We start from the raw sequence: 137,035 nt of genomic DNA on the forward strand, positions 1-137,035 counted from the left end.
CCCAGCACTGGGTCTAGTAACAGCTGCCTCCCTCCTCCATGCTAATGTCAGCATTACAGCCCCCCTCCCTATTGCATGGGGGGCAATATTTGCTCCTCCCCGAAAGGAGCAGGTGATATTTGCCCCCCTCTATGTTCCTGAACCTCGCAGGATGGTATTGGTCATATCTTCTCCACCCCTGCACTCAGCTCAGTTCTCTTCCTCTCTCCTGTGTATCTGTCCCTGATTCTTGCAGCTGATGACATACCCCCCTTTACTGCACCCCCGTCTCATCCCACCCTCTGTCCAGTGGGGTGGGGGGATGACACGTGGGCTCCCCGTTTCCCCATCTCATTCCTGGTCCGAGATCGATTGGAATTCCCCTTCTTTTTCCCTTTGTTCTCCATTGCAGATGTGGGGTCAGGTCGGGCGTGCTGGCCCTTGGGAGCCGCGTCCTGGCCGCAGCAGCTGCCAGCCGCGAACCATCGGAGACGGGTGAGGACGTGGGGCAGGGCAGTTAGGGCTTATCCCTTTCATGCCAGAGACCAGATTTCCCCTGCCCCCATTCAAAATACCTTCTTGACACGCCAAGTCACTTATGCCGGTGCAGAGCGGTCCCAGAATAGAGCATTTTGTACCCGCTTTGCCCTTGGCAACTGGGAGTGAAGTTCAGGGGGTTTGCCTTCACTTCCTGTCCTAAAGTGCTGTGTTATTGTGCTGTGTGGCGTTAAATAGCTTTCGCGCTCCCCACGGGATACATGCAGTGTGATTTCTCTGAGCAGCTCTATCATTCCTAGAGACAAAGAGTTGTTAGGATGGAGTCCAGATTGTCAATATGTATCAGTAGATCAGTGCGCCAGGGAAAGGGGCTAGCCTAAAAAAAAAGGCCCCTGCTCCCCGTCAGCTGGCTGGAGTACAGTGATGGGCATTATAGCAGGTCTTCACCTTCCATGCCCTTCGTGGCCCATCCCCACCCGACCTAACATCTCTTCTTTGCTATCGAGTTGTTAACTCCCTCCTCCAGCGGGCCCATGGCGCCAGCCTCCGTCACCTACCAGGGAAACTTTCCAACAAGCATATTTGTGCTTCCTCCTTTGCTGCCCTTCACGCTTGGGAGGAGCTCCCTGTAAACATCTGCAAAGCCGCCTCCTTCAAAACCCACCTCTAAACGCTCCTTTCTGTGATTCCTATCTGAAAGTGCTGCTGGTGTGCCGAGCCCACTGCCCGTCATGCTGACCGGCATTGTCTCGTTTCCTTATACTTCCCGTCCGTCTGTCTGGCTCCATCTGTTGACCCTTGGCTTGGGGCAGGGACTGTCTTTGTCTGTGTCTGTACAGCTCCGGGGTGCGGTGGTACTACAAATAAGTAATAATAATATAGTCATAGCACTGAGTTCACTTTCAGTTGCTTAAAAAAAAAACCGGCTTCAACCACGGTTGCACCCTGTGTGGATGCTCTGCATTCAATTATAACCAGGCTTATACCAATTTCGCTTACCTTGATAAGGAATCAAGCTAAATCTAAATCCAATGCAGAGTGTCCACACAGGGTTTTGAACTGATTTGACAAAAATCTATTAAAACTTGCACCTTTTGTTAAGCAGGTGGAACTCTGAATATAGACAAAGCAATGCAGGTTTAGTGGCGGAAATAGGTTTTTACTACAGATAGCCCTGCAGACCCAACCCAGCCGTGCTGTCACAGCAAAAAGAAGGGTGTTCTTCCATCAAGTTAGCTGTCTATTGAACAAAGAATGCAGCCCATACTTACAAGACATGGGGCTCTGTCCTGGGAAGTGTTTGGGGACCCCGAAAGTCACAGGGAAGCAGTGACTTTGAAAAAGATTTGGGGGTGGTGATGGATAATCAGCTGCACATGAGCTGTCAGTGCAATGCTGTGGCCAAAAGGGCTAATACGATCCTGGGGTGTATAAACAGGGGACTCTCAAGTAGGAGCAAAGAGATTATTTTTACCTCTATATTTGGCACCAGCTGCTGGAATATTCTGTCCAGGTCTGGTTCCCACAATTCAAGAAGGATGTGGATAAATTGGAGAGGGGTCACGCTGCAAGGATGAAGAAAAGCTGAGCTCTTTGAGTTTCCAGCCTATTTAGTTTAACAAAGAGAAGGTGAAGGGATGACTTGATTAGAGTCTATAAATACCTACGTGGTGAACAAATATTTAATAATGGGCTCTTCAGTCTAGCAGACAAAGGTCTATCCTGATCCAATGGCTGGGAGTTGAAGCTAGACACATTCAGCCTGGAAATAAGGTTTAAATTTTTAACAGTGAGAGCAATTAATCATGTGAACAATTTACCAAGGGCCGTGGTGGATTCTCCATAACTGGCAATTGGATGGTTGGTTTTTTTTGGCAAGATCTGCTCTAGGAATTATTTTGGAGATGTTCTCTGACCTATGTTATGCAGGGGGTCACAGTGGTCCCTTCTGGCCTTGGAATCTAGGAATCTCTTTATAAACTTCTAGTTTAGAAGGGACCATTGTGATCAACTAGTCGGACCTCATGTAGTTTTTACCTGGGGGTAGCCAGTTGAGGTCAACTTCAGGTGGGGGATATAGGGTTGATCTCAACTAGCTACATCAAGGTAAAGACTCCCCGTGCCTTGTCTCCACCAGGAGTTTACAAAGATAGCGGACTCCATGAAAAAACTCACCTCTTTTCACAGTTAAGGCATAGCCCAGGAGGGAGCTAGATGGATACAGTTCCTTCTTGTGCATCCTCACCAGAACTCGCGTGTTCCAGTGAGAGGGCCAGTCCGTGAGGCCTCGTCTCCACACAAAAGTTGTGCTGCTCGAACTGTGCTGGACTAGCTAAATCGGGACGCTCCTAGCATGAATGCAGTGATTTCGGTATAAATGTGTTTCTACTGGTAGAGCTGATTCCTGTGAGAGAAGGGGAATAAGCTGTATGGGTGTACGGGACTCTTTCCGGCAGTAGGTCTCAAAGCGCTTTACAAAGGAGGCCAGTCTCATTATCCCCATTTTACAGAGGAGGAAACTGAGGCATAGGGAAGTGACGGGACTGGCGCAAGTTCACACAGCAGGTCAGTGGCCAAGCCAGGACTAGAACCCGGGACTTCTGAGTGCCAGTCCAGTGCTTGTTCGACTGCCTGTGCGACCTCTATTGACGGCTACCCAGTTTGTGTGAAGCCTGAAAGTAGTAAGTGCTCAGCAGTGAGGAAATGCCATGGCCTGCATAAGCTTATATCTGCCAGTTGTATGATAGTACCCAGGCCCAGTTCCACAAACATATGTAGGGGCCTAACTCTATATACCTTTGAGGATCTGGGCTGGGGCAACTGTTACTACAGTGTGTGAAAATGTGCTGGTGTGAGCAGGCCATTCGTCTGCAGTTTCCTGCCTCATCCCTGAGCTACGCCTGTGCCACTCGGCTATGTAGCTAAGCGAACTTTGCAGTTCGTCAGAGGGGAGCATTACCAGAAAGGGCTTTTTTGCCAGTGGACTTGGAAGCGACTGTTTGACCTTCTTTTATCCCTGAACAGAAAGAGACGTGGTAACTACACCAACACGCTCCGAGAGCTGGCTCAGATGCTGCCTGTTCCTCTGCATACCAGCTACAAAAAGCTTACCAAGGTACTGCCGGCCGGAGCGGGCTGCTGCTCCGACGGCTGCTTCCCCAAGTATAACGTTCCAGAGGGAAGCAAGGGAGCATGTTAAAGAAATAATGTGACACAGGGAAAGCACAGGTGAGGCGGGATGGAAGCCAGCCCCGCTCTGAGATCTTCAGTCTATTGGAGGAAGAGAGGCTTTGAGCCTTGTGCTGCTAAACCTCTAGGCTTCTTGAAGGGAACAAACAGCTGGGTGATCTTATGCGATCTTATTCCAGAATAATGACTCTGTTTCAGAAGCACGCTAATTATTCCGGAATACAATGTCCACAGGGGGAACTATTCTGGAATTGCTATTCCGGTGAATTTCCCCTGCAGATGAGCCTTTAGGCTCTGGGTCTTATATGCAGGCTGCCAACCCCATCCCAGAATAAACCAAGGAGAAGAATTTCCTCACTGAAGTCGTCCTTGTGGGGTTTTTAAAAAGCAAACGTTTTGTGGATGGGTCTGTTGGATTTGCAGCCTTGGAGGCTGACGTTCTGTATCCGCCCAACATCTGCGGCCCAGACGTTTGCAGGGGACACTTTGCCCCACACTCACGCCTTGCTCACCTGCCTTAGTTCTGTTCTGGGGGGACCCACCATTAAGGACGAAACGGGAGCTTGATGACAGTTCTTGGTTTCTCTGCTGAGTCTTCCAGCTCGTACCAACCCTTGGTGATGTGGATACTTACCCTCATTGAACTGGGCAGAAGAGCAACTTAATTCACACAACAGCCGTCCCGTGGCACCTTGTCTGGGTCACCAGTGAATTGAGTTGAGTGGGAACTGGGCAGTCTAGAGGCAAACGGCTCCATGTCCCATCCCGTGAGCCAACCAGCCCCCCTCATGGTCTTGTTTTGCAGACGGGTGTGTCTTACGCAGGTGTATACACACACACACTAGAAGGTGTAACTCATAATTACCGAGTAAGCATCGGAGAAGGTTCCCAGCCATTCTCCGGCTGTGGAGGGCCAGAGACGTTAGTGGCTGTGAATTTTGTTGGTAGAATTCATGTCTTGCCACAGGTGTTGCATCTACCAACGCTCCTTGCAAGTACAACACCTTTTCCTGAGTGTGTGTTCCCTTTGAAACAGAAGGAAATCCTGTTGCGCGTCCTCCGCTACATTGAGCATCTGCAGGCGAGCATCAGCACTGCCAGGACCTTGCTCCAGCTCCGGCACGGGGAGAAAGAAGGTAAGGGATCGCGGGCAGTGAAGGGAGACGGGGGAGAGAGCAAGGGACGTGAGCTGTTGCGTGGAGGGAAGCCAAGGGACGGTGTAGGGACACGAGTCGCAGCAGGGATGTGGGATAACCCAGAGAGGAGATCTGCCGTACGTGCATTGCTCAGCCAGAGGGACAATGGGGGGCTTCCGAGTAGGAGATAAACACTCACAGAAAATATTGTAACGCAAACCAACTGGAGCTTTGAGAAGCCCATTGGAAGGTGATAAGAATTCCCCTGGACAGGGAGCCACCCCTCTTGACCTTGCCCTGGGTCTCTGTGACCCATTCAGTCCTTGGCCTTTCCACTGAAACGGTGATCCAGGGGGCCGTTTGTGAGGCGAGATCTGGAATGGGCCACCCCTCGCCACTCGGTTCACCTGAGCCACCAAACGGCTGCACAGGGTGGTGACTTTTGAATGCTGCTGTACTGGTGTTGCATTCGCGCGGCTGCCCCAGGAGGGACCGGTTCTGTCTCCAGACCTGCTCTCTGAGGGCACTGTGGCTGTGACAGGCTCCTCTGACTCCGGGTTCATCCGCGCTTCAGCTGGGAGGTGTGATTCCCAGCTCAGAGAGACGTACGGGCTAGCGCCGCTCCAGCTAACATTCCAAAGATAGCAGTGTGGCCACGGCATCGTGGGTGCTGGGACGGGCTGGCCGCTCCAAGTACGGCCCCGTCCGAATATCAAGGTCTGTACTCGGGTGGCAACCTATGCCGTGCCGTCTGGCCACACTGCTGCTTTTAGTGCAGTAGATCAGTGGTTCTCAATCGGGCACACGAACCCCTGGGGGTACACAGAGGTCTTCCAGGTGGAACATCAACTATCTTGATATTTGCCTAGTTTTACAACAGGCTACATAAAAACGCTAGCAAAGTCAGTACCAACTACAATTTTATGCAGACGATGACTTGTTTATATTGCTCTATATACTGTACACCAGCCGTTCTCAAACTTTAGCAACCCAAAGACACCCATTTTCATTTAAAAGATTTTCGCGGACTCCCAAGACCAGGCCCCGCCCCCACTCCATCCCTTCCCCTAAGGTCCCCACCCCACCTCTTCCCGCCCCCGCTCCACCTCTTCCCCGCCTCTTTCTGCCCCCTCCCCCGAGCGCACCCCGTCCCCGCTCCTCCACCTTCCCCTCCCTCCCAGCGCCTCCTGCACGCCACTGAACAGCTGTTCCCCGGCATGCAGGAGGCGCTGGGAGGGAGGGGGAGGAGTTGATCAGCAGGGCCCGCGGACCCCAGTATGAGAAATTCCGCAGTATACACTGAAAAGTAAGTACAGTGTCAGCAATTGTATAGTAACAGTGTGGCTGGGACACTTGTATTTTGATGTCTGATTTCGTAAGCGAGTTGTTTTTAAGTGAGGTGAAACTTGGAGATATGCAAGACAAATCAGACACCTGAAAGGGGTACGGTAGGTTGGAAAGGTTGAGAGCCACTGCACTGGCTTGAGCAGGACTAACGTGTACATCTACACAAGCTGAGTGATCGTCGGAAGCTGCATTTTTTTCTCTCTTCCTTTTCGTCCCGGGATCCTTGTGAGCTGAAGTGGTTGCTGGATTGGGGGAGTTCTGACCTGCTCTGCTCTCCCCTCATCCTACAGAATTTGGAGCGGGCGCATCCACATGTGCGGAGATGTCCGCCTGTCAGCGAGGGTGCGGAGACGGCACTCCGCCCGTCACCCCGCGGAGGAGGAGAGCCAAGCTCCTGAACGTTGGCAAGAAACCCCGCAAAGGAAAGCGATCCCGCAGATCAGGTTGGGACAGAAGCGGTAGCAGCCATTCCCCCTAGCCTCGCTCTGCAGAGCAATCGCTCCTTCCCCCTCTTTCCTGTGGGACAGCCCATCTCTGCTGCATTGGGACAACCAAGGGGAAGAAGGAGAGATTTCTTAGGAGGGGCAGCTCTTCTCCAGTGGCTGGACCCCCCTCTTTGCTTCGCTTTGGCCAACCCTGGCTTTTGACTTCATTTTGAACATCCTGACCCCTTGCCTTTGGCAGGGCGGAGCACCGGACCCCCAGCTGGAAAGTCACTGGCCATTTCCCCCTAGGAAGGCCCTACAGCACTCGGGGTACATCCACACTGCAGCTGGGAGGTGTCATTCGCAGCTCGGGTAGATGTACACAGTACGCTGCTATTCAGTATTTTCATTATGGACTTGGGTAACAGAGAGGAGAGGATGCTTATAAAATTTGTGGATGACACCAAGCTGGCGCGGGCGGGCGGGGTCGCAAGCACTTTGGGGGACAGGATTAGAATTCAAAACGACCTTGACAAATTAGAGAATCGGTCGGAATGCGACAAGATGAGATTCAATACAAACAAGTGCAAAGTGCTGCACTTAGGAAGCACACAGCTACCAAATGGGGACTAACTGGCTAGGCGGTCGTACTGTGGTAAAGGATCCGTGGTCATAATGGATCACCAGTGGAATCTGAGTCAGCGATGTGGTCCGGCGGCTAACCAGGCTAATACCGTTCTGGGTGTATTAACAGGCGTGTCGGATGTAAGTCACAGGAGGTAACTGTCCTGCTCCGCCAGGCACTGTGAGGCCTCCGCTGGAGCGCTGCGTCCAGTTCTGGGGGCTGCACTGTAGGAAAGATGTGGACAGATTGGAGAGAGTCCTAAGGAGAGAGACTAAAACGATCCAAGGTTTAGAAAACCTGACCTAGGAGGAAAGGTTAAAAAAAACTGGGCATGTTTAGTCTTGAGAAAAGAAGCCTGAAAACAGTCATCAAATTTGTTAAGGGCTGGTATAAAGAGGACGGGGATCGATTGTTCTCCGTGTCCACTGAAGGTTCTTGGACAAGAAGCAACGGGCTTAATCTGCAGCGAGGGAGATTTAGGTGAGAGGTGAGGGGAAGCTTTCCAACTCTCAGGGGAGTTCGGCTCGGGAACAGGCTTCCCAGGGAGGCTGTGGGATCCCCTTCCAGAGAGGATTTTAAGAAGAGGCTGGACAAACCCCTGTCAGGGCTGGCCTAGGTTTGCTGGGCTCGATGAGCTCTCAGCTGGACATTTCTCTGATTCCATGACACACGTGCTAGCTCTGCTCAAGCCGGTGTGCTCCCCTAGGATCTTGGACCAGGTGGTCCTCAGGCAGCTAGCCCACGCCTGTGCCCCGGTAGCCAGATGGCTGTTTTTAGCACGCTGCCTCGAGCGGAGCTAGCGTGTGTACGTCTGCGTGAGGTGGGAAGAACGCCCCCCAGCTGCGTTGTAGACACAGCCTCGGTGTCACAGATCTGAGGTTACCTCCAGAGCGTCAATTGGTGAGTGTGGCTAGCCAGGGCTGCTGTTACAGTTGTGCAAAACTCTCCCTCTCCTCCCACCCCATCCTCCCCCTGTCCCCTGCATGTGTCACCCCCGTAAGGGTCAGGATCCCAGCTCACCTCCTGGGTTTCTTGCCATGGAATGGTGTAGCTGGGTCTTTGGGTTGCTTGACCCAGCAAAGGGCTGATGTAGGGAAATAATTAGTGTGGCTTAGAGTAGGGGGAGGGCTGGGAGCCCAGACTCCGGGGTTCTCTCCCCAGCTCTGAGAGGAGTGGTTAGAGCAGGGGGCTGGGAGCCAGGACCCCGCCACCCCCCAAGCTCTGGGAGGGGAGTGGGGTCTAGTGGTTAGAGCAAGGGGGCTGGGACCAGGGCTCCAGGGTTATCTCCCCAGCTCTGGGAGGAGAGTGGGGTCTAGTGGTTAGAGCAGGGGGCTGGGAGCCAGGACCCCGCCACCCCTCAAGCTCTGGGAGGAGAGTGGGGTCTAATGGTTAGAGCAGGGTGGCTGGGACCAGGGCTCTGGGGTTCTCCCCCCAGCTCTGGGAGGAGAGTGGGATCTAGTGGTTAGAGCATGGTAGTGGAAAGCAGGACTCTTGGGTTCTGGTCCAAGTTCTGCCACTAACTTGCTCTGTGACTGTGGGCATGTCCCTTAATCTCTCCGTGTGTCATTTTCTCCAGCTGGCCTGTTAGAGTTTCCCTCGCTCCCGGTAATCTGTGAAGCTTGCTGAGCTGATGTCCGGGAAGCCTGGGGTGGCGTGCGGCGCAGTGGTGTTACCTTGGCGCTCTCGGGGAAGGGGGGTGCTCACAAGCTGAGCTTGGAGCTGACGGGTGCCCAGGGCAGGTGAAATGTCCCTCGTGCCGGAGCTGTACCGTGTGGCGATGCAGCTCGGGGCTCACCTGGCCCCGTGTCCTAGGCAAGACACGGCCCCGCCTAGATTACTGTGCCCTTTGCCTTCACAGAGCGGCGGGGGGTGAACAAGGAGACGCGTCGGAGCCTGAGCCTGGCGGAATTGCCCTGGCAGCCTGGTCGGCGCACGGAGGCGGATCTGCACGCGGCAGGCGAAGGGGCCGTGCTTTCTCCTGGTACGAAGCAGCTTCCATTTCAGCTGGGGTCTTGCCGGCCCACAGGCAGCGCCTTCCTGGACAGGGCCGAAGGCGGCGTTCCCGGCTGTGCAGCAGGTGCGGTCCCTCTCCGTCCTTTGCCGGGCGCCTCCTGCGGGAGTGGGTGTGAGACGGGAGCCGATGGGAGCTCGCCCATCGCTCGGGGCAAGGGAGCGTCTCACCCCTGCCACGCTCAATGTGCACGGGGCTCTGGGGAGCGTCAGCCCTCACCGGGCACCGGCATCCGTGGCAACACAGGGTGCGGGTGAAATCTAGGCCCTCGTGAGCAGAGATGATGCACCAGATCCCCAGCTGGTGTGAGTTGATGTTTCCCCACTGCCCATTTCCACCCACGGAGCATCTGGCCCCATTCCTATAAGAAGCCACGGCCGTAGCGTCCATCACCAGGGCTGGATCCGTTGTAACCTTGAGTCTCCACTGCTGGGGGACGCGGCGTCTGGTGGAGCAGGACCAAAGCGTGCATGTGCCTTTGCAGATTGGTGCGTAGGGTGTGACCGAGATGAGAGCCAGGAGGAGGATGACATCTGCTCTGCCTGTGAGGCTCAGCTGAGTTACCGGGAGCAGCGTCGGTACGACGGGCCGGACCTTGCTCTGCTGGGGTAAGAGCTGGTGGGGGAGCTTCACCATGGAAGCTTGTGGCTCTGGTGACTTCAATGCGGCTCTGCCAGTTTGCACCTGGAGCCGCTATCCAGCCAGTGTGCAGCGTTTTCAAACCCTGACTCCGGATTACTGCTGGGAGCTCCCCCCACAGCCAGCTCTTCTGCCCCGCTCCCCACAGTGCCCCCTGCTGGGGGAGGCTGGGACTGGAGTAGCTGGGAGCTCCGCCCCCAGCCAGTGGTCCTCCCCTGCTCCCCATAGTGCCCCGTGCTGGGAGAGACTTAGACTGGAATAGCCTGATGCTGCCCCACTCCCTACAGCGTCCCCAGCGTGCTTGGCAAAGGAGAAGGTTCCCACGGCCGTACCTGGCGGAAGGCGAGGCTGGGTCTCACGTACAGGTGGGTTCTCTGCCGCCTGGCTGCTGGCTCGGCTATAGCCTGCCGACAGCCAGAAGGAGAGGCCGGCTCCCAGCCGGCACTTCTCAAAGAGGTTCAGCCATAGTCCCCAGAGCAGGTCTCCCTAGTTCCGACCCTCCTTGGGCGGGAGGCTGCAGCTGAAAATCTCCAGGAAGCTGGGGTACGCCCTACCCCACTGCACAGCTGCACCCTAGGACACTAGGAGTTGCTCTTAAAGCAGCACGTGTTTGGTCCAGCCCCTTGCGGTCAGCAGCACGGAGCAGTTCTGTCGGGGACTCGGGGAGAGGGGAGACAGAGCTGCAATCCAAGGCCATCTCTAAACTGCTCTTCCAGGCAGGAGCTGGTGCAGTATTATTCCTGCGGGGAGGAAGAGGAGGATGGGCTGGATGCTGGTCCTTGGCTCTCAACCCAGTCCCCTGTGTGTCGTTCCCATGGTGAGTACTGCCGTAGTCTAGGGCCATAGCGTGCAGAGATGGCAAAGGCCCCTTAGGCTGCCCCGGTTCGCTGCTCTTCATGTAGCTAAGTAGCACCCGCCAAGGCGGTTGTGTTGGGCACCAAGCATCTGTGTGTCCAGGCTCTGGGAGACCGCCCTCATCAGCACTTTCAGACTTGAAAGGGGCCCCCCGTCTAACAGCACAGTGTGTTCATTTACAGACAGCTGGGAGAAGGGATATGGACGTATCAGCTGCATGCGTCCTTTTTAAACCTTTTTGTTTTTATATCAAATACAAACACACAAGGAAACACAATGAATGGAAACACACGCACGAGATGGAAGTAGCACATAACAAAATTCGACATTCGTTATTTGCATAACCTGGGGAAAATACCCTGAACCTGCAGAGGTCATGCAGGGCATCAGTTATTAAAGGGGCTAAATAAGTGAGAACATAACCTCTGATTATTGGGGCGGGGGAGTGGGGGCAGAGATTGTAGGCCCCAGCTGACAAGTGGTAGAGGAAGTTAACAAGCGTCCTTTAAATAATAAATCCAGCAGCATCTTAGTGGTCCAAGTTAGTCCATTTCCTGGAAGTCTCCAGCTGGGCTGCTGTGGAGCAGCCCAAGTTCTCCTGGCAGATTATGGGGAATGGGGACAGAGGGTAGCGGAAACGTAGCCAGTGAGATTTCTGTGTAAATTATGTTTTGGTTCGCAGAGAGCTTGCTCCTGTGCTCTTCCGGGAGCGGAGGCCAAATCGGGGCTTGCTGGGCCAGCAAGGATCTGGGCTTGAGCCCCTCGCTATTCTCCTCTCCTGGACGGCTGCTTCCCGGGCACGTTCTGCAGGGGGGCCCAGAGGAGCTGTCCCAAGGTAAAGGGGTGTCCGCGTCCCTCCTTGCGGCCGGAGGGGTCTGAGGGGCTTGCCAGGATCGGTCGCGGTACCGTGGTGATTCCCGGCAGGCGAGCGACGAACCGTGGCGCGGAAGAGAGGCGGGGAGCGAGTGAGAGCTGTGCAGCGTGCCTTAGAAAGGACAGGGTGTCGTTGGAATGCCAAGTGGGGACCGCGTGGGGGGTTGGATTCCCCCACCGCCAGTCACGCTCTCTCTGAGACGTGCCAAAAGCGAGATCGGGGCCCCCTTGTGTCAGACGCCCTACGCAGTCCTTCCAGGCTTCAGCAGAGGTTCGGCTGCAGGGACTGGCCCTGTACGATTTCAGCCGAAGGAGCTGGTTGGCCACGTCTACGTGGCGAGTTACTGTGTCGCAAGCTAGGGTGTGAATCTGCAGTGCACCCGCTTACTGCGCAGTTATGCCCTGAGTGGACAGTGCTACAGTGCAAGGGAAGTCCCAGACTGCGCTTTCCAGTGGGAAGACGCCCCTAGAGCAATGGTTCTCAAACTGTGGGGCAGGCCTCCGAAGGGAGGCCTGGGAATGTGTCAAGGGAGGCGCGAGCTGTGTGCTATTATTTTTTTTTTTTTAAGAGCTCTGGCGGTCAGCCCTGGGTGGCTGGGGCTTGTGCCGTGCACACTGGGGAGGTGGGGATAAAGGTGACGGCTGGAGCCCTGCCGCCGAGGCTCTCCCCTTTCCCTCCACCAAATCCCTCATCTGCAGGTGGCGAGGCTCTGGCTGTCAGCCCCAGGGTGGCAGCAGCGCAACAGAAGTAAGGGTGGCAATGGGGCACTAAGTCTGCTGTGATATTGATGAATATCACTTTTCACATTGCCACCCTTGTGTGCTGCTGCCTTCGGAGCTCGGTTCCCGGCCAGCAGCCGCTGCTCTCCGCTCTGCCTTCGGAGCTGGGTTCCCGGCCAGCAGCCGCCGCTCTCCGCTCTGCCTTCGGAGCTGGGTTCCCGGCCAGCAGCCCCTGCTCTCCGCTCTGCCTTCGGAGCTGGGGTCCCGGCCAGCAGCCGCTGCTCTCCGCTCCGCCTTCGGAGCTGGGGTCCCGGCCAGCAGCCCCTGCTCTCCGCTCTGCCTTCGGAGCTGGGGTCCCGGCCAGCAGCCGCTGCTCTCCGCTCCGCCTTCGGAGCTGGGTGCCCGGCCAGCAGCCGCTGCTCTCCGCTCTGCCTTCGGAGCTGGGGTCCCGGCCAGCAGCCCCTGCTCTCCGCTCTGCCTTCGGAGCTGGGTTCCCGGCCAGCAGCCGCTGCTCTCCGCTCTGCCTTCGGAGCTGGGTTCCCGGCCAGCAGCCGCTGCTCTCCGCTCTGCCTTCGGAGCTGGGGTCCCGGCCAGCAGCCGCTGCTCTCCGCTCTGCCTTCGGAGCTGGGGTCCCGGCCAGCAGCTGCTGCTCTCCGCTCTGCCTTCGGAGCTGGGTTCCCGGCCAGCAGCCGCTGCTCTCCGCTCCGCCTTCGGAGCTGGGGTCCCGGCCAGCAGCCGCTGCTCTCCGCTCCGCCTTCGGAGCTGGGCTCCCGGCCAGCAGCCCCTGCTCTCCGCTCTGCCTTCGGAGCCGGGTTCCTGGCCAGCAGCCCCTGCTCTCCGCTCTGCCTTCGGAGCTGGGTTCCCGGCCAGCAGCCGCTGCTCTCCGCTCTGCCTTCGGAGCTGGGTTCCCGGCCAGCAGCCGCCGCTGCTCTCCGCTCTGCCTTCGGAGCCGGGTTCCCGGCCAGCAGCCGCTGCTCTCCGCTCTGCCTTCGGAGCTGGGTGACGGCATATGTAGTTGTGTCGGGGTGGGGGACATGTAAACGACTATTGGTACAAAGAACGGGGGCCTGAACAGGTAAGTTTGAGAGCCGCTGCTCTAGAGAGATGCTGCTGCCTTATCCCCTGAGCCCCGGGAACGCTGCCCCGAGCACCCAGGCTGTTCTGTGCAGCGGGCTCTGCTGCTGGAGCTGGTGTGGGTTTATCGGAGACTGACTGAAATTCTTCTCCACGAACTTAACTGGCCTTTTGTTGTCCCTTGAGCCGAGCATCCCTGCATAGCTGGCCGGCGCCCAAGATGCTGGAAATCAGGTCCCAAACTCCAGACTGCTCAGCTAGTCAGTTCGGATTTTGGCTCCTGGCTCCTTCCCTGCTTTGGTTTTGGTTGCCCCCCGGGCTGGGTCAGAAAGAGAGATACAGCCCCTGCAGGTGGAGTTCTGCTGCAGCCAATGGCAGGTCGTGGTAGCTTCCATCCCGAGTGTCTGATCCTCTCTGCGGTAGGTCGTGTGGGATCCTGGAGACAGTGGCAAGGGGAAAAGGACCCTTTTTATCATCCAGTCTGACCTGGGCCAGAGATTTCCCTCCCCTCTCCCCCCATTGTCCCATCCTCCACCAAAATTTGAACCCTGGCCCTCTCATACCCTAAGCGTTTCATCCCTAGGCTAATGAGCTACAGAGGGTCTATCTGCAGTGCAGTCATGGGGCGGGCTGCAGCCCGTGCAGACATCCCTGCGCCAGCTTTGCTCTAGCTGGCTCGGACGGCGATAGCCAGGAAGCCCACAGCAGCACAGACTAGTCGCTCAAGTACATACCTAGCCTCCCAGGCACGGCTTCACCGCTGGCTTTATTGGAGCCAGCAAGTTCAGAGCTAGCCCCAGGGACGTCTATACCTGCGGCACTCCCACCTCCGCTTGCCGTGTAGACAGACCCTTAGCGACTGGCTGGTGTGTGTGCTGAGAAGGGCATGTGGCAAGAGGAAATCATTAAAACCATTGCTACCCTGCAGCGTGGCCTTTGGCAGGGGGGCTCCCCTCTTTCCTGGCCGGGGTCCTTGCCGGGGGAAGGCCATGGGAGGTCTGCTCTGATGTTACTTGTTTAGAAGGGGTACGTCTCGTTCTTCGGCAGGTTTGTTTGAGGACGTGTGTCTGAGCCCAGACTCGGCTGGTTCCTCTGACAGCCTGGCTGGGACCCTGCTGAGAAAGGTAGGCAGGGGGGAGCCCCTTCCTGAGTCCCCTGTTGGTCCCTCTCCTTGTTAGCAGGCAGAACCTGCCTCCCGGCTGCATATTGTCATACAGCCTCCTCTGGTGCTATAAAGTCAGGCTCGGATGTGGATGATAATAATAACGGCCCTTAGCATCAGTAGGTCTCAAAGTGCTGCACAAAGGAGGGCTGGAACCATTATCCCCATGTTCCAGATGGGGAAACCGAGGCACAGAGCAGGGAAATGACTTGTCCCAGGTCACCCAGCAGGGCCGGAAATAGAGCCCAGACTCTGTCCACTAGGTTGCTCTTACCTGCTGGCTGTGGGTGGCCTTTGTGAAGTGGCCACCCACTGGCACGGGCGCTATCCCCACCACCACCACCGCAGCTGGCGTTAATTGGGCCTCCATGGGGGCAGTTGTAGAGAGAGAGGCCAAGGGTCGAATGAGTCGTGTGACCCCCCTCCATGGGGCGTGCTGGTGGAGGTGATTGCGGGGAGCTGTGCCCTGCCGCTGGGGTCTGGAGCTGCGAGGTTCTCATCCCCCTTTGTTATTTGCACTGGAGACCCCGCTTGGGCTGGGCCCTCTCCGTACCCATACTAAAGCCAGACTTGCTGCCCCAAGGCATTTGCAATCCAGCCCTGTAAGCAGAGACTCCAGGGGAGCATTGGAGAAGGGCTTGCCCGTAGAATGGGATGCGTCCGGGGCGGGTGAAACCTGCTGCATTCCTCGCTGAAGATTGAACAGCCCAGGCCTGGGAGGATTAGATGGGCCAGTCAAGGCTTATGGACGCAGGCCGAGCTTTTCCCACATGCCTGTGGACAGCCCGGGCGTTGTAATGGGAATCAGGCTCCCGGATCCCTTCTGAACATTTCAGCCTTAACTTTTCATTTGCCGTGTTCTTCTCCCCCCCCCCCCCCGTCCTTCACACCGCGACCCTCATCAGACGCTTCCGGACACTCCGCTGAACGCCCGCAATCTCTTCCAGTCCGCCTTCTCGCTGGACCATTGCTACCTCTCCTACAGCGAGGCGAGTAAAACCGACTCCAGCCCCAGCTCGGGAGTGACGGAGTTCATGGGGGTGTGGAGCGGGCAGCTCCTCCAGGAGGTGAGAGGATGCGGTGGGGGGTGGGAGGGAAGGAAGCCGGGGTCATGGCGCTGCCCTGTAGACTGTGAAAGTGGGGAGAAGATGGGTTTGGGGGGGCAGGGGTTGAAATCTTGCAATCTTAGGGTAACAGAATGGGAAAGGGCAGATGTACATAGTGGCTGTATAAGGACTGGATGAGACACCGAGCCTCTGATCTGGCTGGAAGCGGAGCCCGCTTGGGTGTTTTCTCTCTTCCACTCCAAGGCTGAGGCTTCCACAGTTGCTTAGGAGATTTCGGCACACATCCCCCAATGGGGCTCATGCCACCTCCTTTCCCCAGTGTCCCAATCTCAGGGGCCTGCCTGCGTGTTTGTCCACCACACCCCCCCTCTCTCTGCCCCCCAGGGTTCCAGCCCCATGTCCTCCAGCGACGAGAACAGCGACAGCACCTGGATCCCTTACAAGCGGACGAAGCCGCCGCCTGCTGCCGGCCGGAAGAGGAAGGAGGAGGAAGGCGGGCGGCAGCCGGAGGCCTCCAGCAAGTCCCGGTCCCCCTTGCAGCTGAAGAAGAAATGCGTCAATGGTTTCATCATGTTCTGCCGGCTGAACCGCAAGCAGTACATCCGGTAAGCAGGAGGGGGCGCTATGTCACGGGATGGAGAGAGGCGCTTGACCCAGCTGGCCGTGTGTCCAGGCACCACAAAGCGCTCGAGCGTGAGCATTAATTTTAAGCGTGTGCTCTAGGTTTCACTGGCTTCAGTAGGACTCAGGGAAGGTAAGCTACGGGTTCTTATTGCTCCTTCTTATTTCTATTACGGTAACGCCTAGGGGCCCCAGTCATGGACCAGAACCCCATTATGCCTGGCGCTGTACATTGTTTATTGCTATTAGGTGTATTACAGTAGCACCTAGGCACCTGAGTGACAGACCAGGCCCTTGTTGTGCCAGGCGCTGTACAAACACAGAACACAAAGACAGTCCCTGCCCCAAAGAGATGACACTCCAAGTATCGGACCAGAGACACCTGATGGAGACAGACAGACCACAGAGTACTAGTGTGATGCAGCAGCTAACGCAGTCCTTCGCTATACAAGCAGGGGAATATAGCCTAGAAACAGGGGTGGAGGGCAGTTACCTCTGTATACGGCAGGGAGACCGTTAGAGGGATGCTGGGGCCAGTTCTGGCGTTCCCACTTCCAACAGGATGCTGACAGATTGGGGAGGGTTGAGCGAAGAGCTGCGGGAATGAGCCACGGTCTGGGAAACCTGCCTCAGAGCTCGATCGGTTTAGTTTACCCCGTTGACCTTGATCCCGGTCTGTCAGCCTCTCTGTGGGGAGGAGATGGCTACGAGCAAGGGGCTGCTTAACCCAGTGGGCAAAGGCAGAGCGAGATCTAACAGATAGGAGCTGAAGTGAGAGAAATTCAGAATTAGCCGCTGCAACAACCGGCCCAGGGTCGGAGTCTTTACATCAGGTGGGACATCTTTCTAAAAGATCTGCTCTAACTCGAGCCAACTCAGAGCGCAAATCGCTGGGGGGAATGGTCAGAACGGTCCCTTCAGGCCTTACACCCTTTCAGCCACTCCTTTCCCCTTGGCACAATCCCAGGCTGGATTTTTTAGTGCCCATGTGGCGGGACTGACCTGCCAGAGCTCGGCACGCAGCCGTGGTCCGTAGCAACCAGCTGGAAAGAGCAGGTGTTTGGGTTTCGCTCCCCTGGATGTTTGTTAAATTCTGTGTCCATGGAGAAGGCAAGGCGGATGGAATGTGTATACAGCTGCTGGGCATTGCCTCGGCAACCTGCTCTGGTAGGCCAGGCAGACGTGTGCTGCTTCACGCCTGGTCTGGGAGAACGCTGAGTTCCTGGTGCTCTCTCCCCTCAGCGCCTGCCCGGGGATGGCGTCCACAGCAGCTACCAGGGAGCTGGCACAGCTGTGGCGCACCATGACGAAGCAGGAGCGGAGGCCGTACTGGTAAGGCTGGCATTCGGAGAACCCCATCGGAGCCGTGGGAGTCGGTCTGGTGCGGGGGGAGATCTGCCGGGGAAGGTGCCAACGTCCACCACGTGCTGTTCCGGCCCAATGTTGCAGCTGCTCTTTGTATTACACCAGCATCTATAGGCCTCAACCGAGATCAGGGCACTGTTGCGCCGGGCGCTGCCCAGACACAGTAACTGAGCTTGGGGCCCCGTCGCGCCGGGTGCTGCCCAGACGCACAGTGACTGAGATCAGGGCCCCTTCGGGCCGGGCGCTGCCCAGACGCACAGTGACCGAGATCAGGGCCCCTTCGGGCCGGGCGCTGCCCAGACGCACAGTGACCGAGATCAGGGCCCTGTCGCACCGGGCGCTGCCCAATCACACAGTGACTGAGATCAGGGGCCCGTCGGGCCGGGCGCTGCAGTGACCGAGATCAGGGCCCCGTCGGGCCGGGCGCTGCCCAATCACACAGTGACTGAGATCAGGGGCCTGTCGGGCCGGGCGCTGCAGTGACCGAGATCAGGGCCCCGTCGGGCCGGGCGCTGCCCAATCACACAGTGACTGAGATCAGGGGCCCGTCGGGCCGGGCGCTGCAGTGACCGAGATCAGGGCCCCGTCGGGCCGGGCGCTGCCCAGACACACAGTGACCGAGATTGGGGTCCCGTCGGGCCGGGCGCTGCAGTGACCGAGATTGGGGTCCCGTCGCACCGGGCACTTCACAGAGTTAGGCATCCCCTGCCCTGAAGAGCTTGCAGCCTGACCGGACAGCAATTGGAGGGGAGACAGCGTCTCAGGGAGGGGCAGTGACTTGCCTCCAGTCACCCAGCAAGCCATGGCAGAGCCAAGCTTAGAACCCAGGTTACCCGAGTCCCAGTCCAGGGACCTTCCAGTGGACCCCATTGCCCCTAAAGTTTGCCTTAGTCCTGCCACACAGGGGTCACCTCAGGGGCTCCTAGGGGAGCAGATTTTGCCGCTTGGACAGTTGTCCACTAGAAGTTGAGATCCCCCTGACTCATTACACATAGGAGCCAATAGAGTGAGACCCAACCACCGCTGGCCTGGTGGGTTCACACCAGGGACCTAGACGTGAAAAGCTTCCGATTCCATCCCCAGTCCCCAAGGAGATGTTGATGAGCAGAGAGCCTAAAATGGTTAGAATTGGATTCCATAGCACCAACTAAGCCTAAGTGGGACGTAGATAAGTACTATAATCCCCTCTCAGCTGGTGGGGACTCCCAGCCCCACTGCTCTAACCGGACACCACTCCCCTCCTAGAGCTGGCGATAGACCCCAGGAGTCCTGACTCCCAACCCCCCTTGCTACGTCACCCACCCCATAGGTGGGATTAGAACTCAGGAGTCCTGGCTCCCAACTCCCCCTTGCTACGTCACCCACCCCATAGGTGGGTTTAGAACCCAGGAGTCCTGGCTCCCAGTCTCCCTGCATTAAACCCTACTCCCTTCCCAAAGCTGGGAATAGAACCCAGGAGTCCTGGCTCCCAACCACAAATGCCCTTTATTATCCACTGAATTACACCTGCTGACTGTCCGAGGCGAGTGGCTGTCCCATCCTGGGCTAGCCGGGGCTATACGGGAAGAGTTTTATCAACCTCTCTAGGCTCAAGGCAATTGATCAGGCCGGGTGGTCATTTGCCAACTGCCCATGGGACGGACGGTGACGAGCCCATAGAGGGAACGGGCGCAGAGAGCCGTCCGGTTGGATTTCACCTCTTTCTTCCAGCGTCAAGGCCCGGCGGTTCAGCAGGCTGAACAACCGCATTGTGAAGCAGGACTTCTCCAGCGGGGGAGAGGAGGAGGAGGAGATGGAGGCTCCTAAGCCGTTTCATCTGCTACTGGCCGAGAAATCTCTCGGCTCCCGGGACCTGGGACCGCCAGCCCCGCCCCGCTCGCTCCAACACCCAGCCCTGGAGTCGGTGTGACGGACGGCAACACAGGGCCCCTCCCACCCGGCGTGCTGGGGCCCCCATCCCCTCATGTGGCATCTCTCCCTTCCTTTGGAGACGCCTGCTGCTCCATCGAAATGAACAAGGGTGCTTGGGAACGGGCACGGGGCTACACCGTGCGTGTTGCCGTTGGGAGACCAGGCTTTGGGGTTTGTAGACTGGCCTCTTGTTCAGCTCTGGCAAGGAGAAATTGTGTGTGGGTGTGGAGGGGCGGCTCATGGTTTTTAATTAAAATCCTATTTATTCTGATAGTTTTCCGCCATAACTACACACCGCTGTGCCAATCAGAGAGCACCGACCCCGGGCTGGCCGTAGATCCGGTCAGTTCCAAACTGCCCTGTCCAACCAGCTAAGGGAGGGTTGCTCGGGCACAGAGGTAGCCATGGTTAAGTGAAGGATTGGAGGACCCCCCCCCCCAAAAGAAAACCATCCTCCACCGATTCAGGCCAGACTTGTATTGGATTCTGTTCGTTGCTGGAATAGTTTGATTGACAGCTGTTGTATGTATGTATGTATTTATTTATTGGTTTTAGAATAAAGCTCATTTGTGGGTTTTCTGGCTCCGGTCCGAGTTCACAGACCCCCCGGGGCAGCCCCATTCGCCTCTCCTCCCGGTTTATTCAAAGCAGGAAGAGCAGCAGGGGTGGTGGCTGGGCTGCTCAGGGGTAGATCTCTGCCTCCTGAAGATGAGCTATCAGGAGGGGATATTTTAGATCAGGGTTTCCCAGAGTGTGGGGCGCTCTGGGGACACGTGATGGACTGGTTGGAGGGTGCACTCACGCTGCTTAGTTGCCTTCCAGAATCTCCCATGAGTCTCTAGCTGTGAAGGAAACCTGGAAAACCCGCTCCGGGAACCCTGCTTCGGATTCCTGGCTCCTTTGGCTCCGGCTTCTGGCTCTGGGTCTGAGCCTTGGGTCCATTTCCCAGCTCCTGCTGTGACCGCTAGGCGTGACCGCCCCATGCCCCGGTTCCTGATGCCTGACTCCCATCGAAATCAGTCCTTTGAGCCCTGGGGCCTCGGCCGCTAGAACGGGGCTAACGCTCCTGCCTGCAGGATCTGCAGTGACCAGGAGGGCTCCGGCTCTCGCTTGCACCTCAGCGCTCCCTAGCAGCACGGACTGGATCACCGCTCCAGCCTGGGTGTGCCTTGGCCGGCTCCCATCCGAGCACTGAGCAGCTAATGCCATGGCGGCTGCCTCGTCGGTGCTGCCGGTGCCCCAGCTAGCCTGGCTCTGGTGCTCCCTGTCCTCGGCTGGTGCAGCGGTGGTGGTGGTGCCTGCCCGCCCGCCCGGTGAGTGATGCTGTCAGGCCGGTCCCACGGGTGATTTCCAGGAGGGCCGAGGCTGCGCAGAGGTGGGGCCAGCAGCTGGCCCGGGCCGGAATTCCCGCCCTGCTCTCTCTGCCCGCTAGCCAGCCCCTGTGCCGAGTGGACGATGGAAGAGGTCCTTAACCCCAGCGCCTTCCACCCCCTGAGGTTTCTCACCTCTGCCTGTTGCAGGCGAACTGCAGGGGGAAGTTTCCTACTCTGCTCCTTGATCCTGGGGGGCAGAGCTCAGGCCTTTTTACTACCATCCCTGCCCCGAGGGACGGGCGCCTTGGCCGAAGCCTCATTTGTTTCCCCAGCTGGAGGCTGTGTCACTTTCCAGGTTGCCGGGAGGGGCTGGAGAGTGTCCCCTTCCCCCGCCAGACATCCCAGACCTGCTGCTCCTGGAATTTAGGACCCACCGCCTGGAGATGTGAGCCGAGGCTGTCCTGGGGGGTTCCTCTTCCCTGAGTTTTAATGGGCTGGCCCCCTCGGTAACCAGAGCGCCATGGGAGTCTACGCATGGGAGGCAGGAAGGGATGAGCCACCTTCTCCCAGCTGCAGCCAGCCAGGGTCCGGGGGCTGGCAAGGGGTGACGCGGGACCTGTGGGCAAGAGGGACCCTGTAGAAACATAGCCTGCTAGGAGACGCCGCGCGATGGGGGTGCTTCTGGGAGGTAATTCCAGCCCCCCAGCCCGGCCCTGGCCCTGACAGCTGTGCCGCAGCGAGTGGGGTTCTGCTGGAAAGCAGGGGATGGAATTTGAGCAGGCCGCAGCCCTGCTGACGCTGTCCCCTGAACACTCTGCTCCAGCCTCAGTTGCTGCTTTTAGTTCCCGAGGTGCCAGGTTCGAGTCCTGCAGATGGCAAAACCCCTCCCCGCCCCGAAGGCGCTGTGCTATGAGCACCATGGAGCCCCGTTCCATAGAGGCTGCCTGAGCCCTGCTGCAGAGGGGGCTGTAGAAGCCAGCGGGTGGGGATGGGGATCATGAGTTGGGGGCAGCGCTGACCACATTCCCCAGCTTTCAGGGGAGGGTTTGGCTCAGTGTCCCATGGCCCAGAGAGCAGAGGACCCAGCTGAGCCCCTCCAGCCTGGCTCTTTGCAGGGGGAGATTCACCCTGCAGCGGCTCCCCTGGGAGGATGGCGCATTTAGTGGTGCAAAACTTGGGTGCCCTTTGCTCTCCTGGCATCACCCGAGACCCACGGAGGGGGGTGGGGAGAGATCTGGGTGGGGGGGGGCACAAACAAGGGGAAGTACTGGCACAAGGAACCCTAAAAAGCTGGGAGATGAATGTCCCTGATCCTCAGTTTCCCATCTCCAGAATGAGCAAAGGTAATTAGTTGATTAGCGAGCTGCAAGCTGTCAGCAAGAGCAATTCATGGCTGACTGGGCCTCTGCCCTGCAGGGTCTACGCACTCAGGTTCCAATGCAAACTCCTGGAGGTGCTTTCCCCTAGCCAGCCGCCAAGCACACCAGCCCTGCGCCCCCTGCTGCACACAGCACAATTGGAAGAACAACTAGCAAAAGCCTCCAGAACTAACAGCAAAAAAAATACTTAGGTACATCAGAAGCAGAAAGCCTGCCAGACAATCAACTGGGCCACTGGCCGATGGAAGTGCTAAAGGAGCACGCAAGGAAGGTAAGGGTGTTGCAGAGAAGCGAAATGAATTCATTGCATCTGTCTTCACCGCAGAGGATGTGAGGGAGATTCCCACACCTGAGCCATTTTTTTTCGTGACAAATCTGAGGAGCGGTCCCAGACGGAGGTGTCAATAGAGGAGGGTTTGGGAACAAATTGGTAAATTAAACAGTAATAAGTCACCAGGACCAGATGTTATTCACCCAAGAATTCTGGAGGAACTCAAATATGAAACTGCAGAACTACTCACTGTGGTATGTAACCTATCGCTTAAAACAGCCTCTGAACCAGATGACTGGAGGGGAGCTAATGGCAGATGAAATTCAGTGTTGAGAAATGCAAAGTAATGCACATAATCCCAACTATACATACAAAATAATGGGGTCTAAATTAGCTGTCATCACTCAAGAAAGAGATCTTGGGGGCATCGTGGAGAGTTCTCTGAAAACATCCACTCAGTGTGCAGCGGCAGTCAAAAAAGCGAACAGAAGGTCGGGAGCCATTAGGAAAGGGACAGATAATCAGAAAGAAAATATCATAACGACACTCTATAGATCCATGGTATGCCCATACCTGGAATCCTGCAGACAGTTCTGGTTGTCCCACCTCAAAAAAGAGATATTGGAATTGGAAAAGGTTCAGAGATGGGCAACAAAAAATGATTAAGGGGCTGAAACAGCTTCCATGAGGAGAGATTAAAAAGCCTGGGACTGTTCAGCTTGGAAAAGAGACTACTGAGGATATGACAGGGGTCTATAAAATCTCGACTGGTGGGGGGGAAAGTGACAAAGGAAGTGTTATTTACCCCTTCACATAACAAGAACTAGGGGTCACCCAATGAAATTAATAGGCAGCAGGTTTAAAACAAACGAAAGGAAGTATTTCTTCATGCAACGCACGGTCAACCTGTGGAACTCATTGCCAGGGGATGTTGTGAAGGCCAAAAGTATAACTGGGTTAAAACAGAATGAGATCAGTTCCTGAAGGACAGATCCCTCCATGGCTATTAGCCAAGATGGTCAGGGATGCAACTCCATGCTCTGGGTGTCCCTAAATCTATTAGAAGCTGGAACTGGACGAGACGGGATGGATCACTTGATGATGACCTGTTCTGTTCCATCTGAAGCACCTGGCATTGGCTACTGTTGGAAGACAGGATACTGGGCTAGATGGACCACGGTCTGACCAAGTATGGCCATTCTTATGTTCTCTTAGGATCTAGGCATGTCGGGAGCTTTGGGGACAAGCGTGACAGGTTTTCAGACACAATGAGGCCAGAAAGGACCATTCCGGTCATCCAATCTGACCCCCCAGTGATTCTGGCCTCCAGCCCATAGCTTGTGGTTGAGCTAGATTTCCTAGAACAACATTCAATCTTCATTTAAAGACCCTCAGTGATGAAGAATCCCCCCTCCCCCATCCCTGCATCAGTCATTCTGAGCGTGAGAGTTATTTCTTATCCCTGTTACATGCTGGCACCTTATTTCCAGTCTGAATTTATCTCACTTCAGCTGTAGCCACTGGATGGCGCTCTGTCTTTGTCAGCTGGATTGGATAGCCCTCTGCTCTCGGGCATGTCCCCAGGCAAGTGCTGAAAGACCAGGATTAAGGCACCTCTGAACTTCCCTTGGATAATCTAAATACACTGAGTTTCCTTCCCATCAGAAAAGTTGCACTGGTCACCCCAGGACATAGTTTTCCCAGGCCGGGATCCTGCCAGTATGAAGAGGGAGTGTGGGCTATGCATCAGGACTCAGGAGAGCTAGGTACTGTTCCAGGATGTACCAACTGGCCTGCTGGGTGACCTTGACCAAAATCCGTCCCTGCTCTGTGCCTCAGTTTCCCCACCCATCCTTTGTCTAATTAGCTTAAGCTGTTTGGAGCAGGGACACTGACTCAATCTGTGTCTGTGCAGCGCCTGGTGGAACGGGCCCCATATCTTGGTCACTGTATGTCTGTACAGCGCCTGGCACGACAGGGCCCTGATCTCGGTCACCATGTGTCTGTGCAGCGCCTGGCGTGACGGGGCCCTGATCTTGCTTGGGGACCTCTAGGTGCCACTGCAAAACACCTGATAAAATCCAGTACCAGCACAGGGGTGTCACCACCTGTTAACAGAGGGACCCAAACAGGGTTTGCCTCTAGTCTAACCAGCAGGTGGCGCTGGAGCACACGTCTGCCCATCAGCATCCCCTGGGCACTAGGCCCTTCCTTTCAAAGCAGGTAGCCAGCGTTAGCCTTGGGCTCTCTGCCTCAGTTTCCGCAACTGTGAAAAGGGGGAGGCTAAAGTCTGCCTGCCTCTTGGGGGTGGGTGGGGGACGGTTAATGCTTGTGTGCAGCGTTTGTAACACTAGCGAAGAGCCGGGTGAGCTGAAAATCCTCCCTGAGCCGCCTGCAGGTGTGTGTGTGTGGGGGGGGGGGCTGCTGCTTTGACACCCAGATTCTCCTCCCCGCCCCACCCCCATTTGTATAATCCCCCGGCACCTCACTCTGCAGCAGCCTGGCACGCCCTCACCCTGCCAGCGCCCACAGAGCAGGGCCCGCTGACCCTCACATCATGCCTTGTAGGCGTCAGACCCCCCCCCCTTCTTCTGATCCACTGGCCTCCTGCCCCCGCTCTGCACTGGTACAATGCTCCCGGGCCCGCGAGGGCACTTGGTTGGATCCACGCGATGGGAGGGGAGGGCTGCTGGCGTCATTCCCCGTGGAGCATGGGGACGTGTAAGTGTCCGGGCTGGAATCGGGATCTTGGAACAGGAAGCAGGAAAAGCCAGTGCAGTGGGTCAGCCATGGGAGAAGCACGTTTCCGGGGCTTGCCCTAAAATCGCTGTCTCCCAGAGCTGCGGCCAGCGGCGATGGAGATACCCCAGCAGCGTCCATCCTTCTAGCCCGTCTCCATCTGGGGCAGGTCCCTCGTTGCCCCATCACAGCCCCCGGGAGCAGTGGGGCACCAGCAACATGCGGATGAGGGACCTGGGTGGACGGCCTGGCTCAGCTCATATCTCCTCCCCGGCCTAGCTGACCCTGGGCAAGGGGAATTTGCGCCGTACCTGCTATTTGCCCGTGGCCTTGCACACACAGGCCACCAAACTCCTGGCTGGAGAGGGGCTCCACCCAGCCCACAGCGCAGGATCCAAGGGGGTTTGGAGAAGGGCTGGCACCCTTGTGTGCTGGGGATTGCGGGGATGCGGCCCAGCCCGTTGCTGGAAATTGGATCCGTCTGGCTGTGGGGTTCAAGAAGTGGCTCCCAGAGCCTTGCTTCCAGGTGGTTGCTGGCTCCCTCCAAGCCGTGCTTGCGCTCCCTGGCTCCAGAGAGCATCGCCCAGGTACATGGCGAGGGGGATCAGTTGCAGATCAGCCTACATGGGCTGCAGCCGTACCCAGCCATTGGCCACCCAGGTGGGGGCCAGGAGAGATCACGTGAGACAGACACACAGGTGTGAAAGGGAGGTTGATGTGTAGAAACAGATGAAAACCTTTCACAACAACTGCAACTGAAGAGAGATTTAACCCTAGGCCAGCTATCCAGAGAGCAAAGCAGGCTGGGCTGGGAGACAGCAAAACCTAGAGCAACTTGACAAACCTGAACCTAGCTTAGAAACTGTAAACAGACATGCCTGTTAAAAGTCATTATCACAAAACACCTGAGGCAAGGAGAGAGAACTCTCAGCTCAGGGGGACAAATTCCAGCTGAGGTGTGGAAAAAGTTATATCCCAAGAGATGAGGCATGTCCAGCCAGAGGCACACAGTGTAATAAATGCATGAAAGATGGACATTTTGCAGCTGTTTGCCGCACCAAACCAGTCAGGAAGTTGACTCATATTACAGACAACCAAGAGCCATTGTTTCTGGGATCTATCACTAGTGATGACGTAGAGCCTGCCTGGAAAGTGAAATTGAATACTCATGGCAAGACTATTGACTTTAAAATTGACTCAGGAGCTGACATCAGTCACCTCAGAAGGGGCTTACAATCACCTTCGACTCCTCCCAGACCTAAAGTCACCTGACACAGCTCTGAACTGCAGGGGCCAGTTCACCACAGAAACAACTTACAGCGACAAAAATTTTGTGTTTAGAGTGGGATGAAAGGATCAAAGACCCAGCCACAGCGTGGCAGCCATGATGGGCCCAGTGGAAGAACTCGACGGAGGATTTGATGATATTGGGTTTTTGAAAGGAGATCCAGTATAAATCAATGTAAGAGACAATGCTGAACCATACAGTGTACAAACACCTCTACCAGACAGACCATGGAAGAGATTAGCTGCAGATTTATGTAAATTCAGAGGATAGTGTTTTGTGGTTGTTGTGGGCTGTTTTTCCAGGTATATAGAGATAACATCCTTGAAAGACATAACATGTCGCAGTGTTATCGAGAAACTGACGTGCCTGTTCGCTCCCTTTGGCATTCAAAACAACCAGCGATGGACAACAAACCACAAAGCGCTGCAGCAGAATTTAAATTTTTCGCACGAAATATGATTTTGATCATATTTCCAGCAGCCCACATTACCCACAAGCAATGGAGAGGCTGAGAGAGCTGGGCAGACAGCCAAGGAAATCCTACTGCAGGACGATCCATTCCTTGCTCTTCTGAGTTACAGATCAACACCAACAGCAGCTACTGGATCCAGTCCAGTGCAACTCCTGATGGGAAGACAACTCAGAGCTACTGTTCCAACTTCGGTTCTTTTCCAGTCTTCAAAGTGGCCAGACACGTAGAGAGTAGCCAAATTGCATAAAACGGCTAAAAGAGCTCACGAACACTTTTATAACAGACGTCACTCAGTTAGAGAACTACCCGCTCTAGAACCTGGGGACCGTGTTCGTGTCAAACTGGATGGAGAAAAAGGATGGACAACTCCAGCTGACGTAAAGAAAAAGAATTCAGCGCCCAGGTCATAGGTGATCGAGACCAACAGTGGAGACATCAACGGACACCGTCAACTCTGACAGTTAGTTCCTCAGCAAGAGCTGTCGGCAGAGCTAACTCTGCCGATGGCGGCTGCAGGACAAGACGACGACTCCCCAAGGTTTCCAAATCGACCACGGTCCGTCGTTGCAACTGCTGGCCAGCCAGATGGCCGAGTCGTTCCGCGTTCGGGTCGTGTAACTAGAAAACCAGCAGGATTCAGAGAGACGTGACAAACTCAGCCGCCGTGAACGGCACAGACAGCGAGACGGTGTAAATAGTAAAAACAACAAGGAGTCCTTGTGGCACCTTAGAGACTAACAAATTTATTTGGGCATAAGCTTTCGTGGGCTAAAACCCACTTCACGTGGTAGGAAGGGAGATGGAATGGGATGTTAAGCTGTATTGCGTTGGGCAGCCACTAGGAGGCGCTGCATGCACATACCATCTTGAAATGAATGGGAGCCGCAGCTGATGTTTTGGGATCCAAGGATGGGCACAGCCCAGGTGTGGGCGCGAGGGCCCACACCTGGGCCACAGGCCACAGCTGGGAAAGGGACATGATGGGCAGCTTCCAGCCCCGCCCGCCCCTGCCAGGTTGAGCCGCCAGGGGCACGCGCCCATCCTGCTGCGGCTCCAGGCACGTGGGTGCAAGGCACTGCCAGGTGTATGGGGGAGGGGAGCGGATATCACACACACACACACACACGCACACAGCACCATCCCAGCCAATGCACACCTCCGCACAACCCACACACAGTGCACACCCCCACACACAGAATATGCACCCCACATGCGCACAACACACACATTTCCACAATACTTCCCACACGCACACAATGCACACACCTCCACAACACTCCCCACCCCCCAACACCCTCCCACCACATGCACTCAGTGTGCACACCCCACAACATCCCCTATACTCACACAACATGCACACTGCACACTCCCCCAACTTACACAGACCCACACAACAGGCATACAGCCACAGAGTGCACACACCCCAAACAGCCCCCTACACAACTCTCACACAGTGCACACACCTCCACACAATTAACACGGAGCATACAACCACAATATCCTCCTATACAACTCTCACCCCCCCCACCCAACCACAGAGCCCCTACACAACACAGGCACCCACAATGGCAACACAAACACTTGTGCACCCGCAGCACACACACAACACAACACAATATGCCTGAACATCTACGCAACTCACACAGCCCCCACCCAACACAGGCACCTACAAAACCCACCCTCCACAACTTGCACAACACAGGCACCCGTGCACCCACATTCACAGTCACACAGCATGAAATCCAGTGCCCAGACGGAGCCCAACACGCACCCCCACTCAGAATACGCCACTGTGTATGGACAACACACAATCCCATGGTCCCATGAGACAGGCATCCCACATGACACACATGCACCACAAACTCTAGTACCCACAACACATGCACCCCCACTGCACACCCCATCCCCACAACAGCTACCCCCACACAAAACACACAACCCCTGTGCCCCCCCACACCCCTGTAAGAAATGCACAACACAGACCCAAGGACCCACAACCCCCCACCTCCCCCCGCACCACAAAACACAGGTACCCACCCATACATGACACACACCAAGTTTCCAGAGTCCCAGACTGCGGGCTAATTGCCCTGATCCCGGAGTGGGGGCAGCTCTGTAGAGAGGTGACGGGGGACTTGCGGGAAGGGGGCTACCTGGGGTGGATAAGGAGGTGCAGGGGGGCAGGCCCAGGGGGATGAAGGGTGGGAGGGCGGGGGAGCAGTTGGCCGGTTCTCTAGCCTGATTCGGAGCTCAAGGCTGCTGGGTGGCCCTGCGGGGGGTCGGGGGGAAGCCATGTGTGTGTGTGTGGGGGTGCATGCAGGAAGGTCATGCGGTGTGTGCGGGGAGGGTCATGTGGGTGGGGAGGGCAGGTTGTGCAGGGTGGGAGGGGCATGTGATGTGGGGGGTGCACACGGTGTGTGGGCAGAGCTTGCGCAGCGTGTGCGTGGGGGGGGGGGTCGTGCAGTGGGGGAGTGTTGGGGGAGGGGTTGTGCAGTGTGTGCATGGGGGGGGGTGTTGTGCGGTGGGTGTGGGGGGGGTCATGCCGTGTGTGTGCATGGGGGTTGGGGGGGTATCGTGTAGTGGGGGATCATGCAGTGGGGTGGTTGTGTGGTGGGTGTGCGTACGTGGGAGGATTGTGCAAAGGGTGTCATGCGGTGTGTGTGGAGGGGGTACTGTGGGGGGGGTTGTGTGGTGTGTGTGGGGGGGGTATTGTGTGTGGGGGGTTGTGCATGAGGGTGTGTGGGAAGGTGTCATGCGGTGTGTGTGGAGGGCATATTGTATGTGTTGTGTGGTGGGGTTGTGCGTGGGAGGGGTGTGGGGGGGTGTCATGTGGTGTGTGGGGAGTTGTGCATGGGGTGTGTGTGGAGGGGCTATTGTGTGTGTGGTGGTGTGTGGTGTGTGGGGGTGTCATGCAGTGTGTGTGGGGAGGGGGTCAGTTCCTGGTGCCCACGTCCCATAAGCCAGCCCAACCAGGCCCAGCAGGGACAGCGCCCGTGACCCCAGGATGGGGTGGGGTAGGGGGCCAAGGATCCCATTTTAGCCTAGACTCAGGGCAACAGTTAGAGGGTGCGGCCGGGGGGCAGGGTTAGGGTTAGGGTTAGGGTTAGAGTTGAGAAACTGAAGCGGGCAGAGAGGTCGGAGAGGAGCTGGGTGTCTGGGAGAACCTGCTCCCCTTCCAGCGCTGGGGAGAGAACCCAGGAGTCCTGGCCCCTAGCTCCCCCACTGAAGCGCTGTGAGCCCCTTGGCTGGGCCATGCTGGGCTGGCACGATCCCAGCTGGGGCCCGTGCAGCAAGAGGCAGCCCTGAGGGTAGCGCTTGGCACACCCATAGGAGGGGCCTGAGGCCTCCCCCCAGCCCCAGCAGCTTCACTGACAGCCCCACACCCCTGCACCAGGTGCCCTCTGCCCTTTGACTGAGGAAACCCTCCGGGTACTGTGCTGCCCCAGTGCGAAGCCCCAGGACCAGCGGTGCCCCGCGGGCCAGGGCATCCCCGGGGACCCTGGCCCTGGAGCTTCCCACCTTGCTGCCAGGAGGGTGCAGTGCATGGATCTCTGCCCTCTGCACTCCCCTCCTGATACCCCCCAGCTCTGTTCCCCTCTGCACCCCACAGCCCTGCTCCTCTGTGCCCCCAGCTTTGCTCCCCTCTACACCCCCCATGCCCCCTCCTATTGCCCCCCCAGCTCTGCTCCCCTCTGCACCCCACAGCCCTGCTTCATGCCCCCTCCTATTGCCCCCCAGCCATGCTCCCCTCTGCACCCTTCCCCTCCTCCTCTGTGCCCCCCTCCTGGCATCCCCCAGTCCTGCTCCCCTCTGCACCCCCTCCCCTCCTCCTCTGTGCCCCCTCCTATCACCCCCAGCCCTGCTCCCCTCTGTACCTCGCAGCTCTGCTCCTCTGTGCCCCCCCTCCTGGTACCCCCCAGCCCTGCTCCCTTCTACACCACGCAGCCCTGCTCCTCTGTGCCCCCCTCCTATCACCTCCCAGCCCTGCTCCCCTCTGCACCCCACAGCCCTGCTCCTCTGTGCTAGCCAGAGAGCCGGCAGTTCCATCCCACCCAGGGGTGTCACCCACTAGCTGGCACCCAGGGGACCAGTGTTTGGCCAGAAAACACCGAGGACACAAACTTGACCCATGTCCATCGCCTCAGGCCAATGTCAGGCTAGAGGGATCTCGCCAGGCCCCCGCATCCAGCTTCCCCCCACCCCTGGAAACATCTGGATTGTGTCCCACAAACCCTCCAGCGGCAGCGTCTCACCCCAGGACGGGAGGAGACCAAAGCCAGGAGTTCCCCAGAACGGCAAAGGCCCAGGGGTCAAGCAGGGCTAACGAACAGCATTGCGGGGAGAACGGCCCTCCCAAATGCCGGCCTAGCGTGCTAGGCACACGGCCAGCCGAGGTGGAGCAGCGGGAGGAAGGCAACACGGAGGTGAGTCCAAGAACCGCACGTGCCCTCGGGGCCGGAAGCGTCGGCTCTGGTGTTTGTACAGCGCCTAGCGCGATGGGGGGGGGGCTTCTCCACACCCCGCGCTCCAAGGCGCTACCATAACGCACCTCCCCACGCCAAGCAGGCTGTGCCCACCTCCGGGCCACTCCGAGGTAGCGAGCGCATCTCGCCCCCGCCCAGCCAGGCCTGCAGTACCACAAAGCGAAGCCACTTGCCTGGGGGGGGGATGGTGTCCAGCTGGCTCCTGCCTGCGGAGGGGGGGCCTGACTCAACCGTGTTTCCCCCGCCCTGCTCCTTGCGGATCCCCGTCACATACACGCATGCCTGGGCGAGTCTCAGCAGAAGTTCTCTGTGCGGTAACAAAGCCAGCGCCTGGCACCCAGCGACGCTGCCCGCCGGGTGCAGATCCAGCCGGGGTGGGGCCAGCTGGTTCAGTGCTGGGCATAGGGGACTCTCCGGCTAGAGCATTGGGAGCGGCCCAGCCCAGGAGGCTACGTACAGGTTTAGGGCCGCAGGCTCCAGGGCCAGCCCCTCCATCACCTTCCCCACGTGAAACCCCCCGCCCCCAAATCCCAACCAGCTCAGCAAACAGGGTGAGGCACGGGGCAGTGCGGCCTGGGTGACAGAGCCGGGGGGTGGGCAGGGGAGAGAAGGCTGGTGACGTGGGACGAAGGTTTGATGGTGCAGCTCACAGCCGGGGGTCAAGAGGCCAGGCCTCTTGGTGCCACTCAAGCTGGGGGTGCCATACAAGATGGAAGCCATGGGATAGGGTGGGGGTTGCTGAGGACGAGGCCTGCTGGTGCCGCTCACCATGGAGACAACGCCCAGCCTGGCCGCCCTTGAGCACTGGCCTGCTGGGAGGTTGAGTGAGGAGGTCACGGGTGGCAGTGGAAGGGGACCCAAGGGGGCAGCTGCTGCCAGTTTCCCTGGCACCCCCCACCCCTGCCCACCACGCTCCCAAACCCAAGCAGCAGCAGGCCGTCTTATATAGAATATAGATATATTTATGGATATACAAATTTCATACAGTACCAGGATGGATGGATGGACAGACAGACAGACACACACGCAGAGCGCTACGTTAAAAAAACCCCAACAATAATAATGTACAGGGACGACGACAACAGAAGCTTCTTAAAAAAAAAAAAAAAAAAGAATCTCGGGTAGAAATGATTGTTCCTCACCAAAAAAAAAAAAAAAAAAAAGTAGCAAAATGGTGAAAATAATAATAATAGTGAGATGCACTAGTACCTGGTGAGAGGGTGGGACAGGAGGCAGTGCCCCAAGATTCAAGTGTCCAGTCTGGGTCCCTCCACAGATAACCATGGTGCACGGGTGGAGGGGGAAGGAAAGGAACCACTGGTGCCACCCCTCTGGCTTGCCGGACAGAGCTGACCCCCCCCCCCCGGTTTGTTCGTCTTGGACAGCCAAAGAAATCCAGAAGGCTCATGGGAGGCTAGGGTGCCGGAGGAGCCCACGGGTGCCACGGTGGGGACAACTTCGAGGAGTCACAACGGAAGCTCTGGATTTTGATGAGGAACCGGGGAAGAGGAGAGGACGACAGGGGAGCTGGTCCCAGAAGATGACGAAGACTGAAAAACCACAACGAGCAGCTTGTTCTGAGGTGGGTCCAAGAGAAGCCAGCTGCTCCAAGGGGTGGGAACCCATCCCGGTGTGGATCTAGAACCTGGAAGCTCCATGAAGCTGGGGTCCATTCAGATGATCTAGAACCCTGGAAGCTCCATGGGGTGGGAACCCATTCTGATGTGGTTCCAGTTGCACTGTCGAGGATCCAGTTCCAGTGTGGCTCTAGAACCTGGTGGTTTCCTTGGGGAGGATCCCATATTGCCATGGATCAAGAAACTGACTACTCCACGAGGCAGGGTTCCCATCGAGACATGGATCTAGAACCCAGTAGCTCCATGGCAGGGGAAAGCTTCTATCCCAATGTAGGTCTAGAATCTGGCACTCCATGGGGCAGGGATCCCATTCTGATGTGTATCTAGAACCCAACAGCTTCATGGTGGCAGACAGATCCCACTCCAGTGTGGATCCAGAACCCAGTTACTCCATGGAGCAGAAATCCCAGTCTGGCACAGATCTAGAACCGGATTACTCCATCAGGCTGGGATCTGATCTGGTGTGTGTCTGGGACACGGGGGTCCCATTCTGCTGCAGATCTAGAACCTCAGGGGGAGGGATCCTGTCCTGTGGTAGATCTGGAACCCAGGCATCCTGTGTGGAGAGGACCCCGTACCAACACGGCTCTCCAGTAGCTCTGTAGTGTGATTTCGGGGAGTCCAAAGCCTTCGACCAGTCCAACGTACCCCCTCTAACAAACCCCACCAGGTTGGCGGGAAACGCAGCCTCAGCTGGCCAAGGCAGGAGCGGCCACCGCTCCGATGTAGTGAAGGTTTACAAAAGTTAAATGCACTTTATTTTTTAATATAAAAGGTTCAGCTCGGGGGGTGTTTATCCTCCTGCTGGAAGAGCGATTCAAAAAACAGTGAGACCATTAAATACTGGTGGGGCGAGGTGCCCCGGGGTGACGGTCCCAGGCACGCTGGAATCACGCAGCAGGATTTGCTCCTTCTAAAAATATATAATTTTTATATATAGATAAAAATTCTTTCACGTAAAAAATAAGAAGTCAGGTCAGCTGGTTTGTAGTGTCTAGGAGTGGAAGGGGGGAACCATGAAATTCAGGGGGAGCAATTAGGGATGACTTTGGATTTCGTTCTTCACATTCACACGCAGGCCCATCGGTGCCACTCCGGCAGCCTAATCGGGGCAGAAGTGACCCCGATAATTCCTCCCCATGCACATGGGGAGCTGACGTAAGGGTTCTTATCCCTGCTCCTAGCATAGAGGGCGGATTGGGGGTGTGGCTATTTGCTGCCCCCCCAGGGCCCACAAGGGGTGTGGCTGGGGCAGACTATGGGGAACCCCAGGGCAGGACAGGGGAGCATGGACCCAGGCCCCAGAATTTTCCTCCACCCGAAAACAAAGCCAGTGGTTCCTGCAGCGACCGACGGGGCCTAGGGTCCGATCAGCAGCTGCCCCAGAAACCCTGCTCCCTTAGCACCAAGACCCCCCTGCGCCGTGCGGCTCCCACACCCTGCTCTGGGAAGACGCTTAGTGTTTCTAGGAAAGGGGGGGCAGGAGCAGGGGAGACCCCGCAGCCCACGAATGCCTGCTTTTCTCCTGCCCGCTCTAAGCCACAACAGCTGACACCTCCTTCCTGGGGGCTAGGAGCTTGCCTGGCCAGAGCCGGATTCCTGCCCCCCCCCCGTTTGGAATTGTAGTGTTTGGTCATGGCAGCCCCCAGATGCAGCCACGGATCCAGCACCACCCAACTGCCCAGAGCCTTTCAGGCGCCCGCAGCGCCAGGGCCCCTGGCAGCGGGATCCGGGGCGAGGGCTCGGAGCTCTACAGATGTCTGAGAGTTTGGATCTGACGCGCCGGGGGCAGCGAAGGCACGGAGGGGCCGAGACCCCCCCTAGGAGGTGGCGCCCCGGTCCCGTCTCACGCCCGCCCGCCGAGCCTCTTACAAGTCCAGGGGCTCCTCCACCGGCACCGACTGCAGCTGGGTCAGCACCTTCTCATCTGAGTCGAGGCCCTCGGGATCCAGGGGGTCGCTGGCTGAGCTGCCCAACAGCAGCCCCTCGCCCTCAGGCAGCAGGAGGCCACTCGGCTCCGTGCCGTCCAGCACCTCCATCGCCCCCTTCTCCATCTCGAAGAGCCCCTCGGTGCCAGCCGCTTGCATCTCCATGCCCGCCGAGCCGGGCCACGCTGCCGGCTGAGGCAGCGGGGACAGCACCAGGCCCTCCTGGGGGAAGTTCGAGAGGACGCCAGGCTGACGGCCGGCTACACCGTCCCCAAAAGCCAAGGCCGGCTGGCCCGCCCCGGCGCCCTCGGAGTTCACGGGCCCTGGGATGGGGGCGCTGGTGCCTGTTAGAGGCGCCGTTTCTTGCTTGATGGGCAGGGCCAGGCTGCCGGCGGGAGCGGAGAGCACCGGGGACATGAGCATGGTGGCCGGGAAGGTTGCGGTCAGGATGAGCTTGCCCTGCTGGAGTGTCATGCCGGTGAGGATGGTGCCCCCGCCTGGCACTGGGTTCGTCAGGAGGAAGTTCCCTGCAGAGGGGAGAAGAGGGGTGGGGGGGGAAACCCACAGGCCTCAGATGGGTGGGTGTCATCAGCCCCATTGTACAGCTGGGGAGACTGAGGAGAACGGAGCGGAAAGGACTAGCCCATGGTCACCCAGCAAGTCATCAGCGGAGGTGGCAATAGAACCCAGGAGTCCTGGCTCCCCCCGCCCCCCCCCCCGCTCTAACCACTAGACCCCACTCTCCTCCCAGAACTGGGAACAGAACCCAGGAGTCCTGACTCGAGTAGGAGGGACTGGGAGCCAGGACTCCTGGGTTCTATTCCCACTTCTGCTACCGACCTGGTGGGGGACGTGGGACAGCCCCTCCCGCTCTCCGGGTCTCAGGCTAGAAGGGGCCAGCCTGACCATCCCCTGAGCCCCCGTCAGCGAGCCCCCAGGCCAGAGACTCCCCCCCCACACACAGCCAGTCCTGCACCCGGACCCTGGGAGAGACATGGGGTCTTGGTGGGAAGACTCGGGGACTCCCGCAACCCCCTGGGACCTCGTCCCAGGGTTCAGCGCCCTTCCCCCCTACCCCCAAACACCGACAGCCCCAGGCCTCCCTCTGCTTCGTCGGTGCTCCAAAATAATCTCTCCAGGGGCCTGGGTCCATGACCCGCCCCCCCTTCTCTGGGATACATGGAACAGTCCCTGTCCCCCACCGCCTCTCAGGTCCTTCCTCTAGATCTTCTCTGGCCTCCACCCGCACCCCGCACCTGTGGGCCGGGGGCCCCAGCGCACACAGCCCCCAAATCCACCCGGCCAGGGCACAGGCCCCGATCCTCCCCCAGTCATTTCGGCTGCGCTCCCCCGGCCAGGGCGAACGCAGCCAGCTCCTCCCTCCCGCCCCCGGCGCGGCACCCGTGGCAGTACCTGGCGCGCCGGTGGGCAGCTGCAGCGTGGTCACACCCATGTTGGCGTTGATGAGGTGCACGTTGCTCTGCCCCACGGTCCCGCTGGCCGCCGGCGGAGCCCCCACCTTGAGCGGGGCGGCGCTGGCTAGGATCTGGATCGGCCCCACCCCCTGCTGCAGCGTCACCACCTGCGACGTGGGCACCACTTGCGGGAGCGAGATGAGCTGGGAGCCCTGGGACACCGACACCAGCTGCGGGGCGGGGGCCCCCTGGGGCACCGAGTAGACCTGGGTGGGTGAGAGCGGCACCATCTGGGGAGGGGACAGCACCGGGGTGCCTGGGGCCGGCTGGGACAGGGGCACTACCTGGGAGGGGGGTGAGACCTGGGAGATGGGGATCAGGGGCGGGGCGGGGATGTGGACGACGGCGGGCACCGGGGCAGCCTGAGCTGGCCCCGGGATGGGCGAGGTGAGGGCGGGGAAGGACAGCAGGGGAGAGCCCTGGAGGAGCGAGGCGGCGGCCGGGGGAGGCGACGTCACGGGCAGGGCCTGGCCGGGCTGAGAACCAGGCACCACTTGGGAGACGGGGACAATCTGGGAGCCGGAGACCACCGGCTGGGGGAGCGCCGGGGCCGGGCAGGGGGCTTCCTCGCCCGACGGCACCACCTGGGGCACTGAGCTGGCCGGAGCGGGAAGCAGCGCCCCCTTCGGGTCGGACGCGGCCGGGGGCAGGGGAAGGAGCGTGGGCACCTCGGACAGGGCCCTGACGGCCTGGCTCTCCTCCGTCTTCACCTCCACGGCGCCCGGGCCAAACACCATGGAGGGCAGCGACTCCCCGGCTTCCGCCTTGATGTCAGGCCTGGCCGAGGAGGCCGAAGGCGACTCCAGGCCGGCGCCAGGCGGGGTCTTGGCCCCGCCCAGGGCGGCGCCGTTGAGGAGCACGGGCGGGGTGGACGCCACGGGGCTCAGGGTGATGGTCTGGCTGTCGCCCAGTGCCAGCCCATTGATGAGCACGCCGCCCGACGCCTGGAGCACGGAGCCGCCGTTCAGTAGCATGGCCTGCGGGCCGGCCGTGGTGATGAAGTTGCCGTTGAGCAGGATGGACGAGGCCCCGGAGCAGGCCCCGGCGGGTGCCGGCAAGAAGAGGTTCCCGGAGGCGACGGCCCCATCCGGCACGGCGGGCGTCCCCACGGCCAGCTCAGTCTCCTCTGGCCCCCGGCTCAACTCGTCCTCTGTGCTGGGGTTCCCGTCCGACTCGCTGCGGGGAGAGAGGGACTTTCAGGGGCGGGGGGTTAGCCAGTACTGTCTCACCCCCCCTCTAGCTACTGCCTCTACCATAAAGGGGGCTGATATCCAGAGAACAATGAGAGACAGCATGGCCCAGTGGGTAGAGCAGTCAACTGGGCCTTCAGAGACCTGAGTTCTAATCCCAGCTCCGGCTTGCTAGGCGAGTCCCTTCCTCGCCCCGTGCCTCAGTTTCCCCTTTGTACAGTCAGACTGCCGGCTCCTGGGGGCAGGGCCTGCCTCTCACTCTGGGGCTGGGCAGTGCCTGAGCTGGGCCAGGATCTTTTGGGCCAGTGAGTTTAACAGCACTGAAAGCTCCTGACCCTCCCGACTGCTCAGTTACCTCGTGACACAAACCTTCCCGGGGTCCCCAGGCTGCACCACAGGTAGGAAAGCTCCCCAGGGAACCAAGAGTTCCCCCTGCCCCCGGCAGAGTCCCAGCAGGACTGATTCCAGCCAGAGGGGGGCCCTCCGAGCCCACATGGCCAGAGCCGGAGTCTCCACTACGTCCGGTGGTGCTGTATAACACAGGCCATGAACTAGATCCCCATCTGGGGTCAATCAGCGTCGCTCCATTAGAGTCTCTGGGGCTGTGCCGATCTCCCCCAGCCGAGGCTCTGGCCCCACAGATCTAGGGAAGGCAGCAGAGACCCAGCGCTAAATTCGTTGTGGGGTCTCAGTCACCCCCCCCCACCTCCCGGTCGGGCATCGGCCTCCCCGCCACGCGGCAGGGTACAAGGAGCTGCGACACAGAGATCCGGCCATCCCAGGCCACGTCTCCAGCCCCGCGGGACCCAGCTGCCCCAGGCCCCCGGCAGCACTCACTGGCCCCCGGGGGGAGGACACCAGGGGGGAGGACACCAGCACCGGCTGGAAGGTAAAATCACCAGGATGCCAGAGAGCTGGGGGTGGAGGAAGAGGGTCTCACATTTCACAACAAAGGGAGAGAGTTGGGAACAGCCCCCCCCCCACCATGGGGGGAGGTGGAAGGTCACCAAGTCAAGACACACACACCCCCTTCTTGTATTGAGGGTGTATCGGGGAGGGGCTGCAAACCCCGTACCCCACCACCACATTTCCCTCGGGAGCAGTTTGGGGAGGGGCCACTTCTCTTGCTATGGGTCCAAGCACTGTGGGGGATGGGTTGGGGCATATGATTTGGGAATACACCTTGCTCTCATGGGGGGAGTCACAGCATTGTGGGGGGATGGTTTTGGGTGCACAGGATTTTGGGGTTCATCTAGCTTTCTCTGGGGGCTCCCAGCACTGGCTCCTGACCCTGTAGGAGGATAAGTTGGGGGGGAGTCTATCTATGAATATGTGGGGGGCTGCTGGCCTGTCCCGGGGGAGAGATGGGAGGGGCACATGGGGTTTTGGGGTGCACCCTCCCAGCTCCTCTCCTGCCCATGGGTGAGACTTGGGGAGGGAAGCTGTGCCTCTTGCTGAGTGGTCTCAGTCCAGCGCACCCCACAATGGGGGGGGTCTGCCTGGGTGATTTGAAGGTGCTGTTACAGGGTGCTTCCTGTGTCTATTACTGGGTGCCCTCCCGCTGGAGGGGTTGTGTTGTTTTCGAGGGTCGCTCCAGAATCCTGGGGCTCCCCATCCCCTCTCATCAAAAGGATTCTTCCTTTCCCTGGGGGGACAGCTTCAGAGTTCCTATAGGTTCTTGGGGTCCCCCTTTCCCTGTAGCAGGATGAGATATTGGGGTATCTAGCTGGGGATGCCTGCACGGGGGTTCCTCTTGCTGAGGTCCCCTTCACCCTACAAGGGGAAGCCTGCAAGAGGTCAGGGTCCCCCTCCAACCGCCTGTTGGAGGTCCCTGTAGGGGGTGCCTATGGGATCTAAAGAGGGGTGAATAGGATTGAAGGAGGATCCTTCCAGGGGGAGCTGGATAGGATCTTTGGGGGATGTAGGATCAAGTGGAGGTGCCAACAGGAGAGGGCTGTACAGGATGGGGTGCCTGCAGAGGAGAATCTGGGGGGGGGGAGGATGTATAATTTTTGGGGGGGTCCCTGCAGGGGTAGATTGTAGACAATCTGAGGGGTGCAGATAACCTGGGCTGTAGAGGAGCAGGAGGATTCCCAGGGGCGTGTACATGATCCAGAGAGGGGGGCCCTGCAGGGGCAGACTGTATCGAATCTGGAGGCCCCCCAGAGGGGAGATGGAAAGGATCTAGGAGTTGTAGGCTGGGAGGGGGGGGGGGGGCAGGTTCTCCCATGGGGAAGAGGGTGCTGCATGGGAAGTGTTCCCTGCAAAATTTTCTGGTACTGGACTCTCAAGGGAGGAGGTGTCCCTCACCCACAGACGGAGGAGGTTCCTGTGTGGGGCTCTCGGGCGAGGGGAGCTCTGTCCAGGCTCTCAGGGGATCCCTGCAAGTGGGGGGGTTGTCCGGGCTCTTGGGGGGAGGATTCCTTGCAGGGGTGGCTGTCCGGGCTCTCGGGGGGGAGGGTTCCCTGCAGAGGATGGGGGGGGCTGTCTAGGCTCTCAGGGGGATGAGATCCCCGCAGGGGGGGCTGTCCAGGCTCTGGGGGGGTTCCCCACAGGGGGGCTGTCCAGGCTCTGGGGGGGGGTTCCCCACAGGGGGGCTGTCCAGGCTCTCGGGGGGGGGTTCCCCACAGGGGGGGCTGTCCGGGCTATCGGGGGGGGGGGTTCCCCACAGGGGGGGCTGTCCGGGCTATCGGAGGGTGGGTTCCCCACAGGGGGGGCTGTCTGGGCTCTCGGGAGGGGGGATCCCCCACAGGGGAGGCTCTCCAGGCTCTGGGGGGGGTTCGCCACGGGGGGGGCTGTCCAGGCTCTCGGGAGGGGGGGTTCCCCACAGGGGAGGCTCTCCAGGCTCGGGGGGGGGTTCGCCACGGGGGGGGCTGTCCAGGCTCTCGGGAGGAGGGTTCCCTACAGGGGGGGGTCTGTCCGGTCTCGAGGGGGGGTCCCCGCCCCCCCCCTTTACCTCTTGCTGGGGGTGCCGGCGCCTCCCCCGCTGCGGTCCCGCTGCCGCCGGTTCTTGAACCAGTTGCTGACCTGGGTGAGCGAGAGGCCGGTGTCGCGGGCCAGGCGCCGCTTCTGCTCGGGGCTGGGGTAGCGGCTGCGGCCGTAGGAGTCGCGCAGGGCGGCCCGCGAGCGGCGCTTGAAGCAATACACCGTCTCCTCGCCGTCCCAGATGGTGCTGGGCAGCGGGAACTTCTTGCGCAGCCGGTACTTGTCCACCGCGCCCAGCGCCCGGCCCCGGGCCGCCTCGGCCTCGCGGTAGCGGGCGCGCAGGTAGAGGTCCTGCAGGAAGGGGTGGTGCGGGGCGGCGAAGGGCCGGCTCTGCACCAGCCGATACAGCTCCCCGAAGTCCCCGCGCTGGAAGGCCAGCAGCGCCCGCGCCTTGGCCAGGCTCTCCCCGCCCGCCTGCTCCTGCTCGGCCGGCAGCGAGCCCAGGAAGCGGCCCAGCCGGCCCGGGTCGCCGGCCTGCAGCAGCGCCTCGCACACGCACGACACTTGCTCGGGGGAGAAGCGCGGCGGGCCCGGCGGCGGCGGGGGGGAGCCCGCGGGGGCGGGGGGCGGCGGGGACGGGGGGGCGGCCGCTAAAGTTGGCAGAAGTTGGCGGGACTCCCCCTCCGGCGGCGGGGGGGGCCCCCCCGGGCCGCGGCCGGGCGCGGCGGGATCCGCAGGGAAGGAAGCCATGTTCGGGGCTCGGGTGCCTCCTTCCCCGCCCTGCCCCCCGCGTCCCCTCCCCCTGTTCCCCCCCCTGCGTCCCCTCCCCCTCTGCTCGCCGCCCCCCTCCCCGCGTCGCCTCCCCCCGATCCTTGTCCCCCCTTCTCACTTTCCCCCTCCCGTCTGCTCCCCCCTTTCCCCCTCCCGGCCTTCCCCAGCCACCCCCCCTCACTCCCCAGGCTCCGCCCCCTGCCCCTCGGCTCCGCCCCCTCTTCCTCCACTTCCAAAGCGCCAGCCTGGCTTGTCCCGTTCACACACAAAGGGAGCGTCGCCAAAAAGCAGCTTCCTTCCTCCTCCCTCCCCCGCCCGCTCTGCCCCCCCAATCTGCCCACTTCCTCGCGGCGCCGCCCCCTTTCTCCCGGCGCCGCCCCCCCTCGCCGCCACTTTGCAAAAGTTTCCAAACACGTTGCCACGCGGGGAGGGGGGCGGATCCCGGGGCTCTCGCGCCGCTTGGCCAAAGTTGGCGAGTGGCTGCGGGCCCCTGCCGGGGAGGGGGCTGGTGGGATGCGCCCCCCCCCCCGTGCCTAGCGAGCCGCTTCCCACCCCTCCGCCGGGCGCAGGGAGACGCGGCTGCTCTGCGGGAGGCCGAGCCTGGACCGGCGACTGGCCGCAGCGAGCGGGGTCGGGGTGGGCAGCGCCCTGGGCCGAGGGGAGCCGGGGGCTGGGTGCGGGAGGGAGCCGGGAACAGGGTTGGGAGCAGCAGAGCCGGGGGCTGGGTGTGGGGAGGGCGGTGGGAGCAGAGCCGGGGCGGGGGGCTGGGGGCGAGCCCACCCTCGGGACTATTCTGAACCTCGTGACTGCTCAGGCCACAATGTGGGGGCCCAGTCGGGGCTGAAAGCGTCTCCCCAGCCAAAGATGGCTTTGAATTCCCCCCCTTATAATCACCCCCTCCATACACCCTTCCCCTGCCCCCCTCCCCCCCCATGTCTTGCCGTTTTGGTAGGGCCACAGCAGAGCGGATGGAGCTGCGCTGGGATAATTGCTACCCACGGGGCCTGGCCCGGTTGCAGGGATGTCGCGGGCCGGGCTGGGGTTAGTTCAGCTGGGGCCGGTGGCAAGAGGGGGACAGCCCAGGGCAGTGAGCGCGGCAGGGTTGGTATGGACCATGGAAGAGCCATTGGCTCGCTTCAGTGTAGCTAGGGGTTCCCCCCACAGCCAGCCTCCTGCCCCGCTCCCCATAGCACCCCCTGCTGGGCCAGCCCAGGGCTGGAGTAGCCGGGACCTCATAATAGCAGCCAGGCTGGGTCGCAGCAAAGGTCCATCTAGCCCAGCATCCTGTCTTCTGACAATGGCCAATACCAGGTGCCCCAGTGGGAATGAACAGAACAGGGAATCATCCAGTGATCCATCCCCTGTCACCCATTCCCAGCTTCTGGCAAACAGAGGCTAGGGACACCATCCCTGCCCATCCTGGCTAATAGCCATTGACCGACCTATCCTCCATGAATTTATCTAGTTCTTTTTTGAACCCTGTTATAGCCTTGGCCTTCACAACATCCTCTGGCAAGGAGTTCCACAGGTTGACTCTGAGTTGTGTGAAGTAATACTTCCTTTTGTTTGTTTTAAATCTGCTGCCTATTCATTTAATTTGGTGGCTCCCCATGCAGCCAAAGCCTCTGACCCGCTCTCCGCAGTGTGGTTGATGTGTGTGGGTTGTGGTTGTCGGCGTGTCGTTGTGTGGGTCGCTGTCCGTGCCGGGGGTGTATCCGTTTGTGAGTGCAGCTGTTTCGGTGCTTGTGCGGGGTTGTCAGTGTGTTTGGGTGTCGCTGTGGGTGGTCGGTGTGTGTCAGTTGTGCTTGTCACTTGTATCAGGCCGTGGCTAGGGGTTTGTGTGTGTCACTGTGGTGGGTGGTTGTGGGTTTGTGTCTCTCCGCCGCCCGCATCCCCAGGCTATGACTGCCTCAGGGCTGGGTCCCCCAGGCATTGGTCACCCCTGGGTGGGGATTGGGGTTCCAGGGTGGGTTTCAGGCTGGATAGTGTTTCAAACACCTGGGTTGGGAGAGGTCCGGGTTGGGAGCCCAGAGGGACAGGGATGGGCAGATCTGGCTGTCGTGGGGAGCTCCTGGCTGCATCTCTAGGGGACAGGCCCGTCCGACCCCGGCCGCTTGTGGCCAGTCCTGGGGACAGATGGGAACAGCTGCCTAGCACAGACAGGGTGGGGAGCAGCCGCCATGGCTTAATACCCATGCCTGGGGTCAGGTTACCAGTCATGCCCCCACCTTGGCTCGCTGGACAGCCCCAGCCCATGGGGGCAGGCTGGGACAGCTGGGGGTTCATGGCAAAGGCAGCCCTTGCAAAGCCCTCAGCTCCTGGGGAGCGGCTGAGCCTATGGGACGTCTCAGCCCACCCCAGAGAGCCGGGGCCATGCAGAGGGACCAGGGCCCCGAGGCTGGGGCTGCTGGTCCGGTGCTCGGGGAGTCCTCCAAACAGTGCAGATACCAGCCTGCCTGGATTCAGGGCTGGGGGCCTGTGGGTCAGGAGTGAGGGGCTGGCAGAGCTGGGGATGGGGGGGAGCCCAGGGCTGGGCTAGCAGGGGGCTGCGGGTTGGGAGTGAGGGACACCGGCAGAGCTAACCCCTCTCCTGCTACCCCAGCCCCTTTGCTCTGCGCATCCGGGCCCAGATTCACCAAAGCTTCAGGGTCTTCACCCCCCCACAAAAAAAATATATTGGGTCCCCCCCAGGGGTCATTGATCATCCCCTCCAGAGAGACTCACAGCGGCATGTGGGCCTGGGCGAGCACCAGGGCCTGGGTGCAAGCGCCCGGCCTTCATCCGGGTAAGTGAGAGACGGGCAGAAACTGGGAGCTCCCTGCACACCCAGCTCCTGCCCCACTCCCCAGAGTGCCCCCTGCTGGGAGCGCTGGAGAACACGGTGCACTGAAGTGTTTTTGTCCGTCCTGGCGATGTAGCCGGAGAACATGCCACACGGCTTTTGAATCTAATGGGCGACTGGAGGATGGCCAGGCCTTTGTGGGACTGTGACATTTCACACATAGTCAGACCACGTTATGCCCGGGATTTGGCACTGACGGCACGTATGGAAAGCCTCCAGCCGCTCCAGGTCTGCCTGGGGCAGGGACCAGGTTTCTGACCTTACAGCAGTCCAGGGAGAACATGGGTTTGATAGATCCTGACCTTGGTCTCAGCGCAAGGACGGTTTTGCGTCTGCAGTGAGACCTGGACTCGTGCAGGAGGTGGTGAGACCTCTCTGTGGGGGAGCGTCCCATTCGCTGTGACCGGTCGAACCCTGCCAGAAGTCTAGGTAGATGAACTCATCTCCACTCCCCATGGCGCTCGGCCCCACCTGCCCCTGGGGTTCTGCTGGCCCAGCTCCCAGGTTTGGATCTTGGTTTTCTGCCAGGAGACAGTCAACCCCACAGCGTGGAGGGTGGGGCTGAAATTCTCTGCCTTCCCCACAAGCCAGGCAGCGCTCAGTCGGTGAACACGTCTTGACCATCCTTGATTCCGACAGATGGCCCAGCAAGTCCTACTAGCCAGTCGCTGGCTCGGTAGAACCGGGCTGGGGGGAGAACGCGTCCCTGCTGCACCCCTAGGGTTGTGTAGAAACAGGGGGAGAGCCGGGAGCTGGCGCACATTCCGGTACTGGTGTGAAGATCATGCGCCAGATTTAGCAGAATGCCCAGGGCACCAGCTCCTTTCAGTGCCAGGCGAAGCGCTGAGCGGGCGACCGAATCCAGAGCCGCTGTGATGTGGCTATTTGCCCCGTAAAGCGGGCGGTTAAATTCTCGGTGCGGCTCTGCCGAGGAGCGGCTGCGTCCCACCAGACAGACCGTGAGCAAAGCCCGTTCCAGGGACCCAAGACCATGAGATCGGCCTGTAGCTGCCCCACTTGGGGCGAATCCTCTGCCCGCTGTGATGCCATCTGTCTGTTCTGCTGGCGCTTTGCCTGGTGCCCACACTGCTAAGAACAGCTGATGCAGGCCGATGGTTGCTGGGTGCCAGCAGCGTGGCCAGTCCCACCTCCTCGAGCAATGCCGGCTCACTGCTGCTGCCCTGCGGTTGGCCGGGGCCTGTGGCACCAGGCGGGCACCAGCAGGCACGTGGCTCAGTAGGAGCCGCCTGGCATTGTGATGGAGGTGTTAGACTGCTGTGCCTGGCTCCGGAGGCAGGACGCAGGCGCGGGATGTCGCGTGCTCTGCCGCCCTTGGCACCTGGATGGGCACACCCACCCCAGGATGCCGGCGCCGGGGGCTGCCCCGAGATCTCTGGGATTGAGCTGGGAAGCTGTGATGCCAGGTGTGACGCCATCAGCCGTGGGCGCGACGGGCCGCAGTAGGCGATGATGATCTCCGTAACCCACCCGTGCCAGGGATTTCCCGGGCACCGACTGGGAGCCATTTCCACTGCCGCTGGGGCTCAAGGTTCACCGCTTCCGTCCCACCTGCTGCCGCCCCGGTCAGCCTGGCGCTGGGCATAGGGTGCGGGAGCAGCTGGTGCACAATGCGGGTGCCTCTGAGCAGGACAGCTCAGTGCCAGGGAAGGCGGGTGCTGATGGGACAAGGGGGGACCCAGGTCGGGCTCCGGGGGAGCAGATATCCCGGGGGGGGGGGGGAAATCACAGGAGCAGACAAAGACTCGGGTGAGATGGTGGCAGCTCGGCTTAGAGACCTGCCTGCCTGGCACACGCTCCCTGGCCGAGGCCTCAGCTGGGACGGGCTTCACCCTCCCCTCCAGCCCAGTCATTGGTAGGGCCAGTGTCTGGTCTGTGCTTGTAACCAGCAAAGGTGGGAACTTCCAAGGCTGTGAGCTTCCTCAGAGCGGTGCCTGGGCACCAGTGCCAGGATTCCCACCCAGCTCCTCGGGCGGCGCCCAGTGCCAAGGAAAGGAGCCGTGAAAGCTCCCAGGAAGGCAGGAGAGGGGAATCAGCCCGTTCCCCATCCCCTTGAGGCCCACGTTGCTTCGCCTAACCCCCTGCCCCTCCCCCCCACAAGGGATAAGAATGAGCTAGGGGCGCCGCCTTGTGGCTGATTGTAGAACTGCAGAAATGCGAGACGCCCATGCGAGGCATGCAGGGAAGTGCACTGCCTAGTGATTAGAGCGGGGCGGTGGGGGGCTGGGAGCCAGGACTCCTGGGTTCTATCCCCAACTCTGGGAGAGGAGTGGGGTCTAGTGGTTAGAGCGGGGGGGTGGGGTGGGGAGCTGAGAGCCAGGACTCTGGGTTCTGTCCCCAGCTCTGAGACGTTCTGGGTTTGATTCTCAGAGGTTTGCCCTGAACTATTGCCATGGACTCAGACGCCCATCAGCGCTGGCAAGTTACAGCCGCTTCCCCTTCCCCCCTCATGCTCCTCTGGATGGAACAGCCACCCCCAGCCATGCACCCTGCCCCTGGACCTACATCGTCCGGACTCATCTGTAAACGGTGCCACCTGCTCACCCCTTCCCAGACTGTGAATAGATGGATGAAATGACAACCCATCCTAGCACAGATCCCTGTGTGTCTGGGCAGCACCTGGCGTGACGGGCCCCTGATCTCGGTCGCTGTGTGTCTGGGCAGCGCCCGGCGTGATGGGGCCCTGATCTCGGTCACTGTGCGTCTGGGCAGCGCCCGGCGCGACGGGCCCCTGATCTCGGTCACTGTGTGTCTGGGCAGCGCCCGGCGCGACGGGGCCCTGATCTCGGTCACTGTGTGTCTGGGCAGCGCCTGGCGCGACGGGGCCCTGATCTCGGTCACTGTGTGTCTGGGCAGTGCCTGGCGCGACGGGGCCCTGATCTCGGTCACTGTGTGTCTGGGCAGCGCCCGGCGCGACAGGGCCCTGATCTCGGTCAGTGTGTGTCTGGGCAGCGCCTGGCGCGATGGGGCCCTGATCTCGGTCACTGTGTGTCTGGGCAGCGCCCGGCGCGACAGGGCCCTGATCACGGTCAGTGTGTGTCTGGGCAGCGCCTGGCGCGATGGGGCCCTGATCTCGGTCACTGTGTGTCTGGGCAGCGCCCGGCGCGACAGGGCCCTGATCACGGTCAGTGTGTGTCTGGGCAGCGCCTGGCGCGTCGGGGCCCCGATCTCGGTCACTGTGTGTCTGGGCAACGCCTGGCTGAGCTAGCCCTGTGGTGGGCATGGGAGCGATGGGCGCTTGTCTCCATCTCGTGCCAGCATGGGGCCCATGCTTCAGAGCGAGGCGTGGATGGAGCAGCTACGTCAGAGGCGGAACGTGGATCGCTGCCCCCTGCGGGGCACTGGGGCTCTGGGGCAAGGCGCAGCTCAGAGCCCAGCAGGGGGAATGGGGGATCTGGAGCCTGAGTGGCCTGGGGCCGGGATCCAGCTGTGGGGTGCACCCCAGAGGCGATGGCAGAGTCCCTAGGAAACGCTGCAAAACCTTCCCCTTCAAAAAGGCCTTTCCTCCATGGGAACAACATACCCTGCATGGCATCCCCTTCTGCCCACACTGCCCCCTTTCCCTCACGCTGCCCGTTCCTCCACTGTCCCCTTCCTCCACACTGCCCCCTTCCCCTCACACTGCCCGTTCCTCCACTGTCCCCTTCCTCCACACTGCCCCCTTTCCCTCACACTGTCCCGTCCCCCACTGTCCCCTTCCCCCACACTGCCCCCTTCCCTTCACACTGCCCGTTCCTCCACTGTCCCCTTCCCCCACACTACTCCCTTCCCCTCACACTGCCCGTTCCTCCACTGTCCCCTTCCCCCACACTGCCCCCTTCCCCCCACACTGTCCCGTCCCCCACTGTCCCCTTCTGCCCACACTGCCCCCTTCCCTTCACACTGCCCGTTCCTCCACTGTCCCCTTCCTCCACACTGTCCCCTTCCCCTCACACTGCCCGTTCCTCCACTGTCCCCTTCCCCCACACTGCCCCCTTCTGCCCACACTGCCCCCTTCCCCCCACACTGTCCCATCGCCCACTGTCCCCTTCCCCCACACTGCCCCCTTCTGCCCCCACTGCCTCCTTCTCCCCCAAACTCCAACACTGCCCCCTTCTGCCCCCACTGCCTCCTTCTCCCCCAACCCCCCACACTGCCCCCACACAGTCGCTCGCTCAGCCGGGGGGGTAGGTCCAGCAGCAGGTGCAAGGCCAGGGAAGTGAGCGCTGGTGGCCAGGGCTTTAAGGGAGCTGGGGACCCTGCAATTCCCCCGAAGGGCACAGGCGGGGCACTGCTGCTGCAGGGGGCGGGTCAGGCATTGCGGCCTGAACTGTCTCTAGCAGGCGTGGGGGGGCAGCCTACGGTGTGAACCTTCAACCCGCTGGGTTCTATCCCCAGCTCTGGGAGGGGAGTGGGGTCTAGTGGTTAGAGCAGGGGGGGCTAGGAGCCAGGACTCCTGGGTTCCATCCCCAGCATATGTCCACAAGATAAGCATGAGATTATTTAGCTGTGCCCCCTCCTCTCCCTGCCTCCAAAGCCCAGCAGCCCCCCCTCTCACAGCTTCAGCATTCAGAGCTGGCTCCCAGGGACACCAGCCCTCCTGGGTCTCCACATCCACTCCTGGCCCTGCTGCATTGGCTCTCCCTGGGGGCCTGCTGCTCAGAGCAGCTGGGGGGGGGGGCGCTATTTTTACTCTGGCCCTGCCCTTTCCCAGCCCCCTTGCACCTGCCGGGATCCCGCTGGGCGCGGGCGTTGCTCTGCCCAGGGGGTGCGGCTGGGCACGTGCATTCTGGGCTGCCAGCCCCACCCTGGCTGCAAGGCCAGGCCCAGACTGACCTTGTGTCAGCTCCACCCCCAGTCTAGCCATCAGGCCCGGATTCAGGCAGGGCTCCCAGCTCCCAGACACCTGTGTTCATCTACCCCCTCCCTCCCCCCCAAAGGCAGCCAGCCTTGACATGAACCCTGGGCAAAATCGTCCCATGTTCTGCGAACCAAGGGGGCAGCCCTGTCTCGGTGCCCTGAGCTGTGTGGTCAGGATGACCTCATGTCCCACAGCCCAGGGCAGGTTCAGAGTTGACCAAGGGCAAATTGGAGCATGTCTCAAAGGCAGCAATTGGTCTCTTAGCCCAGGGACGAAGAAGAGGGCACAGGATAGGTTATGCCAGCCTGGGAGGCTGGGGGCTTCTGCTTCCCCCGTCTCAGAGCACAAGAACAAGGGGATGGTCCGTGAAATCAAAAGATGGCAAATTCCAAAGGAAAGACGTTGCCACACAAGAGGGGATTAGCCTGCGGAACTCCCGGCCCCATGAAATCGCTGAAGCCAAGAGCTTCACAAGATTCCAAGCGGGAAGATGGATCCCAGTTGTATATTCCCAGTTACAACAGCTAATGCTAACACTTTTCCGAAGGGAGATAAAAACCTCATGCTTCAGGCTCAGGGAAGCTCTGGCTACCAGGGTTGAAGAGGCTGGTTTGCGTCTCCATCTGGAGCCAGCCGCTGTTGGAGGCAGGTTCCCAGGGTAGAGGGACCTGGGATCGGATCCAGTCCGGCAAGGCCTATGGTCCTGTGACTGTTTAGGGCAGAGGTGGGGAAGAGGGGAGGGCAGGAGATGGACTAAGGCATGGGGCAGAGAAAGGGGTTGCGATGTGAGCCACAACACAAGGATGAGGGGCGCGTGGCGACGCTGAATGGAAAACCCTTCTAGAATGATACAAGGAAAGGACTTGGTTACACGATGGGCCTGTGGAACTCACAGCCACTGGATGTCAGGGAGCCGCCGCCCCCCCCCAGCTGAGCAAGATCCAACCCAAGGAGCGGCTGGTTACGGGACATGCAGAGCGACACTACAGGTTAATAAGAGACGGGCCCATCACTGAGCCAGGGGGGTTTGGAGGTAACGTCCCCATGGCCAGTTCTCCCAGCACTGCCCACTAGAGCTGGTTTTCCACCTTCCTCTGAAGCAGCTGGTGCTGGGCACTGCCAGTGGTGACAGACCTGGCTAGCTGGCCAAACTGCCTCCCTCCTGGCTTCTATCGCCACCTTTGGGAGGGAGCAGGGTCTAGTGATTAGAGCGGGGGGGGAGGGGCTGGGAGCCAGGACTCCTGGGTTCTATTCCCAGCTCTGGGAGGGGAGTGATCTCTAGTGGTTAGAGCAGAGGGGATTGGGAGCCAGGACTCCTGGGTTCTATTCCCAGCTCTGGGAGGGGAGTGAGGTCTAGTGGTTAGAGCTCGGGGGGCTGGAAGCCAGGACTCCAGGGTTCTGTTCCCAGCTCTGGGAGGGGAGTGAGCTCTAGTGGTTAGAGCAGAGGGGATTGGGAGCCAGGACTCCTGGGTTCTATTCCCAGCTCTGGGAGGGGAGTGAGGTTTAGTGGTTAGAGCGGGGGGGCTGGAAGCCAGGTCTCCTTGGTTCTATTCTATAATGCAGTATCATTTCTCCTTCCCACCCCCCTCCACCCCCTCCCTATTCAGTTGAGTACAGCCGGCGGGGAATTAACACTGCCCAACCACACAGAGGGACCCAGACACTGACCTCTTAATGCCACCTGCCTGCCCACTCTGCCCCCGCTCCACTGAGGGGTCACCACCATGCTGGGGCGGCAGGGTGGAATGGAGCCCTGAAGTGTATGGGGATAGATAGATAGATAGATAGATAGATAGATAGATAGATAGATAGATAGATAGATAGATGGGGTGTCTGGGGATGGATGGAATAGATGAGTGTATATGGGGATGGACAGATGGATTGGGGGTGTTTGGGGATGGATGGATAGGTGTGTGCAGGTGGATAGATGGGTTTATGTGAGGATGGACAGATGGAGAGATAGACAGATAAATGGGTGGACGGACGGACGGGTGGATAGGTGTATATGGGGGTGGACAGACAGCTGTGTCTGGGGATGGGTGTATGGATAGATACGGACGGGTGGATGGTTATGGGGGGAACGGACAGATGGGGAGGGGCAGACAGGAGGATGGGTGAACAGGGGGGCGGACGGACAGCTGTGTCCGGGGATGGATGGGTGGATGGATAGATGGGTGGATGGATAGATGCGGACGGCCGGACGGGTGGATGGGTGAATAGGGGGGCAGACAGACAGCTGTGTCCGGGGATGGCCGGACGGATGGATGGATAGATGGGTGGATAGATGCGGATGGACGGACGGACGGACGGACGGACGGGAGGATGGTTATGGGGGGAACGGACAGACGGGGAGGGGCGGACGGGAGGATGGGTGAACAGGCGGCCGGACAGACACCTGTGTCCGGGGATGGATGGATCGATGCGGACGGACGGACGGGTGGATGGTTATAGGGGGAACGGACAGACGGGGAGGGGCAGACGGGAGGATGGGTGAATAGGGGGGCAGACGGACACCTGTGTCCAGGGATGGATGGATAGATGCGGACGGACGGACGGGTGGATGGTTATAGGGGGAACGGACAGACGGGGAGGGGCAGACGGGAGGATGGGTGAATAGGGGGGCAGACGGACACCTGTGTCCAGGGATGGATGGATAGATGCGGACGGCCGGACAGGTGGATGGGTGAACAGGCGGCCGGACAGACACCTGTGTCCGGGGATGGATGGATAGATGCGACGGACGGACGGGTGGATGGGTGAACAGGCGGCCGGACAGACACCTGTGTCCAGGGATGGATGGATAGATGCGGACGGCCGGACAGGTGGATGGGTGAACAGGCGGCCGGACAGACAGCTGTGTCCGGGGATGGCCGGACGGATGGATGGATAGATGGGTGGATAGATGCGGATGGACGGACGGACGGACGGACGGGAGGATGGTTATGGGGGGAACGGACAGACGGGGAGGGGCGGACGGGAGGATGGGTGAACAGGCGGCCGGACAGACACCTGTGTCCGGGGATGGATGGATCGATGCGGACGGACGGACGGGTGGATGGTTATAGGGGGAACGGACAGACGGGGAGGGGCAGACGGGAGGATGGGTGAATAGGGGGGCAGACGGACACCTGTGTCCAGGGATGGATGGATAGATGCGGACGGCCGGACAGGTGGATGGGTGAACAGGCGGCCGGACAGACAGCTGTGTCCGGGGATGGCCGGACGGGGCCGGACGGGCTGGCTCCGGGAGAGGGCGCGGCGGCAGCGAAGGGGTTAAGCGCCCCCCGCTCCGGGAGCTGTACATGGGCAGTGGGTGCGGCCCCGCCAGCCCCCGCCCCCTGGCCCGGGCGGCTCCGTCCGCTGCGCTGCCAGCCCGGAGCGGGGCGCAGGGCGCAGGGAGCCGCGGGCCAGGCCGGGGAGGTTCGGGGAGCCGCGCGGGGGCTGCGATGAGCCCGATCCGGGGCAGGGGGCGCTGAGCCGGGCGCCCATCCCCGTGGCTTTGGCGCGCGTGGCTGGATGTGAGGGAGGGGGCGAGGGCTCTGCCGACCCACGCGCGGGGGGACCCGCCGGGCTCGCGTCCGTGTCCCCGCCCTTCCCCCCACCCCACGAGCGCCCGCGATGTCCGCCGAGGTGCGACTGAAGCAGCTGGAGGCGCTGGCGCTGGACCGGAGCTTCCTGGGGCTGGAGACGCTGCTGGACCTGCTGCTCTGCGTCTCCCACGAGCTCGGCGCCTCGCCCCTGGCCCACGAGAAATACATCGCGGAGTTCCTGCGCTGGGGTGAGTCCCTCCCTGGCCGCGCCCCACGCCCCGGACACCTGGGTCCCTCCCTGGCCGCCCCCCACGCCCCGGACACCTGGGTCCCTCCCTGGCCGCGCCCCACGCCCCGGACACCTGGGTCCTTCCCTGGCCACCCCCCATGACCCGGACACCTGGATCCTTCCCTGCGTCTCCCACGAGCTCGGCGCCTCGCCCCTGGCCCACGAGAAATACATCGCGGAGTTCCTGCGCTGGGGTGAGTCCGCCGGACGCCGGGGTCCTTCCCTGGCCACCCCCCATGACCCGGACACCTGGGTCCTTCCCTGGTCTCCCCCCTCACGCCCCAGACACCTGGGTCCCTCCCTGGCCACGCCCCACGCCCCAGACACCTGGGTCCCTCCCTGGCCACGCCCCACGCCCCGGACACTTGGATCCCTTCCTGGCCGCCCCCCACGACCCGGACACCTGGGTCCCTCCCTGGCCGCCCCCCACGCCCCGGACACCTGGGTCCCTCCCTGGCCGCCCCCCCCCCCCCCTCACGGCCCGGACACTTTGGTCCCACCCTGGCCGCCCCCCATGACCCGGACACTTGGGTCCCTCCCTGGCCAGGGTGGCATATCTAGGGGGCACGCAGCTCGGTGGGGTGATGATGCAGGGGGGTGCGGTGCTGTGATGAGTTGGGGGTGCCTGGAAGGCCATGGGGAGGGGGGGCTGTTGGCCGGGCAGTGTCATGAGTTTGGAGGGGGGGCAGGAGGGGTCTCACGTTCTTGGCAGCATTTTCCTTGGTATCTCCCCTAACGGCCCGGCCCAGGGTGGGCCGGGAACAAAGATAAACCTGCCCCCCTACTTATGGAGGAGAGCTGATGAGTCACCCCAGCAGGCCCCAGGGCACTGGACAATCCGCCAAGGGTGGGGGGAACTGGGGCATGACCCCGCTGTCCCTGCCCACTCGCCCTCCGGGCACAGCGGGCCCCCCAGTGAAGGGCAAACGGCTCGGGTGCTGGGGAGAAGGCTACCAGGTGTGGGGCAAGTCCCTCCGGTGCCAGGGGCAGGGGGTCTGTATCAAGATCCGCCCCCCCCCCCAGTGAAATCAGCGACGAGTGCCCAGTGACAAGGGGGTCCGAGCTGGGGTGGGTCTGGTTCGGCCTGGTAGGGGGACGCCCGGGCGTTGTGGATCCGAGCTCTCTTGGGGGTCCGCGTCTGGGGTGTGTGGAAGTTCTGGTTGCCTGAAGCCTATACCATGGGGTGGTGGCAGGAGCTGCGTGGGACGGCGCTCAGGGCAGGGCGGGGAGCCTGTGGGATCCACGCTGGGGGGACAACTCCAGCCTGGTATCACCAGATCGGATGGGCGGCTGCTGGGTGTCGGGGGAGGGGTCCCCCCGGTGGTTCCAATCTGGCCCCCGTTGACCAAAACCTGCCCCTGGCCAATCCCCCCCCCCCCGCCCCCCCACGCGTGAAGCGAGTTTGTTGGACTCTCAGCCCAGTTCCGAGTCGGTGTGCCGGCCCATGGAGATGGAGCTTCACGGAGTGCGGTTCCCTTGGCCGGGGGATGCTCCAAATCCAGGCCTCTCTCCGGCCTGCTGCCCAGTCAGTGTTCGACGCTCCCAGGGGGTGAGGAAGGGGCTGCCGGGCCAAGAACACTGGCTGGCGCTGAGGGCTCTGGGAGGGGAGTGGGGTCCAGTGGTTAGAGCAGGGGGGGCTGGGAGTCAGGACTCCTGGGTTCTAGTCTCTGCTCTGCCACAGCCCATAGTCAAGTCCCTTCCCATCTCTGTGACTCACTTTCCCGCCGGTGGCAATGAATAGGGAGGGCAAGGAAGGTTCATTACTGACCTCAGGGGAGGTTGCTGCCTCTCATGTGTGTGGAGGGGAGTCAGGACCCCGGGGTTCTTTTCCTGGTCAGGGTGGAGTTCTTGGGGGGGGGGGGGGAGCTTGCCTAGGGCAGAGGGTGCCCATAATTCCCTAGACCTCCCCTCCCTGGCTCTGTCCCTGGCGGGTGGGGGACAGGCTGGCTCAGGTGGGCACACTAAGGAGCTGCCTGCAGCAGGTATCAGGCAGGTCCATGACCAAGTGCTCAGCCAACAGGAACGTGCTGTGGGCAGAGGGGATGGCCCAGCCCACCTGGCAGCAGCCATGCTCCCTCCCCCCCCCTCCCCCCGCCCTGGGGCAGACCCAGGGGTTAGGCCAGGAGAGGAGCTGGGAGCCAGGACTCCTGGGTTCTATCCCAGCTCTGGGAGGGGAGTGGGGCCTAGTGGTTAGAGCAGGGGGGGCTGGGAGCCAGGACTCCTGGGTTCTATCCCAGCTCTGGTAGGGGAGTGGAGCCTAGTGGTTAGAGCAGGGGGGGCTGGGAGCCAGGACTCCTGGGTTCTATCCCAGCTCTGGGAGGGGAGTAATCTCTAGTGGTTAGAGCAGGGGGGGCTGGGAGCCAGGACTCCTGGGTTCTATCCCAGCTCTGGGAGGGGAGTGGGGCCTAGTGGTTAGAGCAGGGGGGTGGGAGCCAGGACTCCTGGGTTCTATCCCAGCTCTGGGAGGGGAGTGAGCTCTAGTGGTTAGAGCAGGGGGGGCTGGGAGCCAGGACTCCTGGGTTCTATCCCAGCTCTGGGAGGGGAGTGGGGCCTAGTGGTTAGAGCAGGGGGGGCTGGGAGCCAGGACTCCTGGGTTCTATCCCAGCTCTGGGAGGGGAGTGAGCTCTAGTGGTTAGAGCAGGGGGGGCTGGGAGCCAGGACTCCTGGGTTCTATCCCAGCTCTGGGAGGGGAGTGGGGCCTAGTGGTTAGAGCAGGGGGGTGGGAGCCAGGAGGGGAGAGGGGCAGCATGCTTCCAGCTGGGAAAGTTTAGCGTCCGGCTCCTGTGTCCCTGCGTAAGGGCTGGAGCTGGGTAGCCTGGCCTGGGCTCTGGCTCAGGCAGTTACTGCACTAAGGAGAATTGTCTGGCGCGTCCCCCCAGCCCGTTGCAGAGCTGGGGAGGGGGCTGGCTTCCCCCTCCGTGAAATGCGGATGAGGGGGCCCAGAGAGGCCACTTGCCCGAGGCCACGTGACAACCAGAGAACCCAGGCGTCCTGGACATGTGCCGTGTGATCCAGAACCCAGGGGGCCTGAGAACTCACCCCCCAACCACAAGGCAGGATGGAGGCCATGGAGCTGGGGGGAGCCCAGGGCTAGAATAGCAGGGGCGCGGCGGGGTGGGGGCTGGACTGGGGGGTAACAGGGGCGTTGTCTTCTGAAGTGGAGGAATCTTGTAACTGTCAGGTGATGCCTTGGAAAGGAAAAGACTCATAGCCCGGGGGGCAGCCCCCACTGCTGTCCCCATCCTGCGCTCCCTCCCCCCCCAGCTCTGCCGGTGCCCTTCACTCCCGACCCGCAGCCCCCTGCTAGCCCAGCCCTGGGGTTCCCCCCCAAAAACTAGCTTGCAGATCTCCACCCAAACTGACCCCCAAAGTTTGCTGAAGTTCCAAGGCCAGCTGCCCCCCCCCAACTCTCTCTTGTGCCCCTCTCTGTGTTCCCTCTCCCTTGCTCCCTCCTCGCATTGGGAACCTACAAGAAGCCACAGCCCCTGGCCTCCCCCCCCCCCCCATCCCCCGCATCCCCTCCCAACCAGGCCTGGTGCATTCCAGACCCCCATTCGCATCACACAGCTGCTATTGTTCAGCCTGGATGGAGACTCATGGCACAGGCATGCCAGCTGTCCCGGGGAGGGGGGAGTTTGGGCAGAGCCGAGCCCGTGTCCCCGGGGGTTGGCATCCTGGCCAGGCAGTGATGGGGTCCCCGGAGGCAGCTGAGAGAGCCGGGAGAAGGGGCACAGGTTGTACCCATAGGCTGCTGGCATTGCCCCGTTCTCTATTGAATCTCTCCGTCCTGGAGACTTCAAAGCAGCCAAGACATTATCCCTGCTCTCAGGATTATGGGACAGGACTGGCACCCAGGACTCCTGGGTCCTCTTCCCAGCTGTGGGAGGAGAGAGGAGCCAAGTGGTTAGAGCAGGAGGCTGGGAGCCAGGACTCCAGGGTCCTGTTTCCAGCCGGGAGAGGGGTCGAGGGGTTAGAGCAGGGGGCTAGGAGCCGGGACTCCCAGGTTCTATTCCTGACTCTGTCACTGATTTGATGCACTTCTCTGCTCTGGGATTCGGTTTCTTGTTTGGACAATGGAGCCGGTGACACCCATAAACCTTTGGAGAAAGCAGCCAGGCACTCAGGCAGAAGGTGTTCAAGGAATGAAAATTGCAGCCACCTCTGGGGTGGGGCGCAGCAGCTGTGTAACAGCCACCCAGCGCTGCAGTGTGGAAGTGAGAGGCGGTGGAATGGGGTTACCGGGGAGCTTTCATGGGCACCTGCCACTGGTTCCCCGGAGACGCCAATGCCTGAACGGGCCGCAGGCTGAGCTTCCCTCTCCCGCCTCTAGGGGGGAGCCCTTGTGGGGCTGAGCTGGGGCTTGTTGGCAGGGTGGGGACCCACCAAATCCCTCCCTCCAGCCTCATCCCCAGCTGGGAAATGGCCAGTCTTTGGGCCTCGCTACACGGGATCCAGCCATCTCTGCCCCAGGGTGGTGGGTTCCCTTCTGAGCCCCACTGGCCAGGAGTGACTTGCCCCAAGTGCTGTTGATGGGGCACTGCTGTGGGGAAGCTCGCAGCACTGGAGCTCCCCAGCTCTGTGCTGATGGGGCCCTGCTGGGGAAGCCTGCAGCACCAGGGGTCCCAGTTGGCCAATGCCAGGGGGAAGCCTGCAGTGCTGGGGATCCCAGTTGGCCAGTGCCGGGGGAAGCCTGCAGCACCAGGGGCCCAGTAGGGCACTGCTGCCTGGAAGTTCACAGCACCAGGGTTTTGGCAGTGGCTGCCGGCCGCTCCGCCAGGCCCGCTGGATCCGCTCCTTATGTGGACAAGCTGGCAGAGCCGCCCCTGCCCTCGGGCCCGGCCTGCACCACGTGCTGCTGCAGGGGGATTTGTTGTCTGTGTGCTGGGAGTTTGTGCAATGCCATAAAAGGCCGGCTGCTCTCGCCACTGCCCCCCCGCCCCCCTCACTCTGCACGGGGAGCTCAGTGCCAGGCTAAACACAGGCCCAGGCCCCGCTGCTTACGGGGAGCCAGCAAAGCCCAGCTCAGGGGAGCAGGCTCCAGCGCCCCCCCAGTGGCCTTAATATCAGAGCAATGCCCTGCCCCCCACAGCGCCCCCTGCTGGGAGAGGCCAGGACTGGAGTAGCCGGGAGCTCCCCCCACAGCCAGCTCCTGCCCCACTCCCCACAGCGCCCCCTGCTGGGAGAGGCCAGGACTGGAGTAGCCGGGAGCTCCCCCCATAGCCAGCTCCTGCCCCGCTCCCCACAGCGCCCCCTGCTGGGAGAGGCCAGGACTGGAGTAGCCGGGAGCTCCCCCACAGCCAGCTCCTGCCCCGCTCCCCACAGCGCCCCCTGCTGGGAGAGGCCGGGATTTGTCTTCTCAGTGGAGGGAGGACGGGCCATGACGTTTACAAAGCTGCAGTAGGGTTCAGTGGCTAGAGCAGGGGGCTGGGAGCCAGGACTCCTGGGTTCTGTCTCAGCGCCGGGAGGGGAGCGTGATCTAACCAGCGCTCTGGTCAGGCCCTGACTAGGTCCCTTGCTGTAGAATCAGCTCCCCCTCACCCAGTTCTCCGGGCTCTGGTCACCAGGCCCAGGGCTGACCCTGCTGCCTGGGGGCCAGCGTGTGGTTACAATAGTCAGTGGCTCCGTCATCCCTTGGGGGGATCCTGGTGAACTTCTGGAGCAGCATGGCTGGGGACAGGGAAAGGGAGCAGGGGAGGAGCTGGGGGGCTGTGGTGTATTAGCAGGGGGGGAGCTGGGGGCTGTGGTGTACTGGTGGGGGGGGGGCTCTGGGGTGGACTCCTGGGATGTGGAGTGGGAGCTGTGGTGGACTAGCAGGAGGGGAGCTGGGGGGTGCTGTGGTGCACTGGCAGGGGTGGGGATCAGTGGGTGGAGGGGGAGCTGGGGGGCGCTGTGGTGCACTAGCGGGCGCTGGGAGCTGGGGGTGCACTGTGGTGCACTAGTGGGGGCAGGGAACCGGAGATGGAGGGCGAGTTCGGGGGGCGCTGTGGTGCACTGGCGGGGAGCTGGGGGGGCGCTGTGGTGCAATGGTGGGGGTGGGGATCAGTGGGTGGAGGGGGAGCTGGGGGGGCGCTGTGGTGCACTGGCGGGGGTGGGGATCAGTGGGTGGAGGTGGAGCTGTGGGGGCGCTGTGGTGCACTGGCGGGGAGCTGGGGAGGCGCTGTGGTGCACTGACGGGGAGCTCGGGGGCGCTGTAGTGCACTGGCGGGGCGCTAGGGGGCGCTGTGGTGCACTGGCGGGGAGCTGGGGAGGCGCTGTGGTGCACTGGCAGGGTGGGGATCAGTGGGTGGAGGGGGAGCTGGGGGGGCGCTGTGGTGCACTGGCGGGGAGCTGGGGAGGCGCTGTGGTGCACTGGCGGGGTGGGGATCAGTGGGTGGAGGGGGAGCTGGGGGGGCGCTGTGGTGCACTGGCGGGGAGCTCGGGGGCGCTGTAGTGCACTGGCGGGGCGCTAGGGGGCGCTGTGGTGCACTGGCGGGGGTGGGGATCAGTGGGTGGAGGGGGAGTTGGGGGGGCGCTGTGGTGCACTGGCGGGGAGCTGGGGAGGCGCTGTGGTGCACTGGCGGGGTGGGGATCAGTGGGTGGAGGGGGAGTTGGGGGGGCGCTGTGGTGCACTGGCGGGGGTGGGGATCAGTGGGTGGAGGGGGAGTTGGGGGGGCGCTGTGGTGCACTGGCGGGGAGCTGGGGAGGCGCTGTGGTGCACTGGCGGGTTGGGGATCAGTGGGTGGAGGGGGAGTTGGGGGGGCGCTGTGGTGCACTGGCGGGGAGCTGGGGAGGCGCTGTGGTGCACTGGCGGGGTGGGGATCAGTGGGTGGAGGGGGAGCTGGGGGGGCGCTGTGGTGCACTGGCGGGGGCAGGGAGCGGGGCGGAGTGTAGCCCCTCCAGGCCGTAGTTTGTATATGGAAAGTTTGAGGCACAGGAATTTCCGTCCCGGGCACAAGCCCCGCCTAGGCCCGGCTGGAATCTGAGAATCGCAGCGAGCCCAGATTCCCAACCCGGCCGCGGCCCGAAATAGGAGCTGGAGGAAGGGGGGGTGGGATCCTGTCAGCGCGCCAAGGCCTCCCGCGAAGCTGCCTCCTCCCCCACCGAGGGGGCGGGGGGCTGAATTGTCCAAAAATAGACCCACGTCTTCACTAAACTGTTGCTGGCCACTGCTCTCCTCCCAGCGCCAGGCCTTGGTGGGGGGCAGCCCTCGGCACGCAGGGCAGGGCCTCTGCCCCTCCCGGGTCTGTGCAGCACCTGGCGCGCTGATCCCCGCCAGGGCTCAGGGGTGCAAGTGTGATATTCATAATTCCTCTTCCTGGCCCTCCCCCTTCATTGCCACCAGCGGAAGAGAGGGGCACAGGGAGGGGCTGTCACAGAGCAGAGAATAGAACCCAGGAGTCCTGGCTCCCAGCCCTCCCTGTTCTAACCACTAGACCCCACTCCCCTCCCATAGCTGGGGACAGAACCCAGGAGTCCTGGCTCCCAGCCCCCCTCTTCTAACCACTAGATTTGTTAGGTGTCTCTAAAGCGAGCGGGTCGGACCCAGCCCCCTCCTGGCTCTGCTCCATTTTTCCATGAGGTTTTTTTCATCGTCTCGCTAGGAAGCCGCGGCCTGTGGAGCATTTGGGGCATGGCAGGGATAGGGGCATTCGGGGTGCTGTGGGGATGGAGGGGCGTGTGGGGCATGGCAGGGACACGGGCATTTGGGGCACTGCGGGGTGGAGGGGCATTCGGGGCGCTGCAGGGGTGGAGGGGCGTTTGGGGCGTGGCAGAGACTGGGGCCTTGGGATGCTGTGGGGGTGGAGGGGCGTTTGGGGTGTGGCGTGGCAGGGGCATTCGGGGCGCTGTGGGGGTGTAGGGGCATTTGGGGCGTGGCAGGGACAGGGGTCTTTGGGGCGCTGCAGGGAAGGAGTGGCGTGCAGGGCATGGCAGGGGCATTTGGGGAGCTACCGGGGTGGAGGGGCATTTGGGGCATGGCAGGGACAGGGGCCTTCGGGGCGCTGCGGAGGTGGAGGGGCGTGTGGGACATGGCAGAGACGGGGCATTAGGGGCGCTGCGGGGGTGGAGGGGCGTGCGGGACATGGCAGGGGCCTTCGGGGCGCTGCAGGGGTGGAGGGGCGTGCAGGGCGGGGCATGGCAGGGGCATTCGGGGTGCTGCGGGGGTGGAGGGGCGTGCGGGGCATGGCAGAGACGGGGGCATTAGGGGCGCTGCGGGGCTGGAGGGGTGTGCGGGACATGGCAGGGGCCTTTGGGGCGCTGTGGGGGTGGAGGGGCATGCGGGGCGTGGCAGGGAGGGGTTACTCGGGGCGCCCAGGGAGGGGGCTTCTGCGTTGCCATCAGCCAGGAGGGGGCTATGGGCCCGGGGGACGCGGAGGAGTGGGCTCTGGGTCAGTCAGCCTGAGCTCTAGGGGTTTTAGTGGGGCTCCGGCCCGGATTCCTGCCCACCCGGGGCAGGGCCCCAGAGGGAGACAGCTCCTGGCTCCTTGTCTCTCCCACGGTGCCAGGCGTGGCCAGGGGGCCAGACCCTCCCCATTCCACTTCCCCAAACAATGCCCCCTCCCTGCCCGCCGCGGTGTTTACAGCTGATATTAATAGACTGTCACGACCTGCCCCCGCCTGCTGCCCGGCCAAAGGGGACGGATTTAGCACTGGATCTCGCCTGGCTGCATCTCCCTCCCCACCCCCCCGGTCCCCGCCCCAGGTCAGACCTCGGGCTATTTTCAAACTTCTGCGTCCAAAGAATGGTCTGGCGGCGAAGGCGGGCGGCCGAGTGCCGGCTTGAGGGCACCTCGGCCCCCTGACCTTGCTTCCTGCGTGGCAGGAGGAGGGGACTGGGGCTCAGGACGTCTAGGGGTTAGAACATGGGGGAGGGGGGGAGTCCGGACTCCTGGGTTCTCGTCCCAGCTGCGGACAGGGAGCACGGGTGAGCGTTAGCAGCGAGCGATCGTTACCACCCCCAAAGCTTGTTAGGAGCGCGCTGTCTCCCCCCCCCTGCCCGGGTTAAGGCACCCACCATCCCCTGCCCCGCCAAGCCCAGGCCTGAGGTGATTGAACTAGCAGCATAGGGACCCCCACATGCCCAGGGACTAATGGCCCCCAACATCCAGCCAGTCACCCCCCCCCCCAGCACCCTCCGACCCTCCCCCCACTCAGCCCAGGCTGGTCCCTTTGCTCGCAGGGTTGTGGGCGGAGACATGGGTGATATGCCCCGTCCATGCACGGGACCCTGCCCCTTTGCCTTGGTCTCTTCTCTCCCTCTCTATCCCCCCGCCCCACACACACACACCATTAAGCTTCATCCATCGCCTCTCGGCCCCAGATAAATCTCTCCCCCTGCCGGCTCCAGAGGGGTGGGGGAGGGGTCCGGTGGGGGGCTGGGACACAGCTCCTGCCCTTGCCTTTCAGTGCTTGCCCTGCCAGCATCTTTCCCCATCTGGGGTTAAAGCAGCCGACATGCCCCACGCGGATTAGCTGCTCCCCGGGCTGCGGCTAAGGTCTGGGTGTGGGGGGCTCGGCCTAGAGCAATGGGTCGTTATTTACCATAGTCTCGGCCAAGGGAGCAGGACCCAGGCTGGTTCCTGCCCCCAATTGCTCGCAGAGAGGCGGGGTAGGGGGGAGATCCTGACTCCAGGAAGACAGTGGCCTGCATCGCTTGCCTGATGGTCGTTCTCCACGCGGGAGTTCGTGGTCCCATGCCGGAGTTGGGGCAACTCTCCCGTACTCTTCCCCCTCCGCGGGATGCGAGCCTGCCCAGCCTCTAGCTAAAGGAGCAACAGCAGCAGTAGTTGGCCGTTATCCTCTTAGTAAAGCAGCCGCTCCTGGGGAACGTGAGGCTGGCTGCACAGGGGCGTTAGCGCCTCACCCGTGTTTCGATGCTGCGGCGACAGGCGCCCTGAGAGACTGGCGGAGACGGGGGAGCCTCCAGCAACTCGGAAGGAAGGGGACCGGTCATGGACACGGAGCGTTTTAACGCGGCCAGACGTCTGGGAACAAAGAATGGGGGCCGTGCTCACAGGACGGGGGGGAACGATCAGCAGAACGTGAGCTCCCGGTGCGACGCCGGGGCCGAAGAGGCTAACGCACCCACAGGGGCGTCTTGCGGAGGAGCAGAGAGGCGATTTCCCCTCTGGACTGGGCCCAGGTGCGACCGCTGCTGCAATCCTGGTCCAGCTCCGGTGCCCACAATTCAAGGATGTTGATAAATTGCAGAGGGGTCAGAGAAGAGCCACGCGAATGATCAAAGCATTAGAAAACCTGCCTTACAGTGAGAGACTCAAGGAGCTAAAGCCCATGGCTACGAGCCAGGGGGTGGGAGGTCTGGTCCCAGCTCGGCCTCAGAAGTCCTGGTGATGGTAGGCAAGGGACTTTGCGTGCGTGGCGGCTGCTTGCCTTCCTCTCCGGGCCTGGAGCCCTCCCCTCGTACTGACGGATGCCAACTCACCATCCCCTCTTCAACGAGCAAACAGACCTGACCCCTCTGCTTACACGCGCTTTTGAGAATAGAGGCCAGGCGTGTGCTTCCTAATAATCTTTTCTCACCTCGATTCCCTTCGCCCCACCACCAAAAGGCAGCCACCTCTGGGGTGGGACGCGGCAGCTGTTAAAAGAGCTGCCTGTCCACGACGCAACACAGAAGTGGAGGGGACATAGCTAACAAACAGCAGAAGTTTAAGGAGACGATCGATTTTGGCCAGGACTATCGTTATCCGGTTGGAAATGTCAGCGGCTCAGTTTTCCATCCAGAAGACGACGAGCCCCAGCCACACGATGGGCTGTTGGATCAGTGCTGCGAGGTCCCACCACAGTTGGCATCCTCCCGGATGTCTCCCGCCCCGATCGCACCCTGCGGGGCTACAGGCGAGACACGACGGGACAACACAGAGGTCCTACGTCCTGGGCTGGCAGGGACAGGCCCCAGGGCGGACGTGGGAAGCAGAGGCCCGCAGAGCTGGGGTGGCTGGTGTAAGCCTCAGTCGGGATCTCCTGGGACCCCCTTGCAGCCCTGCTCTGGGGCAGCAGGGTCGAGGCCAGCAGCAGTTGCGGGTGGGATAAAAGCACCAGGGCTCACCATCCTCATGCTTCAGCTGGGAGCTGCTCACCAGCAGGGTCAGGAAGGCCACTGCTCCCATGGAATAGCACCGTGCAGCCGGCAGGGGAATGCACGTGTGAGACCTTCCCTTGGCCGCTGCTGGAGGTGGGATACCGCAGTCAATGGAGCCCCGTGTGGTTGGAGGCAGGATATTGGCCAAGACAGAGCTCCGGGTTGATTTGTGTGTGTTTGGAGGCAGGATACCGGAGTCAATGGAGCCCCAGGTAGATCCGGTGTGGCCGGAGGTGGGATATCGGCCGAGACGGAGCCGCGGGCAGATCCGATGTGGCCAGAGGTGGGATACCGGAGTCCATGGAGCCCCAGGTAGATCCAGTGTGGCCAGAGGTGGGATACTGGAGTCCATGGAGCCCCAGGTAGATCCGGTGTTATTACTGTCCCCAGTTCAGCGCCGTTTCCAGCGCTTTGTCCATACTAGGGACAAAGGGGCTTTTTTGAACGCGCGGTAAAATCTTTGCACGGACAAGGGCAGCTTGTAATTTTCCCAAGCGTTGGCTGCTCCAGGCTCCCCTCCCAGGGTAGGTCTACACTGCCCCTTGAGCCCGGGATTCGAACTCAGGCTCCAAACTAAACCACCTTCCATCTACACACAAACTGTGCTAACCCAGGACTCGGATCCAGCCTCCCAGGACCCTCCAGGGCAGAGTGTCCAAGCCTGAGTCACACCAGGACCCAGGGTTCAAGTCCTGTTGCTCTGCAGTGTAGACTCAGCCCCGCTGGACGTGTGTGCTGGGAGTCCACCAAAAGTATCCCACAATCCCACAGTCTCTGGGCAGTCAAGTTTTCCTACCCTGCACCACAAAGAGCTAGAGCGGCCCCATTTTGGGAGGACGCTAGGAAGTCTGGGATATCGGTGGTGGGGCTCGGGCCAGCCTACTACAGTGTAGATGCTGCAGCCCCAGGTTGGGCCCCGGGTTCGACACTTCCTAACCAGGGGTTACCAACGGGTGTCGACGCTCAAGCCCTCGGGTAACAAACCCGGCGTCTGCTCACTCCAGTTCCACTAGCCCAGGGCTGCCACTGCAGTGTAGACAGACCCCGTCGTGTTTCCCGCGGCCGGCTAATGTGTGTGAACCAAACTGCCTTGTCCGCACTCGGGTGTTAGCGAATGTGGGGTAAAACCGTCCGTTGTCTCTGGCTGCCGGGGCCCCAGGCCCCTGGTGTTGTCACTGACCCTGGTGAAAAATGACTGGGAACCCCTCCCCCAGCAGAACGGCCGGGGAACGGGGTGTGGATAGGAATCGCCGGCTAGGGCCTGGGACCAGGAGCCAATGCACTTTGGAGCTCCGCTGCCCTGGGCCTGGGGGCTATCTGCACCGTGCCTAGATGGCACCACGGCCCATGGCTGTGACTTGACACGTTCTCAGGGTTGCGCCGGCTTCTCCGTCATGCCTCGTGCTGAACTGCTGCGCAGCGTCGCGGCGTGAGCGTTTAACACAGCTGCTGCGCCCCGCCCCAGAGGTGGCTGCATTGCGGGAGCGCTTGGGGCTCTGGCAGGGCAGGAGACCCCGGAGAAAGGAAAGCACTCCATGCAAGCGGGTATTGAGAAGACTGGGGCTGGCGCTGAGAGAGGCGCATGAGAAAGACCTTACCCCCCAGCACCCGAGCCCAGCCTGCATTCAGTACCAAGCAATCAGCCGCCGGAGGCTGAGGGGCCTGAGAGAGGAACCTCAGGGGGGACCCCCGGAAGGGGTGTGCATGGATGGGGGACCCCTGTGAGTGCCAGGGCCCCATTCTACCCTCCCCCACAGGGCTGGCTGTGGGGAGAGTGGGGGCTGTGTGGAGGATAGGGAGGTGCAGAACCGAGGGCTGTGGGGGGCGGGTGAGGGGGGCACACAGGGCTGATTGTGGGGGGGATGGGTGTGTGGAGAACCGAGGGCTGTGGGGGGTGGGTAAGGGGGGTGCACAGGGCTGGCTGTGGGGGGGATGGGGGTGTGCAGATCCGAGGGCTGTGGGGGGCGGGTAAGAGGGGTGCACAGGGCTGGTTGTGGGGTGGATGGGGGTGTGCAGATCCGAGGGCTGTGGGGGGTGGGTAAGGGGGGTGCACAGGGCTGGCTGTGGGGGGGATGGGGTTGTGCAGATCCGAGGGCTGTGGGGGGCGGGTAAGGGGGGTGCACAGGGCTGTCTGTGAGGGGGATGGGGGTGTGGAGAACGGAGGGCTGTGGGGGGTGGGTGAGAGGGGCGCACAGGGCTGATTGTGGGGGGGGACGGGGAGGTGCAGGACCAAGGGCTGTGGGGGGCGGGTGAGGGGAGTGCACAGGGCTGGCTGTGGGGGGGATGGGGAGGTGCAGTTCCAAAGGCCGTGGGGGGCGGGTGAGGGGAGTGCACAGGGCTGTCTGTGAGGGGGATGGGGGTGTGGAGAACCGAGGGCTGTGGGGGGGTGGGTGAGGGGGGCGCACAGGGCTGATTGTGGGGGGGGGGACGGGGAGGTGCAGGACCAAGGGCTGTGGGGGGCGGGTGAGGGGGGCGCACAGGGCTGATTGTGTGGGGGATGGGGGTGTGCAGAACCGAGGGCTGTGGGGGGCGGGTGAGGGGGGCGCACAGGGCTGTCTGTGGGGGGGGACAGGGAGGTGCAGGACCAAGGGCTGTGGGGGGTGGGTGAGGGGAGTGCACAGGGCTGTCTGTGAGGGGGATGGGGGTGTGGAGAACCGAGGGCTGTGGGGGGGTGGGTGAGGGGGGCGCACAGGGCTGATTGTGGGGGGGGGGACGGGGAGGTGCAGGACCAAGGGCTGTGGGGGGCGGGTGAGGGGGGTGCACAGGGCTGATTGTGTGGGGGATGGGGGTGTGCAGAACCGAGGGCTGTGGGGGGCGGGTGAGGGGGGCGCACAGGGCTGACTGTGGGGGGGGACAGGGAGGTGCAGGACCAAGGGCTGTGGGGGGCGGGTGAGGGGGGTGCACAGGGCTGTCTGTGGGGGGGGACAGGGAGGTGCAGGACCAAGGGCTGTGGGGGGCGGGTGAGGGGGGTGCACAGGGCTGTCTGTGGGGGGGGACAGGGAAGTGCAGGACCAAGGGCTGTGGGGGGTGGGTGAGGGGAGTGCACAGGGCTGACTGTGAGGGGGATAGGGGAGCGGAGAACCGACGGCTGTGGGGGGTGGGTGAGGGGGGTGCACGGGGCCGATGGCTTCTGGGTGGTGAGGAAGGCAGAAGGGGCCAACTGCGGTGTGACTCCCCGCCCCCCGCAATAGCTTTATTGACCCGTGTCCCTCCTGTGCCCCTCCAGCCGAGCCGGTGACCGCCCGGCTCAAGCAGCTACAGCTGCAGCGAGACGACTTTGAGATCCTGAAGGTGATCGGGCGCGGCGCGTTCAGCGAGGTGAGAAGGGGCCGCGGGCCGCAGGCCGGGTCCCCCGGGGATCCCAGCGCTGACCTTGTGCATGGCGGGAGGGGTCGCAGCTGCCATGTGTCCGGCTGCGTCAACACAGCCCCTGCCCCGGGCCCCCCTGCGGCCAGGCCCCGGCGGGCTGCGGAGGGCTGCCCCAGGGAGCCGCAGGAGAGCTGCCCTTATCCATTCGCTGACCAGCCCAAAGGAGCCAGAAAAAATGGTTTTGTATCAAGCCGAAAATGCAATTTTTGGTGACTTGCAAAGTTAAAAAAAAAAAATCGTTCTGGGCCAATATTTCATTTTGTTCTGAGCTTTTTTGAAGTTTAAAAACCGAAATGAAAGAAAAGGACAATGGGGCATGTAAAGTCGCTTCCGAGGGAAACGCTTGGTCTTGGAAATGATGGAACGAAACCTTTTGATTTCCCTTTTTTTCCTGGAATTTTTGTTTTTAGTGTCCCCTCCCGCTCCCGCCCCCGCCCCGCCACCTGAAACTCTTCGGGGACACAAATGCACAGTGTGTCCTGGGGTTGTCCAATCCGCATTTTTTCACAGAAAAAATGGTTTGGGGTGGAAAAGTTTGTCCAGCTCTAACTGTCAGTAATACACAAAAGGAAGGAGTAATTCACTCAACCTGTGGAACTCACTGCTGGGGGATATTGTGAAAGTCAAAAGTACAAGTGGGTTCAGAAAGGAATGCGAGACATTCCTGGAGGATAGGCCCATCAATTAGCCAAAACGGGCAGGGACGCAGTCCCATGCTCCAGGTGTCCCTAAGCCTCTGACTGCCGGGTGCTGGGACTGGACGACAGGGGATGGATCACTCGGTAATTGCCCTGTTCTGGTCATTCCCTGGCCACTTTCAGGGTCAGGATACTGGGCTAGCTGGCCCATTGGCCTGCCCACTCCAGGGAGGAAGGTCTAGCCACGGCATCAGGGCCTGTGCCCAGCGGTGTCGTCTCTGCCCTACAGCTTGCGCAGCGTGGGGTGGCCAGTGCCCCTCTGGCTGATTGGTAAGGGGGAGCCCCATTTCCCACCAGTGACCCACTTCATAACCTTCCCCCCAGAGCTGGCAGGTTCTGCCTTGCTCGCTCCCTGCCCCCAGGGAGGTGGCACTGCAGCCCCCAACCCCCCATTGCACCCCAACCCTACCCTGGATTCCTAGAGGGGCGTTATTCCGGCTCTGTGACCGGCCCATCCCAGGCTGCGGATGCTGGCGCCGGGGTGGGGGTGGGGCTCTGTTCCTGCTGGGAGCTGCACTGAGACAGCCAGCCTGCCCCCTCCCGCTGGGGTGTCTCTGTGCCAGCCACGGACCGTGTCCCCTCCCCCTCCCCGACAGGTGGCGGTGGTGAAGATGAAGAGGACGTCGCAGGTGTACGCCATGAAGATCATGAACAAGTGGGACATGCTGAAGCGGGGCGAGGTGAGTCGGAGGCGCGAGACGCTAGGGGGCGCTGGGTGCCGGGGGCTCCTCCCAAACGGGCTTTGAGCTTCCCTGAAGGTCCGGATGCCCCCTTTCCAGTGCCCATCCGTGGCCACCCTGGGTTGGAACATTACCACAACGCCTACCTGCCCCCCATGGCATGGCTCAGACACCCACACCCGCTCATGGCATGCCCCATTCCTGCCTCCACCATGGCACGGCCCAGCTGCCACCCCCCCACCCATGGCATGCCCTGTCCGTGCCCACCCCTGCCACAGCTCAGCTGCCACACACCACCCATGGCGTGCCCCATCTCTGCCCCCCACTACAGCACGACCCAGCTGTCATCCCCCACCCATGGCATGCCCTATTGCTAATTCCTTCTGGACAGTGTCTTCATCTGTCTGCCCCCCCAGCAATAACTCCCACCCCCACTCTGTCCAGGATCCTCTGCCCTCCACCCCCGGGGCCTGCCCTGTGTCTGGGCCTGCAGGGTAAGAGCCTCTGAACTGCCCCATCTGCCCTGCTCTGCCCCCTCCGGCATTGCCCCTGTATCCCAGCACCATGACCAGGGCAATTTCCAGCAGGAGCAGTATTTGGCCCTGGTACGATCGCTGCTGGGATCCTGCCCTGTCAGAGCCCTATGTCCCCACCTGCTGTAGAAGTGCCCGATCTCCCCACCCCCTTGGCACTGCCCCCTCTCCCACCTCCCTCCCCCCATGGCATGGCCCCTTCTAGCCACCCCCGTCTTCCAGGGCATCGCCCCAACTAGCAACACAAACACCCCCTGTGATGCTGGCCTGAGCCTCTCTCTGCACACCCCTCCCCATGGCATTGCCCCGTCTCTGCAACCCACCCCCCCCCGCCCGTGGCAGGGCTCTCCCCAGCTCTGTTATCTGTGGGGTCCCAAGGAACTGGGGGCCCTGTCGTGGGGCCCAGACCCTCCCTGAGCCTGGCCGGCCCCTCTCAACCCCTGTCCCCTGGGCCCAGATGGCCCCCTCCCACACCCAGCCGGGCTCAGCGTCTCTCCCGGGGGGGCAGGTGTCCTGTTTCCGTGAGGAGCGGGACGTGCTGGTGAACGGAGACAAGCGCTGGATCACCCAGCTGCACTTCGCCTTCCAGGACGAGAACTACCTGGTGAGCAGCCGGCGCCGGGCACCGCGGGCGGGGGGCAGGGGGCACACTGGGAGGGGCAGGGCACATCGCCAGCACTTCCCGCCCTGCCCCCTTCACAGACCATCTGCCTAGGGACAGGTCACTCCAAACCCTATAGACCTGAGAGCCTGGGGTCTCCATAGGGGCCACGCTGGGGAACAGCCACTCCAGACCGTATAGAGACCTGGCCTGTGATCTCTATGGACCCTATAGCCTGAGATTTCGATAGGGGACACACACTGGGGGCCAGCCACTCTGGGACCTATAGACCCTATAGCCTGACATGTCTATAGGGGACAGAATGCCCCGACATGGGATGTTATGAATGAGACATCTTCTGGACCTCCCGCCACCAGTTGTGAGATTACAGCTGGGGCCGGGGCAGGGGGGGTGGGAGCCAGGACTCCTGGGTTCTATCCCCAGTTCAGGGAGGGCTGTGGGGTCTAGAACAGGGGTGCTGGAAGCCAGGACTCCTGGGTTCTCTCCCCAGCTCTAGGAGGGGAGGGGGGTCTAGTGTAGCTAACACAGTGGGTGCTGGTCATCCCAAGGGCAGGAGCCCCCCACGCTGCCAACACAGTCTCTCCCCTGCTGCTCTGGCCCCGGTGGGGGGCTGCCCTCGAAGGTGGCCTGTCGGGGGCACTGTCACGCCTCGTCTCCGCTCCCGCAGTACCTGGTGATGGAGTACTACGTGGGGGGCGACCTCCTGACGCTGCTGAGCAAATTCGGGGACCGCATCCCCCTGGACATGGCCCGCTTCTACCTGGCCGAGATGGTGATGGCCATCGACTCCATCCACCGCCTGGGCTACGTGCACAGGTAGCGCACCCCCGGAGGGCAGGGAGGAGCCCTGCGAGCAGAGGGGGCAGCCGGCGCTGGGGGAGGGGGCAGCAGAGTGCGGCCCCTTGGATCTGAGCTGGGGCCGACCCGCGGTGAGATCCGGGGATCTGGCCAGGGGCCGAGTGCCTAGAGCAGTGGTCTCCAAACTTTTTTGATCGCGTACCCCTATCCATAAAAAAATTCTGAGCACGCACCCCCTGCCGCGCCGAAGCAAAAAAAACAAACAAACAAACTCGGACTCCCACCCGAACTGCCGAAGCAAAAAAAAAAAAAAAAGCGTTCCTCCTGCCGCGCACCCACAAGGATCCTCTTGTGCACCCCCTGGGGTGCGCGCACCCCACTTTGGAGACTACTGGTCTAGAGCATCAGGCAGACAGAGCCCTGGCCCCCTTCTCCAGCCAGACCCCCTTCCCTCCCCGGCCCCCCTTTTCCAGCCAGACATCCCCTGCCTCTCCCAGCCCCCCTTCTCCAGCCAGACACCCCCCTGCCACCCCCAGCCCCCCTTCCCCAGGCAGACACCCCCTCCCTCCCCCGGCCCCCTTCTCCAGCCAGACACCCCCTGCTGCCCCCCAGCCCCCCTTCCCCAGGCAGACACCCCCTGACTCCCCCAGCCCCCTTTTCCAGCCAGACCCCCTTCCCTCCCCGGCCCCCCTTTTCCAGCCAGACATCCCCTGCCTCTCCCAGCCCCCCTTCTCCAGCCAGACACCCCCCTGCCACCCCCAGCCCCCCTTCCCCAGGCAGACACCCCCTCCCTCCCCCGGCCCCCTTCTCCAGCCAGACACCCCCTGCTGCCCCCCAGCCCCCCTTCCCCAGGCAGACACCCCCTGACTCCCCCAGCCCCCTTTTCCAGACAGACATCCCCTGACTCCCCCGGCCCCCCTTCCCCAGGCAGACACCGCCTGTCTCCCCTGGCCCCCTTTTCCAGCCAGACATCCCCTGCCTCTCCCAGCCCCCTTTTCGAGACAGACATCCCCTGCTTTCCCCGGCCCTCTTCTCCAGCCAGATACCCCCTGCCTCCCCCCAGCCCCCCTTCTCCAGCCAGACACTCCCTGCCTCCCCCCAGCCCCCCTTCTCCAGCCAGACACCCCCTGCCCCTTACCCCGGGGGGCTGCTAATTGTCGGAACAGAGCATCAGATCAGCCCTTTGCTCCCCAACCTGCAGCCCCCAGGGCCGGAGCACGTGGGAGCTCAGAGCTCCCAGACACCCTCTCGTTCCCCCGTGCGCTGCACAGGGCCCCGGCCAGCCAGGCAGTGTCCCAGGGTACCAAACGAGGTCGGATTTCTTGGCTTTCGCAACCACCCCTGTCCCCTGCCCACCCCCAGAGCCCGTGATGCTGGCTCTGCCCCTGGACGCGCCTGCCTGAGCCAGAACAGCCATAAACAGTGTCCTAGATTCAGAATCATCTGGGCCGGGCCCAGCTCCAAATCACATGAGCCCCCGAGGCCTGGGAAGGTTCAGGGCCAGGCGAGAGGGCCGGGGAAGGTCCCGAGGAGGGTGAGAATTGAGGGAGGAGCGCTGGAGAGATGGGAACGGGGGATGGAGCAATGGATGGGCAGATAGACGGGGTGGACGGACAGACAGACAGGCGGATTCTAGGCCAGCTGGAGGAGATGACCGGGGAGCGAGACCCGGGGCTTGGGTTTGGGGAGGACCTTGCGTTAGCGCTGGTTGAAGGGGAGCGTCTGGGCCCCTGGCTTCCTGCGGGGACCTTGGTACATGGGCCTGGCCTGGGATGGGAAACCTCCGGGCAGAACCCGCGGGGAGGGGGGCGGAGTGAGGTGGCGTTCTCGCCAGCCTGGCACTAGGGGGCGCTGTGCTGCAGGGAGCGGGGTGAAGGCACAGGAAGGGGCGCCCTCCCCTCGCTCAGTGGTGCCCCAGCCTGGCACTAGGGGGCGCAGTGCTGCAGGGAGCGGGGTGAAGGCACAGGAGGGGGCGCTCTCCCCTCGCTCAGTGGTGCCCCAGCCTGGCACTAGGGGGCGCAGTGCTGCAGGGAGCGGGGTGAAGGCACAGGAAGGGGCGCTCTCCCCTCGGTCAGTGGTGCCCCAGCCTGGCACTAGGGGGCGCAGTGCTGCAGGGAGCGGGGTGAAGGCACAGGAGGGGGCGCTCTCCCCTCGGTCAGTGGTGCCCCAGCCTGGCACTAGGGGGCGCAGTGCTGCAGGGAGCGGGGTGAAGGCACAGGAGGGGGCGCTCTCCCCTCGGTCAGTGGTGCCCCAGCCTGGCACTAGGGGGCGCAGTGCTGCAGGGAGCGGGGTGAAGGCACAGGAAGGGGCACCCTCCCCTCGCTCAGTGGTGCCCCAGCCTGGCACTAGGGGGCGCAGTGCTGCAGGGAGCGGGGTGAAGGCACAGGAAGGGGCGCTCTCCCCTCGCTCAGTGGTGCCCCAGCCTGGCACTAGGGGGCGCAGTGCTGCAGGGAGCGGGGTGAAGGCACAGGAGGGGGCGCTCTCCCCTCGGTCAGTGGTGCCCCAGCCTGGCACTAGGGGGCGCAGTGCTGCAGGGAGCGGGGTGAAGGCACAGGAGGGGGCGCTCTCCCCTCGGTCAGTGGTGCCCCAGCCTGGCACTAGGGGGCGCCGTGCTCCTGAACGTGCCATTGGCAGAATTCACGCGCCCGGGACGCTGTTGGCAGGAGCTGAAATGTTCTCCTGGCGTCCTGGCTACGTGGCAGCTTGGGCCCCCGATGGCTTCTCGGGGGGGGGGGGGGCACGGACGGACGGACGGAACATGGTCCTCCACTTCCTGTCCCAAAGCTGTCGGGCTACCCCTCAGGGCTGGGGGAAGCGAACGTCACCTGGGAGTGAGGGGGCGATTCCCTAACTCCCCCACCCCCCAACAGTCTCTTTCTGTCCGCCCCCCTCCCCCCCCAGAGACATCAAACCCGACAACATCCTGCTCGACCGTTGTGGGCACATCCGCCTGGGGGACTTCGGCTCCTGCCTCAAGCTCCGGGAGGACGGCACGGTGAGTGCAGTGCCCCCCCCCCCCCAATCTGGCCGCCTCGGGCAACAGCGCCGAGGCAAACGACGCAGCTTCCCACCGGAGATCTGCCTACTGGCAAACCCCTCTCTGCCACGGCTGGGGTGGGGGGGCTCCCTGTCCACGCTCCCTGCTTCTAGTTTGCTCTGCCTCACCCTGCCACGCTCCCGGACTGAGCAGCTAGGACACGGCTGGTCCGGGAGTCCGGGTGAGTCAGCCGAAGCAGCTCTGTGTCTCTATGCAGGGAGCAGACGGTGTGGGGAGGGCAAAGGGACCCTGCCATGCCATGGGCCTTGCGGCACCAAAGACAAGGGGGGGGGTCCAAAATGGTGCCCCCCACCTGCTGAATCCTCTCCCCACCCGGCAGATCTGCTCGTCGGTGGCAGTGGGGACCCCCGATTACCTGTCCCCCGAGATCTTGCAGGCCGTGGAGGACGGGAGCCACTCGTACGGCACCGAGTGCGACTGGTGGTCCCTGGGCGTCTTCGCCTATGAGATGTTCTTCGGGCACACGCCCTTCTTCGCCGACTCCATTGTTGAGACCTACGGCAAGATCATCCACTTTAAGGTTGGGGGGGGCAGTGGGGCAGGGAGGTGGCACCGGCACCTGGGACCCTAGGAGGAGTGCACAGTCTCCTCTAGTCCCCACCCACTGCCAGGCATCCCCTCGCCTCCCCACAGAACCCTGCCCCCCGTCTCCGCCCCAGTGCCCTGCCCCCATCTCCACCCCAGCCCTGCCCCCCATCTCCGCCCCAGCGCCCTGCCCCTCATCACTGCCCCAGTACCCTGCCCCCCATCTCTGTCCCAGCCCTGCCCCCATCTCTGCCCCAGCTCCCTGCCCCCCATCTCTACCCCTGGTGCTCTGCCCCTCATCACTGCCCCCAGTACCCTGCCCCCCATCTCTGTCCCAGCCCTGCCCCCATCTGCGCCCCAGCGCCCTGCCCCCATCTCTTCCTCGGCACCCTGCCCCCCATCTCTTCCCCAGCCCTGCCCCCATCTCTGCCCCAGCACCCCGCCCCCAGTCTCCACCCCAGTGTCCTGCCCCCCCATCTCCACCCCCAGTGCTCTGCCCCTCGTCACTGCCCCAGTGCCTTGCACCCCCATTTCTCCCCATCTCCACCTGCCCCCCCTGCCCCCCCGCTCCACACCCGGTCTGCCCCCCCAGCTCCCCTGAGCCCCCCGCCTCCCGCCTTTCAGGAGCACTTTCGCTTCCCGCTCTCGGCGCCGGAGGTGCCAGACGACGCCCGGGCCCTGATCCAAGGGCTGCTCTGTCCCCGGGAGACGCGGCTGGGCCGGAACGGGGTGCGGGACTTCCGGGAGCACCCCTTCTTCGCCGGCGTGGACTGGGAGGGGCTGCGGGCGTTCACCCCACCCTTTGCCCCCGAGTTCGCCAACGCTACCGACACCTCCAACTTCGACGTGGTGGACGACTGCCTGACGGACATGGTGAGCGGGGGCGGGGTACGTGACCTTTCATTTCTCAGCCCCCCCCCGTCCGCGCCCCGCATGGCTGCCCCCCTCCCCCCGCTGCATCCCCCTCTCACCTTGGGCTGCCCCCAGGGTCACTCGGGGGCTGGCTCCACGTGCCCCCTGGCTGGGCCGCCTGGTGATGCTCTGGGCGTGCGACGGTGGGACGTGCCCGCGGGCCTGGTGCAGCGCCCTCGGCCTGGAATCGCCATGTGCCACATCTCTGGCCAGCTCAGGCCCCCTGGCACTGCAGAATGGCCCTAAAGTGGGGGGAAGGGCCCCCCGAGTATCCCCCCCACTGGCTGGCATGGAGCTGGCGTAAGGGTCCTGCTCCCAGCCCCTGTGCTGTGGCTATTCCCTGCCCCCCAGGGCCCATAGGGAGCAGATGGAAGGTGGGGGGGCACAGAGAGGGCAGAGCACGAGTTAGAGCAGCCCTGAGGTTGCACTAACTGAGGCCAGGGACTGGGGAGACCCTGGGTGCCCCCAGGGAGGGGGGTTCCCTGCCCTGCTGCAGGCTGAGATCTGCCCTTGCCTCCTGCCCCGGGGGGGGGGGCAAAATAACATGAACTCCCAGCGCCACCCCCGTCCCTTTCCCAACTGAGCCAACATAGAGCTTCCCTGTCTGCCCACCAGCCCCCCCACCTACCGCCCCCCAGCCCCCACCTACTGCCCCCCATCCACCCCCTGCCCACAGCCCCCACCTACTGCCCCCATCCACCCCCTGCCCCCCAATCCCCACCTACCGCCCACCAGCCCACCAGTCCCCACCTACTGCCCCCATCCACCCCCTGCCCCCCAGCCCCCACCTACTGCCCCCCATCCACCCCCTGTCCCCCAGCCCCCACCTACCGCCCCATCCAGTCCTGCCCCAGCCCCCACCTACTGCCCCCATCCACCCCCTGTCCCCCAGCCCCCACCTACCGCCCCCATCCACTCCTGCCCCAGCCCCCACCTACTGCCCCCATCCACCCCCTGTCCCGCAGCCCCCACCTACTGCCCCCATCCACTCCTGCCCCAGCCCCCACCTACTGCCCACCAGCCCCCCTGCCCCCCAGTCCCCACCTACTGGCCCCCATCCACCCTCTGCCCACCAGCCCCCACTTACTGCCCCCCATCCACACCCTTCTCCCCAGCCCCCACCTACCTACTACCCCCATCCACCCCCTGCCCCCCAGCCCCCACTTAAGGCCCCCATCCACCGCCCCTCCCACCTCCCACTCACCCCTCTCACCTACCACTCGCCAGCCCCCCAGCCATCCCCTGCCCGCCCCTCAAACCAGCCCCCGCCCACCCCCCCACGCCCACCTCTCGCATGTCCACATGGAGCCTGGAATCACCTGCACACGTGTCTGGCTCTTGCTTGCATGGCTAACGCAACCGGCCCAGCGCGGGCAGGGGGCGTGGGGGGCAGGGCCCAGCACGGGCAGGACCCAGCGCCGGGGGGATGTGGGGGGCAGGGCCCAGCGCCGGCAGGGGGCGTGTCAGGGCCGTGTGGGCAGCAGAGTTTGGAGCTGTGTGGGGCACACGGGGCAGGCCCTGCCAGGGGTGGGGGTGGAGCTGCGTCCCCCCCAGTTCAGGGCCCCCCTCGGTGTCGCCCCCAGGAGACGCTGTCGGACATGCTGGAGAGCTCCCCGCTGGGCGTGCACCTGCCCTTCGTGGGCTTCTCCTACACCAGCACCAGCCTCAAGTAAGGGGGTGCTCGGGGTACGGGAGAGGGGGACACGGGGCCTGTCCCCTCTGGGGGGCGCGGGGGGGCACGGGGCCTCCCCCTGGCCCAGCTCGCAGAGTCCATGCACAGACAGCCTGGTCAGGGGCTGGGCCTGGTCTGGGGAGAAATGGGGGGTTCCCCTTCCTTGGGCAAGGGGCAAGGGGAGCCCTGGGGGGGGGGCTGAGGACTGGTTGGGGGGGAGCCCTGGTGGGGGCTGTGGGCGGGCAGAGCATGGGTTTGCTTGTCAGGGTGGGGGGGTGCAGGAAACCCTGATGGGGCTGGGGTGGGGCACAGGAGGCTGGCAGGGGTGGGGGCGTGGGAGCCTGGGGCTTGCCTGGCAGGACAGGGTAGGTGCTGGAGGGAGGGGCCGCCTGTGGAGGGGCGCATGGGGTTGGGGGCTGGAGGTGACCCTGGCAGGACTGGGGGCAGTTGGCAGGCATGGGGGAGGGGCCAGGGCTGGCCCTGGCAGGGCTGGGGGTACTGGGGTGCCGGCCGTGGGGGGGGGTATTGGGTTTGGGGGCTGGAGCTGGCTCTGACAGGGCTGGGGGTTGCCGGGGGGCCAGCTGTGGGGGGGTGCAGTGGGGTTGGGGCCTGGGGCCAGCTGTGAGGGGGGCAAAGTGGGGTTGGGGGCTGGGGCAAGCCCTGGGGAGGGAGTGCAGTGGGGTTGGGGCTGGGGCCAGCCCTGGGGGGGGTGCTCTGGGGTTGGGGGTCGGGGCTGGCCCTGGGGCTCCAGGCGGGGCCGTGAGATTCTCCCTCCTCTCAGACAGAATGAGCCGGGGGACAGGGGCCGGGAAATCGCCATGGAGCTGGAGTGCGACCGGGGCCCCCCCCTGCAGGAGCAGCCCCCCAACCTGCCCCCCGGAGACCTGGTAAGTGGCTGCACTTGGGGGGCCCAATCGACTTCCTGCTGTGGGGTCCCAACCCACAGCCCCCTCCTCGCTCTGCTAGTGCCCCGCAGTGGCGGATTTAGTGGTAGTGGGGCCCTGGGCTCAGTTTCATTTTTGGGGCCCCCCCTCGGGACCCAGCCAGGAAAAAGACCATTCACTCCGACCTCCCCCCGCCCCCGGTTTTCATTCTTTTTTCCTTCCTCCTCCTCCTATAAGTAACAGCAAGTCAATGAAAATAAAGTGAGGTACCTTGATTGGTTTTCTAGTCTAACTTATTTTTCCACAGACCACTTGAAAATCGCTGAGGGGTCTCGGCAAACCACGTAATGATCTTTCCAAATATTGTTTGGACCATTAGCTAACTAGTGTAAAGCGCTTTGGATAAGAGCCTTTTATAAAAAAAATGTAAAAAAACATTGGGGTGCGGGGTCTGGCCAGGAGATAGGGTGCGGGAGGGGGCTCGGGGCTGGGGGTGCAGGGTCTGGGAGGGAGGGTGCAGGAGCAGACTGGGGGTTGGGGTGCAGGGTCTGGGAGGGAGTTAGGGTGCAGGAGCGGGCTGGGGGTTGGGGTGCAGGGTCTGGCCAGGAGTTAGGGTGCGGGAGGGGGCTCGGGGCTCGGGGCTGGGGGTGCAGGGTCTGGGAGGGAGTTAGGGTGCAGGAGCGGGCTGGGGGTTGGGGTGCAGGGTCTGGCCAGGAGTTAGGGTGCGGGAGGGGGCTCGGGGCTGGGGGTACAGGGTCTGGGAGGTTGTAGGAGTCAGGGCACAGGGCTGGGGTCGTGGGGGTGCTCTTAGCCCTCCACCCTGCCCCTCCCCCTGCCCTGAGAGCAGGCCAGGCTGGGGCCCCTTTGGAGCCTGGACCTGGCGCCATGGCACCATTGGAAACCCGGTCCTGGTTCATGGGAAGGCACAGAAAAGAGCAGGGGGCTACGGTAGAGCGCGGGCAGAGGCTTTCACTGCCCTAGTGAACAGTGAGAGATTGCTAGTCACCGGTCAGTGGGTGGGGTTATGCAGATTAGGAGTGCACAGGGAAACCAGCGAGAGGCAGGCGGCTGCAAGACTTCTCTGTCTTTGAACAGAATTGTGTGTTCAGGGTTCTTGCTTTGAATCCTTCCACTGGAGTCATGTCGGGGAAGTGATCCTCAGTTGTGGTGTTTGGTGCGTGGCTGGGAGCTGGTCACGGCGAGGTAGAGAGCATTGGGGGCAGGGGTGGGCGCGCATTGCAGGGTCTCAATATCACTATTTACTGACTCTCTAAAAACTTTTGTGTCTGTGTTTGGGAGTATGCTGGTTATGTGATATGTGTGTATCTCTTCACCCTTACGAATTTCTCATAACTCAGGCTTTACCCCAGATAGTCAATACCTTTCTTCTTAACTTGTGTCTATTTAATTTTTGACATTAACTTTAATAAGATTTTTAAATCTGTTCTTTCACCGTAATCTCTTATGTCCTTTCTGTGCGGAGTGTGCATTACAACAATTTTTGGAGCAGGGGGCTGGGTGAGGAGCGTGCTCCATCCACTCTGCGCATTGATCTGGTATTGCAGTGCCTCTGGGGACGTACATCTCCTGCTGGGGAGAGTCTTCTGGTCTGAAAAATAGAAGGAGTTTGACTGAGATGCTGCTCCCTTAAAGTGGATTTTTTTCAAATAGTTGAAAAATGTGAAGTCTGGAGCACTTTGGTTTCTTGATTGTTACAATTTTTGGGGGGCGTTTTGTGAGTCTATAGACGTGAGGTTCTTTGTCTTGCTAGTGGTTCTCAAACTTTTGTACTGGTGACCCCTTTCACCCAGCAATCCTCTGCGTGCGACCCCCCCCTTATAAATTAAAAACATTTTTAAAAATATATTTAACACCATTATAAAAGTTGGAGGCAAAGCGGGGTTGGGGGTCGTGACCCCCCCCATGTAATAACCTCGTGACCCCCTGAGGGGTCCCGCCCCGCAGTTTGAGAAGCTGGGATCCTTCTTTCTGCTGTGAGTCTTTTCCACTGTCTGAGGGACGAATGCTTTCCAGACTGTGGGGCTGTTGGGGGAGATGGTTGGTTGGGTTTTTTTTTGGAGGGGGCGGGGTTGGTAATAGTTGAGATCACTCGCGTATCAACAACTGCATGAGTTACATAGACTTCTCCCCACCCAGCTGACGGTCCATGTATCTGGGTTTGTAAGATCAAGACAAGGCACTAGGTGGCGTGCCGCCCCCGGCACACAGGTCCCAATCCTGATTGTTTCCCCCCCAAACCTACTGTAATATAAATGCTAAATAATCATCCTTAACGGCTCAGTGATGCCACCCTCCCCACTGGAAAATCATGAGTCAGACCCCCCGAAATCACGAGATTGGCTTTAAAATCATGAGGATTCTTTTAAAAAAAATGTAATGGGCAGTGGGGGGGGGCAAGGACCCTGGGGGGGAACTGGGGGCATGGGCAGTATGGGGGGGACGACCCCTGGGGAGAGTCGGGGGCATGGGCCCAGCCCTGGGCTCCCCTCAGCCCTGCCGGTGCCCCTCACGCCTGACCCGCAGGCCCCTGCTAGCCCAGCCCTGGGCAGGGGGTGGGGGCCAACGGGGGGGGGGAGGCGTTATGGCCCCAGATGGAGCTGAACCCGGGAGCGACCAAACACATCTAGCCCCAGGGCCAGTTCTGCCCGGCTGGGTGCCCTGGCCCCATGGCGCCCAGCCAGCCTCGCCCCCCCCCCCACAGCCACCCTCTCCCGGCCAGGTCTGCAAGGCGCCCGACGGGCAGAAGCTGGATCTCGCCGCCTTCCTGGAGCTGCAGGCGGCCTTCGAGTCGGAGCTGCACACGCGGGAGGGGCTGCGCCAGGAGCTGAGCATGGTCAAGGTGGCCAACCAGACCTTCGCCAGGTGAGGGGCAGGGAGTCCGGGGGGAGCTAGGGGCATGGGCAGTGGGGGGGGACTCCCGGGGAGAGCCGGGGGCATGGGCATGGGGGAACAGAGGCCTGGAGCTGCCTGGGGGGGTTTCCAATGCTGCCTCCCGAGGTGTGTGGCAGCGCCCCCTGCCAGCCAGCGGTGCCCATGTGAAGGGGGCTGGGGGGGGGGGGGATTTGCTGGTTCTGGGGCTCGGCTCCCCTGATGCGCCCCCCTCACCCCCCAGCCGCCTGCAGGAGGCCGAGAGCCGCAACCTGGAACTGGAAGCTCAGATCAAGCGATTGGAGGCGCAAATCGAGGGGATGAAACCGCCCGGGGAGGAAGGCAAGTGCCCCCCTGCCCTTCCCCCTGGCCCGCCCCCTGCCCCCTCCAGCCCTGCCCCCTCCCCTGCCTGCCCCCTGCCCCACCCTCCTCTCCCCTGCTACCTCTGGGCCCTGCCCTGGGCCTCCTACTCCCCTTAACCCCGCTCTACCCCCTGCCCCCTCATGCCCTGCCCCCTACCCCAACTGCCCCCTGCCCTGCCCTCCTGCTCTTCTCTGCCCCCTCCGGGCCCTGCCCCGGGCCTCCTACTCCCCTTACCACCCTGCCCTACCCCCTGCCCCCTCATGCCCTGGCCCCTGCCCCGCCTGCCCACCCTGCCCCATCCCCCTGCGTCCCCTGCCCCCTCCAGGCCCTGCCCCAGGACCTCTACCCTCCTTACCCCCACTAACCCGTCCCCTGCCCCCCTGCCCTGTCCCACCCCCTACCCCCCCGCTCTGTCCCCTCCGGGCCCTGCCCCCCGGGACCCTTCTCCCTCCTCCCCTCAGGGCCTCTCCCTGTCCTCCCCTGTGTCACGCCTCTCGCTCTGCACCCCATTCCCCGTCACTCCCCTCTCCGCACCCTCCTCTTTCTCCTCCCCCGCCCCCCGCTTTCCCCTCGATTCCCCTGCTCCTGCCCCAGCCCCGGGCCAGGGGAAATCGGCCTGTGACAGGCTCCCTGTGCCCACCCTTGTGTGGCTGTTAAATGGCTGCCATGTCCCTCTGCAGAGGCAGCCACATCTCCGTGCCAGCTGGGGGATCCCGCTGTAAGCAGCCCGACCTCTGGGGGTTATGGGGGGCTGGGGGTTTCGAGGCTGACGGAAGGGACCAGGGATGGGCAGGACCGTAATTAATTTGGCGGGACGGGGGGCAGGGACCATTTCAGGCTGGTGACGTCCATCTTTCCTGGCGCTAGCCTGGGCTTTGCCCCCTGCAGCTGTGGGGGTGAGCCAGGAATTGGCCCCAGAGCCCTGGGCACAGCCAGGGAAGCCGAGTTCCCGCGTGGGGCAGGTTACACACACGCTCCCGACCAATGCCCTTCCCCAGCCCCCGTGCCTGGCCAGAACGACCCGTTCCTGAGCTGGGGAGCTGACGTGCCACCCCTGGTGCCCGCATGGGTGGGGGCCTCGGTTCACCTACGGCTGAGCCTGCCTGCGGGACAGGGGTCTGTGCATGCTGGGGCGGGGGCTCTGGTGCCCACAAAGCTCGGCAGGGGCCGTGGCTCTGCATGGCAGGCACCGGGGCTGAGCAGTGGGCACGGCTGGGTGGTGGGGGCCCGTCTGGCGGGTGGGGGGGGCGGTAAACCCCTGCATGGCTGGCCTCCTCGGGCCGCGCACAGTCCCACCTCTCTCTTTTCCTTGCAGCTGCTGTGGGGCGCCCCCCCGGCTGTGCTGCCCCCTGGCCATGCCGCACGGAGCACCCCGCTGATGTAAGCCTGGCCTGGGGGCACGGTCTGGAGGGGGGAGCGGGGGCTTAGCAACGGGGCTGGTCACCAGGCTACAACCCAACTGTGTCACTCAGGGCCCCACACCAGGGGGGTGTACGTGGTTCACGTCTGTGGGCAGGTCGGGGAGCTCTGCCCGCTTGTGCCAGGGCTGGGATGGAGAGCAGGGCCCAGTCCGATTCCCCCTGCCGGGGCAGGTCTGGGAGGAGGTTTGGCCTGGGTCCAGCCCCAGTGCCCCCCTCCCGGCCGGCTCTGCTGATCGGGCATCTCTGCTTTCTCCTTCCAGCAAGGCGGCACCATGGCACCGCGACGCTGTGAATACCCGCTTGTGGTACCTCTGTACCGCCACTTGCTGCTCTTTTCTAGGGTACGTCGGCCCCCACTGCTCCCCCGCCCGGCTCCTCACCCGCCCTGCCCCCGCCCGGCTCCTCGCCCACCCGGCTCCTCGCCCGCCCTGCCCCCGCCCGGCTCCTCACCCGCCCTGACCCCGTCTGGCTCCTCGCCCGGCTCCTCGCTCGCCCGGCTCCTCGCCCGCCCTGTCCCCGCCCGGCTCCTCGCCCGCCCGGCTCCTCGCCCGCCCTGTCCCCGCCCGGCTCCTCGCCCGCCCGGCTCCTCGCCCGCCCTGCCCCGGCCCGGCTCCTCGTCCGCCCAGCTCCTCGCCCGCCCTGCCCCCACCCGGCTCCTCACCTGCCCTGACCCCATCTGGCTCCTCACTCGCCCGGCTCCTCGCCCGCCCTGCCCCCACCTGGCTCCTCACCTGCCCGGCTCTGTGCCCCCTGTCCCGCTTTGTGCCCAGCTCTGTGCCTGGCTCTGTGCCTGCCCTGCCCCCACCCTGCCCGGCTCCACCTTTGGGGCTCAGGCTGGGGTTTGGTTTAAAGCCAACATGTGCTGGTGGCAGCTGCAGTCTGACCCCCGCTTGCCCCCCGGTTCCCCACCTGCTTAACCTTTGGCTTAAGGTGCTTTCCTGCCCCCTCCGACTAACCCCATGTGTCACCCCATGCTTCTCCCACATGAGCTCCAGCCCCCTCCAGTGTGACCCCCCCCTCCATCCGGGCCCCCCAGGCCTCCCGCCAGCAGGCCCCAGGGGGCACCCGCTGACAGCCCTGCTCGGCCTCTGTGGGGCGGGTGTTTATAGTGAACATGCCACATTGTGGGGAGCGGGCGAGGGCCCGTCTAGGGGGCACCAGCTCCCAGCTAGCCCCATGGTGCGGACCGGCTGGCTTGGGGCTGCAGGGAATATGGGACATTGGGCTTTTCCCCTCTAGGGGCGCTGGCTCTGATCTGGCCCCATGGCGGGGACCGGCTGGCTCAGAGGGGTGGGGAGTGGGAATAATGAGCCGGGGGAGGAGGGGGGGAGCCGCTGAGCAGCCCTCGGCCCATGAGCCCCCTCTGCCCGCTAGGGGGTGCCCTTGCTGACGGTGCGTTTCCCTCGCAGGTACCTAGGCCCTGCATCACCAAGGCGGGATACCTGCTCCTTTGTACCGGCGGCTTTGGGCTGGCGGCGCCCGGCCAGGACCCGGGGGAGCCGTCCTGAGCGAGGCCGGGTGCTCGCCCCGCTGCCCCCGCCCGCCATCCCCGTCACCCCCCGGCCATCACCGCGGGAGTGCCCGTCAGCCCTCCTTCCTGGGAGGTCTCACACCAGAGCTGGGGATGCCTGGGTGCCAGCACCCCAGGCCCACGGGCCCCTTCCCACCCGGAGCCAGGCTGTGTGGCTAGGTCCCCGCCTGCCATCAGGGGACCATCTCTCCAGTCCCCTGGGCCTGCCCTGGCCCTGGGCTGCTGGCTGGGTGCGTCTGCTCCTGCCTGCCAGCCCTCTGGCCTCCCTACTGCGGACCCCGGCCAGCCCCCTCTGCGTGAGGCAGGCTGCCCCTGCCCTGCCCAGCTCCAGCGCCACTCCCTCCCACGGAGCCACCCCACGGCCCCATTCGTCAGCTGGGGAAACTGAGGCAGAGCGAGAGGAAGAGAGTCACCTAAGGACGCACAGCGAGTCAGGGGCAGAACTGACAAACGAACCCAGGAGTCCTGGCTCCCAGCCCCTGCTTCTTTAAACTACTACACCTCGCTCCCCTCCCAGAGCTGGGGATAGAACCGAGGAGTCCTGGCTCCCAGCCCCCCTCTGCCCCACTCTAACCACTACACCTCACTCCCCTCTCAGAGCTGGGGATAGAACCCAGGAGTCCTGTCTCCCAGCATCCCCCTGCTCTAACCACTACACCCCACTCCCCTCCCAGAGCTCGGGATAGAACCCAGAAGTCCTGTCTCCCAGCATCCCCCTGCTCTAACCACTACACCCCACTCCCCTCCCAGAGCTGGGGATAGAACCAAGGAGCCCTGGCTCCCTGCCCCTGCCCGCTCTAACCACTACACCTCACTCCCCTCCCAGAGCTGGGATAGAACCCAGGAGTCCTGTCTCCCAGCCCCCCTGCTCTAACCACTACACCTCACTCCCCTCCCAAATCTGGGGATAGAACCCAGGAGTCCTGGCTCCCAGCCCCCCCGCTCTAAGCACTACACCCCACTCCCCTCCCAGAGCTGGGGATAGAACCCAGGAGTCCTGGCTCCTAGCACCCCCCCTGCTCTAACCACTACACCCCAGGTTGTTCTAAGAGTCATGTCACTTTGGAAGTGACCCCAGTCCCTGGGGGGTGAAGTGATGGTCGCGCCAGGGGGTGGTGCCAGGCTGGGCAGCCCGCTACACTTCCCCCCCCCCCCGGAGCCTAGTGTTTCCTAGTCCCCCCGCCCCGCCCCAGCACCCTGGCTCTCCGAAGGCCCCACGGCACCGCTCCCAGCTCCCTTTGCCCCGGTGATCCTGGGTCCTTGGCACCAGCCGTGTCCCCCCCCAGCTCCATGGGGAAGGGGAGGGGCCTAGCGGAGGGGCCGGCTGGGAGCTGCAGATGGGCCCATGGATGCCCTTCCTTGCCCGAACAGAGCCGCAAGGTGGCGACAGCCAGTGGGGGCCTGCTGCCCAGGGTGCCCTGCTCCCCCCACAGCGCCAGCCCCGGGCGCCGTTCAGCAGGGCTCCGGGCAGTCGGGGGGCGCTGGGACTGAGGGGCCCCGCTCAGCACCAGGGACCCCCAGTGGGTGACAGCCCCGGGCACAGGGGTGGCACCGCCGTTAAAGGCTGAATTTATGCTGCTAAATCACCTATCACCTGCTGGTCCACCTTCTGCCATGAGCGGGGGGCAGTGACCCCCCCCCGCAACACCCCCAGCTAGTAATTTATTTCTAGTGTGGGCATCTCCCCTCCCCCATTGACCCACCCCCAGCCCACTGGCTCCTCCCCAGCCACCCTTCTCCATTGCACACCTGGGGGGGGCTCTTAGGGGGCGAAGCCCCTTTGCCCTGCGGGGGGGGGGGGGGGAATCCCGGCAGAGCCGCCAAGGGCAGTTTTGCACTTTGACCCTGTTAATTTATAGCCACCTGCTGCCCCCCGTGTATTTATTGGCCCTCGGCGCCAGCCGGGCCCGGGGGTCGGAGGCGGGACGAGGGCCCCGGCCTGGAGGCTTTGTCTGAACTGTGGAGAGGAAATAAAAAAGTTGAATTCGTCCCGGGGGCGGGGAGCCCGGCGCCAGCCTCGTGTGTGAGCATGGGGGGGATCAGCGCCGCCCGCCCCAGCACCAACGGGGGGAGCCTGGGCTGAAGGGATCTGCCATGGTGGACGTGCCGAGAGGCTGGGGATCCGGGCCCCACACGGCCCCTGCTGGGGGCTCGGCCCAGGGCCCCTCAGCCTGAGCGGCTGTGCCACCAAGCCCCTTAGGGCCCGTCCTGCCAGGGCGGGGGACGCGGCTGCCCAGGCTTCCTCCGCTGAGCCCCCGCACCAGCTGCTCCTGCCAGGCGGCCCTTTGGCTGGCCCGGGGCACCCCCTCCTGGCTGAGCGCGATGCTGCTGCGCTAGCCCCTGAGGCCCCAACCCCACTGGGGCCGAGCTCTGCCCCCTGCTGGGGGGGTTACGCTCAATGGGGCTGACGCCCAGCCCAGCAGGCCGACCAAGCAAGTGCCCCCGAGTGGGGACGATGGGGCTTTACCCACAGGCCAAATGCGGCCTGGTGGAGGTTGGGCCTGGGTGTGGGGAACAGGCCAGCAAGGGGCACTTGCCCCCCCCCCCCCCCATGCACAGCGAGGCAGAGGGCTGGGGGGGTGGGTTGGGCAACAGGCCTCAGGGCCAGGCCCATGGGCAGCGGGCACCAGTCAAGAGCTGAGTGACAGAGGAACAGGCCAGGTGAACACACTGAGCCGTCCCCCACGCCCGGCCACCCCAATATACCCCCCCAGCTCCACTCCCGATACCCCCCCCCATGCACCTGTAATAGCCACCCTCCCACCAGGCACCCGCTCACCTCCCCCCCTGCGCACGCCCACTCACCCATCCCCCCACACACTCACTCACCCTTCCCCCCCATGTGCACCCACCCACCAGCCCCCCATCCCACGCACCCTTCCCCCCCATGTGCACCCACCCACCAGCCCCCCATCCCACACACCCATCCCCCCAGCACGCATCCAAGCACCCACCCACCCATCCCCCTCGCCCCACACGCACCCACTCACACCCATCCCCCTCGCCCCACATGCAGCCACTCACCCATCCCCCCCCATGCACCCCCCACCCAGACTCCGGTCACATCACGCCTCACCCTGCCTGGCTCAGGCTACTGAGCCCACGGTCAGGCTCCAGGGTGGGGGTTGGGGGGGGGAGCCCAGGGGCGTCCTGCATGAGCAGCTGCCCCACCGAGCCCCAACAAACAGCCACTGCTGGGCCCTGCCGGAGCCATCGCAGTGCAGCCCAGCTGGGACGGCCCACGCTGCCAGCCCGACGCAGGGAGACCTGAGCAGGGGGCTGATGCTGGGGAAGAACTGGGCTAGCAGGGGGCTGTGGGTCGGGAGGGGCACCGGCAGAGCTGGGGGGAGCCCAGGGCCCTGGGAGGGGGCTGCAGGTTGGACTGAAGGGCACCAGCAGAGCTGAGGGGGAGCCCAGGTCTGTGGGTCAGGAGTGAGGGGCACTGGCAGGGCTGGGATAGCCAGGGGCTGCAGGTTGGGAGTGAGGGGCACCGGCAGCACTGGAGGAGGGGGGACCCAGGACACACGCTGCCCACTACCAAGCCGTTTCACCCAGGGGCCTGGCCGAACTCCAGCTCCGCTCACGGCCCCCATGGCTTCGAACGTGCCCAGACATTTTCACTGTCCATCCTGGCCCGGCAGGTCATGTTGCTCTGTGAGTTACAGCAGCTGCCATCTTCCACCCCAGAGGTGGCTGCATCTCAGTGGCCAGGGCAGAGATCCCTACGCATTTTCCTACCACTTGTGTCTAGCCAGCGCCGGGCACGGTGGGGCCCCGATCTTGGTTGCTGTGTGTCTGGGTGGCACCCGGCCCGACGGGGTCCCGATCTGTCATTGTGTGTCTGGGCAGCGCCCAGCACGACGGGGTCCCGATCTGTCATTGTGTGTCTGGGCAGCGCCCAGCACGACGGGGCCCCGATCTCGGTCATTGTGTGTCTGGGCAGCGCCCAGCACGACGGGGCCCTGATCTTGGTCATTGTGTGTCTGGGCAGTGCCCAGCGCGACGGGGCCCCGATCTCGGTCATTGTGTGTCTGGGCAGTGCCCAGCACGACGGGGCCCCGATCTCGGTCATTGTGTGTCTGGGCAGCGCCCAGCGCGACGGGGCCCCGATCTTGGTCACTGTGCGTCTGGGCAGCGCCTGGCGTGACGGGGCCCCGATCTCGGTCACTGTGTCTGTTTAGTATCCAGCCCAAGGGGCCCTGCTCCTGGTTGGCACCTGGCTTACAAAGGGAATTATTTTAAATAGCCAGGTGGTCAGATGGGCCCAGCCTGCCCCGCCTTGGTACCAAGAGAGGAGCTAGGGCTGGCCCTGTCCTAGCCCCACGGGCAGCGCAGGCGCAGACAGAGTGGAGGCAGTGCTGTGAAAATTGTTTCTTTAGTATAAATAAGAACTTGCAGAACCGCAGCTCCATAACTTAGACATTCAGCCACAAGGGGAACAGGCGGCAGAGGGGTCCCACTCCCTGCGGGCCCTGCCTCCCACGTGGGGGGGGGGACGGGGGGGACAAGGGGCATGGGCTGCTAGGGTGCATCCAGTGGGCAGGCGCCCCAGGGCCAGCAGTAGTAGGGCCACACGGTGCCCGCACAGAACCCCAGAGGGCTGCCAGTGGGGGAGGGGGCTAGAGGGCACAGGTGAGTGGCCATGGGGGACGACGACACCAAGGCTAATACTGTTCTTTGTGCTGCCCAGACTCTCCCAGTGCCCAAGCTGGGTGTACGGCGAGCAGGGGCGAGGACAAACCAAGCCACAGGGATTCACGGGGTGTTTGGTTCAGCTCCCGGGGGGCGGGGTCGCCTGCTCCAGTGGTGGGGAGTTCCCCAGGCCCGGCCCAGCGAAAAGTGCACCTCCTACCAGCCTTCCCACAGCGGGGGAGGCAGCGGCTGTCGCTCAGGCAGCTGGGGCCGAGTCCCACCCAACGTTCCCCCCCCCGTGATTCTACGTGAGCCCAGGGGGGGCCGTTCCTGGGGACAGGAGCTCAGCAGAGCACACGGGCAACCCCAGCTGGAGCTCGCGGCCAAGGCTTTAGAGTCAGGGGGGTAGTCGCTGTAGCCAGGCAGTGCCGTGAGCACCCACAGCCCCAGGGAGGCCGGTGAGAGCCAAGGTGCCCGGCGGTGCCCTTGCCCGTGGGGAGGCTGGCTCCTGACGAGGCCGGCTCCCCGTTCTGCCCAGGCACAGCGCAGATGCCCAGAGTGGGTACAATGCAGGGTGTTGGCACAGCAGCCTGGGGTTTCTCCAGCTCTTTGGGGGTCACGCACACAGAGGGGAGGAGGAGACATCTGCCAATCTGCTGCCCTCTGGGCACCTTTCCACTCAGCCCTGCCGCCTCGGGGCCCAGGGATCAGGAGTAGCAGCGGGCGCAGAAGCCCTGCGGGGTGAGGACAGACAGAGACAGGCAGGCTCCCCTCACCTCAGCCACCCGAGCGAGCGCTGGCTCAGGACGAAGCCCGGCTTGCCCGCAAGGGATCGGGGAGAGCAGCCCGTGGAGCTGGGGACGCCGGCGGTAGCTTGTGGCCACGTGGGGGCAGGGTACCAGGTCTCCAGGACTGTGGATGCTCCAGGGTGGGCATCCCTTGGCAGAGGAAGAGCAGGTAGTGCCGGCCTGTAGGGGCCCTTCTGGCCACTCCAGAGTGTTCTGGGGAAACTGAGGCAGCAGAAAGCCCCCCCCCCCCCCCCGCAGCCCTGGGCGGCTCGCAGCTCCAGCGCTCCAGGCTGTTGTGCAAAGTGAGGGCTCTGGGGAGACCGGCTCTGCTCCCATCACTCCAGGGCTGAAGTTCCACAAAGCTTTAAACAGGGGGCTATTAATACTTTAAGGGAGGGGGTGGGCCGGGCCAGCGGAGGGGCCTGTGCTCTGTAGACGGGGATCTATATATTAAACCTCTGTTAGCGGCTCACCACCATGGGAAGCGTCTGGCCACGCAGTGTCAATTAGCGTTAAATAACGAGGGCCCGGAGTCTGGGCAGTGCCAGGCAGCCAAGCTGGCACTGAGTCGGGGGCGGGCGCTCCCCGGGTTATACCACAGTGCCGCTGGGCGAGCTGCCGTTCTGAGAGGTGAGGTTCTGAAAGGGAAGGGGGAGATGGTTAGAACCGGGGGGGACAGACACACCCCACAATAACAGACAGGGACGAAAGGCCGCAAAGGGGCAAACCCGGCCCCACAAGTCAGGACTTTGCACCTCCCCAGTCCCAGGACTCCAGGCCGATGCCCTGTCGCCAGGGACTGAAACCTGGGCACCGACCAGGGCCCAGCCTGGCAAAGGGATCGAGGTCCCAAACTCCTCCCAGACCAACGTCAACTAGGCACCAAACCACCCTGGAGGATCTAGGCCCAACCTCTTTGGTTCCCTTTTTGCAGCGGCCAGAGCCAGAGGGGCCCAGTCCCTGCGCCTGATTCCTGGCCCAGAAGAGCAGATGTCTGCCAGCCCAGCCCATCACAGACCCGCTCCCCTTCCCCCCACCCTCCAACCTGGGGGCGGTGGCCAGGTGAACAAACTTTGTTTGTTCCAGCTGTGAGCTCTTTGGGGTGGGGACTGTCTCTCCCTGCACCCAACAGAACCCCCCTGCACACACACACCCCCGATCTCTGTCTGGGTCTACACAGCACCCGGCACAATGCTGCCCCTCCCCCCCCGAACAGCCACCTCAAAGAGCTTTACGAAGGTCAGTGTCATTAGCCCCACTGCACAGGTGGGGAAACTGAGGCACAGGCCGGGGAAGTATCTTGCCCAAGGGCACCCAGCAGCAAAACCCAGAGCCCCCATCCAGGGGTGTATCCATCGAAGGCGGTGGGGGCCGTGCAGGCAGCAGCGCGGCCCTGACGCAGGGGGCAGAACCTCCGTTGCTGGAGACGACAGGTGAGACCGAGAGAGCCCTGCTCCCCTCGCCGAGCCCCGGAGCAGCTGTCAGGGCTGGCGACGAGTATCAGATCCCATTGCTTGCCTTAGATCGCGAGCCCATCTGGAGTCCCAGCACAGCTAGGGACCGGCCGGCCACAGGGGGGTGGGGCGCTACGAGGTGTGGGGCTGGATGGAAACTGCCTTCCAGAGGCGAAGCTCTTCTGCTGGACAAGCCCCCACTCCGGTCCCAGACACCCCAAAGCCACTGGAAGCGCCTCTACCGGGGAGGCAGCGGACGCGCCAGCAGCTGTGGCATCTGGGTGAAATCAGGGCTGAATTGGCAGCTGTGAAGCCCTTGTTGTATTCCCAGGGCAGGGCTCACCAGCCCCCCTCCCCATCCTGCTAACGGGGCTGAGTCCCCCAGGCTGCCCTGCGCACCCAAAGCTTTCTAGCCGCAGGCTCCCGTTGGCACAAGATGTGGGGAGAAGCCAACGACCCCACAGCAGCGAAGGGCCAGGCGGCTCCAGAGAGAAGCGGCTGCAGCCCATGGGATTCAGAGCGCTAACGGGAGTCCACACGACACCCCCCGCCGCCCGCCTGCCTGATTCAGAGCCGGCGACCGTCTCCTGGACACAGGGCGCCAGGCTCCGAGGGGGGAGGGGGGGGGGATCCCAAGGCTCGGGGACGACAAGGAGCTGCTTAAGAACTTCAAGAAGGGCAGCTGAGGGGCCAGGTGCCCCTGGGATCACGCAGCCCCGATGCCCTCACTGACAGCGGGCAGAGCTGGGGCGCACAGGCGGGTCCTGCTGGGTTTTAAGCGCATCACTCACCGGTCCTGTTTCCCGGCAAAGTCGGTGACGGGCCAGCAGCCTGGCGTGTGAACCCTTTGCTCGCAGGCTACAACCGCCATGGAGATGGGTGGAAAGGGGCAGCCCCTCCCACACCAGCGGCAGGACCCAGAGGGGAACACGCTACGCCAGGCTGACTTCCACACGACTGGAGCTAGCGGGCTCACGCCCAGCACTGCGCAGGCTGCAGCTCCAGCGGTGATTTGGGCCGGCCAGGAGGTCGGGAGGGCCCGAGTCTCTGCCGGGGCTGCAACCTCCACACGGCGCGAGTATCAGCCCGGGCTGGGAGGCTCGCTGCCAGCTGCAGTCCGGACGTACCCAAAGGCACCCCCCCCATTGGTCTCTGCTTCTCTCCCACGCCCGGGACCTGGCTGGTTCTGGACTAGCCGCGTCTCGGGGCCGCTCCTGAAATCGGCTGCAGGGGGCAGCGGGAGGGCTGCGAGGATGGTTTGTCTCAGGCCCGACAGCCTGGGACACAAGAAAGGGCAAATTGCACGGATCGGCTCAGAGCAAGCAGCACAAAGTGCATGTGTGTGTGTGTGTGGGGGGGAGCGCCCCAATGGGAGCTCGAGGATGAGCGCTGTAGGCATCCCCGATTTCACACCTCTGTGCTCCAAGGCAGCAGTTAAAGGGTGGGGGGAAGGGCGGAGATGTGCCTCTCCAACTGGGGAGACAGGGAAGGGCAAAGTTAACCCCAGGTGCTCAGAAATCAGGAACCTGCCTCCCCAAAAATCACAAGATTCGCTTCAAACTTGTGAGATTTTTTTAAATAATCGGGGGGCGGGGGGGGGAAGGGGTCATTAGCCTCCTGGTGTCTGAGCCTTTTGGGGTCCCCTGCTTCACGGTTGCAACTTTTTCTTCCCAACCACAAGGGTGAGAAACTTACTTTTGTTTTTGAAATGTGATTCTCAGGTCACCAGGAGACGCCGGCAGCCGGGGCTTTAAGAGCGGTTTTAAATCAGGACTAACAGACCTGCTCTAGCTCCCGCAGGAGCTAATGCTCCTACGGCCTGTGTTACACAGGAGGTCAGGCTAGATGACGGCGCTGGTCCCTTGTGGCCTCAGAATCTATGAAAAGAGGAGATATGGCGAGAGTTGGCACCACGGAGGGGGCACTGCCTGACGCACAGAAAGGCCTGAGAAGACTGCGGAAGAGGGGGGTTCATATTACACCTGAGAACGGGGGGGTAGGACCTTCCCCAGCAGGCTGGGGAAGGCAGAGGGCCCCACTCCTTGGCATGCAAGAAAAGCAGGAAGCGAAACTGACTAGACACAGAGGGAAACTGACTAGGGCTAGCTGCAGAGGTAGGGGATAGGCAAAAAGCCAGCCAACCCAGGGGAGCTGGCATAGGTGGGGCAGGGAAGTCGATTGGTGATGGGGCTAGAGCGACATGCGGCAGATCTCAGAAACCTGCAGCCGAAAAGTCATGAAGCTCTTCACCCTGCCCCCCTGCTCCCTCATCGAAAGATCCCTATCCCTGCCAAGCAAGAGTGAAATCACGGCCCTGCCGGGGCTCGATTTGCAGAGAGCTGTGTCTGCCGACGCCCTCCAGACCCCAAGACACACGCAGAGGGGGTGTCACTGCTCTGATAGAACAGGGCATGGAGAAAAGCAGCAGGGAGCAGGAGGGCTGAAGGTGGGAGAAGTGGAACCCAAAAGTCTCTCCCAGCGCCCCCCGGCTGGAGCACCTTTCGACAGAGGGTCTCAAAGCGGGTGGCACCCAGCAATTGCTGGATACCTCCCCGAATGCTTCTGTCGCGCTGCCACTTCAAAACAGAGTCAATCCAGAGGCAGATGAAGTGATTTGCACCCAGGGTTGTAAACCAAACCAGCGAGTCAGAGGCAGAGACAGGAGTCACCCGGAGCTGCAGCATCCCTAGAGCGAAGCCTGAGACTCGCTAACAGCTGATTTTGCTAAGAGCTCTAAAATCCACTTGCTCACTCGGTCTGTCTGGAAGATGACTGGGCCCCATGCAGGGGACGCGCCCAACAGAATCCCCTGGATGAAGGCCAGGGGAGCAGCATCCGGGGTGGTCTGGGCAGCGTAGGCGAGTCCAGCCCCGGCATAGCTGGTGGCCATAAGCCAGCCCTAAATAGGACTATTCCCCTAGTGAGGACACGCTCAGACAGCTTCCTGCTGCCCCGTGTGCAGCGTCCCCACCTCACTGGGTACCGTCGGGAAGGGCAGAGTGGAGGGGTGGAGAGCAGAGTTCGAGCTGGGGGGCCGAGCTGGCCCGTTGGCAGAGATTTATGTCTAGGCACTCTGTCTGCCGCAGCAGCCAGCCACGCTCTGGGTGAAAAAGTTTGGGGCAGTGAATAGCTAGAGCCAGACGCTCACTCCCTGTTCCAATAGCCAGTCCCCACTCACCTCCCAGAGCCGGGACTAGATCTCAGGGGTCCCGACACCCGGCCCTTCCCCGCAGTGACCGCCGGTCCCCGCTCCCCTCCCAGAGCCGGGACTAGACCCCAGGGGTCCCGACACCCGGCCCCTCCCCGCAGTGACCGCGGGCCCCCGCTCCCCTCCCAGAGCCGGGACTAGACCCCAGGGGTCCCGACACCCGGCCCCTCCCCGCAGTGACCTCCGGTCCCCGCTCCCCTCCCAGAGCCGGGACTAGACCCCAGGGGTCCCGACACCCGGCCCCTCCCTGCAGTGACCTCCGGTCCCCGCTCCCCTCCCAGAGCCGGGACTAGACCCCAGGGGTCCCGACCCCACTCCCTAATTTCTTAGCTGCTGCGCCAAATGCCCTCCTGAGTACAACAGCCTTTCCCACTTCCCTCCCCTCTGCCCCACCTCTGCTCAGAGCGCTGCCCCTGGGTGGTCCCCCAGCCATTCCCCACGGGCTGCAGGGCTCCAGTGGCTTTGGAGGAGCCCGCCAGAGGGGAAGCGGAAGCCTTGGCCGCTCTGGGATCAGTACGTGCAGGCCTCTCACTTCCCAGGGCAGCCCTGCAATCCCCGGCAGCTGTACTTACGGCTTTGCCAGGCCTGGCCCAGGTGCAGATGAGCCCCTCCTGGCAGGCGGTGATGATGCAGTCCTCCAGGAAGAGCAGCACCGTCAGCCGCTCGTGGGCAATCTTCTTGCAGACCAGGGGCTCCAGCAGGGGCACTTCGTTGATGCGGGGGCAGAGGGCCGTGCCCAGAACCTTGGCCGTGTCCAGCTTGCTCCGGGGCGCCCCGTTGAGCTTGTCGTTGCTCTTGCTGATGTTGCCCAAGCTGTGGTAGCGCTTGTGCTCCTTCTCGGCGGTCTTGTCCCGGCGCTCCTGCAGGGTGAGCGTGGCGAACTTGCCGATGCTGAAGGGCACGGCGCTGTCCGTCACGTGGCTCTTGGCGGCACCGGTGACGGCCGGGTGGGGCAGGCTGTTGGAGCGCGAGAGCGAGCGGGGCAGGATGGACCCGCCGCTGCTGCCCCCCGGCTCCCCAGCCAGGTTGCTCCCGCCGCTCACCGAGGAGGGGATGCCGGTGCTGAAGGTGTTGGTGAGAGTCCGGGCCCGGGAGAGCGGGTGGTGGGGGTACAGCACGTCCTCCGTCAGGTCCCACAGGCAGAACTGAGTGTCCTGCCCGGCCGAGCCGAAGCGGTAGGTCACCGAGGGGGAGCTCTTGGTGCTGTGCTTGGAGAGGCGGGACAGGGTGCTGCTAGTCCGCACCCGGCCAAAGTGGGCCGGCTCCTGGGGCTCCTCGTCGCTGCCGCTCAGCTCCGGCGGCTCCTCCTCCTCCACGCTGCTGGTGTAGGGGTCGAAGGCCACCGCGTTGACCCAGGACTTGTGCCCGTGCCCCCTGGCGATGACCCGGCCCTCGGCAAAGGACCAGACAGTCACCAGGTCGTCCTCGCCGCCAGTGACGATGTAGCGCCCGTCGGGGCTCCAGCAGACGCACAGCAGCCCCCCGAAGTAGCTCTTCATCATGCCCTGCAGCAGCATGGAGTCGAAGTGGAAGACGCGGAGGCAGCCGTCCTGGCTGACGCAGGCCAGGTAGCGGCCGTCGGGCGAGAAGGCGAACTCGTTGAGGGCCCCCTCGCCCACCGCCCACTTCACCAGCGGGTTGCGGGCGCTTTTGCTCTTGCAGGCGTAGACGGCAAAGCCCTCGCCCTGCTTGAGGAGGGTGTACTGGGGTGAGGCGGAGCCACACGGGTGCTCCACGTTGTACAGGTACAGGTGCCCGCTGGCGTGGGAGGCCAGGAAGAGGCTCTCTGTCTCCGGGATCCACTTCAGGTAGGTCACCTTCGTCTTGTCGATGAGCCGCTGGGGCAATGGGAAACAGAGAGCAGGGATCAGACTGAGGAGACCTTCCCCAGGGCAGAGAGGGGAATTCAGGTCTGGGGCTGGTCCAGTCCTTGACCGTTCCACTGGAGCTGGTTGGGACAGTGGCTTGTGCCGTGGCCTGCTGGGCCCTAGACTGAGAACTCCCCCAACTTGTTGCATACAGACCAAGGGACAGATGGCAACTGCGTCCCACACTGGGCTGGACCTGAACCAGGAACCTCCAGGTGGAAGGGCCTGTAACCTGCTCCCAACCCTCTGCCTCACCATTAACCCTTCCCCGCGCAAACCGCAGCCTCGTTTAAAAACCCCTGCAGCTAAAAAAGAAACAGCTACGGCAGGAAGCCTTTAGCAGGCCCAGGCGGCAGCAGGGGAGTGTTTTGCTAGCTGAGAGTCAGGCACAACCCCCCACAGCAAAGTACATCACCCATGCAAACAAGAGCAGCTGTGAAGTCCCGCTCTGGTCGCTGCTGCTACCGGGGTTATTTCAGGTAACGGACAGAACGTTAACGCCCTCAGAGGATGGTTTATAATGACAGGCTCCCCATGAGCGCCCAGTGACCTCTAGAAACACACAGGGCTCAGTAACCAATCAGAGGGAAGAGAACTGCCTAACAGAGCCTCCCCCAAACTCTGGCCCAGCCAGACCCTGCTTAGCTTGTGAAATGTGACATGGTGCCAGGAGCGTGGGAAACCTTGCATTGCTGTCTGGCGTCCCCTAGCGGCCAATCTGGGGACTAGCACAGCCGGGCTCTGAACAGGACGGTGGGGAGTGTCAAGACCCATCGGCTCCGGAGAGCTGAATGAAATCCTGCCCGGGCTAATGAGGGAGCAAAAGGCTCGTTAGCAGCGGGGATCTCACCTCCTCATTGAACAACTTGCTGGTGTCCTTCTTGATGAGATCCAGGTACTGGACCTGGCCGGCGGAGAAGCCCACCAGCAGCGAAATGCTGTCAGTGGCGGCCGTGAACTGGTTGAAGTCATGGCAGGTGGGCTGAGTGCCTTTGTAGATGCGCTTGTCGATGGGCTTGTTCAGATCGAGGGACTGGAATTCAACAACACCAGGAGGGGTGAGAAGCCGCTGGCTTTGAAAGAGGAAATGTCAGTTACATCCCCCCCGGAACCCTACACGCTTTGCAGGAGTGGATCTAGAGCAGGGGTTTGGGGCCACCTGGGGGACCGCTAGCAGATTTGAGGGGATCCACCAAGCAGGGCCAGCATTAGACTCACTGGGGCCCAGAACAGAAAGCTGAAGCCCTGGGCTCTGAGCCCCGCCACCTGAAGCCTCAGCAACTTAGCTTCGCTACCCCCGAACGGCAGCCCGGACTTGTATATGCAGAAAAAGTTGTTGTGGCATAGGTGGGCTGTGGAGTTTTTATAGCATGTTGGGCGGGGGGGGGGGCTCAGAAAGAAAAAGGTTGAGAACCCGTGATCTAGAGAGCAACTGGGACCCTGAACCATATAGGATCCAGCATGCCGCATGGAGAACACACTGCGAGGTGCTGGCAGGAACAGGGGATATCGCTGCTGTTCTTGTTCGGGGTAGGATCCCCAAGGGAAGCAACTGAAATCAATAACCGTTCAGGACAGCTAATCCCCTCCCTCCTGCAGCACCCTACTGCCAAGGGACTCAGAGTGTGGACAGACATTGGTTACTGAGGCCCAGCCACTACCTCCCGGGTCAGTACCATCCGGCTGATTTTACAGATGAGGAAATTCAGGCAAAGAAGGGAAGTGATTTTTCTCAGTGTCAAGAAGTGACAGAGCCAGTAACAGAACCCAGAAATCCCAACTCTCAGCCCCTTCCTGCTCTAACCACTAGGCCCCTCTCCCCTCCCAGAGCTGGGGGATGGAACCCGGGAATCCCAATTCTCGGCTTCTTCCTGCTCTAAGCACTAGACCATGATTTCCTTCCCAATCATGACCACTTTTGACGTGCCTGCGACAGGGATTACGACCAGCTTTGCCTAACTCTAACACACGTCCCCTTCCCAGTCAGCCGTTCAGTCTGCCTTAAGCGGCCAATTGCTCTCACGCCATTTCCATCTGCATCTCCAGTGATGTTATCACATTGCAGTAAAGATTCGAACAGTTTCCTAACTGCTTACACAACCCCTACCCAATTACATCTAACCCCCAGAAGGCCTCTCCACAACACTTCCCGGCACCCTCTTCAACCCACACAAGATCCCAAACAAGCCTTTTAAAGAAGGCCAAACCTTTCCCCTTTCAAGCGGCTCTACTTTCCCTGCCCCTCCCCTGGGAGAATCAAGAGAGAACTGGCACAGCGAGGGCTCTGACGTGGAAGAGCGCCAGCCATGTAAGTGCCAGTCTCCACACAGCCTCCCTTAGTTGCCCTAGGGATAGATCGAGAACCTCAGTGCTCCCAATTTCAGCTAAGATGCTAAATTCAGGTGTACAGTCATCTTGTCTGTCTGAAGCACCATGCTCGCCCACCGTCCTGTGTGAGCAGTTGGAGTCCGCCCATTAACACACGCTGCAAACACCCACAAGGATGCTGCATCATTGAATGTACTTTGATTGGTCAGGCTCAGTAACTGATACCACAGTCTGGCCCCAACTGCCAAGATCTCTCTGGGAATGGGCCCAGTTCCCTCACATCTCCAACACCCTTACAGTCAACTAAAAGCTCAGAGGTCTAAAGTCAGCACCTCCCCCACCCCCCGCCTGCAGTTTGCATCCCAATTGCTGCTGCACAAATATTTGCACTGGAGTGCATGTCAGAGAAGCGCAGTAGAAAGACTCACTGCAAGAACATCTCCGCTGCTAAATCTTGTGGAAACGGGGGGACTACAGAGCAGCGAAGCGGGACACAGCACAGTTCGGCTGCCGGGCACCCAGCACCAACACAGAATGCGGCAGGGGTTGATTGCGTAGCTTGTTTGTGCAGCTGTTTGAAAGCAACAGCATGGGGCGGATGCCCAAAGTGAACAGCACAGATGCCTGTGGCTGCCATGTTTGGCCTTCACCGGGGCTAAACAGCTCACGCTGTCCTAAACTCTTTCTGCCTGCATCCCTCACAGCGCACGAGCACTGGGGCCTCCAAGCACCCCCGCAGTGGAGGCGCTTCCCTCTGTCTGGAATCCGACCCCACCCGCTCCCAAGCTCTTCTGCAGGAGCTTAACCCCCTCGCCTTCCCCGGGGAAGGACCCCCCCACGCCCCCCCAACCCTCCTCAGGATTCCTGGTTCCATCCCTCTCCTCTTTCTCAGGGGTTTCCCTCCAGCCTCAAGATCCCCCTTCCCCTTCCAGATTCCCTCTTCACTTCAGGGGTCCCTGCTGCTCTCACTTCTGGAGGGAACCGTCTCCCTTCCCTGGGGATTTGCTGATTCCAGCCTGAGTTACCAACCCCTCCCACTCTCCCCCTTACCAACTTGCTCACCTCAGGCCTCCCTGATCCCCCCAACTTGCCTGCACCCCGTGACCTAATTGCTCCCCCAATCCTTGTACCGGTTCCCCCACCCACCCCCAGGTCCCCCTGGCATCCGCTTACTCCCCTGCCCCTCCCAGTCCTCCCTCCCGCAATTACCTCCCTCTCCTTGACCCCTTCTTCCACCCGTCAAGGGATCGCTTCCCAGCCCCCTCTGCTCTGGGCTCCCCCCCCCACTGCCCCCAACACCCCGTTACCCCCTCACCCGGGTCCTCCCACCCACTTCCCCAGTCCCCTCCTTCCCCTTCCCAGCCCCCCCCGTACCCTGCCCATGGGGGTGCTCCCGTCCTGCCCCCCGTGAACACCGCGCTCCCCCCCTCACCCGCCTGCTGGCGCGGCCGCCGGGGCCCGGCCCGCAGCCCGAGTAGAAGAAGAGCTCCCGGCCCAGGTTGCAGCAGAGGCGGCTGCGCTCGGCGGGCTCGCCCGGCTCGGCGGGCTCGGGCCCCTCGGGCAGCAGCAGCCGCACCAGCGAGAGCCGCACCGGGGGCAGCGCGGCGGGGCCGGGCGGGGGCGCGGCCGGGGGCCCGGGCGGGGAGGGGCCCCCGGGGGGCGGCGCGGCGGGGCCCCCCCGGCTGCGGGGCTCGGGCCCCGGCGGCGCCAGGAGCCGGTAGGAGCCTTCGCGGGTCCGGAACTGGCTCTTCAGCTCGGGGAGCAGCGGGGGGGGCCCGTCCGGAGCCGCAACCGCCGCCGCCATCTTCCCGCCGGAAGCCACCTCTGACCCCGCACCCGGAAGCGGGGCCGTAGCAACGCGGACGGGGCCCGTAGCAACCATACACGGCCCCCGCCTGGCTCCGCCCCTTCCATGATCCTCCATAGGCTCCGCCCCCATCGGCCTTCCTCCAGACTCCACCCCTCAGCGACCCCCGAGCGGGCTCCGCCCCCTCCCTGACCCTCCATAAATTCCGACCCTTAGCAACCTCCCCCGACTCCACCAGCCCCCCCAACAGGCCCCACCCACTGCCCCTCCCCCATCCCCCCAACAGGCCCCACCCACTGCCCCCTCCCCATCACCCACCCTCCCCAGGCCACACCCACTGCCCCTCCCGGATCCCTCCCACCCCACCAGGGCCCCTCCACTGCCCCCTCCCCCATCCTCCCCTACACCTCACCAGCTGCCACCCACTGCCCCTTCCCCCATCCCTCACCCCCCCAACAGGCCCCACCCTCTGCCCCCTCCCCATCACCCACCCTCCCCAGGCCACACCCACTGCCCCTCCCGGATCCCTCCCCTCCCCTCCCTCCCACCCCACCAGGGCCCCTCCACTGCCCCCTCCCCCATCCCTCCCCTACACCTCACCAGCTGCCACCCACTGCCGCTTCCCCCATCCCTCACCCCCCCCAACAGGCCCCACCCACTGCCCCCTCCCCATCACCCACCCTCCCCAGGCCACACCCACTGCCCCTCCCTGATCCCTCCCCTACCCTCCCTCACACCTCACCAGCTGCCACCCACCCCCACCCCTCACCTACCCTCCCTCACGCCCCACCAGGGCCCCTCCCCCATCCTCCCTCCCCTCCCCCATCCTCCCTCCCCTACACGCCACCAGCTGCCACCCACTGCCCCCTCCCCCATCCCTCACACCCCACCAGACCCCCCCCCTTCTCTCCTGGGGGAGATTGCTCCGGGATATGAACCCAGCCCGAGGGAGGGACGCGCCCCACGCACACAAGGAGGCAGAAGGGCCCAGGAACAGCAATTCTTTATTTAACCCAGATCCAGGCCATTAGCTGTGCAGTTTCTGCTCCTCCCCACCCTCCCCCCAGAGTATCTTTGCCCTGCAGGGGCTGGCACTGCCCCGCCCCATCAGCTCTCTGCTTTCTGCTCCTGCTCCGCGCCCGGCTCTGGCAGCTCCTCCGGCTGGCTGACGGGCTGGGGCCCGCTGGGCACCGGCTCGTCCGGCGTGAGGCTCTCTGGCTTGCTCTCGGCTCCCTCGTCAGCGGCGCTGCTGGCTCCCGCCTCCTTGCTCTTCGCTTCCTGGTGTGGGGCAGGGAAAGGGGGCAGACAAGACGCCTCATGAATGGAGACACCCCAGCCCCACAGCCGGACAAACCAAGGGACCCATTGTTGAGCTGGCTTCTAGCTTTAACTGCCACCCCGACCCTGAAGAGGGGATCACGTCATCCCCACCTGGGATCTCTTCAACTGCCCCTCACTTATCCTGGGGCACTCCCCGCCCCCCCTCTCCAAGATCGCTACATCAGCCTTGGTTTCCCAGCCTCAGGCAGGAAGGGGAGGGGCCAAAGGCACTGGGCAGGGCCTTGGCTCCATCCTTTGGCCAATGAGACCAGTGGGGCTGGAGCAGCCCTGCCCCCAGGGCAGGGTCAGTGGCTGCACAGGGGTTTGCTAGGGGAGCCACATTGACCACCATGGGGCAGGGCCCCTGATGCTGCAGTGTTTGGGGAGGGCCCTCTCGTGGCCAGAAGAGCTCTCCGTACCCGCCTCTGTGCTAGGGGACACTGGGGGCCAAGAAGAAGTAGGAAGCTTTGAGGCCAGCGAGGGGTTAATGGGACCCTGGCTGGGTGCAGCCCTGACTCCACGCACGAGCTCTGCCAAGCGCCCGTCCGCCCCCAGAACGTACCTTCGCAGGTAGGGGCCCCTCCACGCTGGAGTCCAACAGGGACCCGTCTCCGCCTGAACCCTCCTCTTCCTCCTGCATGCTGATGAAGATGGTGGGCGTTTCCACCTCGGGACCCTCCTCCCGGAAGTCCATGGGCTCCTCGGCGGGCAGCGGTGCCAGGGCGTGGGCAGGGCGCGGCTGGCTGGCCGGCTGCTTCAGTTTCTGCTCCTCCTCCAGCTGGCGTTTGAGCGCCTTCTCCTGGGCCAGCCGCAGAGCGATCATGTCTTGGGACATGCGTGGGAGGAGGGGCACCGGTTCCAACTCCTCCTGCCCGGGGACAAAGCACGGTCAGCCAGGGAAGGGACCCCTCCCCATCCCATCGAGTCGGGGTAGCAAAGGACTCCCCTCAGAGAGGCTGGGCTGGAGACCCCGCTCCCCTGGGCCTCTGCAGCAGAGCATTAGCCACGGGGCTGGTCTGAGAGTCCCCCCGCAGCACCTCCCTGAGCCCACGGCTCTGTTCTGTGCCTTCGGGTACTGGCTTACTCCCTCCCCGGCCCGGTTCCCAGCCTCCCAGCCCAGGCGTCTCCGCTCACCTCCTCCAGTGGCTGGGAGTCTTTCACCTCCACCTCCTGCTTGCTGCTGGCTTCCAGGATGGTCATGGTGGAGTTGGGGACGTGCGCTTGCTGTGCGGGGTGGGGAGGGGAAAGAGGGGCCGGGTGAGCGAGGCATGCGGGAGCACGGGTCGAGGCACCCAGTGCCCGCTGTCCTGGGTCCGGAGCTCCAGCCTCTCCCCTGCCCTGGGAACAGCCAGCTCCCAACTAGAGAGAGAACTGGCCGGCCCGTAAGGACCTACCCTGGGATGGGGACAGAGCTGTCCTGGGGAGCAGTCACTAGTCGCAGCAGGTGAGTTTAAAGGCTGAGCAAGGGCTGACAGCCGCACCTGGGGAGCGGTGTCCCCTAGGGGAGAGCTGGGAGCCCCACTGCTGGGGGGACACAGCCAAACAGGGGCAGAGCCCAGCACACTAGGGAGCAAACTTTCATCAGGCTCCAGGGGGGGCAGGAGGGTGATGGTGGGGGCGCTGGAAGTGGGCGCGGGAAGTGGGTGAGAACAAACCCCAAAGGAAGCTCTGTTCCCTACACCCCCACCTTGGTTAGACTGAAGGGACGCACTGCATGCTGGGGCCCTGCAGTCTGTCCCTAATTATTAAAGGGAAGGGCAGCTGCATACCCACCCCACCATCACTTGTGTGCCCTCTCCTGCGCCCCCCCGCCAGGTTACACTCCCCCCCCCCCCCCCCGCCCTCCAGGGGGCAGGCCAGTACCTGGTGCGGGGTGAAGGAGCGGACGTGGGCCAGCAGGGGCTCCCGCAGCTCGGGGCACTTCTCGAAGACGGCGCTGAGCTGCTGCGGAGGGAGCTGCAGGATGACCTGGAAGGACTGGGGCTTGGTGCGCTGACAGCATTTGATGAAGCCCTCCCACACTTTGGGGTACTTCCAAACCTGGGAGGGTGAAGGGGGAGGGTTAGGAGAGGGGCCTTTCCACTATGCCCTCCCCCCCACACCCACACGTGGGCACAAGGGGCAGCCAATTCAACCAGCCCTCCACGTGTCAGCGCGTCACCCTGGCTCTGGCCAGGGCGTTGCTGGGGCATGAGCCAGGCGTCCCTCTGCTGGGGATGCGTATCCCCATCGGCAGCCCTTTCAGAGCTGGGGAGATGCCCACCCAGAGGCAGTGCTGAAAGCCAGGGCGGCTGGCGGAGGAGCAAGGGGGCAATGTGTGCAGGGAGCGGGGCAGAGGCCTGGCGGTGTCACATGCACCTCTGGAGCCCGCACCCGAGGGGGAGCAGGGTTGAGAAATGGAGACCTGGGCTGTCTGGGGGGGGACAGGTGAAGAGCTGCCCCTCCCCCAGCTACTTCGGAAAAATCGCTTTCCTTGGTGCTAGGATGCGGCCACCTCTGGGGAGGAACCTGGCGGCTGATCAACAGCCAGATGCCACCAGTGCACGGCAGTTTAGGACAGGAAGTGCAGACTAAGTGCAAGGAGTGGGGCTGAGGGAGGCCGAAGAAAGGAGAGGGGGAACGGGCCAGGATAGTGGACTGAACAGAAGCCAGCGACGGGATCTTAGGGTGACGGCTCAGCCGGGAGATGACAATGCCAGCACCAGAGCCCCCTAGTTCCAGTGCACTGGCTTAACGGGGCCTCAGCAAGAAGAGCGCCCTCTAGTGGATCATCCCCCCCACTCAGACTCGTAGACTTTAAGGTCAGAAGGGACCATTATGATCTTCTAGTCTGGCCTCCTGCACAACGCAGGCCACAGAATCTCACCCACCCACTCCCGTATCAACCCCCTGACCTATGTCTGAGCTACTGAAGTCCTCAAATCAAGACTTCGAGGTGCACGAATCTTCCAGCAAGTGACCTGTGCCCCACGCTGCAGAGGAAGGTGAAAAACCCCCAGGGCCTCTGCCAATCTGCCCCGGAGGAAAATTCCTTCCCGACCCCAAATATGGCGATCAGCTAAACCCTGAGCATGTGGGCAAGACTCACCAGCCAGCACCCAGGAAAGAATTCTCTGTAGTAACTCAGATCCCACCCTATCCGGTGTCCCATCCCAGGCCATCGGGCATATTTACTGCTAATAGTCAAAGATCAATTAATTGCCAAAATTAGGCTATCCCATCATACCATCCCCTCCATAAACTCCTTAGAAGCCCTGGGATTTCCGGGGCTAACCCAACCCAGCTTAGCTTGTGCCGGGGTCCCAGTGCTAGGCTGCCTGGCCAGGCTGCAGGAGGCGCCGCAGGGCCGGGTTCCCACCTGCTTCATGATGAGGCGGGACAGGACGTTCATGACGAAGCCGCCCAGGCGTGGGTACATGGTCAGCGACTGGATGACCGTCCTCATGAGCAGCATGGGCAGGGGGCTCTGCTCCATCAGCTGCTGCATCACCACGGCCAGCACCTCCGACGTGTAGACGTTCCTCTCCCCGAAACACAGGTTGGTGGCTGTGGGAAAAAGAGATGATGTCAGCCGAGGCCGCCGGGGATTTGGGGGTGTGGCTGAGACACACGGAGGGGCAGAGAAGGGAGCAGGTCGCCAGTGGGCGCGAGACGAGAACCCAGGAGTCCCGGCTCCCACCCGTGGGCCAGCCTGCTGCCAGTCAAGAGGAAGGAGGAAGAGGCAGGACAGTGAGAGCAGGGCAGGGGCGCAGGCAGCCAAAGGGCTGGCCCAGCGGACGCAGCTGTCCTCACTGTCCGAGTCCACCCAGGCCTCCGGCACCCCCTTACCTTTGATGATGGATTTCATGTCGCACTTGGCGGAGTCAATGTTGTGCAGGGCGATGAGCAGCTCCCCAGGGTTCAGGGGGGACACGGCCGAATTCCCTTCGCCTGCACAGGGCAGAGAGGGGGAGGCTGAGCTGGGAGGCCGGGCTGTCTGTGCAGACCCACTGTGCCTAGTGGGAGGCTTGTGCTAGGCGGCCTAGGGCCCTTCTGCCCAGATCGGTTTCTCCTCCAGGCTCCCCACAAGAGACACGAGATGGGGCCCCTGAAACTTCCCAGGCTCAGGCTTCTCCCTGGCTGGGCCGTGAAGCTCCTACCCCCGCCTGGAATGGATGTGGGAGGACTGACCCCCAATTGTCCTCCCACTCAGTGTCATGGCACCATTGCCCACCGCCCCCCGGGGTCCGTCAGCGCCAGCCCATCTCCCAGCATCACGTCGGCAGCTGGCCCCGCAGAACGGGGAAATCCCGGCCCCTCGGCTCGGCACCTACCGTGCTGCGTCCCCAAGAGGCGGTTGAACACCTCCTTCACCACGATGGGGTTCAGCTTGATGAGCTTGGGCAGAGCCTGGATCACCTCTTTCTGGGGGAGGGAGAGGGAGAGCTTGGCAGATATCGGTTATGCCACACAACCCTCCGGCCTATTTAACACAGGGGAGACTGAGGCACGGCAAGGGGACAGGACGGACTCAGGGTCACACTGAGCCAGTGACAAAGCCAGGATCGGAATCCAGGAGTCCTGGCTCCCAGCCTCCCCATCCCCTTTGTTCTTACCACTAAACCCCACTCCCAATGGAACCCAAGAGTCCTGACTCCCAACCTCTCCATCCCCCCCATTCTTACCACTAGACCCCACTCCCAATGGAACCCAGGAGTCCTGGCTCCCAGCCCTTCACCCTGCTCTAACCACTAGACCCCAGGAGTCCTGGCTCCCAGTCCCCCATCCCACTCTAACCACTAGACCCCAGGAGTCCTGGCTCCCAGCCCTTCACCCTGCTCTAACCACTAGACCCCAGGAGTCCTGGCTCCCAGTCCCCCATCCCACTCTAACCACTAGACCCCAGGAGTCCTGGCTCCCAGCCCCCCACCCTGCTCTAACCACTAGACCCCAGGAGCCCTGGCTCCCAGCTCCCCCCCACCACTCTAATCACAAGATGACCCCCCACCTCCCTCCCCGAGGATGGAACCCAGGAGTCCTGGCTCCCAGCCCCCCTGGCTCCCAGCCCCCCTCCCTGGTCTGTCCATTAGACCCCACCCCTCACTCTAACCACTAGAGTCCACTGCCTCCCATAAGAACAGTCTCCCCTAGGCAGTGGCTGTCCAGCCACTACCCCCACTCCAGCCGTGGCAGTAGCTGGGCCAGGCCAGATGCCAGGAGCCCTGCCTGGCTCAGCAGCGCCCGCCAGGCCCCACGGGGTCCTACCTTCTCCAGGCCGTTGAGGACGGGGATGAGGAACCGGACGTCCGGGAGTCGCTTGTGGTAGAGATCGCGAACTCGCTTCACCAGCTCGGGAGACGGGGGCACTGCGAGAGCAAAGGCAGGTCAGCGCCAGGGGAGGGGCTGGAGAGCAGCCGGGGGAGCCCAGCGGGGTGTGTGTGTGTGGGTGGGTGTGTGTGGGTGGGTGTAAGTGTAACGCTTGGGGAAGCAACATTCCCATTTGAGGGGAAACGCAGGCACAGGGCAGGACAGCCAGCCAGGGAGAAAGGCCAACAGCCCTGCTCTAGCCCTCCGAATGCCCACCCATCTAGAGGGCAGTGCCCGCTGGGGGGGGGGTAACAGTGGCGGTGTGGGGCGGGGCACTGATACCTTTATCCGTCAAGCTGTGCAGGCACCGGGTCACCAGGGTCTCGGCCCCTTTGGGGCAGTTCTCCACCAGCAGCAGCAGCTCTGGGGAGTTCATCCCCATCCCACGGATCTGGGCAAGGAGGGGGAGAGAAGGAAGAGGCAGCCTCAGAGGAGCATCACCACGGATCGCGGGGGAAAGGAACCAACTGGGCCGAGTCAGCACGCGCAACACGGCCGTGCCTCACCCCCCAGCCAAGCCCCAAGGGAACCCAGCCAGGGGAGCGCAGCCGAGTACCCCAAACCCCCACACTCCTGGGACCCCAGCAGACGGCTAACCCAATCCGTGCAGCATGGCCAGGTTATGCTCTTCATTTGTACCTTCCCCGCCAGAGGCTGGAGTCTGCACGGGATGCTCCTGCTTTAGGTTCTGTTCAGAAAAGGCAAAGGGGGATGGACAGAGGCTGCAAGCAGATCACAGACCCCAGGCGGGCTGCCCACCAGAGATGGCTCTGAGCCATGGTCAGGAGCAGTCTGGAATGGCCAGCATGGATTTGTCCAGAACATTGCCTCCTCCAACAGGGGTACTGATCTCACAGGTAGGGGAAAGCAAACAGGATGCAGCTTGATTTTAGTCAGGTTTGACAGCCCCACCTGACAGTCTCAGAAGCAAACTAGGGAAATGCGCTCGACATGGAATTGCTATAAGGTGGGGGCACAAAGCGCCGCTATCAATGGTTCGCTGCCCAACTGAGAGGACGTATCTATCGGGGTCCCACAGGAGTCGGTCTTGGGTCCGCTACCCTTCAGTATTTTCATTGCTGAGCCAGAGAACGGAGTGGAGAGTGGGATTATAAAACCTGCAGCTGACACCGAGCTGGGAGGGGTGCAAGCACTTTGGAGGAGAGGGTTAGAATTCAGCTAGAAGAAATTCCATCAAGACAAGTGCAAAGTACTGCACCTAGGAAGGAAAAATCAAACTCTCAGCTACAAAATGGGGAATGACTAGGGAGTTGTACTGCTGAGAAGGAGCTGGGCAGTAGAGCGGATCGCACATTGAACGTGAGCCAAGAATTTGATGCAGCCGTGAAAAAGGCGAACATTGTTCTGGGTGTATTCACAGAAGCGTCGCAGGAAAGACACGGGGCGTCACTGCCCCGCTGTACTCGGCACCGGGGAAGGCCCCAGCTGGAGAACGGGGTCCAGTTCTGGGCGCCGCATTTCAGGAAAGAGGTGGACAAACTGGAGGGAGTCCAGAGAAGAGCAAGAGAAACGATCCAAGGTTTCGAAAACCTGGCCGAGGAGGAAAGGTTAAAAAAAAACTGGGCACGTTTAGCCTTGAGAAAAGAAACCTGAGCAGGGAGTGGAAAACAGTCGTCAAATTCGTTAAGGGCTGGTATACAGAGGACGGGGATCGATCGTCCTACCTTCAGTGGACATGGAGAACAAGAAGCAATGGGCTTAATCTGCAGCGAGGGAGAGCGAGGTGAGATATTAGGACAAAAACTTTCCAACGCTCAGGGGAGCTCGGCCCTGGAACAGGCTTCCCAGGGAGGCTGTGGGATCCCCGTCCAGAGAGGATTTTAAGCTCAGGCTGGACGAACCCGTCAGGGCTGGTCTAGGCTTACTTGGCCCGGCCTCAGCGCAGGGGGCTGGGCTTGATGAGCTCCTGAGGCCCCTTCCAGCTGGGGATTTCTGGACTCCAGAACAGCTGATCAACCCAGCTTTAAGCCAGCCGTCAATCATCCATTAACCCTTTATTTCTAACCTGAACCTTAATAGAAAGTGTGACCCATCTGCCTGCATCATTATTAGGTGTATTACGGTAGCGCCTAGGAACCACACTCAGCCAGGACCCCACTGTGCGAGGCACTGTACTTTTGCTTTGCTATTAGGTGTATTACGGGAGCATCTAGGAGTCCCGGTCACGGAGCAGCCCCCCACGGTGCTAGGGGCTGTACAAACAGCATGAAGATGGCCCCTGCCCCAAGAGCCTAGCTTGGAATTCAGTCTCCAGCCCTGCTTTGGGGTCGGCCTTGCAGTGGCCACAGTTCGCTGTCCCACCTGCACAGACAGCCCTGTACCGCTGCAGGGGGTCCCCGCAGAGCCTTTCCCGGCGTGCTCACCGGCTGCTCGATGACCCGCAGCACGGTGCGCTTGATGTCAGCGATGGCCTCCGTGTAGACGGACGCCAGCTCGTGGATCAGCTTGTGGTTCTGCGGCAGCAGGGCCAGGTACAGGTACAGACACTGCTTCACCGTCTCCTCGGTCCAGGGAGCAGCCACCTCTGCACGACAAGGGAGGGAGATCGGTCGTGGGGCTCCCAGCGAACAACCGCAGCTGGAGAACCAGGGGAAGCGCAGCGGCCGCCCCGACCTCCGGAGCCAGCCTGCACCCAGGGCAACAGTCCAGCAGGGAGCCGAGGGACGGGCTCAGACTGCAGGAAGGGGCCAGCAACTCTAAGGAGGGGCTCTCGGATCCTCGGCTGTGGAAGCAGCAGACGGCTACCAGCACAGCGGGGTTGGAGCGCTAACCACGGCAATGCCGCCTCGCGGGCAGAACCCAGCCATGGGCCTGAGATGCCCTGGAATTCCCCGCGGCTACGAGCACAGGTCTCCTTCCTCTGATCACCGAGCAGGCAGCAGTCACCAGCACCAGGCTGGGGGATCCCCACACGACTGGTGCCGCAGCCCAGCGCTGTAGGGGAGATCTGACCCACCAACTAGTGACACTGAGGACTGCCCCCCAGGGACAGCAGCCTACGTTCACTGGTTGTCCCCACCCCACGCATGGCCCCGCCTTGTTACCCGTGTCCTTGTCGGCACCAAAGAGCACAGACGGGGGGTTGGGGTGCACCAGGAGCTGTAGGTAGTTCAGCGCAAACTTCTCCACGTACTCCCGCAGCTGGTCCTTCTCATACATGCGCTTGATGAAGAGGATCGCCTGCTGGCGGACCTGCGGGGCAGACGCGGCGTGTGAGGGGAGCGCTCACCCAGCACTGAGGGGCGGCCACCTCTGGGGCAGGGGGCAGCTGAAGACAGCTACACAGCAATGCCACACGAGCGCTCCAGGCAGGGACAGACTGGGATCTGGCTAGGACGACACTAGGAACCCTCCGTCTCGCTCAGGACACTGGGGGAGCAGTGAGGAGCTGAGTTATGGGTCTCACTGGCAGGATTCCTGAGACTTCGCGGCCAGGGCGGCGGGTCCTTGGCCTGAGGCAGTATCTGGGGGGACGAGCCGGGCTGAATGAATGCACAGAGGGGCTGGACAATACCACAAGACACCGGCCCCCGGCTGCCTGACGCACCTTGTCCTTCTCATGGGAGCTGAGGTCCAGCAGCACGTGCAGATACTGGAACTGCCTGGACGGGCGCTTGAAGATCAGGTCCCGGAGGGTGGACATCCCCAGGTAGGTGCGGCTCTGCGACAAACGACCCCAGTGAGCAGATGGTCCCGCAGGGGCTCGGCTTGGCACCCCCCCCCCCCCCCCCCGCACAGGCTTGGGACTCGGCTCCATGCATTCAGCCGGAGGAGCTTGATCTAATGCGGACAGGCAAGTGCCAGGCGAGGGACGTGGGCGGTGGGGCGGGAACCACAGGAGCCTGCCCGCAGATACTGGGTGCACACACCATGTGACGGGGAGATGCCAGCCCCGCCCTGCCCCCCTGCAAGAGGGATCAGTGGGGTCGGTTAGAATCTTCTTGGGCAAGGGTGGTGCCTCTTTAATAGCCGCTCTCCCCTCCCTGCTCCTCGAACCCACCTCATCCTCGCAGTACTTGCGGATCACCTCCAGGGCGCTCTCTGTGATGAGCGGGGCTTCCAGCACCACCTTGGTGAAGATCCTGCAGGGGGCACACACACAGACCATCACCACCGGGCTGCAGCCCCCAGGTTCCCTTTGAAAAGGGGCCCTTCGCCTGCCCCTGAGATGCAGCCACCTCTGGGGTGGGCCAGGGCCGGAAAAGGGAGAGAACCCCTGCCCCATGACATTATCCAGGATGCTTAGGACAGAAAGTGCAGGCAGATGTCTCCAGCTGAGAGTGCCGGCTCCAGAGCCCTTGCGCCCCCCTGCTGGGATGGAGTGAGGCTGCTCACTGCTGCGTGATGGGGACATCTGCCCCCTGGAAACCCTTCCTAGCATGGCGGGGAAGGCCAGGCTGGCAGTCCCACGACACGGCAGGGAGCTGGTCCCAGCAGGAGCGTTAGTTACGCTGCAGGAATCCCGGCTGGTCACGCTGATGGAGCCCTAGCTGCCGCAGACACCGCTGGGAGGAAGCTCGCAGCGCTGGAGCCCGAGCTAGGCACTGCTGGGAGGAAGCTCACAGCACTGACATCCCAGCAGGGTCACAGCTCATGGCACAGGCTAAGCTCACCCCAAGCGTGTGTCCCTCACCCAGGCTAGTCTGGGTCCAGACCAGTGACCCAGGCCGGGAAGACTTCACCTCTCAGCTCCTCCCCCACAGCGGGGCCACTCACCCATCCTTCTGGTCTGGCTTCTCCTGCAGGCCGGAGAGCAGGCCGATGAGGCACTCGTCGTAGCTGTCCAGGGAGCCGGACGGGTACGTGCTCAGGTAGGCGTTGTACTCCTGGTACAGCCAGGCGAAGGCCAGGTCCAGCCGGTTGCGGATGTCGTCCAGGATGAAGGACAAGACCTCGCTCTTCAGGGGCATGTTGAAGTGGGTCACCAGGGACGAGAGGATCTTGACACGGGCCTGGGGACGAGAGAAGGGGAGGGTCAGGCACGGACGGTACCCAGGCCCTGCCCCGCTGCGGCCGAGCCGGTGCCTACCTGGGCCGCCCCGCTGCAGGCGACGGCTCTCTCTGAGCACAGGATCCGCTTCACGGCTCCCAGCTTCAGCTTCTCCATCTGCACGTCCGTCAGCGGCTTGATCGCGTCGCTCAGGCGGAAAACCTTCTTGCGCCCGCCGGCGCCTGCCAGCCTGGAGCGGGGAATTAGAGCGCGGCTCAGCGCCGGAGGCGGGCATGGTTTGTAACGCTCTCACAAACCACCCACGCCTCAGATTACCCGTTCGGCTTGGCAGCACTACCCACTGAGCAAAGCGGGAAGGGCCCAGGCGTCTGGGCAGTGGGAACGTGCCATCAAGAGCTGGCTGGACTCAACATACGTCATGGGGGACTGGGAAAAATCAGCGCCCGAGCGTTAACGGCAGCAGGACCAGGAACTCAACAGGGCTTGGCAGCCAGAGGACAACGGACTGGAGGGGGCAGAGAGGTGTGTTAACAATGGGGACATAGAGAGATCCCGTGAGGGACCCCACAGGAGCCTGGCATGGCTCCCGCCAGGACAAAGTGCCATAACCTCCGCGCCTCTTCGCTGACCTACAGCCCTCCCAATGGTATTGGTGGTTCACAGTCAAACTGGAAGGGCACATGGAGTGGAGTCCCGCAGGGATCGGTTCTGGGTCCGGTTCTGTTCAATATCTTCATCAGTGATTTAGATAATGGCATAGAGAGGACACTTATAAAGTTTGCGGACGATACCAAGCTGGGAGGGGTTGCAAGTGCTTTGGAGGAGAGGATTAAAATTCAAAATGATCTGGACAAACTGGAGAAATGGTCTGAAGGAAATAAGATGAAATTCAATAAGGACAAATGCAAAGTACTCCACTTGGGAAGGAGCAATCAGTTGCACACCTACAAAATGGGAAATGACTGCCTAGGAAGGAGTACTGCGGAAAGGGATCTGGAGGCCATAGAGTCAACAGTGTAACGCTGTTGCAAAAAAAGCAAACATCATTCTGGGATGTATTAGCAGGAGTGTTGTAAGCAAGACACGAGAAGCAATTCTTCCGCTCTACTCCGCGCTAATTACGCCTCAACTGAAGTATTGTGTCCAGTTCTGGGCGCCACATTTCAGGGAAGATGTGGAGAAATTGGAGAGTCCAGAGAAGAGTAACAAAAATGATGAAAGGTCTAGAAAACATGAGCTATGAGGGAAAACTGAATGAATTGGGTTTGTTTAGTCTGGAGAAGAGAAGACTGAGCGGGGCCATGATAACAGTTTCAAGTACATAAAAGGTTGTTACAAGGAGGAGGGTGAAAATTGTTCTCGTTAACCTCTCAGAATAGGACAAGAAGCAACGGGCTTAAATTGCAGCCAGGGCGGTTTAGGTCAGACATTAGGAACAAGATCCTGTCGGGGTAGCTAAGCCCAGGGAGGGTTGGAATCTCAGTCCCTGGAGGTTTTTAAGAGCAGGTTGGACGAACAGCTGGCAGGGGCGGGCGAGTTATTACGTGGTCCTTGTTGCCCTCTCAAGGTCCCTCCCGGGCCTACGATTCTATGATGCTCTGGTGCAGGGACTCAAAGCTGGCTCTTCGGCAGCACCCCCTGCTGCCCGCCGGGAGCTCTGCCCAGCCAGTCTGACGGGCAGACTCCTGCTCAGAGAGGTTTTATCCCATCGGGGATCAGTGCCTGTTAGTATCTGCAGTGCCGCCAGGCAGCCCTGGAAAGGGCGCGACCTCTTGGGGTACCTCCCGGGAGACTATAAACCCCGGGCTCAGCACGGACCCTGAGCGCCCTCCCCCGAAAAGGCCTCACCTGGGCTGGGTGGCCGGGATGATGGGCTCCGGACGCCGCTTGGCTTGGGGGGCCTCTTGCTCCAGGAGGATAGTGACGCAGCCCTGTGCCCCCAGCACGGAGATGGCCTGGCCCTGGGACAGCGAGGACAGGCGCCGTTTGATCAGCACACTCTCGGGCTTCGCCAGCTTCTCCTCCTTCGGCTCCTCCTTCAGCAGCTTGGTGTGCTCCACGCCTGGGGGACGGGGAGAGGAGCCTGTGCCAAGGAGCCGTCTCACTCACGGTGCCCACGCGAGGCCAGGCAGAGCCATTCGGTCCCCGGGCACCAGCCCCAAGGGAAGGAGAGTGGAGCCGGGAAACAAGAGCTTCAGCTACCCTCAGCTCTGCCGACACCCCTCACTCCCAATCCGCAGCCCCCTGCTAGCCCAGCCCTGGGCTTCCCCCCAGCTCTGTCGGCACTCCTCACTCCTGACCCGCAGCCCCCTGCTAGCCCAGCCCTGGGTTCCCCCCACAGCTCAGCCAGTGCCCCTCACTTCCGACCCGCAGCCCCCTGCCAGCCCAGCCCTAGGGTTCCATGCCCCCAGCTCTTCCGGCACCCCTCAATCCCAATCCGCAGCCCCCTGCTAGCCCAGCCCTGGGCTTCCCCCCAGCTCTGCCTGCACCCCTCAATCCCAACCTTCAGCCCCCCCCCCGGAAAGCACTCACCCCCAGCAGGAAGCGAGGCATCTTGTGGACGGGGAGGGCTCCTGAAGGCTGGGGAAGCAGGGGAGGTGGCACGAGTCTGAGGTCTCCCCGACATTAGCTCCCCTTCCCCCAGAGCTCTACCTGTGCTACAAGGGAGCCCCCCACTCCCCCCAGCAGACGTACCTGGCCCAAGCCCTGCGGCCGTCATCTGGGTGGCCATCAGGCGGGCGAGATGCTTGATCTGGGCGTCTGTGCCGGCCGACTCCACGGGGGTGTAGGTGGCTTGGAAGGAGGCGGGCATGGTGTCGGGCAGGTACACCATGCTGATCAGCACCTGGGGCAGGAGAGGCAGGACATGGCCATAACGCAGCCCGCCGGGGGACGCCCTGCAGAGGGCGCTGCTCTTACGGGCCCCAGGCCCTGCACTCTAGGCCCAGCCCCTCCCCAGCCTGCTGAGGCCAAGAGCTGTTTCCAGCAGCGAGGCCTCCCCAGCTTCCCACCAGGCCAGCAGGTTAGAGACCACACTTCAGGGAGAGCGCCCCCTGCTGAGCCCCCGCCCAACCGCCCTGCAGCCCAGCGACCCCATGCTCCATGGCACTGACTGTGAGGGGATAGCGCCCCCTGCTGAGCTGTCCCATGCCCTGAACCCCCTGGATTTCCCCACAGGTCTCCCATCCAGCAGGCCTGACACTCTTTGGCTTGTGAGCTGGAACAGGAGCCGCTGCTCAAGGCCTGGCAGTTGCAGCCCAACACACCCATCCCCCGGCAGCGTGTCTAAGCGTGGGGGGGGGGGGGGGAGTGTGTGTGCATTTCAGGGGGCCCGGGGACCCGCCAGCACCGAGCCAGGGCCCAACCTCACCCACCAGATTGGCCACGTTGTCCGGCGTCAGCAGGGGCTGCAGGAACTCGGCCGTGATGTCCGTGTCCGAATGGGTGCTGGTCTGGGCAGAGGGCTTGGGCGGTGGCGCGGCCGCTTGCTCCAGGTCCTTATCCTCGTCATCCTCCCCGAGAGGTGGCTCTGTGCCAGAGAGCCTGGGGTTAGAGTCGAGGGGCACTGCCAGCCCCAGACAGCCAGGGCTGGCGCCATCCCCATCCCAGGCCTGGCAGCGGAGGGCAGGCTCCTGGCAGATGCCATGTGCACACAGAGCTACACCCTTCCCGGCAGCCCCGGGGACCGGCACCTTAGGGTCCACAGCTGGTAAGGCCCCAGCAGAAGGGAGGCAGCTTCCGCCCCACACGCTGCCCCCTGCCAACCTTACCCAGCCCTGGGGAGGGATTTCACTGCCTTAGAAACTACTGGCTGCTCCACGCCTCTGGATCCCTGACTTTGCTGTGAAGGCTGCACCCAGGGGCCCAATTCAGATGATGTCTGGGACGCCAGTGCTCCCATGCCCTCACAGTGCCCCCTGCTGGGACTGGAGTAGCCAGGAGCTCCCCCCACAGCGCCCCCTGCTGGAAGAGGCTGGGACTGGAGTAACTGAGCTGTTCCCTTGATCACCTCCCTCTGGGAACTGGGACAAGCTCTCAGCCACCTACACCCGATCTCCCATGGCACCCCACCCCCAGGAACGGTTGCTGCTAAATGGGGCCTCCCAGCAGAGCGAGGCCCGCCCCGCCCCCTCACCCATCTTCATCTTCTTCAGGGCCGGGTCGCTCTCGTCCCGCGGGCGCTTGCGCGGCTCCTTCAGGCTGGGCATGCTGCGGGTGATCTCGGCCTGCTGGGTGCCCAGGTCCACCAGCAGGGTGGTGATCTGCGCCTGGAACTCGAAGGACGAGGGGTGCTTCAGCACGCTCAGCAGGTGCAGCTTCAGGTTCTTGCGGACGCTGCTCACCTGGGACTTAGCCAGTGTCGGCGGCAGGTTGGCTGGCAGGAGGGCGACATGGAAGGGGCGTCAGGTACGCGGGAGGGGGGCTGCCCTAGAAGGGACCCGCTGTAGGACGGAGGCTTGGGCTAAGCCTGGGGTCTGGCTTTGGGTAGGGAGTGGGGTGCAGGGCGAGGGAGGGGCTGAGAGTCAGGACTCCTGGGTTCTCGTCCTGGCTCTGGGTAGGGAGTGGGGTGCAAGGCGAGGGAGGGGCTGAGGGTCAGGACTCCTGGGTTCTCGTCCTGGCTCTGGGTAGGGAGTGGGGTGCAAGGCGAGGGAGGGGCTGAGGGTCAGGACTCCTGGGTAAGGAGTGGGGTGCAAAGCGTGGGAGGGGCAGGACCCCTGGGTTCTATTCCTGGACAGGGAGGGGGGGGTGCGGCTGGGAGTCAGGACAAGCATTGGGATTTCGTTCATTAACACACACAAAGCCCTTTGGGCTCCCTGGCTGAGGCCCCGGAGAGGGCCCAGGGAAGCCCCCGGCCGAGTGCCGGGCCCAGCAGCTCAGGCCAGGGAGGGAGTCTCCGAGGCGGAGCCCGGCCGGGGAGGGGGCAGCGCTTACCGTGCAGGGTCTCGTAGGCCTGGATCACCTCGGCCATGAACATGGGCCGCTGGCGGGCGATGGAGGCCAGGGAGCCCAGCGCCGCTGTGAGGTTGATGCTGGAGATGGCCGGGTGCACCATGAACTTCAGCAGCTGCTCCAGGGCCGCCTTGCCCTCCTCCCACAGCACATCTGAAAGGCAGGAGCAGGCGGGGTCATGGCACAGGCCACAAGCCAGGGGCCACGTGGGGAAGGCAGGTTAGGGGTGGGGGAAGGCTGTTGGGGTGAGGGGGCCGCATGCCAACAGCACCCCCTGGCTGCCTTGGCAGCGGGTCACCCGACCCGGCTTCTAGAGTCCGGCTGGGCCCCCACTCACTGTGTTTGATGTAGGGGTGGTCCTTGGGGATGCGGTCGAGGCTGATGTCGTTCTCGTGGCGCTTGGGCACGTCCGAGTCGGGCATGCGGGGCGACAGCGTGATGATCAGCCCCTCCACGAACTTGATGGCGTGGGTGCGGATGCCGTCGTTGTCCGAGTCCAGCAGCAGGATGATGTCGCTGGCCATGGCCGACACCATCTCCCAGCAGGCCTCCTGCAGGTCGTTGATGACCTTGGACTTCACCATCCACTGCCGGGAGCCAGAAGGGAGGGGTGAGCGCCGAGGCCGGCCACTGAGCACTGACGAGGCCGGCTGCCGAGCACAGCACCCCCTGCGGGGAGAGGCCAGGCCTGGAGTAGCCAGGCGCTCTCCCCACACCCAGTGCCCCATCCCATTCTCCACAGCGCCTCCTGCTGGAGTAGCCAGGAGCTCCGCCCCCAGCCAGCGCCCTGCAGTGCCCCCTGCTGGGAGAGGCCAGGGCTGCAGTAGCTGGGAGCCCCCCCCCCACAGCCAGTGCCCTGAAGCGCCCCCTGCTGGGAGAGGCCGGGGCTGCAGTAACCGGGAGTTCCCCCGACAGACAGCGCCCCCTGCTGGGAGAGACGTGGGCTGCGCAGGCTGGCTGAGGGGCACTCACCTGCAGCGCCACCTTGTAGAGCTGGGTCATGGCGAGGATGGCCTTCTTCACCACGTTGACATTCTCATCCTTCAGCAGCATGTTCAGGTTCGCGATGAGCTTCAGCAGCAGCTCGATGTCCCGTTTGCTGGGGGCGGGGGAGAGACAGCAAACTCAGGGGGGAGACAGACAGCGCTGGCTGGAGGTGGGGCAAGCAGCTACTGCAGCAACCAGACCCTCATCCTGGACCAGAGCAATTGGCTTCTACGGAAACCTCACCCCTTGTACAGGTGGGGAAACTGAGGCGGGGGAGGGACTTGCCAAGGTCACACAGGGAGTCAATGGCAGATCAAGGCATAGAACCCAGGAGTCCTGGTTCCCAGCCCCCCTGCCCTCACCACTTGACTCCATTCCCCTCCCACAGCTGGGAATAGAACCCAGGAGTCCTGACTCTTCGCAGCCACCAGGCCCTGCTCACAACAGGGATCTTAGCTGGAGACAAGGGATAAGCGCCTGCCCTGCCCCGGACGCCACCCCCCAGGCAAAAGCCCAGTCCCTCCGGTCCGTAGGTAGCCGACTTCCCTTCTGCAGGCTGCTGCTGGGACGCTCCTATGCTGGCTGAAGGGAGCTCCCAGACTCAGTCCCTCCCAGCAGGGGATGCTGTAGGGAGCGGGATGGGAGAGTCCCAGCGGCTGCCGCCTGTGGGGCGTGGGGCAGGAGCTGGCTGGCTGGGGCTCCCAACTAGGTGCTGTACAGACCTGTAGCACCCTGAGGGCTTGGAAGCTCTAGGAGAAGGAGAATTACACCCAGGGGCTCTGGGAGGCAGCAGCAAATCCGTCCTTACCAGGCCTCTTCTATGAAGCCGATGACAAACTTCCGCACCTCGATGGATTTGTCTGCCTGGAAGGCGATGATCTCCTGCAGCCGGAAAGGCAGGTGGTCAGGGCCGGCCCCAGCTGCCCAGCAGAGCAGGCCGAGAGGGGGAAGGGAGCCAGGGCAGGGCAGAGCTAGGCTGCCCTGAGTCAGGGCAGGGAGGCGGCTGCGGAAAGCTTTAGGTTAGGCCCAGGTGAGAATATTCACACTCCACGGGCCTGTGTTTGACACTGAGCAGTCTAAGCCGCCAGCCCTGGCACTGCCCAGGACACGGCAGGCTTGAGGGGCGTCTGGGGCTCCAGCTGGAAACCCAGGCAGCCTTTAGGCAGCCGCTCATACCTCAAACCCCCCCACCACCATAGGCCCGCTGAGCAGGCAGTTAATGCTCTGTGTCAATCCGAGGAGTTCTCCACCTCTCAGCCGTCAGAGGGTGGGGGGGCCGCTGAGTGAAAGGCCTGCAGCGCCAGCGGTACTGCACCGGCCCTTGCTATGGGCACAAGGAGAGTCAGGAAAGGCTGTTTTCAGAGGAGTCCCCGGCACCCCAACGTGGCGCCCAGGGCTACTCACATCCAGGAAGTTATCCAGCAGCGTGGGGTCCTTGTTTATAATTAACTCCTGGACCTGTGGGGAAAGCGGAACGGCAGGGGGTGAGACCCAGGCAGATGGAGGGGTTTGCAGCATCAGCCATCGCCCATCTGCCTCCCCCCAGCGCAGCACCCTGCCCCATGGACCCAGCCGCTGTCCAGTGTTTCTGCAACACCAAGGAGCTCCGCACAGAGCCAAGTGAGCCCAGCAGCAGGTCCTGTCCCTGCAAGGTGCCAGGTGGAATCAGAGAATCCCGGGGAAGCCAGAGAGGGGCCAATGGCTAGAGAGATGGGGAAGGTGTGGGTCCTTAGGAGAAGGCCGGGGAGGAATCTGGGGGGCATGAAAGAAAAGCGGATGCTATTTGACCCTGGCCCTGCTGGCTACACCTTCGACAGGCAGGCACGGGGCCTCGTGCCCCTGTACAGCTCTTCCCAGCTCCCTGCATTCCAGCCCGCTGTCATCCCACTGCTGCAGGGAGGAGCCGCTCACCTGTTTGAGGAGGTTGATTTTAGAGTCGTTGCTGATCAGGGCAGCTTGGTTTAACAGATCCACCACCTGCAGAGAGAGGAGGCACAAAGGAATTGAAGACTGGCCTGGCTCCGAGGAATATCTTGCAAGACAGAGTAAACTGACGAAGGAGGCAACACCCAAGGGCCAAGCTAGGCTGGGAGCTTAGGACAGTCCTAAGTTAACCGCTCATGCGGCACAAAGCAGCACCACAAGCAGAGACGGCAACGAAGTTAGAAGTCCTGCCCGGTACAGAGGGGCTACACACGGGTAGCTCGGGAGGGGTACGCGACGAATGGTGACAGCTGCCCTGGTGACGGACACCCACCCCACTAGCATTATGGTAGTGCCTAGAGCCCCTGAGATCAGGTGCTCATTGTACTAGGCTACCCACACCAGTCTAGTTTCCCTCCAGCGTGGATGCCGCTGTACCAGTGTAAAGGTGCTTATATTGGTATGGGGAAGGGGAATTCTAGGATAAGGTACTTTGATGCCAGAGTAACTGAGTCCACACCAGGGTTGCACCAGTGCAATATACCAGGAAAAGTAACCCATCCCGCCCCTGCGTTAGTGACCCTGGGATAAAAGCCGTGCAGACAAGACAGGCAAAAGGCGGGAGGGGAACCAGGCCCAGGGAGAGGAAGGGATGTGCCAAAGGTCACCCAGTGGGGCAGCGGCAGAGCCGGGATAGACGCCAGGTCTGCCAAGTCCCAGACCGGTGCCCTGCCCCCGGACTACGCTGCCTCGCAAGAACCAGACACAGCCAGTAAACACTCTGTACAGAAGGATCACTGAGGGGCATGTCACGTGGCCCCAACATTTAGCCCTTCACGATACGCTTCGAAACTGGACTGTAATTAGCAAGAGAGGTGAACAGACTGTAACCTGTTCCACAAACCCCGGTGCCAGCCACTCCCCCTGCCCTGGGGTTGGAATAGAGCCGGTGCTCCCTACAGGGAAAGGCCTTATCCCAGTCCCAACACCCAGGAGCCAGCTGCTCCCCCTGCTCTGGGAGTGGTGACCCCTAGAGGGGAAAGGCCCTGTATCCCATTCCCCCAACCCCTGGGCTGCTAATGTGCAAGACCTGGGGCCAGATCAGAGCCACCTCTCTTGTCCCTGGTTTAGGGCTAAAAGGGACCAGGGCCTGACTCCCAGCCCACTTGACCGTTCAGCCTTCACTGACTGTTCCCCACACCACGCACCCTCTCCGAGGTGGTCATGCTGTCTGTGCCGCTGCCCTCCTCCTGGGTGAAGAACTGGGAGGCGATGCTCATGCGGGCGTTGCTGCCCTCCCCTGCGCGGCTGGCCATGGCGACGGGGGCACCCGGCGCGTGAGCCGTTCCCAGCCGAGAGCGGGTCGATGCCCCTGCCAAGGTGTCTGTGCCCAGGGCTGGATGGGTGAGAGGGCAGCTCCGTCTCCCCGGCCCAGGAGGTCCTGGGGCTCTCTGCTCTGGCTGCTAACGAGGAGACTAATTAGCACCCTGCCCCACACAATCCCTAGCCCCCCCATGAAAGCCCAGGCCACCCCACTGCCCCAGTCTAACATCCTCCCACCCAGATACCCCCAGCCCCTCCCTGGCACCACCCAGGCCTGGATGCCCTGTCACCCCACAGGAACCCCAGCCTGCCCCCCTGCCCCCATGGGATACCTATCTACCCCCTGCTCCCCCCAGCCCAGCCCCCATTAGCAGCACCCCAGGCCTCACATCACCCCAAGGCAGCCCCCTTTAGTCCCCCCGCCAGTCCCCTCCCCTCTGGCCACCCCCCCCTCGTAACCCCCCCCAGGCCAGGCCAGGCCCCTCCCCTCACGGCCCCCTCGTAACCCCCCCAAGGCGCCCCCCCTTAACCCCCCTCCCGCCGGCCCCCGCCCCCCTAGCAACCCCCCAATTGTAACCCCCCGCCCGCCGGCCCCTGCCCCCCTAGCAACCCCCCTTTCCCGCGCTCACTCACTCACCCGCCCGCCCGAAGCCGCGGCCCCTCAGACTCCGCGCGGCCCCCTCCCGGCCGCCATCTTTCCCCGGCCCGGGCGGTGCGCACTGCGCAGGCGCGCGCCGCAAGGCCGCCTGGGTCATGTAGTTCTGTTGAGTGAAGGGGCGGGGCGGGGCCGCCGCGAGGAGGTGCTGGGTAACCGAGTCCGTCGCCTAGTGCTGCCTGCCAGGGGATGGTACAGCTCCGTCCTGCCCTTTGACCCTTGAACCCAGCCACAGCGCCTCTCCTCGGTGCCCTTTGACCCTTGGCCCCACTGCCCTGACCAGATCGCGCGGGGGGGGGGGGGGGGGCAGCCACAGGCTCACAGCCCCCACTGGAGCCATGGGGGAGGGGGGCGCACAACCCTAGGAAGCTGCGAGGGGGGAGGAGGTTGGGGCAGGCGCTGCCCCTGCAGCTCCCATTGGCCCAGTTCCCGGCCAATGGGAGCTGCGGAGCTGGTGCTCATGGCGGGGGCAGCGCGCGGAGCTCCCCTAGGGTGACCAAACAGCAAATGTGAAAAATCGGGACTGGGGTGGGGGGTAATAGGAGCCTATATAAGAAAAAGACCCAAAAATCAGGATCAGAGGGGCAGCCGTGTTAGTCTGGATCTGTAAAAAGCAACAGAGAGTCCTGTGGCACCTTATAGACTAACAGACGTATTGGAGCGTAAGCTTTCGTGTCTGACGAAGTGGGTATTCACCCACGAAAGCTTATGCTCCAATACGTCTGTTAGTCTATAAGGTGCCACAGGACTCTTTGTCGCTTTTTAAAATTCAGGACTGTCCCTATAAAATCGGGACATCTGGTCACCCTAAGCCCCCCTGGCCGCCCCTGTGCCTCAGAGCCAGAGGGAGATGTGGCCCCTTCCGGGGAGCTGTGTGCAGCCGGGTAGGGCGCCGACCAGCTCGGCAACAACCGGACGCCTGGCGACCCTACACTATCGGAACTAATGGTGTCCTGATCGGACATTGGTTGGGACGCGGGAGAAAGAGTTAAATATCGGGACAGTCCGACTTTATCAGGACGTCTGGTCACCCTACTCCCCAATGCCCTTTGACCCCTGACCCCACAGCCCCAATCCCAGTCATCTCCCCCCACCCCCACTCCAGTGGACATAGATGGCCTTGACCTTTTTCCTCCACCTTTGCACCCAGCTCCCAGGCCAGGGCTCCGGCCCCATCCCAACGCGCGGGTGGCCCCATCAGGCCCAGCCTGTAGGGGGGTGGGAGGTTGTTTGGTTCTTCGGCTCATGTCCTTCCACCACAACCACGGCCTTTGACACGGCCCAGCGCGTAGCCCTGGCGAGATCTTACACGGTGTGTGACTCCTCCGGGAGCCGGCACGCCAACAGCTGGTCCGTGGGTCGCCATAGTCCCCTGAGTCTGGCTTGCTGGAATAGCAGGGTGACTTTCAAGCTGCCGGCTCCAGGTTGACCTGTTGTAATCATTCCATTGTGCTTGCGGCCTCTCTCCTGACATCCGGGGCAGCCATTCGGGCAGGCACATAAAGGCTGTTCACACTGGTGGGTTCTAGCCATCCTATGATCCCATTCAGCGCAGGGTCCAGTTTCTGTACGTGGGCCGATCTTCCCACACCGGACGGGTGTATTCAGCCATTGAATAGCGAAGTGCAAGCGCAGTGGTTTGCAGCTGGGCTGGTTCCCCAATTTGAATTGGCACGCTTCCTGGGTATGTTGTACCAGGTGCTAGTGTGACGTTCTTGACATGAACTGGGACCGTATAGTATCGGGGGTAGCCGTGTTAGTCTGTATCCACAAAAACAACAAGGAGTCCGGTGGCACCTTAAAGACTAACGAGTAATTTTCACTCCATGCATCTGAAGAAGTGGGTTTTTTATCCACGAAAGCTTATGCCCAAATAAATCCGTTAGTCTTTAAGGTGCCACCGGACTCCTTGTTATTTTTGGGACCGTATAGATCATTGGTGAAACCAAGGTCTTGTAGTGGCACCAAATCTTGTATAAAGGGGGTCAAATAAAGTGTCTAAGACAAGGTTATGGTTTGCTGGTTATAATTATGCTATATGTGTGCATGTATCATTTTTGTATTTAAAGTTATAAGTATTGACTCTATACTGTCTGTATTTCAAACTTATGCTATGTTTCTGGGTGACACCCCAGACAATTTGGCGTCAGCACTGCCTAGCCTGCTTGATGGCCCATTAGGGACCATCAGCTATACAATTGACCCATTGAGAGAAGGCAGATACACCTTGTGACTCAGCAAGGTATGCAGGGACCTGCCTATGGACAGAACTCTAAGGTTTTTCTATGCCATGTGCTGGATGGCGTGTCCTTGGGACAAAGAAAGCAGAGACCACATGGCAAGAGACTGATGCCTCATCTCCATCTTGTCTTCAATCCTGCTTCTTGCCTCTGGAGGGACTTTGCTACAAACTGAAGCTCTGACCAAAGAACGGAATGACCCATCCCAGCTGTGGATGTACTCCAGAGACTTGATTTAAACCTGCAGTTTATTCCATCACTGCTACAAGCCTGAATCAAGAACTTTGCCATTACTGTATGGAATTGATTCCATTTCTAGCTCTCATCGAGATCTTTTTCCTTTTATGAATAAACCTTTAGATTTTAGATTCTAAAGGATTGGCAACAGCGTGATTTGTGGGTAAGATCTGATTTGTATATTGACCTGGGTCCGGGGCTTGGTCCTTTGGGATCGAGAGAACCTTTTTTCTTTTACTGGGGTATTGGTTTTCATAACTATTCGTCCCCATAACAGTGGCACTGGTGGTGATACTGGGAAACTGGAGTGTCTAAGGGAATTGCTTGTGTGACTTATGGTTAGCCAGTGGGGTAAAAATGAAGTCTTCTTTGTTAGGCTAGTTTGGTTTGCCTTAGAAGTGGAGAAACCCCAGCCTTGGGCTGTAACTTCCCTGCTCTAAGCAATTTGTCCTGAATTGGCGCTCTCAGTTGGCATCGTTACAGCTAGCTTTGCCTTTTACCTTCTCCATGTGTGCCCCGAAGGAGAGAGTGCAGGCTAGTGTCACTCCAAGGTAGACAGGAGTCCAGCAGTGGGTGTGACAGTGGGCAAGTGATACCCCATTCCAGATGTTAAGTTGTCTACCGGCCTCACCGCTGCACAGATAGAAGAGACTCACTTGTGTTCTGGCTGGGTTGGCACACAACTGGTTCTTGGTATAATAGACTGAGAGCCCGGACAGCACTGACGTTAGCGCTGCTTCAGTCTGGCATAGATAAAACTTTGTGTGCCGAGATGGATCGGTTGATCATTGGGGTGGATGTCGAGGAGTACTGGCGAGAGTACGCTCCCTTGTGGTCGGCTGGTTTTCTGTTGCCCTCCATCGGCTCCACTTCCCGCATAGTTCGACGTAAAGACGTTGGGTCTCTAGTGGAGACTGTATCATTCGGGCGAGGCACTGATCTTTCGTCATGTTGTGTATTTAGCGAGGAGCCTTCGGTGATTCGCTGTGTCATATGCTGCTGCTAAGTCGACAAACATGGCGCCTGTTACCAGACCCGTTTCAAAGCCATCTGTGATGTATTCAGTGATGTTCAGCGCTTGACCAGTGCTTGACTTGCCTGGGCAGAATCCAGCTTGCTCTGGGATTAGATGCTTTTCAACGAATTATGATAGGCGGTTTAGGATGAGAGGCACTCACAGTTTTTAGAGGTGACATAGTAGTGATATAGATCTCCGTTGCATCCTTCCCTGGCTTCAGGAGAGCCACAACCTGTGTTTGTTGCCAGATCTTGGGTACTTTGTATGTGACTGAGCATGTGTTAAACAACTTAAGTAACTAGTTTTTTATTGCTGGCCAACACATTTCATTTGTTCAGTACAAATGTCGTTTAGAGTGGCGTCTTTGCCATTCTTGAGGGTGTTAATTCTGGAAGTTAATTCAGTTATTGTATACTGTGCTCCCAAAGTTATAAGGCTGTTTGGTGAAAAGAACAGAGTAAAGGGGTTTTGTCACAAAGGGGCAGAGTTAAGGTTGATGTGTGCATTGTTCATATTTTCCAATAAAACAGGAAGTAGAGGCAGAGTTAAGGCTATTTGATGAGATGGGAAGGGAGGTGGATTTAAGGCTGGTTGACTCAATACAGCACAAAGCTAAGGTTGATCTGGTGCAGTTACCTGCGTATATCTGCTACTTGCCATTGTTTTGGTGAAAGTATCATGGGAGGGGATGAAGTTAAGATTGCTTGACCCTGGGAGTGGAGTTAAGGTTAATCTGGTGACCTCAACTGTACATTTTTTTTATAATTTTCTAATTTTATTTTTTTTTAACCGGAAACTTCCACTTTAATTTCCCCTGAATTTCCCGCTGTGGAGATGTTGGTGATTACAGAGTACAGTAAAGATTCCCCTCTGGATGATTTGGGATTTTTTTTTTTTTTTTTTTAATCACAGACGTGATAGATATTCCCCTCCCGAGTTTAAAGCAGTTTGTAGCCTGAGAATCTTGTCCACATGTTAGATCAGCTTTGTAGCTAGTCTCTGCCCCATGCACGTCCGACGCTTCCCGGGGATACCCAGCATTACGGGACACCTCGCTACCACCTGCCCTTAGCGTGAGGAAACCGTATTTGTGCCTGCCAGGGGTCAGTTCCCTGATTCCACCAGCTCGAAAGCTTGTACCTTCCGCCAACGGAAGTTGGTCCAATAAAAGATATTACCTCACTCACCTTGTGTCTAGCACTTAGATATGTCTCAGCGAAAACAGGTGTACGTTTCTTTAACGCAGAATAGAGATTTGAGAAGAAGCAAGTAGAATGAATGGAAACAAGCTACATGCAGCCGGGCAGACAGACAAGCGTCTCCTGCCTGAAAGAAATTTGTTCATCGCCTTCTGGGGACCAGCCCCAACACACAGCCCTTGCGAGCGTGATTTTCAGCGCAGACGCGTAACTCCCTGCGCATTAGCCGCACGCTGGTTTCGCGGTGATTATGGCGCCTGGCGTGACGCAGGCTTTGAGAAGAGATCTCACACGACACCCTCTGAGGAACTATGTAGAGACCAGCCCAAGGAACCCTGTGATCTGTGGCCAGCCGGCACCAGCAGCTCCCTGGGTTACAGCACATGGGATGACTCGGAGATTCTCAAGCCAGAAGGGATCAATCTGATCATCCTGCCTGAGGCCTTCCTGGCCAGGGTCAGGGAATCCAGCCAGCCTGGATCTGGTGGTTGAACTAGACAGGCACTTTTATAGAGAGACGCCCAGTTGTGATTTAAAGAACTTTTTGCAGTTTTGCTGTTGCTTTCTCTGCCCTGGGTGGATTGGGTGTTTGCTCCAACCTTCCCACTCCCCAGCGTCTCTTCAACTCAACCCCCGCCCCCCCTTCCCTTCTCTTTGCAGTTAGCTTATCCCTTCTGAACTAAACCCACCCCCCAAATTAAGATGCTGTTTGCTGCCATCCCATTGTTCAGGACTCCTGGGTTCTATCCCTGGCTCTGGGAGGGGAGTGGTGTCTATTGGTTAGAGCAGGGGGACTGGGAGCCAGGACACCTGGGTTCTATTCCCAACTCTGGGAGGGGAGTGGGGTCTAGTGGGTTAGAGCAGGGGGGCTGGGAGCCAGGAGTCCTGGGTTCTCCCCCCCGCTCTAGGAGGGGAGTGGGGTCTAGTTGTTAGAGCAGGGGGGCTGGGAGCCAGGACTCCAGGGTTCTCCCCCCAGCTCTGGGAGGAGAGTGGGATCTAGTGGGTTAGAGCAGGGGGGCTGGGAGCCAGGAGTCCTGGGTTCTCCCCCCCGCTCTGGGAGGGGAGTGGGGTCTAGTTGTTAGAGCAGGGGGGCTGGGAGCCAGGACTCCTGGGTTCTCCCCCCAGCTCTGGGAGGAGAGTGGGATCTAGTGGGTTAGAGCAGGGGGGCTGGGAGCCAGGAGTCCTGGGTTCTCCCCCCAGCTCTGGGAGGGGAGTGGGGTCTAGGGAGTTAGAGCAGGGGGCTGGGAGCCAGGACTCCTGGGTTCTTCCCCCAGCTCTGGGATGGGAGTGGGGTCTAGTGGGTTAGAGCAGGGGGGCTGGGAGCCAGGACTCCTGGGTTCTTCCCCCAGCTCTGGGAGGGGAGTGGGGTCTAGTGGGTTAGAGCAGGGGGGCTGGGAGCCAGGACTCCTGGGTTCTGTCTAATGGTTAATTCCCCTCCCTTTGAAAAATGTGCACTTTATTTCTAGCCTGATTTTCTCTCCTTTAAGTTCCCAGCCATCCAATCTTGCTCTGCCTTTGTCTGCTGGATTAGGGAGCCCTCTGCTCTGAGCAAATCTCTCCCTGCGGAGGGGCCGAGAGGCTGGGGGGCGGTTGTGCCTGCGTCAGTCGGTCTCCCAGGAGCCCCGTTGTATAATGTGAAGGGGGGGGCGATTGGGTTACGGGCGCCCCAGCGTTCCCCGCCGGGGATTAGAGGTCGAGCAGGTAATTAGTTAATTGTGGCCCCTCGGCTCGCAGACTCTTTTGTGCTTCTTCTGGTGCCTTAATCCCGAAACCAGCAGCTGGATCAAGCGTTCTCCTGACAACGGCCGGGGCACCGGGGCACCAGCAGGGTAACAGGAGCCTTTGGGGAGAGATGAAGCCAAAGGCAGGTAACGAGCCAGGGGAGGGCAGGTGGGAGCTAGAGGGGGGAGACACACTGGCCCCAGGGTAGGGGGCCTCTGCTGGGAACCCGAGCTCTGGGGTTCAGGTTGGAGCAGGGGCAGAGGGGTAATGAGTTTACAGTTCTCAGCCCATTCTCACGGGGGAAAGAAAGCTTGTCACATTACCAACCCCCACCCCCCGCCCCACATGCCAGCCGATGAACCCAGGGCTGGGCTGGCAGGGGAATGCAGGTCGGGAGTGAGGGGCACCGGCAGAGCTGGGGCAGGAGCCTAGGGCTGGGCTAGCGGGGGCTGCGGGTCGGGAGTGAGGGGCACCGGCAGAGCTGTGTGGGGGGAGCCCAGGGCTAGAAACGCATAGGGGGTTGTGAGCTGGGATATGGGATCCTCCTTCGCTTTCGGTTCCAACCAGCAGTGTGGTGTTGCTGCGTCTTTTAAACAGCTGCTGCGCTTCACCCCAGAGGTGGCTGCATCTCAGCGCCGGACGAGGGATCCCTGAAACCCATCCATAATTCATGGCAAGGCTCGACTCTCATTAGCGCTGAGATGCCAGCAGCCCCCTTCCCCATGGGCTGTCACAGGCCCCCTCACTGGGGGAGCGTCCAGCTGTGAGGTTTGGGGGGGAACCACATTCCCCGTGGGCTCAGGCCCAGCGCTCCCAGGACCCCCACGCTGGGAACCCAGTGTCCCTGGCCCCTCCTCTCCCCTCGCTGCTGCCAGGTGATCCTATCGCCCTGATTGGTCCCAGGTAAATCCCACTAAAGCTCCTCTCACCAGCGCTCTGCCCTTAAATAGGGGCCGGGGCTTCAGCTAGTGCTGCTAGAGCGCCCTCCCCCCGCTGGCCCTCCATCCTCCAGGGCTCTGCCCCCCACTCCCCCAGCTGACCTCCCTGCCCCCAGGGCTCTGCTCCCCCTGTCCCCCACTCCTCTGGCTGGGCCCTGCCTGCTTCCCCTGCCCCCCATTCCCTTGGCTGGCCCTCCTGCCCCCAGTGGACACTCCTGTGGCCCCCAGGTCTCTACTCCCCCCCCTTCCTTCTCCCGGGCTCTGCCGTCCCCTAGTCCTACTCGCAGGAGCCATGGGTAGCTTCAGCAGCCTGGAGGGCAGTGCCCAGCTTGGGGTGCTCACCTCCTGGCCCCTCCTCCTCAGACAGGGGGTCCCTGGCTTTGCCCCCGCAGTAGGACCCCTGGATCCAGCCCTAGGCTTCCCCCCAGCCCGGCCAGCCCAGCCCCCGCGGCGGGTGGCCGACTTCTCCATCTGCTCCCTCCTGGCCCTGGGCGGCTCGGAGGGGCCAGGGGAAGGGGGGCGCCAGGAGGAGCTGGGCGAGGGGGCTGCGGCATGGGGGTCGACCCCGCCGGGCTACGCTTGGATCCACTGCTCCCGCTTCAAGCCGCCTCGTCTGGCAAGTAAGATCCCCCCCTTCCCGCGCCCTTGGGGTGAGCCCCACTGTGGCCCGGGCCCCTGGACGAGCCCTGCAGCCACCCGTGAATGGCAGCGCCGCTAGGCACCGGGCATGGCCGGGACGGTGGGGGTTCACCCCCGGCTTCCCCAGACGCCCCCAAGCAGCTTGAGTGAGCAGGATCTCAGCCCCTCCCGCAACAGGCTGGGGCCTGACCTGCCCGCCAGGGGAGAGCGCCCCCTGCTGAGCCCCCACTGCTCCCTGCAGCACAGCGCCCCCTAGTGCCCCTTGGGGCCTGCCCTGCCTGCCAGGGGAGAGCGCCCCCTGCTGAGCCCCCACTGCTCCCTGCAGCACAGCGCCCCCTAGTGCCCCTTGGGGCCTGCCCTGCCTGCCAGGGGAGAGCGCCCCCTGCTGAGCCCCCACTGCTCCCTGCAGCACAGCGCCCCCTAGCGCCCCATTGGGGCCTGCCCTGCCTGCCAGGGGAGAGCGCCCCCTACTGAGCCCCCCACCGCTCCCTGCAGCACAGCGCCCCCTAGCGCCCCATTGGGGCCTGCCCTGCCTGCCAGGGGAGAGCGCCCCCTACTGAGCCCCCCACCGCTCCCTGCAGCACAGCGCCCCCTAGCGCCCCATTGGGGCCTGCCCTGCCTGCCAGGGGAGAGCGCCCCCTACTGAGCCCCCCACCGCTCCCTGCAACACAGCGCCCCCTAGCGCCCCATTGGGGCCTGCCCTGCCCGCCAGGGGAGAGCGCCCCCTGCTGAGCCCCCACTGCTCCCTGCAGCACAGCGCCCCCTAGCGCCCCATTGGGGCCTGCCCTGCCTGCCAGGGGAGAGCGCCCCCTACTGAGCCCCCCACCGCTCCCTGCAGCACAGCGCCCCCTAGCGCCCCATTGGGGCCTGCCCTGCCTGCCAGGGGAGAGCGCCCCCTACTGAGCCCCCCACCGCTCCCTGCAGCACAGCGCCCCCTAGCGCCGCATTGGGGCCTGCCCTGCCTGCCAGGGAAGAGCGCCCCCTGCTGAGCCCCCCACCACTCCCTGCAGCACAGCGCCCCCTAGTGCCGCACTGGGGCTGTGGCTTCCAGAAGGAAATGTGTGGGGCTGGTATTAACAGCAAGGGGGGCTGGCGGCCCTGGTCCTTCCTCTCCGGGTGCTGTGCCCCCCCCCCGCTTCACCTCCTCCCTCTCCCCTCCCAGCAGAGGCGAAGCGGGGGGGCAGCTGCGGCCGGGCCTCCCGCAGCCCCCGCGTCCCGTTCTCCGCGGCCCAGATCGGCGTCCTGGAGAGCAGCTACCGGCAGACACGCTACCTGAGCAGCGGGCAGGTGGGGGAGCTGGCGGCACTGCTGGGGCTCAGCGAGACCCAGGTAGGAGGCTCTGGCCCCGGGCAAGGCCTGGGGGAGCTGGGCGGGAAATTAACCCCAGACGGATCCTCTCAATTATCAGCACCTGTTAAAATGAGGGGGATCCCCTGGCAGTGGGCGCCCTGGGGCAGCCAGCTCGTCGGGGAGGGGGATCCCCCAGCAAGGGACACCAGAGGGGCAGCGGGCCTGTCGGTGACGGGGATCCCCCAGCAGGGGGCGCCCAGGGGCAGCCAGCCTGTCCGTGATCCCTGCCGGAGTATCCTGGTGACTCACAGGCTCCAGCTTTCCTGCTCCCGCCGTATCCCCTGCTGGGGGGTCTCCAACGGCCCGAGTGAGCCTCTGGGGATCAGGGCTCCTGGGCTGAATTCCCAGCTGTGTCCCTGGCTCGCTGTGCGGCCCTAGCTCTGTGCCTCGGTTTCCCTGTCTGTGCGCTGGGGCCGATGGCACCCAGGGAGGTGTCCGGTCCGTCTGGGGGCCACATTCGCGGTGACTGTTGCTATTGTTTGTTCCAAGGTGAAAATCTGGTTCCAGAACCGGCGGGCACGGGAAAGGCGGGACTTCCTGAAGGAGCAGCCAACCAGCAGCACTGCCCTGGAGGGGGCGGAGCTGGCCCATGCTGCCCCCCTCGGACGGGCGCCAATGCCAGGGCCGGGCGGTGCCAAGACGCTACCCCCTTGAGCCGCCGCAGCCTCGGGTCTCTGATCACAACGGGGCCATTTGTGGTGCAAACAGGCCTGCAGTTGCCATTTTGGGGTCCCCTGGATTGGGGGTGATGGTCCCCCTATGGGCTGTGCACCTCCTCCACCCTGTTGTTACAGGGCACCCATCAAACTCCAGCCCCCCCCCCCCCCCGCAACTGCAAACCGGTCCCCCTCCCACCCCAAATCTTCAGCCAGAATTTGACTCCCCAGCCGGGATGTGTACCCCAAACTCTGACTGAGCTCGGGGGGCGGGGGCAGGACTGACACCCGCAGACACAGGAGTCATCCGGCCCGGCTGCTTGGTGCCTCCTGTGTGCAATGAATTGGGGGGGGGCCTCAGCCTGGCCCCTTCCCCCAACTCTCTTTCAAAACCAGCCGCACAATTAGCACTCCAGGCCAGGGCTTCCCGCTGGCCCACCCTGGGGCCCCTCTACCCTGGAGCGCCCCCTGCTGGGCCCCGTCCCCAGCGCTGACCCCAACCTCCGTTCAAGGGCAAAGGATGACTGTGCAGAACATGGGGGGGGGGGGGGGGGAAGCAGGATGTTTCCACCCCACCCCGATCCCTGCCACTGACCTTCAGCCTCCACCAAGTCTTCAGCCAGTGACAACGTTTTGACTTGAGCTGAAGGGATTCAGACTGAGCAGGCGTTACCCTCCCCCGCCACCCCCCCGACCCGTGACTGTCCCGTGTCTGTGACACACAAGGAATCAGATTCTGATCTCAGCCACCCCGGGGTCAATCCGGAGTCACCCCGACTTGCAATGGGGTCAGGACTGAATTCAGATTTCAACTCCCCCCAGATCAATCTAGAGTCACCCCGATTGCAATGAAGACAGGGACGGATTCAGATCTCAGCTCCCCCCAGATCAATATAGAGTCACCCCGATTGCAATGAGGACAGGGATGGATTCAGATCTCAGCCCCCCTGGGGTCAATCCAGAATCACCCCGACTGCAATGGGGACAGGGCTGAATTCAGATCTCAGCCTCCCCCCCCCCCCCCGGGGTCAATCTGGAGTCACCCCAACTGCAATGGGGACAGGGCTGGAGTCTGATGTCAGAAATAGCCATGTAAATCTGGGCTCAATCCATTGAAGAAAATGGAGTCACTCTGGTTTGACACAGAGACCAGAATCCATCTTTCTGCCAAATCCAGCTCTGCTCTGGGGTGTGATTGCCAAGGGGAGCCTGATTGGGGAGGAGCTGCCCCCAGTCCTGGGATATCTGCTGGGGGGGTTGTGCCCTGTGTCATGGGGGGACAATAAACCCCTTTGATCCCAGAACTGGGCTCTCATGTGGTGGTTTCCTTGTGTCCCTGCTTGGGTCCATCCGGGGGACTGGGGGCAGAGGGGGTGTTGCCAGGAGCGCTGCCAGCTTTTCTGTCGCCCTAGGCGGTGGAAGGTCCCGCCCCGAAATGCCGCCCCCCACAGAGGCGGCGGAAGGTCCCACCGCCAAAATACCGCCGCGGTCGCCGCCCCCCAAATTGTAGCACCCTAAGCAACCACCTAGGTTGCCTAATGGGTTGCGCCGGCCCTGGGTGTTGCCTGGGGGGCCGGGGCAGTGTCTTGTGCTCCCCCCATCCCTGGCTGCGCCCCGTTAGGCAGGGCTGGCATGGGCTGTCGGGGCAGAGCAGGCTAGAGGGGCCGAGGCCATGGGGATGCAGTGGGGGTGCCCTGTCCCCAGCCTGGCCAAGGGCAGGGGCAGGGAGGGGGCTGCGCTGCCTGGGGGTTCGGTGATGGCAGCGCTGGCCAAAGGGCACAGGGGGCTGGGCCACTTCTCCGACCCCTCCCCGTGAGCCAGTGTGTCACTCCCCACCGAGCTGCTGTGTCCCCCCCCCCCCCGCCCCGGTGAGCCAGTGTGTCCCTCCCCACCGAGCTGCTGTGCCCCCCCCCTCGGTGAGCCAGTGTATCCCTCACTGACCTCTCCCCGGTAAGCCAGTGTGTCCCCCTGACCTCCCCGCTGTGAACCAATGTTGCCCCGCCTCCCCCCTGCAGCCCCCAGGCCCTTCCAGTCTCTGCTTCACCCCAGCCCCAGGCGGTCTCAGCCAGGATGGAGCCCACCCTGCCCCCCGCCCACAGCCCACCCCCCTCACTGCCCAATAAACCCTGGGGAGCTGTGATCCCCTCTTGGTCAGGGCTGGCTGGATCCCACGCCCAGTGTCCAGGCCCCCAGCACCCCATCACTCCTGGCCGTTGTGCTCCTGGGGAACCTCAGCAGGATGGGGGAGGGGATTCAGAGTTGCCCCTCCCCCCGACATGTCCCAGCCCCCTCCAACCACCTGCCCCGGCATGGGCAGCAGCAACATGGGGCGCAGTCCCAGCTGGAGTCAGCGAGTAACTGCTCTAACCACTAGACCCTGCTCCCTTCCCAGTGCTGGGGAGAGAACCCAGGAGTCCTGGCGCCCAGCCCCCCTGCTCTAACCACTAGACCAGGGGCGGGGAAACTTTTTGGCCTGAGGACCACATCGGGTTTCTGAAATTGTATGGAGGGCCAGTTAGGGGAGGCTGTGCCTCCCCAGACAGCCAGGCGTGGCCCGGCTCCCGCCCCCTATCTGGCCCCCCCACACACACTTCTTGCCCCCTGATGGCCCCCCCAGGACCCCTGCCCCATCCACCCCTCCCTGTACCCTGACTCCCCCCCGCTGCCCCATCCAACCCTTCCTCTCATTCCTGACTGCCCCCTGGAACCCCTGCACCATCCACCCACCCCTTCTCCCTGAACCACTGCCCCTGACTGCCCCCCACCGCCCCATCCAAACCCCCCTCTCCTTCCTGATTGCTCCCCCAGGACCCCTGCCCCCATTCAACCCGCCTATTCCCCACCCTCTGACTGCCCCGACCCCTATCCACACCCCTGATCACCACCCCCGAACTCCCCTGCCCTCTATCCAACCCCTGCTGCTCCCTGCCCCCTTACCGCGCTGCCTGGAGCACCGGTGGCTGGCGGCGCTACAGCCACGCCGCCCAGAGCACCAGGACAGGCAGCCGCGCCACCCGGCTGGAGCCAGGCCAGCCACGCCACCGTGCAGCACAGAGCACCGGGTCAGGCCGAGGCTCTGCAGTTGCGCGGCCCGGCAAGAGCTCACAGCCAGAGCATTGCGCCGGCGTCACAGTGAGCTGAGGCTGCGGGGGAGGGAGAACAGCAGGGGAGGGGCTGGGAGCTCAGGGGCCGGGCAGGAGGGTCCCGCGGGCCGGATGTGGCCCCCGGCCATAGTTTGCCCACCTCTGCACTAGACCCACTCCCGTCCCAGAGCTGAGGACAGAACCCAGGCGTCCTGGCTCCCAGCCCCCCTGCTCTAACCACTAGACCCCACTCCCAGGAGCGGTGCCAGGGTTTGTGCCGCCCTAGGCGGCAGCGCTCCTCCTCTGAGCATTCAGGGGGCCTGGGGTCTTCGGCGGCGGGGGTCCTTCCGCTCCGCGTCTTCGGGGCACTTTGGTGGCGGGTCCCAGAGCAAGTGAAGGACCCGCCGCCAAATTTCTGCCAAAGATCCGGAGCGGAAGGCCCCCCTGCCGCCAAATTTCCGCCGAGGGTGGCAAAATAACGCCCCCCAAATCCTGCCGCCCTAGGCGACCACCTAGGGTCGCCTAGTGGAAGCGCCAGCCCTGCCCACTCCCCTCCCAGAGCTGGTGGAAGAACCCAGGCGTCCTGGCAGAACAACAGATGTAAAACCCACAGCCATATCCCCACGGCTACGACACCTCCCCCCCGCCAGCAAGGCACCGTTCCAGCTCCATGGGTCCTACCCATGCCTAGCCCAACGTGTGGTGTGCCTCAGGCAGCGCACCCAGTGTCCCTGAAACCAAACAACCCCTGCGCTCTCCCGTGAACTCCCCCAGGCTAATAACAGCCGGACCCCTGCCCCTGGGGGTGAGCACTGTCCACACAGCGATCGTCTGCCCTCTCCGGCCTCGGCCTCAAATAAACCTTCAACACCTTCTAACGCCCGGCCTGGGAGCTCCGGCCTGGGCAGCACCCCAGCGTTCGGGCGACGTAAGCTGCCTTATGATGTCAGCGTCCACACTACGGCCTTGTCCCGCCGATGTCAGCGCCCTACCACACTGATAACTGCCCCGCCACGAGAGGCGTAGGGCTTCCGTCGGCGTTAGCGCCACGCAGCGTCTGCATAGACAGGGCCTCGCTTACGTGGCTGGCGTTCTTGTCAATAGCACGGCTCCGCGTCCGAAATTGACAAGAAAACTGTTCACTGCTTGGGCTGTCACCCCGCAGCGGGTGGGGGGCTCCAGCTAGAGCCCGGCTACCCCCCGGGTTCCCAGCTCCCAGCCGGGCTGTGCCTGCCCAGCTCCCCACTCCCCACCAGGAGCCCAGGTGCTGCCCGGCCTCTCGGCTCCCCACTGGAAGCTTGGCAGGTGCCCAGCACAGAGCTTATTACAGCAATTGGTAACCCACCAACCCCTCTTTGTGTCCTGTGACTGCAGGGGCGTTAACGGGCCACTCTGCCTTGAATGGGCCCTTGAAATCTATGTTCACTCCTTACGCTAAACCGTCTGGTCTACCTTGTATGTAGCTGGGACGCTCTAAGCCCTTCTCCCAGCCCTGGTGTGGCTTCAAAGCTTGACTCTCTTGCCAACAGAGGTTGGGCCAATAAAAGATATTACTGTACCTCCCACACCTTGTCTGTGTCTGTCTGATCCAGTGGTTCTCAGCCTTTCCAGACGACCGTACCCCTTTCAGGAGTCGGATTTGTCTGGCCTACCCCCAAGTTTCACCTCACTTAAAAACAACTTGCTTACAAAATCAGACCTAAAAGTGTCCCAGCCACACAGTTACTGGCCAGTCGCTGACTTTCTCATTTTTCCCATCTAATTATAAAATAAATCGATTGGAATATAAATATTGTACTTACATTTCAGTGCGTAGTACATAGAGCGGTACAAACTAGTCATTGTCTGTATGAAATTGTAGTTTGTACTGACTTCGCTAGTGCTGTTTATGTAGCCTGTTGTCAAACTAGGCAAATATCTAGATGAGTTGCTGTACCCCTGGAAGACCTCTGAGTACCCCCAGGGGGACGCGTACCCCTGGTTGAGAACCACTGATATCCTGGGACTGACACAGCTACAACAACACTGCATACAGACACACACACACACACAGAGCAGGGCTCATCCCCCCCCAGCAGGGGACATCTGGGACGGGACACACACCCACACTCAGACTCAGAGCAGAGCTCGTCCCCCCAGCAGAGGGCAGCAGGGACACACATGCAGAGTGAGTCTCTCACACACACACAGAACGTGTGCACACAATCACACACACATCTACCCCCCCACAGAACAGGGGTTGTCCCCCCCCCCCCGCAACCCCATCAGGGGGCAGCAGGGACACACACACACACACACACACACACAGACTCAGTCACACACATACGCACAAAGCATGCATGTACACACACACACACACACACACACACACACACAGATCAGGGCTCCTCCCCTCCAGCAGGGGGCAGCAGGGACACGTGTGCGAGAACACAGAGTCAGTCTCACACACACATAATCTCACACACAGCG

The 137,035-nt window shown here is 62.3% G+C and overlaps 5 protein-coding genes across 6 annotated transcripts; 2 read left to right on the top strand and 3 right to left on the bottom strand.

Moving 5' to 3' along the window:
• The first annotated feature begins 391 nt into the window (after positions 1-391).
• MEIOSIN (meiosis initiator) lies at positions 392-19,495 on the top strand. Its single transcript, XM_065420768.1, has 13 exons — positions 392-474; positions 3,502-3,592; positions 4,703-4,802; positions 6,440-6,592; positions 9,058-9,276; positions 9,695-9,818; positions 10,566-10,666; positions 11,387-11,539; positions 14,419-14,495; positions 15,439-15,600; positions 15,985-16,205; positions 17,464-17,553; positions 19,297-19,495. Exons 1-13 carry the CDS (start codon positions 392-394, stop codon positions 19,493-19,495), a joined length of 1,773 nt encoding a protein of 590 aa, XP_065276840.1.
• A 15,453-nt stretch (positions 19,496-34,948) lies between these two features.
• Positions 34,949-41,348, bottom strand: SIX5 (SIX homeobox 5). Its single transcript, XM_065421097.1, has 3 exons — positions 40,630-41,348; positions 36,422-37,659; positions 34,949-35,535 (listed from the first exon to the last, which is right to left on the bottom strand). The coding sequence occupies exons 1-3, from the start codon at positions 41,346-41,348 to the stop codon at positions 34,949-34,951; spliced, it is 2,544 nt and encodes an 847-aa protein (XP_065277169.1).
• An 11,339-nt stretch (positions 41,349-52,687) lies between these two features.
• DMPK (DM1 protein kinase) lies at positions 52,688-84,414 on the top strand. Its single transcript, XM_065421098.1, has 15 exons — positions 52,688-52,847; positions 67,195-67,286; positions 68,632-68,715; positions 69,757-69,852; positions 70,538-70,686; positions 73,570-73,663; positions 74,046-74,246; positions 74,876-75,139; positions 76,747-76,832; positions 77,617-77,722; positions 80,460-80,602; positions 80,853-80,950; positions 82,287-82,351; positions 82,657-82,733; positions 83,802-84,414. The coding sequence occupies exons 1-15, from the start codon at positions 52,688-52,690 to the stop codon at positions 84,412-84,414; spliced, it is 2,328 nt and encodes a 775-aa protein (XP_065277170.1).
• A 5,375-nt stretch (positions 84,415-89,789) lies between these two features.
• On the bottom strand, positions 89,790-100,005 carry DMWD (DM1 locus, WD repeat containing). Its single transcript, XM_065420950.1, has 4 exons — positions 99,634-100,005; positions 96,724-96,906; positions 94,578-95,843; positions 89,790-89,981 (listed from the first exon to the last, which is right to left on the bottom strand). The coding sequence occupies exons 1-4, from the start codon at positions 100,003-100,005 to the stop codon at positions 89,934-89,936; spliced, it is 1,869 nt and encodes a 622-aa protein (XP_065277022.1). The 3' UTR covers positions 89,790-89,933.
• Positions 100,006-101,001: 996 nt separating this feature from the next.
• Positions 101,002-120,822, bottom strand: SYMPK (symplekin scaffold protein). Of its 2 annotated transcripts, none has more exons than XM_065420777.1 (26): positions 120,715-120,822; positions 119,495-119,560; positions 118,988-119,041; positions 118,392-118,465; positions 117,569-117,695; positions 116,934-117,183; positions 116,579-116,749; positions 115,782-116,021; positions 115,021-115,175; positions 114,341-114,491; positions 113,495-113,708; positions 111,725-111,875; positions 111,412-111,647; positions 110,696-110,777; positions 110,243-110,356; positions 109,740-109,887; positions 109,059-109,219; positions 106,957-107,065; positions 106,573-106,673; positions 105,642-105,732; positions 105,157-105,258; positions 104,687-104,874; positions 103,192-103,368; positions 102,463-102,552; positions 101,891-102,196; positions 101,002-101,286 (listed from the first exon to the last, which is right to left on the bottom strand). In XM_065420777.1, the coding sequence occupies exons 1-26, from the start codon at positions 120,820-120,822 to the stop codon at positions 101,116-101,118; spliced, it is 3,837 nt and encodes a 1,278-aa protein (XP_065276849.1). In that variant the 3' UTR covers positions 101,002-101,115. The 2 variants fall into 2 exon arrangements, with proteins under 2 accessions (XP_065276849.1, XP_065276848.1); XM_065420776.1 differs by having other exon boundaries at positions 113,495-113,729.
• Between the last annotated feature and the right edge of the window lie 16,213 nt (positions 120,823-137,035).

Source organism: Emys orbicularis, chromosome 21, assembly GCF_028017835.1.
Source record: "Emys orbicularis isolate rEmyOrb1 chromosome 21, rEmyOrb1.hap1, whole genome shotgun sequence".
Classification (NCBI taxonomy): domain Eukaryota; kingdom Metazoa; phylum Chordata; order Testudines; family Emydidae; genus Emys; species Emys orbicularis.

Coding starts and splice junctions, on each gene's coding strand:
- MEIOSIN (XM_065420768.1), top strand. CDS start 392: ATGTGGGGTCAGGTCGGGCGTGCTGGCCCTTGGGAGCCGCGTCCTGGC. Junction 3,593..4,702: donor GCTACAAAAAGCTTACCAAG/GTACTGCCGGCC, acceptor CCTTTGAAACAG/AAGGAAATCCTGTTGCGCGT. Junction 15,601..15,984: donor GCGGGCAGCTCCTCCAGGAG/GTGAGAGGATGC, acceptor TCTGCCCCCCAG/GGTTCCAGCCCCATGTCCTC.
- SIX5 (XM_065421097.1), bottom strand. CDS start 41,348: ATGGCTTCCTTCCCTGCGGATCCCGCCGCGCCCGGCCGCGGCCCGGGG. Junction 37,660..40,629: donor GCCGGCACCCCCAGCAAGAG/GTAAAGGGGGGG, acceptor CTCTCCCCGCAG/CGAGTCGGACGGGAACCCCA. Junction 35,536..36,421: donor GCTGCCCACCGGCGCGCCAG/GTACTGCCACGG, acceptor TCCCCTCTGCAG/GGAACTTCCTCCTGACGAAC.
- DMPK (XM_065421098.1), top strand. CDS start 52,688: ATGTCCGCCGAGGTGCGACTGAAGCAGCTGGAGGCGCTGGCGCTGGAC. Junction 76,833..77,616: donor TACACCAGCACCAGCCTCAA/GTAAGGGGGTGC, acceptor CCCTCCTCTCAG/ACAGAATGAGCCGGGGGACA. Junction 82,352..82,656: donor GCACGGAGCACCCCGCTGAT/GTAAGCCTGGCC, acceptor CCTTCCAGCAAG/GCGGCACCATGGCACCGCGA.
- DMWD (XM_065420950.1), bottom strand. CDS start 100,005: ATGGCGGCGGCGGTTGCGGCTCCGGACGGGCCCCCCCCGCTGCTCCCC. Junction 95,844..96,723: donor GCAAGTTGTTCAATGAGGAG/GTGAGATCCCCG, acceptor CCATTGCCCCAG/CGGCTCATCGACAAGACGAA. Junction 89,982..94,577: donor GGGCCAGGCCTGGCAAAGCC/GTAAGTACAGCT, acceptor CTTCCCTTTCAG/AACCTCACCTCTCAGAACGG.
- SYMPK (XM_065420776.1), bottom strand. CDS start 120,822: ATGGCCAGCCGCGCAGGGGAGGGCAGCAACGCCCGCATGAGCATCGCC. Junction 113,730..114,340: donor GGCCGCAGGGCTTGGGCCAG/GTACGTCTGCTG, acceptor TCCTTGGCACAG/GCTCCTCTCCCCGTCCCCCA. Junction 104,875..105,156: donor CATGAAATCCATCATCAAAG/GTAAGGGGGTGC, acceptor TTTTTCCCACAG/CCACCAACCTGTGTTTCGGG.